Here is a 143354-nt window from a genome sequence, read left to right as displayed (position 1 = left end):
AGGGCTTTTTCTTTTGATTTAAGTGGAATGAATAAGTTGCACTCTTGACTCAACTCCTCTCCTTATCAGTCAAGCCTTTCCTTTTGCAAAGTCTTTGGTCCAAACGTCTTTAATTTATCTGTCGAGCCTTGTTCTGAAATATTCTTTGAACCCTCTATGAACTTCGTTGCACTCCTTTGAAGGATAAGTCCTTATTTTTTATTAAGGGCTTTTACCCTCTCCTTCCTAACCTTAGTCAAGTTCAATGAGCCTTGAACCTCTCTTTTCAGTCGAGTTATTTTATAACCTCCGAACAGGTTCATATGGATTTCAGACTCCTTCTATGCATCTGGACCTTTGCTTTTGCTTGTACGTCTGAGGGAAAAAAGAAGAAAGCCTAGGATCTGGATCAACTTCTCACATCCGAGGCAAGGCCGATCTTGCTAGGATGGATTGATTCATTCGCTTTTTCAGAATGATTATGAGGATAGGCTTTCTCTTTCATAATAGCAAAAATATCTTCCTAGATTCAACTATGAAGGACGAGGGGTCTTACTTCAACGGATGAAACTTCATAGCCTAGGACCCAACTCCTAATGAAGGTTAATTTGCCTTGGTCCTTCCTCTACCCAAACTTGTCCAATGGGTCATCCCGCCCCACTCTATAGGCTTCTCTATTCATTTCTAAATCGATGATGAGAAATTCCTTATTATGCAAACAAATAGTGCTCATAAAAAGGAATGAATAAGAGAAAAACTAGTCTGATGGGCTGGTCAACTTAGTTTATTTACTCGGTCCTTCGAACCAGTCCTTTCCAGAACTTTTGATCCCCTAAAGACTTCTTTCTACTGCAATGTGGGCAGCTGTTGGAAGTCTCGCATAGATGATTTAGGCGCCTCTCAACTCCTACTACCTTCCTCATTCGAGGTCTTTCTCAAACCTCTGCTTTCGCAAATAATGTGTCTGAACCAGCGTAATTAACCAATTTACATACTTCAAGATATATCATTCTTCGATGTGGTTTATGGTCTTTTCTTTGTCCCCTAACCCCCATTCTTAGACCTATTAGCTTGACCCGGAGAAAGATTTCTATAAGTCTGAAGACCTTTTATCTTAGGTCCCCACGGAGCAGTTCAGTGGTTGAAGTGGAATTTGAGATTAGGGGTAGGGGAACTTAGTACGAAAGAAAAGCAAGAGAATGGGGCACACTAAGAGAATCCTACCTTACCTTCTTCTGACGAAAAAGAAGGACTTGTCAACAGGAATGAAATTGCTTATAGCAGCTGCTAGCTCGACTCTCATAGTTAGAGTATGAATAGCCTAGACCGAAGTCTATAGTAGGAAAAATCAGTTGAGGCAGAAGAAAGCCTATCATGTTCCTGGTACCACGTAGCTGAAGGTTCGCAAGGAGACAAGACTATAGTTCCCACTCCGTCTTCTGCCTTTTTTTAATGTATAGGTCCAAATCATCTGAAGGCTCAACTGAAAGTAGTCCAAGATTCAAGTTGAATCAATGAATTATCAAAGAATTTGAGAAGCAACTGGAAAGGTGTGAAGTAGCTCGACTAAGAAGGAGAGGTGGAAAGAATTTATGAGGAAAGGCGACAATAAGAGGGGAAAAATTCGATTTTGAAAACTTCATATGGCTCCTCACTTTCCTTTTAGCCGAGCCTTTATCATTGATCTTTGAGCCTTTGTTTTTATAATCCCTATTTTGAGAACTGAATGGCATCAAAATAGAATATGATCTTTCCACTAGGCTGGTTAAACTGGACAAGAACATCGATCAATGTTCTCGCAAGAATTTGAATATATGGAATATGAGGATGAAATGCCTTGACTGTTGTAGAATCCTTAGTCCAAGTAGTTGAAGTTTTTGTCGTTGTGGATGTGTCATCCCTTGTCGAAAATAAAGTGGGTTTTTTTCTACTCAAACATCTCACATTTTAGTCTCATTTCGACTATTGGGAGTCAATCCATAAGTCAGCTTATTTTCCTGCCTCAATGGTCTCTCTCTTTGAACCGCTAGTGGATTGCCTTTAGTGTCGATTTTGACTTCTTTATTTCTTAACTAAGCAGCAAGCTAGCTCGACTAAGTCCAAGGTTGGAACCGATATTCTAACCTCTCGATCTAGATGTGCCCTCGCCCGATCCCTATCTCTCCTCTTTGTTAGTGACTCATTCAATCAGACTTCCGACCACCGAAGCTGACTACCATTTCCCAATTCAAGAAAAAGAAGCGGTTTTGTGGGGTAGGGGTATTTCATATGTTTTCTGATCGGCCTCATCAAATGGAAAGGAGTCGATTGCTTTTATCAAAAAGAGCTCGACCCCTAGTGGATAGTCGGACCTCTGAATTCCACTAATCCCCGTAGAGAGCATTAACTATTCCTAAGACCCAAAGAGGATCAGAAGCGAGCACTCTTGTGAGATCTTGAATTAGCATGATTTAATAAAGAAGGTTCAAGAAAAAGTCAATGAACAAGGCTCAAAGAATATTGAGAGCCTCATTCTCTAAATTATGGAGGTAGAATCGGATCTTGAATGAGAATCAAGACAAAGACAAGATCAGTCAAAAGACTGAGTATGCTTAATCAGGGAAGGGGATTACTAAATTGCTCCCCTTAATCAAAGACAAGAAGACATCAAAACCTAGACAAAGAAGCAGAGCGAAAGGGAAGCCTATGCTAGGGAAAGCTAGAGGAATTGTCTGCAGAGGATGAATATGTTATTTGAGTATGAGATCTTTCGTCAGTTCACTAAAATTGGAAAAAGAGCGAAGCATAACTAAAATCAACTGACTGAGTCTCAGTTTTCGCTGATAGGGATACGGGCACGCTCCCGAACGAGTTTATTCTCTCTTTTTTCATGAGTTCCATTAATAAAGATAAGTCAGCAAGGTAACTGAAGTAGTAGGGTCTGATCGATTAGAAGCCACTGACTTTCTTTTTTATTGTATGACTTCTCTTTCCAGATCTTTCCGAGCAATATGATACCCTGAGTGACTTTCTTAATTTAATCTGAGGGTTGAGACAGGAGTGCAACTAGTTAAATGCGACTTCTTCTATGCCAATTCTTTGCGCTTTTATCTTTGGAGCAGAGTCAGAAGACTCATTGATAAGGAGAAAGAAAAGAAAGCTAATATGGAAGGCATAAAAGGGTTTAAAATCTATAATCATCGCACATTCTTTGCGCCTTTGTTTTTTTTTTCTTTTCTTTCTAAAAAGCCTTTTATTTTCATTCATCATTTTCAATTCAAGAGATGAGGCGACTTCTGTAGCTACTTTGTGCAGTCTGATTTGAGTTCTGAGATGCTCACTTCTGAGCTTCCTTGCACGATGGACGATCTAATGATTTCATTGCCTGCTTATTAGCTAAAAAGGGTATGAATTTTAGTTACTGATCTCTCTACTTATGAGTCTCTCGACGTGATCGCGGAGTGGGCGTATTTCTTCCCAAGTAAAGGGGACATCTCTCAAGAGGATAATCACATTCAAACGTACTAAAAAGAGAAAGCCTATCATCTAAAAGAAAAAAAATCAGAAATCCACCTTTAGTAGCGATCCGATCGATCCATAATGGTGCATCCTCAAGAAAATCGACTTCAACAACAAAAAGGGCTACAAGCTCTTCTCTCTCCTTAACTGTCGACTCAATTACATCGAGCCTTGATTCGAACATAAGAGCAACTGCAGAAACAACTAAACCTGAGAGGTCTCAAACTGTTAGTAGACTCGGCCTTAACCCAACTCCTAGGCTTTCAAACTCCTTCTTCAAAGCCTAAGAGTCTTTTCTAACACGTTGTTCTTCATTGATTCTATTATCGAGTTTTGACAATGAAAAGAAGACGTATTCCATAACCTATTCTTGTGCTGATTATCTTCCTTTTTTTATAATTAATTAATATAGATTTCTAAATTCTTTGATAAGGAGTTCACTCATATTACATTGTGCCTCTCCTTATCATTTTAATTCAAGTTATTTCTAAATATAAGGGCTCCCACCTCATAAGGATATTGACTTTTGCTTCTCCCCTCTCCTTACAATCGAGTTATTTCATAACCTTGCTCTGCCTTTGTTATATTTTTGTATTTTCATGCATTGGAATGATTAACTTAAAGTAGAATCGCTCATCCAAAGGATACTGCGAGATAGTACAAACTAGCAAATTGACCGCTACGTGAGTTAGGTACGAAGAAGTTCATCCCCTCTACTTAAAGAACGGGAGGCGAAAAGGGCCCTTACTGCTTCAAGGTACTGCGTCGTGAGAGGTTGTTCCATTTAAATCTACTAAGAAGGACTCCCCATTTGAAAGAGACATTGAAGATGCAAATACTTTACAATCTGAGTGTTGTTTCGAAAGTTGTCTCTATTCCAGATTGGATTTCTTAGGCTTTCTTGAGTTAACAAGTGGGAGGAATTCAGAACATAGGAATAAAGGGCCATTGCTGCTTAGTTGGAGAGAGAGCTAAGGAAGATTGGATAAAGGAAGAAAAAATTAGAGAAAGATTTGTCGACAAAGAAGAAAAAGGAACCTATTCGTCAACTTATATCTTGTAATTTTCATCGAGCTTGATAATCTATTCCAAAGAACCGATTCGCCACCAAAGCTACCGATTCTTAGTATAACCTCTAGTGGTCACTTGGCTTCTAACCTTGCTGTCTAGGTGCCTTTCAGTAGGTTCCTTAGGCTTTCTTTAGTAGGTTATGACTTGTCTGGGGTTCTGAAGGTGGTAACTGAAAGAAAGAGAGACTTTGCTACAACTAACAGATAGCTTGAGCTTTGTCTTTGTCTTAAAGCAAGTTATCAAGAGGTTCTTATCCATTTCCAGCAAGGAGAAATGAAGAAAGCCTAGGCTTTTGATCCTTCATCTAATGAGAGGTGAATAGACTATGTCAAGAGTAGGGACCTCCCCCATTTTCTTATGAAATGCTTGCATTGAATGATTAATGAACAAGGCTCCGTAGAAGTTGAGAAGAATGCACGAGGCAGAAAGTCAGAAGACAAGGAAATAAACTAAAGCAAAGTAACTCGACCTCAAGCATTAAAGGACAAAGGAAAGGGCTCAACCGCATAGTGGGACTCCCTTCATAGGAAAGTCGCTGATAGGGACCTTAGGTTCAGAGCTTCTATCAAATCCAAGTTTATGCCTTTGCTCCGAGACCAGTTGCATTATCTGGGTAGTGAAAAGGGTATTCAAGCCTTGTTTCTTTGAAGCTCATAACGACCCCGATCTGTATCTAAATTCCTATTAGACTGATCCCTTTCCGAAGGAGCTGCATTGCAAATCTGATGATATGAGTGAGAATGAATAGTAAATTCAAGACTATGAGAATCGAATAGAATAACTATTATTACTTCACTCTCCTGACTTTGTCTCATTCTTCAAGAGTCATGGTGAGATCTTTCTCGTCTTATTCCAAATAGTAGTTTTCATTTCAAAAACCACATTGTAATGTTTTTCATAGTCTCGCAAATTCTTTGACTTTATTCGTAAATTCTTTGTGCCTTTGTTTTTTAGAAAAAGTAGGGTAGGTTGGCATAGACCAAATTGACCTGTATCGGCTGGAGAAGTTATATAAAAAAGATCTCTCCTTGTGGTTTTGCACTCCCAAGGCCTCATTCAAGGCTTAATCAAGAAAGTTATGAGATAGAGAAGGGTGTGTGAACTAGAAAGTCTGGTCGAAAGAAGTTGAGTCTGTTGACTCCTTGTATTTGTTAAAGACTAATCTTTCTCGAAAATACTATGCGGTACATAAACTATAGTGGAAAATCAAGGTCTTTAGTGCTCTTTAAAAGTGCAAGCTTGGACACATAGTGATATATAATCACAGCCTTGAAACAAATCCCTTTCCGCAAGATCAAAACCATTTATCTTGAAGTTTCTAGATGCAGAATATTGACTAGGCCATAATTTGAGTGGAATTCATGATTCGGCTACCCTGTGGGAATATGTAGGATGAAAGTAGCGTAATCCTCTAAAATCAAGCCCCCTTTTCTTTTTCTCAAATTCTTTGAGCCTTCCATTTCTTTTCCATTCCCTAGTGGATAGTCGAACTAACGGCTTTCTCTTCATTTTCATGCTTGTTATATCCTTTTATTCCTTTTTCAAATTTCAAACCATAGCTTTTAGTGTGGAATTTCCTTTGTTGCACTCCTTTTTTTTCTTTTAAATAATAAGAAAGGAATTTGCTTTCAAATTCTTCTCAAATTCTTTGATCCTTTTGTTTTGGGTTGAGTTATTTCATAATGCACTCGTTCTAAGAATAAGGAATTCGCTTTCAACTCCTAATGGAGCCTCTCCCTATCGTTTTAAGTTGAGTTATTTCTAAGTATAAGGACTCCTTTTGAGAATAAGGGATAAGGACTTCGCTTTCAACTCCTAACGAAGCCTCTCCCTATCGTTTGAGTCGAGTTATTTCTAAATATAAGGGCTCCTTCTAAGTGGTAGAATAAGGAATTAGCTTTCAAATTCTTCTCAAATTCTTTGATCCTTATCTTTTTTAGTCGATTTATTTCATAATGCACTCCTTCACATAATAAGGAATTCGATTTGCCCTATTCTTCCAGTCGAGTTATTTTATAACCTAAACTCCTCGTAAATTCTTTGTGCCTTGCTCATTGATTTAGTCTCGCTCTCCTTTTAGTCGAGCCTCTGGACTGTCTCATTGGTAAGGACATGTTCACTTTTCGGATGGCTCAAAGAATCTTAGTTGAATGAATGAAAGAAAAAGCTTGATAGCGTGTAACTTAAATGAATGAAAGACAAGAAAGTGAGAGCTTGATAGCTTCTTTTTCTGACTTCTTCATTCTTGAAAATTGAAGGAGTGAAACTATTTGAATGAATTAAAGACAAGAAAGTGAGAGATTGATAGCCTCTTTTTCTTTCGAGTTCATTGTCTCAAGTGAAAGGTTCAAGTTATATCTTTTACTGACTTCTTCATTCTTGAAAGTGACAACGAGATCGACTTTTTCATGAATTATGTTATTAGCACTTTCCCTGATCTCTGCTAAGGCTAAAGGTTCAATTCAATCTCTCCAATGAACATTGAGTGTTCTTCCTTCGTAATCTCTTGTTTTGCCTTTTTGGCTATTTCTACTGCTTTCAATGTGACTGATGGATATCCCTTCCCCGATTTCATGATCTACGATTCTTTCTTATGATCGCACCATATGTCCCAATCGAGGAATCATCCTTTGTTCTACACCTCTGCACGCTATAAATAGAAAAAATATTGGCTAGCTCAGATAACAAAACTTATGGGTTAGTGAAGTCGGAATGAAAGCCAGATGCAGGTCTTTCTTTAGCCACTGACTTATACTTCTGCCTTCTACCAGTGTATACCGGCCACAAGGTAAAAGTTGAAGGTACAAGGATCGAAGAGGCGGTAGGTAGGGGTAGGTCATATTCTGCTTCTTCTAAGCGTGAAAATACCTCTGTTGCGTCTAACGAAGCTTCTAGTTGCTTCTATGCCTCCCCCCTTACTTAGGGGCTGTGCTAAGCAAGCTTGATCAGCTTAGTCTAGATTTGGACCCAACGTCAACTTTGTACACTAATCTTTCTAATTCTAAGGTTAGGATAATACTACTCTATGGGAGAAAATAGAGGTACTCGCTTAGCGAATGAACTACAACTTTCCTTGCAAGTGGGAAAGGCTTTTCGTAATAATGACAAGAGCGCCTAATTAGGTCAGGTGGGCATCCCAGAAAATGAATTTGACTTCAAAAATCAGGTGCATCCTAATCGCCTTTCTCGATCCTCCGAGAGGTAAATAAAAGACATTAGGAGGTGATTCAATTCACGTTTGAAATTGCTAGGAAGAATTTCATTTAACCTATATTCCTAGTAGGACGCTTGGTGGGACCAATGCCTTTGCCTTTTGGTTATAGAGTCTTTCCTTCTCTTTCTTCCATCTGTCAGGTTGGATGAAACTCTCACTATTTAGTCAGTAAGCGGGGCTACAAGGTAATGGGCTCTCTCTCACTCCTCTTGGCTGGAGGTCTCAATGTGCCCGCCTGAGGGATGCCCTTATTTCCTTACCTAGATTACTGGGATTACTAGATTACCTTATGAACTTTCTTTCCATTCAAGGATTAGCTAATTACGCTACCGCCTCTAATGAAAAAGGAATTTCTAGACCAGAATACAATTACATAGTTTCTTTAAGAAGGAAAAGAATACGTAGTTGACAGGTCGTAGCCAAATCCTAATTGACATTGAATTTCCTAAACACGAATCAGTTCGAGAATTGTTCTTTAGCCTTTTGGAATAGAGGAATAGAAAAGGCAGCTAAGCTAGGTAAGGGAGTCAAGAGACTAAGCTCTTAGCCATTAAGAATCCATGCCAGGGCGCTAGCTTTGCGGAATGGACCTACTTTATTTAATGAGCTTTAAGCCTGACTATCTCTCTAGGAAAAAAAAGCCTGCAGGATGCGCGAAGAGCTAAGCCTAGTATGTCGTGGCGAAGGTTATACCTCAGAAATTGAGTGAAGCCCACATAGCGGTTGAGTATGTCTTTCTTATATCCTTAAGATCGAGCGAGAACTTCTAAAGAAGGCCTGAATTCCTCTTTTCAATCAGTTAAAAAAGCGATAAGGTCTGTAGGAGTTTAGAAAATCTTGCTTTTCTTGTTACTGCGGTTTATTTTTACCTATAGGTTACGGAAGTCCTTGTAGATCTCATGGAATAAGGCTTTGAACTTTAAGGTTCAGCTAGCCCTCAAAATAGGAAGAAGGCTACTCCTACCTGCTTTCATAGAAAAAAATAATAAAATTGTGGAGATTCAATCCTTATTACATTACTATAGGCCAAAATTGAATTTCTCAAAGCAAGCCAAAAAAGTAGACCTACCGTCTTGAGATAATATACTTTCATCCGTCTTTCATCTACTGAAAAAGAAGGGGCCTGATCACCTTTAGAGATTTTAAGGCAGAATTGGTGTAACGATCCAACTCTTTATACTAAGCTGAGGTCATTACCACTTAAAGAAAAATACAACTTTCTTAAAAAAAGATGGAAAATAAAACAAATTTTCATAATCAAAACCTCAAGTACTCATTAAAATCATAAATAAACTAATGTATGTAGAAATAAATCTCAAAAATAAAATTCTAGCTATGGTCCTATCTAATTTAAAGGAATAATAATGAAAATGCATAAATATGGAAATCAAAACTATAACATAATGAAAAAAAGAAAAACATTTCCCTATGGCATGCCACAGTCACTTCTTGTCATTCGCCAACTTTCCTCTACCTTTACCTCTACATTTTCCTGAAAATTAAACGTTTAAAGAGTGAGTATAAAAATGTTCTCAGTAAGGGACATACTACTAGTCAAGCTTTGGTCAAGGGGCAAAATGTTGGATTTTACCACTAACTTTGGTCAAGGGGCAAAATGGTCATTTGACCATTCTAGTCAAAAGTCAACATTTTGACTTTTTACCATTTTTTCTGTCTTGACTAATTCCGATCTCCCAAGCATGAATCTACATTCATTTTTCAAAAGATTAAATCATATTTGATTATAAAGTCGGTCAAAGTTTGACTTTTCAAGGTCAAAAGTCAACATTTTTACTTTTTACAACTTTAACCATTTCCATTAATTTCAAGCTTCCAAATATGAATATTTATTCATATTTATTCATATTTAAATATTTAAATCACATTTAAGCATAAAGCTCTTGCTTAAATCTATAACCGATGACTATATCATAAATATACTTGCTAGTTTCTCTCTCTTTACCTAATTCGAACAATTCGAATTATTCTAACATGTTGTTCTAAATTAATTCTGTATGAGAAAGTAGGGGAACCTAATGAACCTATAGATTATGGGCTCCAACAATCTGAGATTAACTGGCTAAACCATTTTTTTTACCAAGCTAATCAACATTCATTAACTAACGAGTCATTCCACTAAAGTCTCGTAGTTGCACTCCCCTCACTATAGATATATTTCTGTCCATCTGATATAACCATGATCAATAAGTTAATCCTTCACAGGTTGTTCGTAACCTCGACTAGGTCAAATACCGTTTTATTCTCGACGCTACATCTTGTTCCTTAAGTGCCACTGATCCACTATTGAACAATTGGTTTAAGGTCCATCATATAAACTGAATCCCTCTTAGGCAAATGGGAGGGCGGGGCCCCTATGTTCAAGACTTGGATTCAGTTTTTAAGGGAACAACCTATCTACTAACCTTAAAGCGATTAAGAGTGAATTCCGTCTAGCACCCTATGTTCCCAACTATCCATCCGATCTTACCCCTGAAATGGGAGGCTTATGGCCAAACGCTAATGAGTTTCCCTCACCTATGCAGATCTAAGGATAATCTCGTTTGAACAGGAGTTCAAAGTTAGCTTATGATTAAGATTAAGTTACCTAGGTCATTAGTAATCGAGATAGTCAGTTTTAAACAGTAAACGAAGTTATAACGTAAAAGTGACTATTTCTTGGTTTTCTCTTATGTAAACCTTTTACATAAGGATGCCCCCACTTTCATGTCTCTACATGAACGATTCAGGATTACATCGTTTGTATTAACTACAAAGCGGGCCGCATTTATAGTATCTCTAAATAAGGCGCCCAACCTTTATATATATACTATAGACTATTTAGGCTATTTACTCGAACTTAATCCATATTTATGTCACTACATAAAATTCAAGTTTACTCAAAATTGCCTTGAGATCTTAGTTTATTGGATTTAAGATTATCAACTTTATTGAATAGAATATGATTACAAACTACGAGTTTTAGAACATAAATTCCAACAAACTCCCACTTGGACTAAAACTCCTAGTGGGATGAAAATGTTTGAATTTAATCATAAGAGAGAATAATGCATATGAGTATAATAAACATATGAATATAATAAACTAGGGCACATGCCCAATAAATCTCCCATTTGTCCTAGTTTACAAACATCGTAGACCTAAAATCTTTAGGTGGCCCTAAAACACTTTAGTCGTGCGGGCTTTTATAAAAGGATCAGCAATATTTTGCTTGGAAGAAATCTGGGTCACTACAACGTCACCACGATGTACAATTTTCCTAATAAGATGGTACTTGCGTTCGATATGCTTTCCTCGTTTATGGCTTCTAGGTTCTCGTGAATTTGCAACTGCACCACTGTTGTCATAGTATAAAGTGATTGGCAAATGAATATTTGGAACAACTTCCAGATCTGTCAAGAATTTCCTTAGCCATACTACTTCTTTTGCTGCTTCGCAAGCTGTTACATATTCAGCTTCCATTGTGGAGTCGGCTATACAAGTTTATTTTACGCTTCTCCATACTACAGCTCTTCCATTTATAGTGAATACTGATCCTGATGTAGACTTTCTAGTATCTTTATCCGTTTGGAAATCAGAACCAGTGTACCCAGTAAGGATCAGATCCTTAGAACCATATACAAGCATTTCGTCTTTTATTCTTCTAAGATATTTTAGAATATTATTAATGGTTGTACAGTGATCACGTCTAGGATTGGACTGATACCTACTGACCATCCCTACAGAAAAGCAAATGTCAGGTGTACTACATAACATTGCGTACATCAAACTTCCAACAGCGGAAGCATAGGGAATTTTTCTCATATCCTTAACTTCTTGAGGTGTCTTAAGACATTGTTCCTTTGACAAATGAATTCCATATCTGTACAGCAACATACTCTTTTTGAAATTCTGGATTTTATATCTAGATAACATTTTGTCAATATAAGATGCTTGAGACATGGCTAGTGTTCTATTTTTACGATTCCGAACAATTTGGATTCCAAGAACATATTGTGCATCTCCCAAATCTTTCATTTAAAATAGTGCAGCTAGCCATTTCTTGATATCAGTAAGATAACCTACATCATTCTCAATGAGTAAAATATCATCTATATATAATACTAAGAATGCGACAATGGAATTGACGACCTTTTTGTAAACACAAGGTTCATCAACATTTTGTTTAAAGCCATAAGACTTGATCACAGTATCAAATCTTATATTCCAGGATCTAAATGCTTGCTTCAAACCATAAATGGATTTCTAAAGCTTACAAACCTTTTGTTCTTAACCCTTTTCTATAAACCCCTCTGGTTAAGCCATATAGATACTCTCCTCAAGATTTCCATTCAAAAAAACTGTCTTGACATCCATCTGCCAAATTTCATAATCATAAAAAGTGGCGATGGATAAGAGTATTCTCATCGACTTAAGCATGGCAACAAGAGAGAATGTTTCTTCATAGTCCACTCATTCTCTTTGGGTATAACCCTTTGCCACAAGTCGAGCCTTAAAAGTCTATACTTTACTTGCTTGGTCTCGTTTTCTTTTATAGATCCATTTACAACCAACAGATTTTACGTCATTTGGTTGATATACTAGAGTCTTGACAGAATTAAAGAACATAGACTCCATTTCGAGGTCCATGGCTTTGATCCATTGGTCATGGTCTACATCATTCATTGCCTGTTTATAGGTTAATGGATCTTCTGCGCCATCATCAAGTATGACAACTTGAGTTTCACGTAAACCCAAGTAGTGATCAGGTTGATGAACAACCCTTCCACTACGTCGAGGCTCTCTCAACTCTTGAGAAGGATGTTTTCTACTAGATATCTTAGTTTTATCAACTACTTTAGTGGATGAACTAGGCTTTTCTGTAGCACTCTTAGAAATCTCATTTAATACTAATTTACTGCGAGGTTGATGATCCCTTATGTGATCTTCCTCTAAAAATGTGGCGTTTGTAGATATAAATACTTTATTTTCTTGAGGATCGTAAAACAGACCACCTCTAAATTCCTTTGGATATCCTACGAATAAGCATAATTTTGAACAATGTTCCAATTTTTTAGGATTTTGTACTAACATGTGTGTCAGACATCCCCAAATTCTAAAGTGACGTAAACTTCCTTTACGCCCTTTCCATAGCTCACAAGGTGTTTCTGAAACACTTTTAGAGGGAACGTTGTTCAAAATATAGATAGTTGTTTCTAAAGCATATCCTCAAATGGAATCTGACAACTGAGCAAAGCTCATTATAGAGTGAACCATGTATAACAAGGTTCAGTTTCTTCTTTCTGATACATCGTTCTGCTAAGGCATACTAGGTGCAGAGAGTTGTGACTGGATTCTATGTTCTATCAAATAGTTTTGGAATCGTAAGTCCAAATATTCTCCACCTCGATCTAATCCAAGTATTTTTATTGTTTTACCTAATTCATTCCCAACTTCAACTTTATATTCTTTGAATTTTTCCAAAGAATCAGACTTGTGATGAATTAGGTAAATATGACCATACCACGAATAATCGTCAATAAAACTAATGAAATATTTGTACCATCTCCAAGCTTTGACATTCATTGGTCCATAGAGGTCCGAATGTACAAGCTCTAAAGGTATTTTGGCTCTAACACCTCTTCCAGTAAAAGATCTCATAGTCATTTTTTCTTTAAGAAAATATTCACAAAGAGGTAAAGAGTTATCTTCTAACTCACTTAGAAGTCCACTTGTAACTAATCTCCCAATCCTATTGAGATTTATGTGACCAAGACTCAAGTGTCATAAATAGGCATTAGAAGAAACTTTTTGTCTTTTATTCTGAGTTTCGGTTGTTCTAAACATTTCAATATTTAAGACAAAATTTGCTCGTGTTGGTCTTAACTTATATAAGTTGTTTTCATGTATAGCAGAATAGATTTGGACACCTTTATAGAAAATGAATGCTTCATTAATTTCAAAAGATATTCTATACATGTGTTCCAAAATTAAGAAATAGATATTAAATTTCTTTTCATTTGTGGTATATACAAGACATTCTTTAGTATGATATATCTATTTCCAAAATACAACTTTAAACCTCCCACTGCTTCAGCTAACCATCTCTCATGTTCCAACCTTGAGAGTGATCTCGCCTTCTGAAAGCCTTTTCCAAGAACTATTTTTTTGAAATGAGAAGCAAATATGGTCAGTGGCCCTTAAATCTAATATTCAGGTTGAATTTTCATATTCCACTAAACATGTTTCAACAATTAGTAAATCATATTTACCTTGTTTTTCCTTCTTTTCCTTTTTCTCTACAAGGTACTTTGGGCAGTTTCTCAACCAGTGTCCGTTCTGGCCACAATGGTAACACTTATCTTTTTCTGTAGCTTTCTTTCCCTTGTTCTGTTTGGGAGTCTTCCCCTTTCCATTCTTTTTTTTTTTCTTTTGAGGATTAGGTTTTAAGGGTCCAGTTTTGTTTTTCAAGGACGATCCTCTTGAAAATTTTCTTTCTGTGGTAGCAACATTTGCTTCCACTTGCTTTTCCTTACCCATGGTAAGGGTCTAGAATCGCTAGAGCTCGTTTAGAAGGATTGTCAAATTAAATTATATCTTTTTCAGAGACGCATTTGTTTGAAAAAGATATAGTTTAATTTGACAACCCTTCTAAGATAAAACTAACCTGATTAGCCTCATTCGGAAGAGACTCTAAGATAAAACTAACCTGATTAGCCTCATCGATGGCACCACCATTTACTTCAGCGATGTTGAAGTGCATTATCATGTCTAGGACATGTTCTCTAACAGAGATCCCCTCCCTCATACGCTTAGTGTAAATGTATTTGATTGTCTCGTGTCTTAAGGACCCTTTTGGTTGCCTAAACATTGCCCTTAATGCATCCATAATTTCTTTAGTCGTGGCTAAGGATTCATTTTTCCTTGTCAAAACATCTGACATGCTGGCAAGAATGTAGACACAGGCTTTTTCATTAGCATTTACCCATCGATCATATGCTTCCTGACTAGTTTGGTTAGTATTAGAGGCAGGGGTTTTAGGACATTCCTCAGTTAAGACAAATCTCAAATCGTCAACTACTAGTAACGTGTGAAGATTTGATTTCCAAGCCGCATAATTATCGCCATTAAGTTTTTTGAAACCTAACAGTTGAACTATTGAGCTATTCATGCTGAAAAACAAACATATTCTCTTTAAAAACTAAACTATAATCCTTTATAAACCAATCTAATTTAGCAATGACTAATAATGTACCATTCATTATTTATGTTTTGCAACGATATTTCAAAGGTTTAGGATAACCTCCACTGAAGGGCAGTCGATTATTCCTCCTTTGAACCAAGACAATCTTATCTAGATGCTAACTCTAGAATAGCATTTAATTATCGCTTCTTTGATCGAGAATGTACTAACAACTTAGTAATTCTTGTAAGTGTAACCCGCCATTTTTAGATTTTAGAGATCATAATTAATACGCTCCCGAAAGTGGAAAGACAATATGAACACTGATTTAAGAGAAACTATCAATCTCTTGAGTTCGCGGTGTTCTGAATCCTATAATACAACCCATTGAAGGGAACGTCGCTCCAGAGCAGAAAGTAGGTGCACTATAGAAATCTCACGATGTGACCTAACGGAAGAGACCGTGGGATGTGTCGTTACATATTCCTTATCCACTTACTATGAACTACTTCCCCTATTCACCTTGATCTTGATCCATGCAAACACTCTCCGAAGGGATTCTGCTCTTATATACGGCGCAAAGCCCTGCATGGATCTCACGATGTGAACTCTTAGGGACGCTAGAGTTAAAAGTACATTTACTTCTCTCTAGTTGAAGTGTTCTATAATGATTTTAAGCGTATTTGAAACTTTAGGATTATACTTTCGGCTAACATAAACAAATCCTAAGTCTAGGTGAAACATCCGAGCATAACTTATTATACTGGATTTTAACCTACGATGTGTAGGTGATAAACCAATTTTATCATCTCACACCTCTCACGCATGCTCATAAAACTAGGTTAATTAGGCTCAAGAACTGATTACGATCTCCATGTAGTAGGTGTTTCGTAAACCATCAACTTAAGAACCTCCAATCTTAATCATTTTATCTGACTTGTTGACAAGATCGAATCAAGTGAGCCTCTTGTAACCAGTTTTACAAGATATCGACCTAATTTTATGAAAAATTGGAAGATATGATTTTAACCTTGGTGAGCATGCAACTTATCTTTGTTATAAATTTTAAACGTCTAACTCATTTTATAACACTTATAAAAACTTAGACAAACCTATAACATTCATCTAACAATATATATAACCATTGGGCTTGAACCGGCCCAATCCACCCATAAAACCTTCAGGCGCACGGGTCGAATGGAATCAGATCGAACGGGGCAGGCACATGGCGCGGGCCAGAAGAACCAGGTCATACCCGGGTCGAGGCATAGGAGCGTGAAAATCTGACGAGGACCATTGGCTTGGGCCTGGCATGCACAAAATTGGGTCGAGACACAGGTGGGCGGATGCGGGTCAAGGCGGCCTATCGGGTATCCAAACGGGTCTAAAGCTTTATACGGGTCTGTCCTTTTTTTTACAAAAAACTTCGAATTTCTTTCTCCCAGCATAACCATTACAGTCTAATTACAACTCTAATGACTCTAATAAAATTATAGACCCATTGCAAAAGTAAATAAGTCATTAAGTTACCTATACAGATCTAAGGATAATCTTGTCTGAACGGGAGTTTACAGTTAGCTCAGGATTCAGATTAAGTTACCTAGGTCATCAGGAATCAAGATAGTCAGTTTTAAACAGTAAACGACATTATAACATAAAAGTGACTATTTCATGGTTCTGTCTTATGTAAACCTTTTACAGAGGATGCGCCTACCTTCATGTCTCTACATGAACGATTCAGAATTACATCGTTTGTATTAACTACAAAGCAGGCCGCATTCATAGTATCTCTAAATAAGGCGCCCAACCTTTATTTATATATTATAGACTATTTAGGCTATTAACTCGAACTTAATCTGTATATATGTCACTACATAAAGTTTAAGTTTACTCAAAATAGCCTTGGGATCTTAGTTTATTGGATTTAAGATTATAGTATTCAATTTCTCAATAACGACTTTATTGAATAGAATATGATTACAAACTACGAGTTTTAGGACATAAATTCTAACATATTTATGGTTTATGCGTTCTTTATTATTTGTGTTTATAATTATACTGTCTACTTTCAATTAGTATAAGTTTTATAATTGTTTTTATGATCTAAGCGTTTTTATCAATTTACCTAAGCATGTTGTTGATCATTTTTTTCAACATGTTATGTATAAGTATGTTGTAAAATTAATATTTTCTTAATGCTCTGTATGTTGTAAAATTAATATTTTTTTAGTGCTCATACTTAATAATTGAATTGGTTTGTATTGTTGTTAACTTGCGATATATATGTAATTTTTATTTTTCACTTTAATTATTGTGCATTAACATGTATGTTTAAACTACTATATTTTGGTCTCATTGACTTTTGTATCATGTGCATAATATGATATTTATGTACTTTTTTTTAGAATGCATGTTTGACATGTTTATTAAATTTCTAATATAAGTAAAATTTCATTGTTATAGTTTTACTATGACAAATTTTACCAAATTAGAATTTCTAGCTCTTGATATTAATGGTGATAATTATTTATCATGGGTGTTTGATGCTGAAATTCATTTGGATGCCATGAATCTTGAAGAAATGATTAAAGAAGGAAACACAACTTTAAGTCAAGAAAAGACGAAAGCCATGATTTTCCTTCGACATCATCTTCATGAGCGACTAAAGATTGAATATCTTATGATAAAAGATCTCTATGAACTATGGCAAAGTTTAAAAGAAAGGTATGATCATAAAAAAAAAGTGTTATTCTTTCTAAAGCTCGATATGATTGGATGCACTTAAGGTTGCAAGATTTTAAATTAGTAAATGATTGTAATTCTGCATTATTTAAAACTTGTTCAAAATTATTGTTATACGCAGGAAAAATTACTAAAGAACATATGTTAGACAAAACATTTTCCACATTTCATGTCTCGAATATGCTCTCACAGCAGCAATATCGAGAAATAATTTTTAAAAAGTATTCTGAACTTATATCATGTCTTCTTATGGTTGAACAAAATAATGAGTTATGGATGAAAAACCATGAATCTCGACCAATTGGAGTAACATCATTTCTTAAGTGAATGTTGTATTTTCAAACAATGATGATCAGAGGGAAAACTCCACAAAATAAGAACTTTAAAAATGGTGAAAATCAATGCTTCTGTTGTGGTATGAATGGTCATTGACTCATACTTGTCGTACACCCAAACACTTAGTCAATCTTTATCAAGCCTCACTGAATGAAAGAAGAACAATGTGGAAGTAAACTTTACCTATCAAAATTATGTTTTTTACCCTTCCAACATGACACATTTGGATGTTACTGACTTCTTTGAGTCTCCTGAAGAGAAAACGGGTGTTAGTGAAAGAGTAGCATACACTTCCTTTAATTATGATAATGTCCAAAACTAATATTTGCATTATGTTTTAGTTTTTTTTTTTCAATATTCAACATTTACAAGTTTATTTAAATTATTTATATTTCAAAGTTAGTTTTTTTTTTTTACCCTGAGACTTATCGTAATCGTCTTTTTTAATGAATTGTTATAGAATTTCTCATATTTTGGCTGACTCAAAAATGAATTATGAAGACTCATGTTTGGCAGATAGTGCAACTACGCACACAATACTTAAAAGCAAAACATATTTTTCTACATTGACAATGGTTGAAACAAATGTCAATACAATATCAGGTTCAACAAACTTGATTGAAGGTTTTGGTGAAAAAAACCTTATTTTGCCTAGAGGAACAAAATTCACAACTAATAATACTTTGTTCTCTAGTAAGTAAAAAAGAACTTATTCAGTTTCAAAGATAAGTCAAAATGGTTATCATGTTGAAACTAATAATAAACATAATATAGAATATCTTTATATTACATTTATTGTTTCATATGAAAAGCGTATATTGGAAACACTGCCTGTTTTTTCTTCTCGATTATATTATACTCATATACGAGTAATTGAAACATATGCAACCAAGATCCCAAAGTTCATAAAAATTTAAATATGTTTACTGTTTGGCATGATCGATTGAATCATCCACTACAAGAAATAAGAGTTCTCCCGACGTCGTCATGCATCGACATAGATCCCAAAACGCATCGACCAAGCTCTTATGACGCACGTCTACACGTCAAAAAGGATGTCGATAGAAATGCGTCGGAAGATCCATTCTCGATGGGTAAACCGCATAGCATCGCAAGTTCCAGTCCCCCAATGCTTATATTGTCGACGAATGAGAGTCATCAGCATAACCTAACACCTGACGTCCCATTTAGACGTTGGGAGAAAACTTCTCCCATCGTCGGGTCAAAAAAAGCGTCTCCTCGACGTGTTGAACATCACATCGAGGGAAGGCATCATTTTTTATGTTATTCGTGCATTGGGAGATATTTTAAAAAATATTTTTTAAATTTATTGATTTTTTATTTTTTCGATCGTGCAGTATTCTTTTTTGTTCAAATTCGATTAAAATTGACTAAAATTACAAAAAATAAGCAACAAATCATTAACTAATTTATATAAAATACCAAATCAAAATTAAATATATTATAAATTATATGTTACATTGTCTAACAAGTTCAAATGTTCTAAAGAAATTAAATATAAAAGAAAAAATACATTAATCTCCTAATGGTCGTAGACGTCATATTCCCACAAGTCCACACCTACAATGACAAAAAAGTGAATTTAGATATATATATCACCAAATGCAAATTAAACGAATTAAAAGTTGAAAAATATGTATCGCAACTACTCACGGTCTTCTCTATGCCTTACTCATTTCTTCAATCATCTTCTTCATTTATTCCATTTGTCGAGCATTTTCTTCCATATGTTATGCATGCAGCTCCGACGTCCTTCTCTGCTCTTCAATCATGTGTTTAGCTTCTTGAAGCTCGATTCTTTATTGCTTAATTAGCACTTTTGCATCTTCGACCTCCCTAGATTGTCAACATGAGGTCGAATAACTGCTAGCACACTACTCTTATAAGAATTGGGCTTGGGGACCTAACTAAGACCTTTTGAGTAGCCCAGTCGTCTACCCAAAACAGTCTTACATATCTCGTCCCCAAAGAGTGGTTGAGAACCTTCTAAGGTGGGCAAAGACTGGAGTTTCAACATTTGATTCTGCAATAAATTTTTTAATTAAGTTATGTATTCATAAATAAAAGTACAAAATAAAACAAACGTAAAGCATAAACTTACATGCGCATCTGTCACTGCCTGCAAAACAAATTGGCCACTCTGAGCGTGTGTTTCCCTAAATAATTCCACACGGTAGACTGGCTGGCCTCGTTCTTCAACGAGCTTGTGTTGTTGTTGTAGAAACAATTTGGACCCGCTACTATGGTTGTAAGGCTGCTTCTATCTAGCAGCCTTCGTTCGTTCTTGATTACTCTTGCATGGAAACAATTTTTAAAGTTATACATGCATACAAAAAATTAAATGTGAAGTAATGTAACATTGCAATATGTAAATCTCACCTGAAATGCTCAGCTCAAATAGTGATAGCATAGGAAGTTCCAATCTTCAAGACGTCCCACCAATCTATGCGTTGGGTTGGCACGTGCCTGTTCAAGGTCGCTGTACTTTTTGAAATGTATGTGATAGTCTCCTCTGAACTTCTTGAAAGATGTGAAGATTTGATGCTCAACAAACCTAGTAAGTGCTTGATTGTTGAAATTGAGCACAAAATAGTGCTATAAAGCAAAGAACCCCACTCATTAGCTTTGTTTATACTTATGTACGTTTAAAATAAAAACAAATTAATTACTAAAGTTACCTATAGAGTGCCATTGACCACCTTAATGTATTATGGTGGAACATCAACCCAGTTATGACAACAAACTCGAAATGTATCTCTTACACACACACCAATGGTGTTGCTGAACCGAACAACATGTAGAGATATTGGCTTCCCCGCTCCTAGGGCTATGTAATCAGAATCTTACCATGCTTATGAACATTTCTCTCCAACTCCAAGTTTTAGAACTATTGACATCTCCTAGGAGTTGGAGAGGGTTGAGGCCCATCTACTGAAGAAAACAAAATACTATAAAAAACAAAACCACTCTATATGTTCGCAATTATCATCAAAGTACAAAGACTAACCTAAAGTGTAGCACACCAAGGTAATCCTCTTGCATTATTAAACTCGTTGTCAAAGTCGAGAAACATAGCATCTGTCTCATCAAAACTGCTCAGGAATGATGACATAGTACTTGTGGTCTTGTGAACATAAAAACTAAAATTAATTAAACAAATCAAGTACCTTGAACTGAATATATAAAATAATGAAACCTATTGATTGTGATTCATCATCGCTTGATCTGCTATGATGTGACAATTGTTCATCATCATCGTCTATGAAGTCGTCAATGACTTGACGCACAACTAGTCTTTCAACCACATCAAGATCAATGGATCAGGTCTACACAGAGTGTCATCCCCAATGTGTTCATCTAAACGATGTCTGACAATAATTTCCAGTACATTCAGTTGCTCATTCTCAACATCCTCCACTTTGGGCACGTCACATATATGTTTATTCTAGATCACTTGAGCAACTTTCTAATTGGTACCATTTTTTGGGTTCTCTAGGTGAAATAGTTGATGTGCCTGCATCTCGAGAATGACTGATTCCTCGACAAACCAAAAATGGATATGTTGATTGACTTGTATGCTAATTCTACGTGCATTCTATGGATTTTGTTGCCATCGGTGTCAAACCACCTACACTTAAATAGCCAAATACGTCGTCCCATCAGATATTAAACATCCAGCGCTTCATCAAAAACACCATAGAAGTTGTTGTCACCACTTCCACTTCCACTGCCACTACTGTCACTAATTACCATGACTCCACTATTTTGTATTGTACATCGAAAATCACCATCTACCATGTGAAATCTCACCCCACCAATAATGCATCCACTGTAAGACTAAACGTCAAGTGAAGGTCCTATCGCAAGTGAGAACAAATCATGAGAAAAATTTTCTCTCTCATGCATTTCTATAACCTGAAATCCATGTGTAAATGATTATATACAAAATTTTGAAACAAGTTCGTGCTTGATCGTTATCAAATTCATGTACGTTATATACTCGATTTCTGAACTATTCAAGAAATGCTCGTTAATGTCTTTTATACAATTCAAAAGTGTCTCCTAAAGTCAATAATTATGAGTTTTTGTAAGAAAACAATGTATACAAATACTTAAAATAGCCAATGAAGTCAAACGTTAGAAATATGTACTTGTGGTACACCGTTATTTCATCTATATTGTTGAGGATGTACCGATGAAATAGGCATTTCTCTTCCTGTGATAGGGTTCTTACACTTGACGGTCCTAATGGTCATACTTTCTACAGGAAGACTTCGAACTCACCAATCACCTCGTCATCTAGAATGCTATCATCATTTTGTTCACCTCTAGTGAATCGAGTCTCAATCCCACTTAAGTACCTCAAACAAAAAGTTCCTGATTCATTCATCAGATATGCTTCTCCAATAGACTCCTTAAGACATACTTTAGTTTATTCCAAACCAAACTATTTTAATGTGCATGGTGTAAACCCAAGATCCTTTTTGGATTCTTTGCTATTTTTATACAATATAAGAAGTTGAATTTGAGTTGTTGAATAAGAAAATGGCAAAGCTTTTGGTTCAAGTTGTGTTAATCAATTTGGAATTTAAAAATAAAATAAAATAAAGCAAAGGAAAAAGAAAAAAAAAAGTGGAATCATTTATTTGTTTTTTAAAAAGAGAATAAATAAAGGAAAGAAGGAAAGTGGGAAATATCATTTGGTTTCTTTTCCCATTCATCTTCTCCACCGCCAAAGCTATCTTCCCCAGTTTTTCATTACTTTTGATTCTTCAACTTCAGCTCTATGTTGAGACAATATTTATAAAGATTGGAAGCAAATATTTTGCAATATGAAGGTTGAAGACGATCGGGAACATCAAGCTCAATTCAATTTCTAGATAGATTGAATTTACACACACAACTTCTGGTTTTGGTATCGATTTGAACTCCTCAAAAATAACTAAAAGGTGAGGTTTGTTTTTTTGGAAAGTTCATTCAATTTCTAACAACTTTGGTGAAGAAAGCATGAGCAAATTCTGATTTTAGATTGGTGTTTTTCAAAGAGGCATTCAGGTAATAAATTTAGGTGTGAATTCATAAAGGCTCTAGTTTTTCAAGTTTTTTAGACCGTACAAAGGGAGTTAGAAGCTATATTAGATATGTTTGAAACGCTTATGAAATTTCCTACAACTGTTATGAAGAAATCGTGAGCTAAATATGATTGGAAGTAAGCTTAATTTCAGGAGCAAGTCAGGGGATAGCAGAAGACTCAATTTTTTACTCTCTATTTTGGGCCATTTCTATAGCAATCTGTTGAGAATATTATTTTCCTTCCTTTAGATATGTTTTAGAGGAGTTAAAAACAAAGAGTTTTATATATTTTGAGTATCGTTAGCATGATAGAGCTAACTACCATCAAGCAGCGAAAGGGTGAGTCAGTCATTGACTATATTAATCGCTGAAAAGCATTAAGCCTCGACTGCAAAGATAGATTAACTGAACTATCAACAATTGAAATGTGCACTCAAGGAATGCATTAGGGGCTCTTGTACATCTTGCGGGGAATAAAACCTTGCACCTTTGAAGAGTTAGAAACCAAAGCTCATGATACAGAGCTAAGTATTGCTAATAGAGGGAACAATGATCTACTAGTTTCGGAAATTAGAAAAGAAAAGAAAGAAGTGAAGAGCACCCAAAAGGTATCGAAGGGTGCTACCAAGGAAGCTATGGTCGTCAATAGGGTCCCTTTTAAATTTTGTCTCCAAGAAAAAGAAAGTGGAAAAATGCTAAGATGAAGTCAAAAAAGAGATAAGAAAAAGTTTACCTTTTTTAGACTCTGACTTACCTGACATGTTAGAGCAACTACTGGAAAATCAACTCATTCAACTTCCTAAATGTAAACGACCTGCAGAAATGGGAAGAGTAAATGATCCGAATTATTACAAATATCATTGGGTCGTCAGCCATCCTATTCAAAAATAATTTGTATTGAAGAAGTTAATTCTAAAATTAACTCTAGACAAAAAGATTGAACGAGATCTCGACAAAGTGGTGCACACAAATCATACGTAGTAATGATTCATTCGAATGGATAATTACCTGCCACAGGGAGTCTAATCCAATTTGGATCATTGGAACCTGTTGTTATATATTATTCACCAGAGGACTTGCAAAATAATGACCTCCAGACTATTTGTTCCAAAGAAGAAGAAAAGCAAGTAGAGAATGCTGATGAGAGATGGATGTTGGTAATGCATTGAAAGAAGCATAAATAAAAATTTTCCTAAAAAAGAATCTCGTTGGTACCAAGAGTACATGAGAAAGGGCAAATCTCAAATAAGAAAGAAAAGAAAGAATGCGAGAAATCTTTTACCAATCATTTAAGAAAGTGAGGAGCTTCCTTGACCACAACAACAAATAACTCCAAAGAACTTTTTTCCAAAAAAACTTTCCAATGAAAATCATCTCGTGACATACTGTCAGTACGACTGAGGACGATGCTTTCCCCTCAAATTTGGTGGAGGTAGCACCCAAGCCAGAGGAATTTCTTTCTTTAAGCATTAATGATTTGTTGTCACTCTAAGGAGAAGTCAAGGATACAATTATCAAGATTTTAAAAAATGATGATGTCTCGACTATTGTTGCATCACCAACGAAGATATGTGATTCCTGTTGTATATCGATATCATTCAGTGATGAGGATTTGCTACTTGAGTCAAAGCTTCATAACAGACCTGTATTTGTGTCAGGATATGCTCGAGAGAAAAAGCTCAATCAAATCCTCATCGATAATGGTTCTTTTATCAATATTCTGCCAAAATCAACCATGAATCAATTGGATATCTCCATTGAAGAGTTGTCAAAAAATAAACTAGTGATTCAAGGCTTTAATCAAGGAGCACAATGGGCGATAGCCACTATTCATTTGGATATCACCATAGGGGATTTGCGGGCAAGCATAATATTTCATGTGATCAATTCAAGGACTACTTATAAGATGTTGTTAGGGTGTCCATGGATATATTAAAATGGAGTAGTAACATCCACGCTCCATCAATGTTTTAAATTTTACAAATAGGGAATTAGGAAGGTTAGTGCTGACACTAAGCCATTCTCAGAGGCCGAATCTCACTTTGCTGATGCAAAATTTTACACAAAAAGTCATGATGTGAGTGAAGTCATATCAACTGAAGTTCCCATGACTAAAGACACTTGTAAGTTTCATAGCATCATATTTTACGTTATATTCCTCTGTCCCAACGTAAGAAAGGAGAATCAACGTTTGCAGAATGTTCAAAAACCTTGATGGTCGGAAGCATCGAGATACTGAAAGAAAGCTTCACCACACCACTTACCAAGATAGACAAAGGAGAAGCAAAAAGACTTGAGAAAAATGGTGTAGAGGCATTCCTTTTAGAAAGATGAACAATGGAGGGATTCAACCCAAATGCATATAAGTTAATGGCAAAGGCGGGTTATGACTTTACAACTCGTACTGAGCTTAAAAGCATGAAGATATTCGATGAAAGGCCTGGGCTTTCTCCTACACAAAAGAAGCTTAAAAAACAAGGATATTCTATACCTAATTCTAGAGCTGAAGTTGGATATAAGTCTTTCGAACTAGTTCGAATAACTGGTAAAGGAAAAGTAAAAGTCGCTGATACATGCCATATTACAGTTGAAGAAAGCAAAGATTCTGAAGAAGGCAAAAAAGATAGAAATCAAAGAAGTTCCATTTTTTATTGCATTACTTCTTCTGCTGCATATCCTTCAGTCTTCCAGAGGTTGAGTACATTGACAACGAATGACAAAAATAAAGGTTCAACTTCTGGCTCCACTCGACTTTCTGCCTTTCAAAGGCTAAGCACAACTGTAAAGAAAGTATAATCTACAAGCCCAACTCCGGTCACAAGAGAATTTGCCTTCAAAAGGTTAAGTGTGTCAGTAACAAGAGGCCAAAAGAAACCTCTCATATCCTTCTCAAGAAAACCTGGCTTATTGATAAGGGACGAGGAAATTCGCAATGCAGCTTCATTAAGAATGAAAAGAAAAATGTTCGTCTCAGTAAATATAAAGGGTTCATTTAAAGTAAAGCGACATGACAATGTTTTTACTCGACCTGAAAATAATGAACCAAAAGATGAAGTAGATGTGGCAGATTGTGGCCATGTTACAATAGAAGAGGCATCCAACCATGAGATATTTGAAGAAGATGTCGAAGTCACTCCGTTATCACTTGAGGAAGGGGGTCAATTAATGATTGATGAGTTAAAAGAAGTAAATCTTGGTACAATAGAAGAGTCTCGTCCAACCTTCATAAGTGCTCAACTTTCTAAATGATGATGAAAATGAGAATGTGAGCTTACTAAAAGCATATAAAGATGTCTTTGCATGGTCATATAAGAAAATGTCTGGACTCAATCCAAAGGTGATCATCCATCATTTAGTAATCAAACCAGAGCATCACCCAATCAAGCAAGCCCAATGATAATTTCAACCCGAACTCATTTCTCAAATCGAGGAAGAGGTAAATAAGCTTACTAAAGCTGGATTTATTCGTTAAGTCAAGTACTCAACTTGGATAGCTAATATTGTTCCAATAAGGAAGAAGAATGGTCAACTACGGGTTTGTGTCGATTTTCTCGACCTAAATAATGCATGACTAAAATATGACTTTCCCTTGCCTATCATGAAAATCATAGTAGATGCAATTATAGGGCATAAAGTTTTATCTTTCATGGATGGTTCGTCAGGATATAATTAGATTCGGATGGCTCTAGATGATGAAGATAAAATAGTGTTCCAAACTCCAAAAGGTATACACTATTATAAGGTAATGCCTTTCGGATTGAAAAATGTAGGTGTCACATACCATCGCGCTATGCAAAGGATATTTGATAATATGCTACATAAACACGTTGAATGTTATGTTGACGATCTTGTAGTGAAGTCCAACAAGAAATGTGATCACTTGAAAGACTTGAAGCTTGTCCTTGATCATCTCAGGAAATATCAACTAAGAATTAACCCTCTTAAGTGTTCATTTGACATGACTTCAAGAAAGTTGCTGGGATTTATCTGGAGACATCGTGGAATCGAAGTTGATCACTCTAAAATTGATGTTATCCAGAAGATGCTAAGACCAAAGAACTTGCATGAGTTGAGACGACTCAAGGTCGTTTGGCTTACATCAGAAGGTTTATATCTAATCTTGCAAACTGATGTCAACCATTCCAGAGATTGATAAGGAAGGATGCAGTCTTTGATTGGGATCAGTTGTGCTAAAATGCATTCGATAACATAAAGAAGTATTTGTTCAACCCTCTAGTCTTGAGTGCGCCTGAAACTGGAAAACCGTTGATATTGTATATTGCAGCTTAAGAAGCTTCGCTTGAGGCATTAATTGGACAAGAAAATGATAAGGGTAATGAATGCACACTCTATTATCAAAGTAGAATTCTGACAAGAGCTGTATTGAATTATTCTCCAACTGAGAAAATCTGTCTCTCCCTCTTTTTTACAATAGATAAACTGAGACATTTATATGTAAGCCTTCAGTATACATTTGGTGGCAAAAGTTGACCATGTCAAATATATCTTATCAAGGCCAATCATATCGGGATGCCTCACTAAGTGGGCAATTATTCTCCAACAATATGATATTGTATACATCTCCCAGAAGGCGGAAAAGGGCCAAGCATTGGGAAATTTCCTGGCTGATCATCCAATTCCATCAAATTAGAAATTATGTGAAGACTGGCCTTATGAAGAAGTATTGTTTGTTCAAAGCATGGAACCTTGGACCATGTTCTTTGATGGTGTGGCACGAAGAAGGGCAGCTGGTGTCAACATTGTCTTCATCTCTCTTAAGAATTATATGTTGTCCTATAGCTTCACACTCAGTGAGTTGTTTAAAAAAAATGTTGTTGATACCAAGCCTCATCATTGGCCTACAAATGGCTTTATAATTTGGGATAAAGTACACAGAAGTATTCGATTCAAAGTTAACCATAAATCAGCTCTCCTATCAATACGAGGTAAAGCATCAAAACGTGAAGCCCTACTTTGTTCATGTTAAAAGATTGATGGATAGTTTTGACAGCATAATATTGGAGCATATACCGAGATAAGAAAATAAGAAAGTTGATGCACTTGCAAACTTGGTCACTACTTTAACAATCTTACAAGATGTACTGATAAACATTTTCCTTTGCCAAAATTGGATTGTGCCCTCAATTGAAAGTCAATATGAAGAAACTGATGTGATATCAATGTATGCAATTGATGAAGAAGACTGGCGTTAACTCATTATAGACTATCTGAAGCATGGAAAACTTCCCACCAATCTTCGTCATTGAGTTAAGATACGAAGAAGAGCTGCATGATTTATTTATTACAATGACACACTTTATCGACACTCATATGAAGGTTTTCTTCTGCAGTGCCTAGGAAAAGAAGAATTAACAAATGTCTTAGAAGAAGTACATTCAGATATCTATGGTGCTCACCAGTTTTGCTTAAATTATTGAGATAGGCTATTAAAAAAATTATTATTATTTTTAAAAAATAATGATAATAATAATGACATATTTCTTTTAGCATATAGCTTTAGGATAACAAAAAAAATAAGTTTAAGCCTCAATTGCATTTTTCAATAACTTTGACTTAAATTCATGAATTGATAATATTCCAATTTCATCAATTTTAAGCCTCAATTGCGTTAAAAAAATTGTGAACTAAATTCATAATTAACCAAACTTTATATAGCAGTTTAATCACACTTATGTCCAAATGCATAGTGTGATTAATTTGGCATTTTTAGTGGGACTTAAATTCAACAATAAATCACTTGCATTTTTTGTTTAGCTGATCGTTTTCAAGATTCACCCACTCATACATGTTCACGAATTTCGAAAAGGAGCATTTGTTGAGCAAGAAATTTCAGCCAATTAAATTATGCCACGTCATCACAACAAAATTATGATGATTATATTTTAATTGGGTTTGGGTAGATAATTTTTCTCATACCCAACCTAATTCAGGCCCTAAATATAAAAATTGGGCCAAACAAGCAAATGAACCTGAGGCCACAACAAGCAAAGGGCCTAAGCCAAAGCCCACCAAACAAATGGGCCCAAGCCCACTTAAAGCCCATGGAAATTCTCTATAAATAGAGACCTTCCCTTTCATTTTGGGGATCTTTAGTTGAAGAAAGAATTGAAGCTCTAAAGAATTGAAGACAAACTTCAAAAAGCTCTCAAGACGTGCAAGTTTTTAGTAACCTCGAGACCATCATGTTTTGAAAGATTGAAAAATTGAAAGATCAAACTTTCCTAGAATTCCAAAAGATTGAAGCTCGAATTAACTTGCAATTACAACTTCCTGAAGATTGAAGACCACAAAGTTTTAAGTTTTATTTGTAGGCGAGAGAAAGAATCAAAGGAGTACATACTAAAGATTGTATCCACAACAGTACATAAATCTATATACAAAGTTCAATTCCACGAATCACATTTTTCTAAAAATCTCCAATGAACACATATATCTCTTGCATGGACACCTTATTCGTCTATAATCATCGTTGTGAAACTTGGCAACCTATAAAAATTGGGTCACTTCCTCTCTATACTCAACCGAGAACTTATTCCTAAGTTTCATTTAATTCTTGTCCATCGTTAAAGACCTAAAACATAAATAGGTTTGATTAGTCGTATATTCCTCCTCTCAAACCTAAACTTACTCTCATGAATAAGCTATGTTCAATCTTCCAAAATTTTCACTAAAGCTAAGTTTAAACTACAGAGGTTACCATAACTGCAAGATAGCCAGAACAAATTAACCATAAATAACTTCAATCTTTATAACCTACCTACCCGTTCCAACATACTTTACAAGCTACCTAACACTTCGAACCCCCAAAACTTCTAATAAATTCAAAACTAAGTTTGCACTAAAGAGACTACCATAACTACAAAATAGCAAAAAGAAATCAAGCACAAATTGCTTCAATCTTTACAAGCTACCTAACAATTCCAACAAACAAAACTACTAAGAAATAAACAACAAATAAGTTTCAACTAAATGCTACCATAACTGTAGGATAGCCAAAACAAATCTTAACCACAAATTACATAAATTTTAAAATAATTACAGCCCTCACCCTTTAAATATTGAAATCATTACACCTTCATCCTCAAATTCAATATCACCCCCTTCAAATTTTCAATACAACTCCCCCTCTCTCAATAAAAGTCAACACAATCTCAATGTCAATCTAAAATTAATTCTTAAATCCTAAAAAAAATCAATTTCAATTTCAAAATCTAAAACTAATTCTAATTCTAAATCTAAATCTAAATTTTAAATCTAATTATAAACCAAAACTAAAACTAACTAACTCGAAACTAAACAAAAACTCAAACTAACCAAAACTTACCAAAATAAGAAGCGACGATGGCAGGCGGTAGGTGATGATGAACGGCGACAAGGGAACGACAGCGAGCATGACAAACTTCTCTTCTCTTCTTCTTAGTCTCCCTTAATCTCTCTTTTCTTTTTTTCTCGTTCAGTTATGTGATTTGCAGAACTAAAAGGGTGTTTGATATGGGAACTCCTGACGCATCATAAAAACATCGACAAAACACTCTTATTCTCGATGCCATTAGTAATGTGTCAGAGATAAATTGCCCCTATTCCTGACGTACTACTAATCGCATCAAGACTACTTGTTCATGTTCTCGACGCCATGCAACAAGCGTCGGGGGAAATGGGATATATTATTTAATTGTTTCCTTTCCCCCGATGTTGTAAGTGATCACGTCGGGATTGGTTTCTATTTTATCGATGTTCTCGTGCAGGGCGTTGGGAATGGTGAAGCAATTAAATAATAATTTCTTTTTTTCTGATGCCATATAGATGGAGGTCAGCATTATTGAAGCTAGTCTCAATGTTTTTCTACATTGCGTCGAGGAAAATGAAACTATTATTTAAATGTTCCACATTCCCTGACGTGTAAGTGTTAGGCATCAAAGATGGTCTAGCCTTCTTTGGCATCTTTAACAATACGTCGAAAATGATTCATTTTTTCGACGTACCCTTGACGGCATTTAAGGAGACCTTTTCCTTGACGTTTTTTTCCTTGGTGATTTTTTATGCGTCGAAAGAGTTCTGATTTCTTGTAGAGATCCTAGGTCAACAATGATAAGAAGAATTATTGAAAATTCTCATGGACATCCACTAAAGAATCAGAAGATTCTTCAATCCAATGGATTCTCATGTGTTGATTGCTCTCAAGGAAAATTGATTATTAGGCCATCACTAGCCAAAGTGGGAGTTAAGTCACCAATATTTTGGGAATGAATTCATGGTAGCATATGTAGACCCATTAATCTACCAAGTGGACCATTTAGATACTTCATGGTTTTAATTGACGCATCAAGTAGATGGTCACATGTGTGTTTATTATCAAGCCGAAACCTTGCATTTGCAAGATTACTTACTCAAATAATCAAATTAAGAGCACAGTTTTCTGATTATACAATAAAAAACATTCGAGTTGATAATGTTGTGAGTTTACATCACAAGAATTTAATAATTATTGCATGTCAATGGGGATATATATTGAACATCCTGTAACTCATGTTTATACATAAAATGGTTTAGCATAATCATTTATCAAGCGTTTACAATTGATTGCTAGATCATTACCCATGAGATCAAAACTTAGATTATTTGTATGGGGTCATGCTATTCTACACTTATACGCATAAGACCAATATCTTATCATAAGTATTCCCCGATACAATTAGCTTATGGTCAATAGCCAAATATTTCTCATTTGCAAATTTTTTGTTGTGTAGTATATGTTCCAATTTCCTTACCACAATGTACTAAAATGGGACCTCAAAGATAAGGTTAGGAACTTATGTCGGATTTGAATCCCCATCAATTATTAGATATCTTAAACCCTTGACGGGTGCTGTATTTACTACACGATTTGCTGAATGTCATTTTAATGAGACAACTTTTCCAACATTAGAGGGAGGAATTAAGAAGTTGAAAAATGAAATTTCCTGAAATCTATCGTTATTGTCTCATTTAGGTCCTCATACAAAGCAATGTGAACTAGAAGTTCAAAAAATAATTCATTTACAAAGTGTATCAAACAAAATGCCAGATGCATATACAGATACTAAGAAAGTGAGCAAGTCAAATATTCCAACTGCAAATGCTTCATCTAGAATTGAAATCCCAACTCAGAAAATTGCTACAATTAATGAATCAGCACTGTGACAAAAGCGTAGTAGACCAATAGGTTCAAAGGATAAAAGTCCTCGAAAAAGAAAATTGATCAATAATCGAAATAACTTAATTGACAATAGGAACATTCAAGAAAAAGTCATGGATACAACTAATGGCAAAAATGTTGAAGAGACTCAAGTATATGAAGATAACAATGAGATCTTGATAAATTTTACCATGATAGGAAAAAGATAGAATAGAACCGATGTAGTTGTGGACAATATTTTTGCATATAACGTTGCACATGATATCATTCATGAAAATGAGGATTCTAAACTTGAATTTCTTGACCAATGTCATCATAGAAAGGATTGGCTCAAGTGCAAATGAGTCGTCCAAGCAGAACTGAACTCACTTTTGAAATATGAAGCTCTCGGACTTGTAGTTCATACACCTAGAAGTATAAAACTTATGGGATTTAAATGGGCATTTGTGCGTCAAAGAAATTAAAATAATTAAGTCGCTAGATATAAAACACGACTTGTTGCGCTAGGATTTTCTCAAAGACTGACTTTGATTATGAGGAACCATATTCTTCTATGATGGATGCTATTACATTAAAATATTTAATTAGTCTAACTATATGTGAAAAGCTTTATATGCATCTTATGGATGTAGTTACAGCATACTTGTATGGATTTTTAGAAAATGAAATCTATATGAAAATTCATAAAGGATTTAAGATGCCTGAATCATATAATTCAAATTACTCTAGAAAATTATATTCAATTAAATTACAAAGATCATTATATGGATTGAAACAATTAAAATGAATGTGGTACAATCGCTTAAGTGAATATTTATTGAAAGAAGATTATCAAAATAATCCAATTTGTCTATGTGTTTTTATTAAGAAATCACAATCAGGATTTGCTATTATAGTTGTATATATTCATGATTTAAATATAATTGGAACTCCTGAAGAGCTTTCAAAGGTAATAGAATATCTCAAAAAATAATTGAGATGAAAGATCTTGGCAAAACAAAAATTTTTCTTGGCTTACAAATCGAGCATTTAGCTTATAAAATTTTTATTCATCAATCGACATATAAAGAAAAGATTTTAAAAAGATTTTACATGGACAAACTACACCCATTGAACATTCCAATGATGGTTCAATCACTAGATGTTAAAAAGGATATCTTTCGACCTTAAGAAGATAATGAATAATTACTTGGTCTTGAAGTTATATACCTTAGTGCAATAGGTGCACTAATGTATCTTGCTAATAACACGAGACCAAATATAACATTTTTCAATAAATTTATTAGCAAGATATAGTTCTTCTTCAACAAAAAGACATTAAAATGGAGTTAAGCAGGTACTTTGTTATCCTTTAGGGACAATTGATATGGGTTTGTTCTATTAAAAAAAATTAAACTTTGATCTAATTGGTTATGCAGATGCTGGATATTTATCTGACCCACACAAAGCAAGATCTCAAATAGGTTATCTGTTTACATATGGAGGAACTGCTATATCTTGACTATCTATAAAGCAAACTATTATGCCCCGAAAAAGCATGAGATAATCAGAATATCCTTTAGCTAATTCTACAGCAAGTAACTTAAAGAATAACTAAAGATTCAGCAAAAGTAAATAACACAAAAAGCTTTTGTAACCTAGTTTCGTAAATGTCACCTACGTCTGGGGAGCTTTCTTAGCTCATATAAGTAATATTATTAAGATTCAACGAAGTCAATAATTTGGCAATGCAATAAGGAACTATCTTCTTATATAACGACTCTCTTTAAGTTTATAGAACCATATAAAACTTAAACACATTCAGGCACCCCCTGAATTTGTGAGTGAATCTTCTTGAAGACAGAATCATGCTCCTCTTGAGCTCAACGATTGTTTGTTATAAACAGTATCTTCATCCATATTACTTATCACTTATTTATAATAATTCCATCCATTGATCAATTAAATCATATTTAATTAATATTTCATTCAAATGATATTTAAACGAATATTTCTCACATAAACTATAGTTTAAATTTAATTAATTTAATTGAATCAAATTTAATTAAATAAAATTAAACTAAACTATTAATTAATTCTCCAATTAATTAATTGCTAAATTAAATATCATATTTTTAAATTAATCCAAATTTGAATCATATTGAAATATAAATTTCTCTCATAACCTATAGAAATATGTATCATATACACATTAAACTTTAACCTATAATTTTAATATGAATCTACATTAAATTAATATTTGAACTCATTCAAATATTTTATTCTCATAAATTAATTTTGAATCATATCCAAAATTAACTTCATATCCAAAATTAACTTTATATAATAAAGTTTAATTAAAATATAAACTTTATATTATAACCTATCACCATACATTATATTAATTCCCAAAATAAATTTTAACATTACAAATTACAACCAATACAATTAAATCTCATTACCTTTTACGAGCTAGGAAGGGGAACTAATAGACCTACATGTCAGAAGCAACAACGATATGAGATTAATTGTCTAAACTCATTAAACACATTAATCAATATTCGTTAACTGTGTGTACACTCCACTAAAGACTTACAACTAAACTCTTCTCACTATAGATATATTTTTGTGTCCACGAATATAGACCAATACTAGTAAGTTAGTCCTTCACAAATGTTCGTAACACCAGATGGTTCAAATTACCATTTTACTCCTTTGTTACTTCTAGTCCTTAAATACCAGTGCTTCTCTACAACCTGTTTATGGTCCAACCACTAAACAAAAACCCTTCTCGAGCCATAGAGAGGGTAAGACCCTTTGTTCAAGTCTCGAAGACACCATTTAAGGGAACACTTATCTACTTACCCTAAAGTCGGGAAAGAGTGAACTCTATCTTGTGTGATTATGTTCCCAGCTTCCCACTCAATCTTGTCCCTAAAATGATAAGCATATTGAGTCGGTAATCTGGACACTCTCACCCGTAAAAATCAAAGGACGATCCCTCGCGAACAGGAGTTCATAATACACTCAAGATTAAGACTAAGTTACCTAGGTCATCCTAATGAAATAGAAACCTAACAAGTTAACAGAATTACATCTAGTGGTTATTATTTCGTGGTCCAGTCTTATGCAAACTCATTGCATAAGATGCCCTCACTCGCATGTCACCTACACGAACGCATTGGATCATTGTGTTTGTATCAAATACAAAGTGAGTTGTATCCATAGTGTTACCAAGATAAGGTAACCAGCTTAAACTCTATACTATAAACCCTTTAAGCTGATCTCGAATATTGATCACTGTACGTCTCTACATACTGTTCAAGACTCATCAAACAGCTTAGGATTTTAGTTTATTGGATTTGGGTTATTAAGACAAAACTAATAATATAACCAATAACACTTACTCAAATATAATAATAATACTTTATTAATAACAGTCAATGGGTTATATTTACTATCTACGAGTTTTAGGACATAAAGCCCAACGACATCAAGTGGTTTTATAAAAATATCGGCCAGCTGAAGAGTAGAACGAACATGCTCAAGTGAAATAATTTTTCCTTCGATAAGCTCCTTGATAAAATGGTGTCTTATATCAATATGTTTGGTTTTACTATGCTGAACAAGATTTTTAGAAATATCTATTACACTTATGTTATTACAATATAGAGTCATCATATTCTGTTGAATACCATATTTATAAAGCATTTGTTTCATCTAAATGAGTTGAGTACAACCACTCTCAGTTGCAATATATTCAGCTTCTGTAGCTGATAGAGAAACACAATTTTGCTTTTTTACTGAACCAAGAAATTAGATTGTTACCTAGAAAGAAACGTCCTCCTGAGATACTTTTTCTGTGCTCAGAGCAACCTGCACAATCTGCACCACAATAACAAACTAGTGTAGAATCTATATCATAGGAATATAAAATTCCAAACTCATTAGTACCATGAAAATATTTGATAATTCTCTTAACAGCAGCAAGGTGAGAAACTCATGGATTAGATTGAAATTGAGTACATACTCCCACAGCATAAGCATCGTCAAGTCTGCTGGCAGTTAAGTAAAGTAAGCTACCAATCATTCTTCTGAAAAAGCTTATTATCAACAGTTTCAGCTTCAGAGTCTTTGATAACTTGAACATGTGTGGCTACAGAAATCCTTTTCTACTATGATTTATCAAGCCCAAATATTTTGATAATATTCTTAGCATATTTCTCCTGAGATATAAAGATTCCCTTTTTTTCTTACTTTATCTAAGCCCATGAAAAAAAGGACAGCTCCCCAACCATACTCATCTCAAATTCAAATTTCATAATATCAATAAAATTGATAACTAACACATCTGGAAATCCTCTAAATACGATATCATCAACATATATCTAAGCAACAATCATATCTTTTTCAAATTTATTGATAAATAGAGTCTTATCAGTACCTCCCCTTGAATATCCTTTGTGGCTAAGGTAGACTGTGAGACGTTCATACCAAGCTCTAGGAGCTTGCTTGAGCCCATATAAAGCTTTATTGAGTTTATACACATACTGGGGATAAACAAGATCAGTAAATTCCTTAGTCTGAGCAACATATACTTCATTCAAATACAAATTTACAAAAGGCACTTTTGACATCTATCTGATAAAGCTTGAATTTTCAAATGCATGATATGTTAAGTAAGAGGCGAATAGCTTCAAGTCTAGCTACAACTGTGAAGGTTTCATCAAACTTCCCACCTTCAACCTGAGAGTAGCCTTGTGCAACCAACCTAGCTTTGTTCTTTGTTATTGATCCATTTTCATCTGTTTTCTTTTTAATATGCATTTGGTTCCTATAACATTTGCTTCTTCAGGTTTAGGAACCAATGTCCATACATTATTGCTTTGAAATTGTATTAACTCTTTTTGCATGGCATTTATCAAAAATTCGTCGTTAAAAGCTTCATTTACAGATGTAGGCTCAATGAAAGATGTGTAACAAATATTAGCAATTAATTTGGCATAATCTACCTTATCCTTCTTCCTGGTAGTGATACCTGCATTTGGATCACCAATAATGGAGCTTGAGGGATGATGTTTCTGAACATGTGATGGGAGCATTTCCTACTACAAAAGAAGAACTTCTTTTGCGTGGGACTTGAGTTGTTACCATCATTCAAAACACCAGTATCACATGAAGGAGCAACAACCTTAGTTTGTATTGGAGAAGTAATGTTGCCTGATGGTTGGAAAAATAATTCTTCCTTGTCATCCATTTTTATGAGCAATGGCTTTTCATTGTCATTTATAACCACATTTATAGTTTCCATGACAACCTTTGTTCTTGTATTGAACACTCTGTAGGCACGACTGTTTTGAGAGTATCCCAAAAGAAAACCTGTATCAGATTTTGCATCTCATTTTCTCTGCTATTCTCTATCAGCAAGAATATAATAGGTGCTTCCAAATATACGAAAATATTTAACATTAGGTTTCCTGCCTTTCCTTAATTCATACAGAGTTATAGAAGTTTCTGAACGATTAGTAATTCGGTTGTGAATATGACAAGTAGTATTTATAGCTTCAGCATAGAATTGAAGAGAGATATTTTTAGCATGCAACATAACTCTAGTCATTTCCTGTAAAGTTCTATTTTTTCTCTCCACCACCTCATTTTATTGAGGTGTTATTGGGGTCGAGTATTCATGATGAATGTCTTCTGATTCACAAAAGTTATTTAATTCTTCATTCTCAAACTTCTTTCCATGATCAGTCTGAATATGAATGATATTTCTTCCTTGTTCATATTGAAGATCCAGGCACCAGCTGATACATATTTTAGTAGTATCTGATTTTCCTCTTAAGAATCTCACCCAAGTAAATTGTGAGAAATCATCAACACATACAAACATATTTCTTTCCTCCAAGGCTTTCAGTTTGCAGGGGACCCATTAAGTCCATGTGAATAAGTTCTAGAACACGATTTATGTAGCATTCTTTCATACTTTTGTGTGAAGATCTGATTTCTTTACCAATCTGACAATCACCACGAAATATCTTGTTGTTAATGTTCATATTAGGAAGTCTCAAAATTGCTCCATTTTTTATAGCTTTGCCCATCACTCTTAGACTTGCATGGCCAAGTTTTTTATGCCACAATTGCGTCTTGGTCTTTTTTTATAAATGACATGGAAAATTATTATTTGAGACCCAGTGATAGCAATTATCAATCTATCGGACTCCTTTCATAAGAATATTGTTACTATGATATGACACAATGCATCCTTCTTTACTAAAATTAACAGTGTAACCCTGAACACACAGTTGACTATCATTTATTAGATTAGTTGTAAGCCCTTCAACATATCTAACATCATTTAGCCTTGGCAAATCTTGCTTTATGATATTTTCATTTGCCAAAATTCTACCTTTTGCATCATCTCCGAAAGTTACATGTCCAAAATAGCACTCTTTTAATTCAGAGAAATAAGAGTGATTCCCCGTCATATATCTTGAACATCCACTATCAAAGTACCATTCATCTATTGAGGTTTGAATCGTTGAAAAGGCAATACTACATTGTTCTGAGGTTTGCTTCATCCTCCAAACCTTTTTAACCCATTTTACATAGTGAGTGGACAAATTTGAGTATTTTTTTCTGTGTTCTATGATTTCTCCCTGTTTTGTAGTTCTTCTTCTGATGATGAAATAAGTCTTTCTGCATGAAATAGCAAAAAGGTCTAATATGCCCTTTCTTTCCATAATAATAAAAAATCCAGTTCTTTGTCTTTTGTGATGAGACAATATTTTTTAGACTTTCTCATTCAATTCTTTTGATTATTACAGTGTTCAGCTGAATTATATCCAAGACCACATCTATTTGTACTATATTGGCTTGAACTCAAAACTTGATCTAGATTTTCAGTTCTTGAATTCAACATTTTTACTGATTTCATCACCTGATTATATTCAATTCAAACCTCCTTTAGTCTTTTTTTTTACAGTGGAAATAACATATAAAAGATGTTGATTTTCTTCGAGAAGCTCTTGAATTTTCTCTTATGAACAGTTCTAGCTGTTGAATCTTCCTCCCATTTTAATTGCAGCTATTCATATGAAGGAAAATTTTCCTTTTCGACTTCCAGTTCCTTATTATCAGTTATGGAGTCATCCTCTGTCATTTTACTGATAAACGCATTAGTAAATTCATCCTTCTTCTTACTTGCATCATTTTCTTCATCAGATATAGTAGAACTAAAACTCTTCTTTTGTTTTCTCAAAAATGTAGGACATTCTGCTTGATAGTGGTCGAAACCACCACATTGTCTACATTTGAAAGTTCTACCTTCTCTCCCGTTAGAGTTTTCAGCATCCCTTCTTTGAAAACTGCTTTTATCTCTAAAGTTTAACTCAGTTGTATCCATATTTCTGAATTTCTTTACTGCTTTAGAGAATTGTTTAGTTAATATATAGCGTAATTGATCCACTTACATTGTTCTCATTAGAAGATTTATTATCTATCAGTCACTTCTTCCTCATGAACAGATTTGAATGTGATGCGTTTTCCCTTCTTGTCTTCCCTATTTGATATGGCCATCTCAAACGTAAGCAACGATTCAAATAGTTCATCTAGTTTTAACGTAGTAATATCATGTGCTTCCTCTATTGTAGTAACCTTCATATCAAATTTTCTAGGTAGAGAACGCAACACTTTTCTTACTAGTTTGGATTCATATATCTTTTCTCCAAGATTGAATGACTCATTAGCAATCTCCAGAACTCTCACATTGTATTCTGCAATCGTTTCTTCTTTCGTCATTTTTAACGCTTCAAACTTGGACGTTACCAACTGTAACCTAGAGATTTGAACTTTAGAAGTACCCTCATAAGCAACTTTCAAAATTTTCTAGGCCTCTTAAGCTGAACTGCAAAAGTTGATCAATTTAAAAAGATTTAAACAACTTCATTAACAATTACATTAAGCGCACTTGAATTTCCCATAGATACTTGTTCTTCAACATCAGTCCAGTCAATTTTAGGTTTTGGAATCGATTTACCATCCACCGTAATCATAGGCGGTTCCCATCCAGCAACAACATGTAAACCCGAGATTTTTTTTAGATTATTTTTTTATTAAAAGAAAGAAAAAGAGAGAAAAGAAAAGAAAGCAAAAAAAACAAAATGGAAATTAATTATATATTGTCTTTATATATTTAAGTATTTTGTTTTAGAGAAAATGATAAAGGAAAGAACTAGGAAAAGAGGGAAGGGGATCTTTTTTTCTCTCTTTTCGGTGCTTTTTATCTCTCCACCGCCCAAACCACACTCCCATCTCTTTCCATCAAAACTTTAGAGGTATCTTGAGTACAATCTAAGTAAAAAGACGAAGAGGGAAGGCTGTGGATTAAGGGGAAAGAGATGAAGAAGAACTTAAAGCAATAGTCACCTATGGCAAATTTTGACACACACTGGACACTTTTGGTTTTTAATTCAATGTGCTCTATTCAAGAAAACCTAAGAGATGAGGTTTGAATTTCTTGAGAGCTAATTCATTTTTTAACAATTTACATGAAGGAAGCTTAAGTGAATTCCGTTGTTAATTAGGTGTTATTTGACAGAGAAGAAAGAGCAGGTTCTTTCCATGCGAAATCAGACACCCTCTAGTTTTTTTAGTATTCTTGTGTATACACATTGAGTTAGAATCTCAATTTGATACGGTTGGAGAGCTTATTTAATTTACCCTAATTGGTATGAAGATATTGAGAGCCAATTATGACTGAAAATGTGTTAAATTATAGGGACACATTAAAAAACTGCAGAGTGCATGATTTTAGAGTGGTTCTTGTTGGAATTTGTGTCCTAAAACTCATACTTTGTTATTTGATTCAATAAAATTTATTATTGAATGCTATAATCTTAAAACCAATAATTTTTAAGGTCTCGAGGCTATTTACTAGTTTGTCATATATACTTGAACTTTATGTGGAGACATAAACATGGATTAAGTTCAAGTTAATAGCCCAAATGGTCTATAGTGTATGAATAAGGTTGGGCGTCTTATTCTAGATAAACACAATGGATGTGGCCTGCTTCGTAGTTAGTACAAACGAGGTAATCCTGAAATCATTCATATAGAGACATGGAAGTGGGGGCATCCTGTGTAAATGGTTTGCATAAGACTGGAACCACGAAATAGTCACTTTTAGTTATAACACCGTAAACTATAAACTGACTATTTCATTTATGATGACCTAGGTAACTTGATCTTAATCCTGAGCTAACTATGAACTTCTATTCATTCGGTAGTATCCTTAGATCTGCATAGGTGAGGGCGGCTCAACATTGCTGGCCCAATAAGCCTCCCATTTTAGGGGTAAGACTGAGTGGATAGCTAGGGACATAGGATGCAAGATGGAATTCACTCCTACCCACTTCTGGGATAGTAAATAGGTTGTTCCCTTAAGGACTGAATCCAAGTCTTGAACAAGGGGCCCCACCTTCTCATTGGCCCGAGAAGGATTATAATTTATAGGTTGGACCTTAAACTAAGTGTTCAATAGTGGATCAGTGGGTCTTAAGGAGCAAGATGTAATCTCGAGGGTAAAATGGTATTTTGACTCAGCCAAGTTTACGAACAACTTGTGAAGGATCGACTAACTTATCATGGTTATATCAGGTGGACAGAAATATATCTATAGTGAGGGGAGTGCAGCTAAGAGTCTTTAGTGGAATGACTCTTTAGTTAACGAATGTTGATTAACTTTGGTCTAAAAGAGTTTAGCCAGTTAGTCTTGGATCGTTGGAGCCCATGATCTATAGGTCCATTAGGTTCTCCTACTAGCTCATATGGATTCAACTAAGAACAAGTATGTTGAAGTAATTCGAATTGTCCGAATAAAGATAAGAGAGAGAAACCAACAAATATATATATAAGATATAAGTCGGTTTTGTGTTTAAATATGATTTAAATAAATATGAATATAGATTCATATTTAAAAGCTTGAAAAGTTTAGAAAACGGTCAAAAGTCAACATGTTGATTTTAAACTTTGATCGGATTTATATTCAAATATGATTTGAATTTTAGAAAAATGAATACAGATTCATACTCGGGAGGTTAGAATTAGTCAAGACGGGAAAAATAGTAAAAAGTCAACAAGTTGACTTTTGACTAAGAAAAGTCAAAGTTTGACTTTGACTTAAGTTGGTCAAATGACCAAAATGCACCTTTAGCTAATTACTTTATTAATTAACGGTTAATGGGAAATGTGGCAAATTATTATGAATTTGAAGCCACTAATTTCATTAAAGCGTCAATGAATTAATTAGGTGTTGATAAGATATAAAATAATTTACATGCAATTTGCATGAATTTTTCATATAAAAACTTCTCATTACCGAATGAGAAAAGTATGAGGTTTTCTCGGGAAAAACACCTAAACGATTGACTTCAATCTCTCTCTAAAAATTTTCTTCGCATAACCGAGTCCCACAACTCCGTTCTTGGTCCTGAGCATAGTAGGTCAGCTTGGTGGTTGTCCTTGCTCGTGTTTTTCAGGAAGAGAAGAAGTTTTGGACCTAAGAAGAAATTGAAAACTACAAAGGTAAGTACATCGTTTACCATCCTATCTCTTCGTTTAGGTTCATCGCATGGTAGATGTATGTTAACTTCTAAATCGTTTAGATGCATATAGAGTAAAGCATGATCCTTTAAATTCCGCTGCTGCATGTCTCTAGTGCTTTGTTTTTTCCATCAGTTCTGTTTCGAGGTGCTTCTAAGATTATTGACTAGGAATTTGGTTTATATATCTTCAGGTAAATTATAGAGAATATCAAAATAAAGATTTTGACATAATAAAAATGAAAGAGATTAAGCGAGCAGAGCGGAAGAAAGACCGAAAGATTACTCTAATTGCAATTAGTTAACAAAAAAATCCTAAACCCAAAAAGATTAAATATAAAGTCTTTTTTAAGAAAAAACTTACGTTCGAAGCTCCGATTTTTGTTTGAACCACCACTAAGGTTGACCTACTATCCTCCGAACTCAGAACCTGGTTGTGGGACCTGTTGATGAAGGAAATCGAGAGAGAGAAAGAAGATGGAAAAAAATTGAAAAGGGTTGGGTTTTATTTTTTAATTTTAGAAAATATATAGCAGCCCAATTTTGCTTTTTGGAAAAAATTCCAAGCCCTTTTCTTGAGGCCCAAAGAACCCAATTTATAGAGAATTTACATGCAAAGTTGCATGTGCAAACAAACACATGGGCCAACAATACATAACCCACTAACCATTAGTGGGCTTAATGTCTTCATAGCTTGCTAACACCTAGCCCAATATAGTTAGTGGGTTTATCCAACAAAATTTTGGATTTTTCCACTAACTTTAGTTAAAGGGTAAAATTGTCATTTGGTCAAAGTCAACATTTTGACTTTTAACAATTTTATCCGTCTTGACTAATTTTAACCTTCGAGCATGAATCCGCATATTTTCTCAAGATTCATATCACGTTTGAGTATATTGTCGGTCCAAGTTTGACTTTTCAAAAGTTAAAACTCAACATTTTGACTTTTTACAACTTTGACTATTTCCATCTTTTTCGAGCTTTTGAGTATGAATCCACATTCATATCTTTAATATTTAAATCCCATTTAAGTATAAAACTCTATTAGTAATCTAAAAACCGATGGTTATATCACGTATACTTGTTAGTTTCTCTCTCCTCTCTAAAATCGAATAAATCGACTCATTCCATCAATATTGTTCTAAGTTTATTCCATATGAGCTAGCAGGGAAACCTAATGGACCTATAGATCATGAGCACCAACGATCCGAGATTAACTGGCTAAACTCTTTTATACCGAGCTAATCAATATTTGTTAACTACTAGGTCATTCTACTAAAGACCGTAGTTGCACTCTCGTCAGTATAGATATATTTTTGTCCATCTGATATAACCATGATTTGTAAGTTAATCCTTCACAGGTTGTTCGTAAACTTGGCTGGATCAAAAATATTGTTTTACCCCCAAGACTACATCTTTCTCCTTAAGTCTCACTGATCCACTATTGAACAATTGATTTTAAGATTCAACCTATAAACTGAATCCCTCTGGAGCTAAAGAGAGGGTGGGGTCCCTTTGTTCAAGACTTGGATTCAGTCCTTAAGGGAACAACCTATCTACTAACCCTAAAGCGAGTAGGAGTGAATTTCGTCTTGCACCCTATGTTCCCAACTATCCACCCGATCTTACCCCTGAAATGGGAGGCTTATTGGGCCAACGCTAATAAGTCGCACTCACCTATGCAGATCTAAGGATACTCTCGTGTGAACAAGAGTTCACAATTAGCTCAGGGTTAAGATTAAGTTACCTAGGTCATCAATAATCGAGATAGTCAGTTTTAAATAGTAAACGGTGTTATAACGTAAAAGTGACTATTTCACGATTCTGTCTTATGTAAACCTTTTACATAGGATGCCCCCACTTTCATGTCTCTACATGAACAATTCAGAATTACATCTTTTGTATTAACAACAAAGTGGGTCACATCCATAGTATCTTTGAATAAAGCGTCCAACCTTTATTCATATACTATAGACTATTTAGGTTATTTACTCAAACTTAAGCCAAGTTTATATCTCTACATAAAGTTCAAGTTTACTCAAAAAATAGTCTTGGGATCTTAGTTTATTGGCTCTAAGATTATAGTATTAAATTTCTCAATGACGACTTTATTGAATAGAATATGATTTCAAACTACGAGTTTTAGGACATAAATTCCAACAAACTCCCACTTGGACTAAAACTCCGAGTGGTATAAAATTGTTACCATGAGAGAGAATCATACATATGAGTACAATAAACATACAAATATAATAAACATGTGCCCAATAAGTTTTCCACTTGTCATAGTTTTCAAACATCTTAGACCTAAATTATGTAGGTAGCCCTCAATCACTTTAGTCGTGAGGGCTTTTGTAAGAGGATCAGCAATGTTTTGCTCATAAGTAATCTGGGTCACTACAATGTCATGACGATGTACAATTTTCCTGATAAGATGGTACTTGTGTTCGATATGCTTTCCCCGTTTATGGCTTATAGGTACTCGTGAATTTGAAACTGCACCACTATTGTCACAGTATAAAGCGATTGGCAGATGCATATTTGAAACAATTTCCAGATCTGTTAAGAATTTCCTTAGCCATACTGCTTCCTTTACTACTTCACAAGCTGCTACATATTCAGCTTCCCTTACAGAGTCGGCTATACAAGTTTGTTTTACGCTTCTCCATACTATTGCTCCTCCGTTTAGAGTGAATACTGATCCTGATGAAGACTTTCTAGCATATTTATCTGTTTGGAAGTCAGAATCAGTGTACTCGTAAGGATCAGATCCTTAGTACCATACACGAGCATGTAGTCTTTTGTTCTTATAAGATATTTTAGAATATTCTTAATGGCTATCCAATGGTCACATCTGGGATTGGACTGATATCTACTGACCATCCCTGCTGAGTAGCAAATGTTAGGTCTAGTACATAACATTGCGTACATCAAACTTCTAACAGCGGAAGCATAAGGAACTTTTCTCATATCCTCAATTTCTTGAGGTGTCTTAGGACATTGTTTCTTTGACAAATGAATTCCATATCTGAACGACAACATACCCTTTTTGGAATTCGGTATTTTATATCGAGACAACATTTTGTCAATATAAGATGCTTGAGACATGGCTAATGTTCTATTTTTACGGTTCCAAACAATTTGAATTCCAAGAATATATTATGCATCTCCCAAATCTTTTATTTAAAAGTGCGTAACTAGCCATTTTTTTAATATACGTCACCCAATGAGTAGAATATCATCTACATATAATACTAAGAATGCTACAATGGAATTGACGATCCTTTTGTAAACACAAGGTTCAACAACATTTTGTTCAAAGCCATAAGACTTGATCGCAATATCAAATCTTATATTCCAAGATATAGATGCTCGCTTCAAACCATAAATGGATTTCTGAAGCTTACAAACCTTTTGTTCTTGACCCTTTTCTATAAACCCCTCTAGTTGAGTCATATAAATACTCTCCTCAAGACTTCCATTCAAAAAAGTTGTCTTGACATCCATCTACCAAATTTCATAATCATAAAAAGTAGGGATGGATAAGAGTATTCTAATCAACTTAAGCATGGCAACAAGAGAGAATGTTTTTTCATAGTCCACTCCTTCTCTTTGGGTATAACCCTTTGCCACAAGTCGAGCCTTAAAAGTCTGTACTTTACTTGCTTGGTCTCGTTTTCTCTTGTAGATCCATTCACAACCAATAGGTTTTATGTTATTTGGTTGATCCACTAGAGTTCAGACAGAATTAAAGGACATAGACTCCATTTCGAGGTCCATGACTTTGATCCATTGGTCACGATCTAAATCATTCATTGCCTGTTTATAGGTTAATGGATCCTCTATATACCATCATCAGGTATGACAACTTGAGTTTCACTTAACCTAAATAGTGATAAGGCTGATGAACAACCCTCCCAATACATCGAGGCTCTCTCAACTCTTAAGAAGGATGTGTTTAACCAGATATCTTAGTTTTATCAACTACTTTAGTGGATGAACTAGATTTATCTGTAGCACTTTTAAAAATCTCAATTAATACTAATTTACTATGAGGTTGATGATCCTTAATGTGGTCTTCTTCTAAAAATGTGGCATTTGTTGATACAAATACTTTATTTTCTTAAGGATCGTAAAACAAACCACCTCTAGATTCCTTTGAATATCCTACGAATAGACATAATTTTGAACAATGTTCCAATTTTTTAGGGTTTTGCACCAACACATGTGTCGGACATCCCTAAATTCTAAAGTGACGTAAACTTCCTTTACGCCCTTTCCATAACTCATAAGGTGTTTCTGGAACACTTTTAGAGGGAACGTTGTTCAAAATATAAACAGTTGTTTCTAAAGCATTTCTCTAAAAGGAATCTGGTAACTGAGCAAAGCTCATCATAAAGCAAACAATGTCTAACAAGGTTCAGTTTCTTCTTTCTGATACACCGTTCTGCTGAAGCGTACTAGGTGCAGAGAGTTATGACTAGATTCCATGTTCTATCAAATAGTCTTGGAATCGTAAATCCAAATATTCTCTACCTCGATCTGATCAAAGTATTTTTATTGTTTTACCTAATTCATTCTTAACTTCAACTTTATATTCTTTGAATTTTTTAAAAGAATCAGACTTGTGATGAATTAGGTAAGCATGACCATACCTCGAATAATCATCAATAAAACTAATGAAATATTTGTATCCTCCCCGAGCTTTGACGTTCATTGATCTATAGAGGTTCGAATGTACAAGCTCTAAAGGTATTTTGGCTGAGACCTTTTCTAGTAAAAGATCTCTTTGTCATTTTTCCTTCAAGACAAGATTCACAAGGAGGTAAAGTGTTATCATCTAACTCACTTAGAAGTCCACTTTTAACTAATCTCCCAATCCTATTGAGATTTATGTGACTAAGTCTCAAGTGCCATAAATAGGCATTAGAAGAAACTTTTTGTCTTTTATTCTGAGTTTCGACTGTTCTAAACATTTCAGTATTTAAGACAAAATTTGCTTGTGTTGGTCTTAACTTTATATAAGTTGTTTTCATGTATAGCATAATAGATTTGGATATCTTTATAGAAAATGAACGCTTCATTAATTTCAAAAGATATTTTATACATGTGTTCCAAAATACAAGAAATAGATATTAAATTTCTTTTCATTTATCATACATACAAGACACTTTTAAGTATGATATATCTATTTCAAAAATACAACTTTAAATCTCCCACTACTTCAGCTGAGACCATCTCTCCTGTTCCAACCTTGAGAGTAATCTCACCTTCTCTGAAAGCCTTTTCCAAGAACTATTTTCCTGAAATGAGAGGCAAATATGGTCAATGGCTCCTGAATCTAATATCCAGGTTGAATTTTCATATTCCACTAAACATGTTTCAACAACTAGTAAATCATATTTACCTTGCGTTTTTTTCTCTGCCTTTTTCTCTGCAAGGTACTTTGGACAGTTCCTCAACCAGTGCCCGTTCTGGCCACAGTGGTAACACTTGTCTTTTTTTACAGCTTTCTTTCCCTTGTTCTGTTTGGGAGTCTTCCCCTTTCCCTTATTTTTTTTTTTTTTTTGTTTTTGAGGATTAGGTTTTAAGGGTCCAGTTTTTTTCGAGGACGATCCTCTTGAAAATTTTCTTTCTGTGGTAGCAACATTTGCTTCCACTTGCTTTCCCTTACCAAGGGTCTGAAATCGCTGGAGATCGTTTAGAATGGTTGTCAAATTAAACTCTATATTGTTCAGAGACGCATTTGTTTGAAATGGTATGAAGCTCTTCGGAAGAGACTCTAAGATAAAACTAACCTGATTAGCCTCGTCGATGGCACCACCATTTACTTCGGCGATGTTGAAGTGCATCATCATATCCAGGACATCTTCTCTAACAGAGGTCCCCTCCTTCATACGCTTAGTGTAAATGTATTTGATTGTCTCGTGTCTTAGAAACCATTTTGGTTGCCCAAACATTGCCCTTAATGAATCTATAATTTCTTTAACTATGGCTAAGGATTCATGTTTCTTTGCCAGAACATCAGACATGCTTGCAAGAATGTAGACACGGGCTTTTTCATTAGCCTTTGCCCATCGATCATATGCTTTTCAACAAGTTCGGTTAGCATTAGAGGTAGGGGTTTAAGGACATTCCTCAATTAAGAGAAATCTTAAATTGTCAACTACTAGTATCGTGTTAAGATTTGATTTCCATGCCGCATAATTATCGCCATTAAGTTTTTTGAAAGCTAACAGTTGAACTATTGAGCTATTCATGTTGAAAAACAAACATATTCTCTTTAGAAATAAAACTATAATCCTTTGTAAACCAATCTAATTTAACAAATACTAATAATGTACTCTTCATTATTATGTTTTGCAACGATATTTCAAAGGTTTAGAATAACCTTTTCCGAAGGGTAGTCGATTATTCATCCTTTGAACCAAGACAATCTTGTCTAGATGCTAACTTTATAATAACTTTTATTCTTTATAACATTTAGTTATCGCTTCTTTGGTCGATAATGTACTAACAACTTAGTAATTCTTGTAAGGGTAACCCACCATTTTCGGATCTCAGAGATAAGAATCAATATGCTCCTGAAAGTGGAAAGACAATATGAAAACTGATCTAAGAAAAACTATCCATCTTTGGAGTTTGCGGTGTTCTGGATCCTATAATATAACCCTTTAAAGGGAACGTCGCTTTAGGGAAGACAAGAAGTTGCATTATAGGAATCTCACGGTGCGACCTAATGGAAGAGACCGTGGGATGTGTTGTCACATATCCCTTCCCCACTTAGTGTGAACTACTTCCCCTATTCACCTTGATATTGATCCATGCAAACACTCTCCGAAGGGAGTTTGCTCATATGCACGGCCCAAAGCCCTGCATGGACCTTACGGTGTGAACTCTTATGGACACTAGAGCTAAAAGTAAACTACTTCTCTCTAGCTGAAGTATTCTATAATGATTTTTAAGGGTATTTAAAACTTTAGGATTATATTTAGACTAACGTAAACAAATCATCAATTAGATTTTAATTCCTTTAATTATGGATTAAAAAAGATTTAATTCAGTAAATTTTCTGAGAAAAAACTTGAAATTGATATGAAAAGAAAAAAAAATTGGCAGGCCTTCTAATTCCTTTAATTAGGTTTGTATTTCATTATATAATACTTTAATTGCTAATCAAAATTGAAAAAAAAAACATAATACTCTGGCCGTCGGTGGATCAATTAAAATTTATGGTCGCGATGGATCATTTAAAAGCTTTTATAATTTTCTTTTCTTTCTTCCAGCTTTCGATAAAATCAAATTTTCAAATTCATAATCTTTAATTAAATAATCTTTAATTCAAATGATAATCAATAATTAAAGAATCTTGATTCAAATTTAAGAAAACATGCAGCAGAAACATAAAAATAAATCATTAATCATCCATATAAAATTATAAGTTCTCAATCAAGGCTCTGATACCACATGTAAACTTTAGTTTCATGAATATACAATAAACCCTAACATTGTATATAACGATAAATGCCAAGATCTTTGAACTAGATAACTTTACAAATTAAAAATTAGTTAAAGAACAACATACCTTGATCCATGAATAATCTTCTTGAGGAATTGTGTTTCTCTCACTTGCCTTCCTTTTAGACTTAATTTATGTTTCTTAATGGGAAGAATAAACTAGTTAATGAGCCAGTGAGAGGACCAATCCCTAAGATTTTATTTATAGACACCACTCATCATGGTGTTAAAGTAGCGCATTATCTTTTAACCTAATGGGCCTAATAAAATAATAAGCCCAAAAGGGATAAATAATAGATAATGCAATTAAGCCACATTAATGATAATATTATATTTAAGAATAAATCTAACATGGTCTTGAGTGATTTTTCTTTTCGGTTCAAGGAGGGAGTAATAGGTAGTAGGGAAGTTGGTTAGATGAAGTTGAAGCAAGGTTGCTGTCTGTTTTGAAGTTTGCTTTTTTTTTTTAAGATGTTGTTGATCTGTCGTTTTTTGAAGTCGTTGTTGAACTATTAGAAGTTAGTATGTTGTTTGAAGTCTTTTGATATGATGTTTAAAAATTAATGAAATGAAATGATGTGCTAGTCAGTTTGTTTCTGGAAGTATATGGTGTTGGATGTGTTGATGATGGTTGTGTTGATTTGATAATATGAGATGATCTGTTGATGCTTGTGTTGTTTATTCTAAAGTAAATAACTGTTGTAGCCAGAGGGACAGCAGAAGAGTATAACACAAGAAACTTTGGTAATCCAGTTCGGCCAATGTTGCCTACGTCTAGGGAGTTGCGCACAGTCCTGATGAGTAATATTATTATGATTCACACTTAGTCAATCTCTGTTCATTAGCTTTAGTCTTCAGGCTCCCCCTGAATGCATGAGTGAATCTTCTTGACGACATCTTCATCCTCTCTCGGAGTTTACTATGACCAATTTGATCACTGCTTCGCCATTCCCCTTACTCATCTTCATAATCATCTTAGATTTACATATTGATACCATAGATAAAAGATCGCACTACCTTCATTATGCCCGTAGCTTCTACAATCAATCTCACAACAGATCTTCAGTAGAAAAATCTTCCTACTAATTAAGGGTCCCCCTTTTTTCATACTTATATATAACAATAAATTTTTTGATAACTAACTTTTAGAAGGTTATGGAAATCAAAACAAAACTATGTATAATATTTACTTCTACATACTAAAGAGTCATTATTTTTGTAAAATTTAATTCAAACTACAAGATATTTCTTCACTAGAAAAGTGTATAATATTAATGATTAAAAAAGTGTTTATTGTTATTGTTTTATGATTATTATTATTATTGGTTCAGATTTATGAAGAGTGTAATAATGGAGGCTTTGTTTATTTTCTTGGATTCAAAACAATAATGAAGGATTGGCCAATAGCCTACCCTACCATTACCTACCATTTAGTTTGTCCTTCTTAGGTCACTCTAAAAGCAAAAACGTGACCCTTTTTTCTATAAAAGAGAAATATATTAAAAGGCAGGAGAAAAATTAAGTAAATCCAAAGTCATTTAATACACTCTTCGAGGAAAGTCCAAATTAAAAGAGATTTTTTGGCCCCTCCGTTGGAGAAGAGACACTGTGAAACTTATCGTTGAAAAGTTAGATCCTTAGCGTCGCAGGGCACGAGAATTCATAATATAAGCATATGACAAAAAGAAAATCCCAAAACATTCATGTATGAAGTGAAGAAAAGAATATCTCGATGAAGTGAAGAAAAGAATATCTCTAATATAACATTTGACATCTCAAATAAATTCACACAAATTATCTTATACTCTTGGCTAAACTCATAGCTAAACACAGATAAAGATGAAGTTAACTATTTTTGTAATTTGAAATACTTACACTACGCTCAATATTGTATATTTATTTTATTTAACATTAAGATATAACTCGAATTAATGATAACTTGTTAGACGTATGTTTTTTCTTTTTCATCCTCCTTATGCAGATATAGTTGAATATTGTTTTTTTATAGTAGAGAAAATATTGTTTTTCTCCCCTTGAAATAAAGAAAAAAATAGTTGAATATGTTCTACATTATTATTATTAAATAGACGGGGCAAAATATTTAGATGCATGATGAGTCGTGCTTATATAATTGTGTGCATACCATTCAATGTAAAATCATATAATTTGCTACATTAAATTTTTATAAATAATTTTAATTAATCTTTTTTATGAGTCTGATGATGACAGTGTGGTGTAAGTACTGAGATATGCAGAGAAGTATTGCTCTAAATCTTGTTATCCCTAGAATGGTTTGAGATCAAATTAACAAAACGAAGGAAGTATATACATTTTACAACAACAAATTATTAATTTTAGAAGTTGTTAAATATTTAAAATTTAAGTTCAATCTAAACCTTCCTATATACCGATGTTAAAATAAGTTGTTCAAATTTAACAACTGTGTTTTATAATCTTTAAAATAAACCAAACTTTTTTATTTTTAATTTCATGTTTGATGAGTTATTAAATTTTAAAATAATCAAATAGATTTCTAAATGACTTTTTATCTAATTAGTCTTCCAAGTAGACCTCTTAATTAATCTAGACATTTGACTTTTTTTTTTAAAAATAAATCACAAATCAAGTAATCAAATGAGGGGTTTAGATATGATGAATGTGTAATAGTAAGACAATGGTAAATAGTGAATACGTTAGTAAATTGGGATTGTAAACTATTGATAATTGTAAATAATTGGATATCACAAAATAGTATTTAAGAATGTGATTATTATAGTTTTAGATAGTCATTATCTCAATACCAATATATTTGAAACTTATAAATTTAACAAAAAGTTTCAATTATGTATAGGCAGTTATTTGATGGTTTTAGTACATTTTATTAACTTGGTGTCACACACAGTCATAATTACTACATATCTTGTACTTCTATATTTGTATTAAATTTTTTTAACAACCCATTTTTATCATTTGGGGAACGTTGAGAATGTGAAATTAATAAAAGCTCATTGATAAATTTAATTAACTTCAAAATTAATGCAAACAGACTAGTTGAATAGAAACATGATCATAATACAAAGCCAAATCGATCTTAATACTTTGAAAGTGGTTGGATATGCATTTTTTCTCTTGAGATTGGAGATACAGATCTTCCCTACTCTATTTTTAAGGACAATTGTTAATATAGTAATTATAATCAAAACATTAACATATATAACAATATTTTAAAAAATATTATAAACATGATAAAGTTTATCAACAATAAATTTTTATCAATAGCATAGCATTGATAGATCAACATACAAGTTTGTCAACAATAGAAATTTATTATAGGTAGATTTTATTATATTTCTATTTTGTTTGAAATGTTGTTATACATTTGATTATTCTCATTGTGTTTAAGATATTGTTATACGATCAATTAAAGTTCTATAAATTACCATTACCTATTTTATGTTAAAAAGCACAACAATATATGTATAATTTAATCTTCTTTATTGAATTTGAGAATACTCAATGCAGGTAAGACTCTAATTATTAATTCTAGAAGATTTAATAGTTTGATCGTTTTCACCTATATGTTATCTATAGAACTAAACAAAGATGTTTATTAAATTAATTCGAACATGAGTTAGTGGATAAAATCTTTGAGATAAAAATTCTTTGAGTTCAGTTATAAAGTTTAATTCTTGATCACTTATGTGGTTGTTGAATAAAAGAAAATCTTTGAGATAAAAATGAAAATTTAAATGGAAGAATCTAATTCTCAACTTTTCTAAAGCACATGAAGGAACGCACAACAAATTATCCATTATATGTTATTGCATTTTTCAATATTTGATGAGTATTTTCTCTTTTTAAATTGACGTTTCGTTTTGGAGAAATAATGAAATTAAAGAGTACTCTTAATTCTTGAAAAAGGAAAACACATTTGGTTGTAAGAAGACAAATTCTTATAAATTTATTATATATTAAATTTAGGGAGTTTTTCAAAAATTTAAAAGAAAAACTAGGATCTTTTCAGAAAAATATAACAAAACGGCAAAATATTTACAATGTATAGAACAATTCCGAAAATGGAAAAAATCCATAGTGAAAAATACCAAAAATGTCCTGTCAACAACGCACGCTGTGGAAAAATAAAAAAAAAATGCTCTATCAACAACCTACGCGTAATATATTTGGTACACGATCGTTTAGATTGGCTATTGTTTAGTACACGATCGTTTATTTTTTTTTTCAATTCTATCGTTTAATTTGGTTACACGATTTGGTTAATTGAGGTACACGTTTAGATTTGGTTGTTTAGATTTAGCTACCCAAAATCTAAACAATTTTTTTTTTCAAAATTTGGTAGATTGTTTAGATCTAAACGATTTTTTTCAATATTCTTTATACACAATTTTTTAGATTTGGTTACCCTAATCTAAACAACTTAAAAAAGAAAGAAGAAAGATGATGCACGCAGCTAACGAAAAAAAGGGGAAAAAGAAGAAAGAAGAAGAAAGACATGCACGCAGCAAAAGAAAAAAGAGAGAGAAAAACAAGAAAGATGATTGAAAGAAATCAGATTTTGTTACCAAAAAAAGAAGAAAGATAGAAAGAATTCGGAGCTAAAAAAAGAATAACAAATGAGAAAACAATAAAAAAATTGTAGAAGAAGAGAGATGGAAGGGCAAACTTAGAATATTTAAAAAATGGCTAACTTTTGTTACACCGGTCATAAATATGTTAGTAGTTTGTTTTTTATATTTATGAAAATTTTCTTTAAAATTAGGGATTTTTTCAAAAATAGGAAAAAGAACTATTTACACCAACAAAATTTATTACATATAGTGACGAATTTATGGAAGGGTAAGTGGGGGCATGTCCCCCCTCACATTATCAATTTTTGTATTTTAATTTAATTTTAAAATGTCAGATTACAATATATATTAAATAATGGTTAATTTTAAACAAAATATAGTTGTAGTGTAGTGTTGTACTTCTACTCTTACACACACCATAGAGAGTTTGAATCCCCTTAATTAAGAGAAACATGGTATATATTTGTGTTTCAAGTAACCTAAGGGTTAGCATATTTGTTTTATCATTATTAACTCCATTTTATTCGCTTATTTGTAATTGTCTGTATCATGCTTCATCTCTAAAGTCAATACAATGTGCTTAAATTGACTGCAAAGAATATAAGCATCTATCTTCTTTGAAAAAAAAAAGAGAGAAAGAAAGAAAAGAGAAGTAATAACTATAAAATAAAATAAGCACATCAATCTGAAGAAGAACCCTAATTTTAAAAAGTTAATGAAAATGACCAAATTGTACACATTGCAGCATTATTATTTCACAAAAATGGTAGGGAAAAAGGGTATCCCTCAAGAAGCAAACCCTAATTTTTTAACAGTAATTACCAAAATGTGTACACACACAGTCCACTACACACCAAAAACCAAAGGTTAAAAAGTTTCAAATCAAACCCTAAACTTTTTTTAAAAACATTAAATAAAGTTGAAAATACCCAAATAATTGATTCTTATATTTTAAAATGTGTTCAACTTTAGCCTTTCATACTCTCAACTTTCAAATTTTAGCCCCTCCTACTTCAAAGAAATATTAAATTTAGTTTACATTGCTTTTGTTTATGGTTGGTATTTTATTATCACGATTTTTTTAAGAATAGAAAAGTTGACAAACTATTTTCATTTTATAAAACAAAATCACTAAAATACAAAAATCATCGTATTTATAAAATGTTTTAATTTTTACAATTTTCCTATTAAGAAAATGCATGTTCTTCGTAATTTGTTACTTGAAAGTATAAATATTAAAATTGAGCAAATTTTAAAATATATTTAAAATTATTTTTTTAACAAAAAAAGAATGAAGAGCAAATTGCAAAAATTACCATTGAAGTATAGTGGCTATTGCAATTACACTCTTATACTTTCAATTGTAAAAATTGAGTTCTTAAAAACTTATAAAATATTAAAATCAAACGCTCTTAAGCCTACAATAGTCTTAGAAATTTAACTCCTAAGTTCATTTTTTGTTTTTCCTTTTTAAAATTAAGTCTATTTCCTTTCCAACATCTTACAATGACAATCTTTTTTAACTATAACAGTTAAATTTGTAGACAAATTTAAAAAACAAGAACAGTTTTTTTAAAGTTATTCTTTTAGTTTTCAAAACTTGATTTGATTTTTAAAACCACGTGCATAATGCAAATAACAAAGAATTGAAGGTGAAAATAAAATTTATAAATCTAATTAAATTTAAAAAACAAAATGATTATCCAACCAACCAACCTTAGTAGGGTTTAATTTTAATACGGCATAAAGTTTAGGACTCAGCTTTTTTACTATTGAAAATGGTTTTTGGACTGTACCCATAAATGGATAAGCCATGAAAGTGTGAAAACTAGATTTAAACCCATTTACACATAGTACATATGAATACAAAGGCTTAGTAGAAATGACAGCAGTTTGTTTGGCATACAAAGAATTGAAGCTGTTGATTAGATTGATTGAGATTTTTCTGAGAGTTCAAAATTGGAGATTTCTTGTTTACAGGAATTAATGGAAGAGGAAATGGGAATAGACTTTTGATTTGATGACAATTGATATCAAACTTTCAAAATACCATAGTTTTTGACTGTGCAATGCCTTCTTTATCTTTCTTTCTTTCTTTCTTTTAAAAAAAATTATTATTGTTAAAAAGTCACTTAGAAAATGCTTTGTCCCCTTTGCTATTTTTGGTCATTTTCATTTTTTCTTTTCCATCTTTAGTTTCCCATTTCCTTTTTTTCCTTTTTTTCTTTTTCAAAAAAGAAGGGGAAAAAACCCCACATAAATTCCTAACTTTCTTGAGCCAAAAACCCTTTTGATTTTTTGATTTGATGGTTAAGATTTTTTTATTCTCACTTAACCCCAACTCCATTTTCTTATGCACACATGACTATCACATACTCCAATGTTGTAAGCTTGACACCTGCCCTTTTAGGGCATCCACCCTAACTATTACCCAAAGATTATTTATTTATGAAAAATAAGATGACACTATAATCTCAAACGCCTTTTATATCTTTGATATGTTTGTATATCGATCAAATTGTTCGATCATATTTTTCGATGTAACAAAATTTTCTTATTTTTTTATGAAATATTTTAATTATTTGTTTTATGTGAGCCAATTGATTAGAATTTCTTAGTTGATGACCCACATTGTTAAATATATACATATGTATATATGTTAAGTTTAAAGTAGCATCCTCCAATAATAACCCTAACTTTAAGTTTAAAGTAGCATCCTCCAATAATAACCCTAACTTCAATCACTAAATTAACATTATTTTCTTAGAATGTTGTATATATGATTAATTGCTCAAACTCTCTCTCTTTGCCAAAGTAAAGATAACTTAGATGTTATACGAATGCGTTAACAATCAAGAAATTTATAATTATGTACTCAAATTTTCTTAATTACCCGCATTGTAAGTAGGTGTAAAAGAAACATCTCTCCCTTGCCAAACATCACATTTCATTCATTAATTTAATCAAATTTTCTATTATATTGCAATAGTCAAAGTGCAATTATTATAAGCTTAACATGGTTAGGTATATCTCTTAAGAGTTGACATCAATAATCTATTCTCCATTTCTAAATTTGTTAATTATCTCTTCAATAATATAACATCAACAAAAATGTTAGAAGTTTCAATTTTGCGCTTTCGCATAAATTGAGGGTTTGTTGATCTCCCAATTCCACATTTATTGAAAAAAAATTGTTAAAGGTTCAAATCTATATCAAAATTTACATAATTAGGTATAACACAATAAACCCTTGGAAACATAATGAAAATGATAAAAACAAGGTTAAGAAATCATTTTACTTGAGTGGTTTGTTCAACTTTAATCCCCATGAAAATATCCAATTTTACTCTATGGAATCTTAAATTTAATTCTTATACCAATTTTTATTGTTTCCTATTCCAAAAAATACTTATCATCTATTAACATTTTTACAGTAACATATTTACATATTATATTTTACAGCATGAAATTTATTATTAACATTGAACCCAATTTTAATAAAATTAACTTTGATGGTCTAAATTTAAGATTTACGGAAATTACATAAACTAAAGTTCAACAATAGAAAATATAAAAACCAAAAGTCATTATCATATATTTTAACCTAAAAAAACATTAATCAGTCAAATTTGGATCAATAATACATTTGAAAGGAAGGATTATAGATATACATATACACAAACTTGTTTACTTATTTGATGTGAAGGGAAAGTAGAAAATGTGAGAGAAAGGGAATAGTGGATGAAACCCAATGGTTAACAAGAAGCAACAAAAAAAAAATATTAACAATAATAATAATTAATGTGAAAAAAAAAATAGGAGTTGAGTTGGGGTTGTCACAAACCCAAAAAAAAGGCCTATTTTTGTGTAAGAAATAGAAAGTTTATGAACACGAAAACCCAATATAGAATGGGGCCTTTGTATGTTCATTATTTTAAAAACCCATATGTTTGCTTTGAGGAATTAAAAAGAAAAGAAGAAGAAAAGAGAAAGAAAATGGGAAGAGGGAAAATAGAAATAAAAAGAATAGAGAACTCAAGCAATAGACAAGTTACATATTCAAAGAGAAGAAATGGTATCATCAAAAAAGCCAAAGAAATTACTGTTCTTTGTGATGCTCAAGTTTCTCTTGTCATTTTTGCTAGCTCTGGAAAAATGCATGAATATTGCAGCCCTTCTACACCGTAAGATTTCTTCTTCTTCTTTTTTTTTCCCCTTTTTCTCTCTCTTTTTTTTCTAATCTTTTTTAAAATTTTGTTACTAATTAATCTGATTTTTATTTATTTTTGGGAATGATAATTAGTTTGGTGGATATCTTGGATAAGTATCACAAGCAATCTGGGAAGAGGCTGTGGGATGCTAAGCATGAGGTTTTATTTATTTATTTTCTTTTGTTTATACTTTCTCTCTAATTTTCTCCCTCTTATGAAATTTTAGATCTAAGTTTTTTTTTTTCTTTGGATATGTGAGAAATAAAACCCTAAAAGAAAGCTTGGATCTTTTTTTTTTTTTAATATTATATATGTAATGAAAACATGGTGCTTTTTTATTTTTCTTTTTTTTTTCTCTTTTTCTCTCTAATTTTCTCCCCATATGAAATTTTAGATCTAAGCTTTTTTTTTTTTTTTTTTTTGCTATGTGGGAAATAAAACCCTAAAAGAAAGCTTGGATTTTGGTTTTTTATTATATATATAATGGAAATATGGTGGGTTTTTTTTTTAATTTTTTTTTGCCAAAAGTATGTTAGAAAAGTTTCGGGTTGAAATCCTATGAACTGATCTAGAAATGGGATGCGAATGTTTTTATAAATAAAATAAATCTCTATTTTTTAAGATTTATGTGTTGTGATGGTTTGTGAAAATTTAGCATGAAAAAGGAAAGATGAAACTAAGAGAAATGTAACATCCATGAACAGATCTATTAACATAAATTATGTTTTCTTTCTTTTTTTTTTTCTTTTGGGAAAGAATAATAAGATTATGTTTTGGTTTGATTATGTGTTTTTCAGCTGGAAAATAATAGTCACTTGGCAGTTTCATACTTGTAGATCTACTGCCAATAGAAAGAAAATATTTTATCTTTTTTAAAAAAAGAAAAACATGAACCCTAATTTCGTTTACCTGTTATCAATATAAATTGAAGTTAGTGGTTCAAATTTCTACATTCTACAACTATCTGTCCAATTTCTTTTGTGTTCCTTCCCATCTCTTAGCTCAAAGATGTTTTGTTCTTTTATGTACGACATATGGACTTTGAGATTTAAACTTTCGAGAAAGCAATTAGAAGGTGTCGATTACTGTGTTAAGTTGGTACTGGATCAAGATATATTATGTTATGTTAAGCATATTAACGATCGTAAATTTAATTAATTAAGTAGTTTAATTAACACTTCTAAAATAGTTTTGTTTTTTTATTTTATTTTGTGTTTTTTTATGTGATATTAATAATTTTATACAGAATCTGAGCAATGAAATGGATAGAGTTAAGAAAGAAAATGACAACATGCAGATTGAGCTAAGGTATATATATTTGGACTATTTTTTTTTTTTTTCTTCTCTGGATATCATTAATTGGACATATAAATATATTCATGAGAATAATAATAATAATAAAATAATAAATGGGATGAGAAAAATAAAACAGGCATTTGAGAGGTGAAGATATAACATCTTTGAACTACAAGGAGTTAATGTCTCTTGAAGAAGCTCTTGAAAATGGCCTCACCGGTGTTCGTGAGAAGCAGGTTTTTCCTTTTTCCTTTTTCTTTTTGCAAAATAAATATTGCAACATCTTGATAAAATTTGAAATCTTGTTAAATTTTGTAAATATTTTTTAAAAAAGTTTTTGCGATTTACGATAATTTTCCACATAAATTATTAAATTTGCTTCCTACATTAAATGTTACCGCTTAGGTTTGATGTGATTTTAAAAGCTACAAATTTATCTTTATGGTTTATTATTTACGAGGGTTTTATTGAAGCATAAGAATAAATTCTAATTTTGTTTAGTGGTAGGGATCATAAATGTAATTTAAGTATGTATATATATTTGATGAATGTTAATTTAACTTTTGTTTGCTTTTGTGGTAAATATGCAGTCGGAATTCATGAAAATGATGAGAACAAATGTACGTAATATATCTTTACTCTCTCATTCTACTCTCCATTTTTCACACCTTCTATTTTCTTTCATCACTTAGTTCCAAGAGAATGTTAGAAAGAAAAAAAAAGAGTAAGTTTTATTATCTAATAAAATTTTGTAACTGAGATATCGATAGATTTCTACCATTATTTATAAATATATTGAATAGCGACATTATAATTATAAATCGTTAGAATATAAAAATTTTCTATATTGTGTATGAGTTTTGTGATTTATTGTAATTTTAAAAAGAAAACCTGATTATTTTTTTACTAAAATTTGTAGTTATCTAATAAAATAAAAGAAAATGGTAGTTTAAATAGCCTCTAGAATCTGTTAACTCTTTTTTTAAAAAAAAATTAGTTTGGATTGTTTTTAAAAATTTGCCAAAGATTTTAATCACTTTTTCTATTAGAAAAAGAAAGAAAAATATAAAGAGTACTCTCAATGTCTCATACGTTAAAAGCTCGTTTTAAACCATATTTTCGTTTCTTGATTTTCTGTTTTGAAAAACCATAGCACTTCAAAATTGTTCGTGTTTTTTTGTTTCTATTTTTCTAAATCGTTTCTATAAATTTTGGAAAGAACAAAATCTAGGTTTTTTTGTTAGCCTAAAACAATATCTTTTTACTTATAAAAGGTATAGTAAATATCTAAAAATTAAATATAACATTTTTTTTGTTAAATAACAAAAAAATATTTTAAATATAACAAAGTGTCTCTACCTACCAACAATAAACAATGATAAACACTAATATAACTTAATTGTATTGGTGGTTATCATTGTCTATAATTAACCTTTTGTTATATTTACAAATATTTTTTTTCATTTTGCAAAACACTCCTATTTAATTATAAAAACAAATTTTCACTTAAAAAGTGTTTTTTTATAATCTTTCAAAAAATAAGAAATAAAAAAGATTGTTTAAAATCAAATTTAAATAGTGTGTTTAGATATAAATTATATTGTAGTGAAATAAATAATGTTGTTGGGTTGAATATTTAATAATATAGGAGAGAATGATGGAAGAAGAGAACAAGCGCCTCAACTATGAGCTGGTAAATCAATTTACACTCTTTCTTCCTTCCTTTTTTATTTCACAAAAGCTATTTAATATACTTCACTTTTAGTTCTACATAATGTTTAATTATAGTCATTGACTGTAATAGACGCCAATAGATATCTATCAGTACCAATTATCATCAAAGAGTGATATTTTGGTATATTAAAAATATTTTTTTAACAGTTTTATCATTTAAAACAATTATTATTTTTATATTGAATACGAAGTAGATATTACACCACAATCATTCTCATAGATTTCATAAAAGAATATCTCCAACAATAATATTAGTTTTTGAAATACAATCAAAGTTTTAAATATAATACTTTTCAAGATTTAGGAATACTATAAAAGTTTATGGATATTAAAATTTAGTTGAAAATATTATTTTGATCCTATTTTTTAAAGTTTGTTTAATAATAGTTAATGTGTTTTCAATAAATTCTAAATTTTTATTAAATGTTTGTAATTAAGGCAATTTTATGTTTAGTTCAAAAATGTTTAATTGGTCAAAGACAAAAACGTTTAAATCGTCACCTTTTCCATTGAAACTTTCAAAAAGTTAACGTCTTATTATTAATTATTTATTTTTATCTTGTTTAACTTCTTAAAACATCGCCATAAAATAGCCTTTTCTTTAGTACAATAGAAAAAGAGAAATTTGAACAAACCTCTTTGTTAATATATTCATAAGTCGATAAACAAAGTATTTAAACTATTATAATATATATACTTATATACATATAGTTAATTATTGAATAAGTGAGATTATATTATATATATTACATGCAGTACCAAAAGGAGATGGTTGCAATGGGAGAGAGTGTGAGAGAAATGGATATTGGATATAATCAAAGAATGAGAGATTTCAATTCTCAAATGCCTTTTGCTTTCAGAGTTCAGCCTATTCAGCCAAATCCACAAGAAAGGGAATAATTAATCATATTTTACATCTAATTTCTCTCTTTATGTTTATGCTGTTGGGAGTCTTAAAACTCTTTTTAATATAATCTCTAGACTTTTAAATTATGTGTACAACTTTGGGTTATGTGTCTTATGTTATTATGTAATGTTATGATGAGAACTTTAATCACTGCTAAGCTAAATGTCATGTAGTTTTCATATATACTATGTTGTGTGTGATGTGAATGAAATATGTGTGTTTGTCAATGTAAATTGACAGTTTGTTGTATTTACACTATCACAATTGGCTGTTTTTTTATATTTACACCATCATAGTTATGTTGTACTAGAAAAATAAAAATGTAATAGCACACTGACTTATTATTAAATACCATTTATGAAATCCAAATCAAGATTCAACCTCCAATCCTCTGTTCAATAAGAAATAAAAATGAAAATCACAATACAACACACATTTGATGAAACAAAACAAAAAAGGGAGGTAAAAAAAATGGCAATAAATAGATACACCTTAGCCTTTTACCCCTATAGCTTCTCCCTCATGTACAAAAATATAAAAAAAAAAAAAACTTTTATGACTTTATAATTATTTTCCATCAATATCTTCTCAGCAAGGTTCTGATATGAATAAAGCACCAAGTTTTCAGGAGTGTTTTGTGCTTTCTCCATCCCTTGAAATACTTTCCAATTACCTTCTTGTAGCTTGGCCTCTGCTGCACCAATGTCCAATACTCTGCAATGTTTGGTCTGCTGCCTATATACTCGCCTGCCAGCTTCAATAGCTCGAGTCGAGCCAGCACTGGAATGAATATGGCATCAGCCATGGTGAACTCTTCCCCTGCTAAATAAGAAGTTGCACTTAGTTTCGATTCAACTTCGTCAAGAAGTGCAACTAGATGGTCAGTGCTTTGTTTGACAACAGATTTGTTTTTCAATTTGTCTTCAGTGTCGTACGCTTCTCTCAGCTTACGATGGTAAGCAGCAGCCATTTCGGGAGTTTCTGCCATGCGAGCGATCACCACTCGCCTTATAAATCTGGTGACAGTAAGGCGGTACTTCTCAGGGATATGGGAAAGAGTGAAAAATTTTGGATTCCATTGTTGTATCTTATGCATCCATTCAACAACTTCCCTGCTACTTGGCATTATGTCGTCGGTCCCTGAGGAGACAATTGCAATTCTCTCTATATACCTGAACAGATTTGTGACATCCATATATTAGCCAGTTTTTTACTACGACAAAGAAATGGCCACTGAGGAGAGTTTACTACTAAGGTGGTGTTTAGCAGCGGCTAGTTTTGCAGTTTTATTTTTTTGATAACATGTGAGGTGAGAGAATCGAATCTCTAACCTCAAGATTGATAGTACAAGTTTTATGACAGTTAAACTACAACAAATTATTATTGTACATTGTCTTCAATTGTTAATTCTTGGTGATATCTTCAATTGTTCTGAAAAAAACAGACCACTAGAAGAACCTAATGAAGTGAGTTAACCAAAGAAACAAAACTATAACAAGTAATTCATATTATTCCCACTTATTTTCATTTATACAACCACAACCTTTTGAGTCAACCTAATGAGGTGAGTTATTCCAGCTAATCTCATGAAGCATATGGAAATTGCATGAAAAAGGTAAGAACAAAGGACTAAGAAGGAAGACATACTGAATTATCTCAATTGTGTCGAAAATAATGTGGGAACCATTTTGAAAGACGGGAAGTTTAGCACTTGGGTTGATCTTGAAGAATGAAGAGTCCATGTTCTTGGCCGTGATGGGATTGACATGATACGAGGTGTAATCAATGCTTTGCTCTTCCAAGGCAAGTCTCACCTTCTGGCTATCCAAAGAGTAAGGATGATGATATAACTGCATTGCTTAGTTACTAACATCAGCTTTATTTGTGAAATTTCAAGACAGTTCTTGGATACTGCCTCTTGGTTTATGGCTTAACAAATCACCCCGAATCCATGGGAAAAAGTTAAGCTAAAATCCTACAATGAACGTAACAGAATATAATCATCATCAACCACGATTTTCAGAAAGAAAACTCGATTTGCCAAAAAAGAAAAGGAATCAGATGAGGAATTCATGGAGTCGTGGATCAATGATGTACCAATCCATAGACAAAAAGGAAACTGATACACTGAGAAGCAAGGAAAACCAAAGCCAGATATCAATTTTTTGACTCGGGATGTCAATTTTTGAAAAATATTCAACACCAGAACTCTTCAATAAGAATAACATATTACTCTTTCAGTTTTAATTGTACAATGGGAACAGAAACATTTCATAGACACACTCAAAAATACCCTGTAGAAGGTCAAGTTCCAGTAATAACATAATCCTATTTACGGTGGTAAATTACGCATGAAAACTCAAATCAAGTAGTCCATTAAAAAATAGTTATAATTGTATGGAGCTCCATCCACTGAGTGTAACCTACAACTATGGGATTATATAAAATACACAAATAGAGAAAGCCCCGAAAAGGTATTAAGAAGATATCCATTATATTATTAACTAAAATTACCAAAGGTTGGAAAAATTTTCTTCAAGTATGTCAATTGTTAACAACAAAATTTAAAGCAATGACTAGTATGTGGAACAAATACTTAAACAAAAGCTTTCTGCTAGATCGACAATAAATCCAAAGGCTTAAGCCGATAAGCTACTACATTAGATTATATCAACAACACTTGTACTCTTCCCTCACTTGCAGAAAATTTTGTAAAAGAACCCTAAAAGTAGAAATCAACATTAATTTGGGAATTGGGAGGAAGTGACATTGCAAGAGTTGAACATAAAATCTCCTAGTCTATATCATGCTAAATCACCGATCAACTTTAGTAAAGAATTAATGACTCAAAAGAGTGTTAGGCAACGGTCACAATCACAGGAATCACATATTTGCATTTTACTTTTCCCAAAGGTCATTACCTCATTGAACAAGCTTCAATTCCACAGCATTTAAAGCCATTACAGAAAGTTTCACCAATTCATAGGGAATTGAACTCAAACATTCTACTCAATTTTCAACAAATACATAAGAAAATTCTCATTATGTAGTGTGAGAGAAGAGGGGAGAGAGAGAGAGAGAGAGAGAGAGGCAAAAGTCACAAGTAAGTTCCAAAAAAAATTAAAGAACAACAACAAAAAAGGAATTTCAGAACAACCCAAAATCAGGCAAATCAAGACCCAGATAAAAACTTCTCAATAGTCAGATTCCAACAGTTATTCAAACAACAATCATAAAAACTATGAATTAAAGAGAAAAGAAAAGAACCCACAAACAAAATAAACAAATTCAAATAGAAAAACCAAAACAAAATGAGAACAATTTACACATACCCTCAAGCCAGAGACCCAGAAAGCATCCTGCTGAACGAACTAACTACAGAGAAAAAAAGGCAAAAAAAGAATAAATCAATAAATCAATAAATATACATAAATAAACCTTTTCAGATTCGTGGGTTGCACGTGAAGAAGAAGAAGAAGAAGAAGGAAAATAGAAGCTGCTCTACACTTTAATCGAGGCAGAAAGAGCTTAAAACCCACCATTAAAGGCTGAACGAGGATAAAAAAGAGAAACGAAAAGGGAAAGAAAAAGGAAAAAAGACAAATAATTACCATTGGAGACCTCAAATTCGCAGTTGGGTTACTGTTCTGCACTCGGATAAAGCACAGAAAAAGGGTCGAGAGGAATCGATGGGGTCTTTTTGAAGCGCAAAAGTGAGAAATTTTTGTTGGAAAGGACGTTCTCTCGTTATGGAGTGGATACTCATTGTTCATATCATAAGCATAATGACAGCGAAATATTAATTTATTATTAATTTGTTTAAAATAATAATGAGGCTTCGACTCTTCAATTGCAAAAAAAATATTTTAAAAAATTAATTTCAAAAGAAATTCTTAAAAATGTTTTTTTTTTTTTTTTTTTTTTTTTTGTTTATGGAGATTGTTTTGAGGTTGAGAAATGAATCAAAAGAGGTTAGTAGCCATTTTAAATATATATATATATATATATATATATATATATATATATAGATATATATTATATAAAATAGGTAAATTGATAGGTATTTGACTATTATGACCTTTCCAACGAAAAGAACCTATTAGCAATGATTTATTAAAATTAAACAAAAAGAATACATTTTTAAATAGTTTTTCCTTTGTGTGAGAATTTTCTTTTCAAAATTTTAAAAATAATTATACATATCTAATATTGGAAAGTAAATTTATAAAGAAAAGATTTGTGTTCATAAAAAAAAGTTACTTAAAATACCTAATTATTTGAAGTAATAATAAAAATTAAAAAAACTACTTAAACAACCTTCTAAACATAATTTTACAAACTAAGGGAATAAAATATATACTTTAGGACCAAAGATACATATTTTAAAAATATGGGATCAAAAAGTAATTAAAATAATATCAAAGCCGTGATTTTAAAAAGTTTTGGAAGAAAAACTAAAAAATTACAAAATTTCATAGATCCAAAATTAGAACTTTAAAAGTTGGAACTAGAATGAAACAATTAGTAATTAGTAACTTTTACCGAATTAGCACAAGGAAACAAATTTAAATAAGAATATTCAATGAGCAAAACAATTTTTCATTTACTTATAGACATAAAAAAATGTCCATTCATGTTCTAAGATAACATTAATCAACAGAATGTTTTACCCAAACAAAAGAATTTGTCTGTATAGGAGTAAAAATATTCCTATAAGTACCAATCATCAACTAATACATTATGTAAGATAAAGACACAACTGGTCCAATAGTGAAATAAAACAGAGTCGTGACTTGTAATCCAACTCTCCAAAGTTAATAATAATTTTTAAGCCATAATTGTTGAATCTAAAAAGTACCCGAAACCCATTTTTTTGTGATCAGAAATCTGGGTGTCACACCTAGGTGTGAGAATCGGTTGGCCAGAGTTGGTTTTCCAACTAAATCGCGGTCGAACCGACTATTGATTAGTTAGTAAATGTTCAAACCGACTTCGACCATGAACAAGTACAAATCGATTGATACAGTTGGTCAGAGCTGGTTTTCCGATCAAACTGCCATCGAACCAACTATTGATTAGTTAGCAAATGTTTAAACCGACTTCGACCATGAACAAGTACAAATCGATTGTCAGAGTTGGTTTTCCAACCAAACCGTCATCGAACCAACTATGTGTTAGTAAATATTCAAAATGACTTCGACCATGAAAAAGTACAAATCGACCGTTGTTTAATTGATTAGTTGGTTTAAACTTTTGAAACTTTAAAAGAATATTGTCGATCCGATCAATTTTGATCGATCGACACAATTTTTCAATCTATCATACTCATCTCCTAGCTAACTTTACTCATACAAATAGAAACACAAATAAAAAAGTTTGAAACTTTCAAAATACATAATAGGGATATTAGAGTTACATTGCGTGGAATGTTTGTGCACCTATGGAAAGGATCAAAAGCATTCAATTTTAGTGTACAAACATGGAAAACTACAGGTAAACACTAATATCCATGCATGACATGCATATTTTTTGAAGTTGTATACCCAATTTTTTTTCATTTCCGAGTGGGAACCCGAGATTGCCATTTGACATTTCCATAGTAATTTTCTTTTCCCTGTTCTAACTTTCAACATTTTTTTTAAACATAAATGGGATGGGATAGTTTATGCATTATATCAACAAAACCAATCTGCCACTTACAACTTACCATATCTTATTGCGTATTTCTGCCCGATAAAAGCCCTATCAAAAGGAGGCCAGTGCAATCTTTCAACTAGGAAAGGGCTGAAAAGGAAATACACTTGAATCTAATTGATATAATAACATAGCTCTGTTATATTTGGACCTCTGAGATAGTTATTATTCAGCAAAAATAGTGTTAGCAATACAAGGAACAGGCAGAATAATGAATCATGTAATCCCATTGGAAAATTACAACATTGGTAACTTTTAAGAGATGAAGGTTTTTAAATCAAAACCTCAAAGTTGAACTGCGAACTTTACATCAAAACTCTCCCATCAGACGTTCGGTTTAATCTACAGATTTGGGCGATGAAGCAGACCCTGAGAAAATGTGTCCTATTTGATAGGCAAACTTGTTAGTCAATGCATCTTTGTGAATAAGTGGCTCGGAGGACCTGGTTGAATGCGGTAGCAAAACTGTAGTCGTTTGTCGTTCCCTATGCGACGCCCAAGTAACCAAATAAAGACCAGCAATTATGAGAGATCCCCCCAAAACACTGTTAACAAAACAAACATATTAATATCAAATTTATGAAGTAAATGTATAAAATGTAATTAAGATTGAGGCAAACCTTCCAAGATAAATAGGGCTTCCTATGAAAACTCTTGATAGCAGAGCAGATGCTGCAGGTTGAAGTGGATTGTACAGAGCGACCAATGCAGGTCCCAATATTTTATTGCACCATGTCAAGAGTCCATAATTGATAGCCGACGCAAAAATTCCCTGTGAAAAGAAAATTGATTCTCATAACCTTTTTTTCCGATATCAACGGTATAGCAAAAGTTTCGAGTCACTCTTCTTGTTAAAAATTTCAAATACTTAACACATTGGTACCTTTTCGCACAAAAATCTCTATTTCAAATAATTAAAACGGTTTCCGCCCATTTGACTTCTTTTTTTAGGTTTTCAACTCTAGTGAACAAAAAGTACAAGCCAGATGTAATGAGGAAAATCAAACACCAAACGTAGATTTAAATCCCAATCTCATGAGCTTGCATGAAACAAAACTTCTCTCTTCTTGCATAGTTCATGCCTTATGGAGATAGATCATAGGAATATAATGCAGTTTCTCTTTTTAAGTGTGAAGGTGAAACCACAAGCATATTGACGTCATCATTCAAAAAATATCTGATGGGAGAGGAAAAGAGATTCCCGAAATTTTCAAAGGTATTGAATTCTGTAAAGCTTTACACTAGCAACAAATGTTTTGAAGTAAATACTCAAGGAAGGGTGTGGTACGAAAGCTGTAAACAAACTTACACCATAAAGGACAGCGAAAAACTCTGATCGTGTCAAATTCCAGTCTGTTGATTCATTGGTCATAAAGAAAGATGTGATCACCATCAACATAGCACCAAATAAATAAGAATATGCTGTGACCGACAAGTTAGCGGGATACTTCTTTAAAACCCGTGCCTGTACAATAAAAATTTTAAACATTGCTGACCAAAAATGAAGAAAATAATTATTTAGGAATATGATAAAATCCAAAAATAATAGAGATAAATGATAATGTTAGTACAATATAAACCAAGTGCTTGAGGTTACTTGGACTTTCCCCATCTTGAGATCTCTCTCAACCCCTAAATCGCTCACCAAAAGACTGTCTACCTTCCTCATTCCAATAACCTCAATTTCTAACTAAATTCCATGACAAAATCCCTTAACTAATTACTAATATACATGTAGGCTTGTAATACTCCAATAGAGTTCCACGGCGTCAATATCAATCTCTATTCATTTACTATTTTCTAAATTTATATCAACAATAGCACTGAATTCCAATTGCTATTACCTGCTATAGCATATTAAAAATTAACTAGAAGAAAAACCAAATGAGAAGATAGTTGAACGATGTTCTCGGTTGCCATTGAACAAATGTTCCAAAAGAACATTATTCTGGCAAATTAACATCTTAATCTCTCATCTTTTATTATTTCCCTGTACTGCTTCAATATAACTTCGCTCAAGGACCCACTACATAGTACACACTGCATTTCGTTATTAATTGATTCTTCTGTTACAGTTCAGTAAAATAAAATCTACCTGGGATCCATCTCTCCTTTCACCCCTATATTCTACTTCCAACAATCCAATTTTATAATGAGCTTAATCCATGTCAAACACTTTTGCAAAAACCAAACAAAAAAGGAACCTGGACATTTTCGTCAAGTGCTAATTCAAATTAGGAAAAAAAATGCTGTTGCCATTATCTGAAAATGTACCATCAGTGAAGTACCTGGATAGCCAAGAAAGCAGCCATGCACATACAGTTTCCTATCAAGCATAAAACCCCAACATGAAAATGGTCCAATCCATACTCCAGAAAGTTAGACATTAACCATCCAGCAGGCTCTGGCTGGCCCCTTGCACTTATTTCATTATGTGACATGAAATCAGATTCAGTGTTTCCAACCAAAGCTGGACCCCGGAATAAAACCATCAATATCGCACCAGAGACACAAACAAGTGTACCTCCAACCTTTGCCTGTCCTTCCAGTTTGAGTAAGTTAACAGACTCTGTGCTGCATAAACAAGTCAAGATCTAAGATAAAATAAGGAACATATACTATCTAACTTACAAAAAGCACTAACTAAAATTTTCAGTAAATGACGAAATTTAACAATAGTAGGCCAAACTAACCCCATCATAACTGCAAAAAGGAATGTAAAAACTGGAATGGCAGGCTGTATGGCAGCAGCATAAGTTGGGTTAGTGTAGCCAAGTCCAACAAGAAAGAGAAGCTGGTTACCAAAAATCCTAACCACAAGAAGTTAGGCGTAGTAAATAGAATGTTTATCCAGATCGATAAAAACTCATTTCCCATTTATCGATAGTAATTAGTACGATGAACAACAGTACAGAACAAAATCAGAATATGACAAACAGTATATAACCTCACCCAGTTAAACCAAGAACAAAGAAGGATATGAGAAGGTCCCGAGTCATGGGCAAACGAATCCGCCTGTAGATGGAAAGGGAAGAGAGAAAAAAAAACATGGGATGTTAAAATGTCCATACCCTCATGATAAGAGGCAAACATTAATAGAATACGAGTGATTGTACAATATGATAAACACGGTTGGAATTTTATAAAACAAACGTGAAGACGGGGATTTGAACTCCCGACTTGAATATGGGTGTCTTAGTTGTGGAGCTATAATTGATTAAAGTCTTTAAATACATGCTTTTAGGAAGCGACTCGTGATTGCCAAATACCGATATATCAAACATTGCAACATTCAATATTAAACAGTAATCGAATTTGTCATTCACCCATACATAAATCATAAAGATCCGAATCTATGGTCATTCTACAAGTTCTAAAGATTTGTATTAATCACTTTGTTTATGTCAGACAGAATATAACGAAATCGATTCTAACTCAAAAGTCAACATGAAATTGAAGAATAAAACCAATCATGGCCTGAAGCAATTAAAAAGAAGCCCTAAATACTACCAGAAGCAGTATTTAGCAATTCGTAGGAAATCCAGAAAGGTCGAAAGTAAGAAAGGCCTACATATTCAAACTTGCACGATCCATAAGTTTCATCTTCCATCGAATGCAGAAAATAGCAGAAGGAATAAATGATAAAATTCAACATATAAACAAACAGGAATGATCCTAAGAATCAAATGACGCCATAAAAACGCTATACAAAAACTACAAAGAAGCAGAAGCGAAACAAACTATAGAGGGTGAAAACGACGATCAGACAAGCCGACGAAAACCCAAACAACTAATTTCAAGAAATGGGGAGAGAGGATAACTATACTTCTCCCGAACATAAGCGACAGGGGCAAGAATCGCGAGAGCCAACAAGTCACGGAACAAACAAAAGACGAGCTGGTTCATCCCAACATTGAGGGCAACTTTGGTTATAACATGGTAACCTCCATTAATTAATTGCACCAAAGCCATAGCCGCATGCGCCTTCGACACATCTCCACCGCCGATCATAAAACCGGCGCCGTTAGCAGTAACTCCTCCGACCGCTGCCGCCATCCCTCTCGCGGTGGGGCGTCGACGACAGGATCAAATTCCGATCCAGTTCCTTATAAAGAGAGATGGAATGGAACGATGAAACAGAGAGAAAATGATAAGACGACGGTGGCGCTCAGTTGACTGTCATGTTTGGTCGATGGTGTTTGGCTGTGCATCAAATCTGACACCATTTCATCTCTTGGAGTTTAAGGTATATTAATTTCCGTAATTAATGTCATTATTTTCGTTAATTACTAATTATATACTTTTTGTTATTTATTGTAATTGGAATTCGCGCCTTCCTCCTCATCAACGTTGAAGGACGTTTTTAGGGTTTTTAGAATTTTAATGTCAATTATACTCTTAAATTCTCAAAATTTAAAAGTATAATTCTTAAAGTATAATTTATATTAAAAATATAAATTTAATGATTTAATTTTTATCAATAGTAGATTTAATTTTTTACAATTATTATAAATTTGATTGTTTTAACTTTTATCACATATAATTGCAATGCAATTTGTTCTAAAGTTTAAAACTAATTTGAAATTTTAGAAAGAATTTCATTCCTCTAGTTTATAATTACATAATTAGTTTTTTAATCACAGGCAAAATGTAGAGATGAAATTTCTAATTTGGAGGTTAGTTATACCAACTTCAGATTTGAGCTTTGATCTATGTTTATAAAAAAGTTTAGAAAATAAAATATCATTGTATTCAAAAGCCATATTGAATATTTTTTTTTTATGGTCTATTTTATGAAGTTTAATGCTTATTTGAGAAGATTTGAATTTAAATCCTTTTTTGGATTGTCAGAGTATAATTTGTGTGGTATGAATATTCTATCCTCGACTACATATATTAAAAGATTTTATAAATTCATAAAGATTGAGTTTAAAATTTTAAAATTATTAGACTAAATTCTAAATACTTTTAAATATAATTATAAATTGTAAACAAGTAAAAAAAAAATTAAAATGATAACAAAAATTTAGATTTTTTTTTTAGAAAGTGATGGTTGGATTAATAGATACTCTAGCTAATAAAATCTAAATTTTTACTATATATATATTTTATAAATATTTTAATTCATTTTATTATATTAATTTTGTAAACTATAAATAAATAGGTAATCTACCTTTTTTTAGTCATCTGCTAAGATTTATTATTATGATGATGACTATGATACTCATATTTGGCTTGCTTTCAAAGTTTAAAACCAACCCAATTTGTTCCACATAAATGATGTTGGTACCAAAATGAAGATTTTCTTTCCATTGTCAGCAATGTCTTTTTCACTGTTTTAGTTATTTTAAAATTATTTGTTCCAACCTTAATTAGTTTTTTTTTTCAAGGAATATTCCAACCTTAATTAGTTAAGATATCATATTGCAATTAAAATGTCAAATATTTAGATTTTGGAATTAGAAAATCAACATCTATAATAAGAATTTGTTTTCAAATTTTGTGGGTCTAATTTACTACCATTATTGAAAATGTCATATTTATATCAAATTAGACCATGAACCAATTATTTCATCAAATTCAATTATTTGGATATACTTATGAAAATTTGAAGATTTAAATTGTTACATTAATGTAAATCCAAAGTTTAATTTGATATATTTGTTAGAGTTTAACTTTTAAATTAATACAACCGTAAATTTTGGATTTAAATTAAAATAAGACCTAATTTAGAAAAGTATAAATGGATACTTGTCCTAATCAGCTTATTTAATTAAAAAAAAGTTTTTAAATAACAGATCTGTTAAAAATATTTATAAATATAGAAAAATATTAAGTATATCACTCATAAAAATAAATTTTTTATTATGTTTGTTAATATTTTGATCTATTTTACTATGTCTAAAAACAACACTTTAATTTTTCAAAACCAATCCAAGTTAGTTATCTTTCTATTTAATTTAATTCAACACGGAGCAACATAAAGATCAAATAATTGACTTTTGAAATAGTAACAGTTAACTCTACAACAATAATTTGCGCCCGAATCAACCATGTTCATTCTCACTTTCATCCACACATTGGTTACTGAAATCATTTTGTCTTTTTTCTTAATTAACAAAAGGTAAAATAGAAATAGGAAGAGATATTTGAATATAGTTAGTTGAATCATTAGTAATGAGTGATGACACTTGGTGATGATGTCAATTTAAAGCTTTTAAAAACTATAAATCAGAGTAAACATATTTTAACCCTAGATTAAAAATTAAGTCAATTAATTCTAAATAAAGTTGAATAAACTTAAATATATAGCTTCCTTTCAGAAAAGAAAAGAAAAAAGCATATAGTTTTATTCATTATTAATGTATTTAATGATGAATTAAGTTAAAACCATTCAATCTAAAGCTTTAGACTCATAAAAGTAACACTAAACAGCAACCTACTCAATGCAATGATATCTCAAATCAAATCTCTATAGTTATATTCCCAAAATCGTTCTTATCTGGTTTGAAGGATGCCTTGCAAGTAGTAGGGTCTGAGTACCTGTTGTTTGGATCCATGATTGTGTCGTATATAAGTTCGTAAGCTTCAGCCACTGATCGAGCCACTTGAATACAGGCTTCCATTCGCAATTTAGGAATCTCTAATAGCTCAAACTTCAGAAGGAAACTCTCACTTCCCAGAACATGCCCAAAGAAAGCTTTCAAGCTCTCTGAAAGTGAAGCGGGAGAGACGTGTCGTGAATCATGGCCAATCGTAGTCCATCAGCTGCATTGCCTGCTTGTGAGCTTTTATGGAAATATGCCATCTTTTGAGATAAAGCCGCACCTTCGTATGATTGCATCAACTTCCTTTTCAACAAGCGCGCTCAAGTGACTAATTTATCATTACTCCAAATTTCTTGACATCGTGGCCAGATAATGGCTGTTGGATGGCACATAGACAGTTGATCAGAAAGATCTTAGAAGGTGTTTCAATGTTCTGCACTCGGGCGATAGGAAACCAATATTTTTTCGTATTGAAAACAAGCTATAATTATGCATAACCCATTAAAAGACAGAAAAGGTGGTCATGCAAACCTGAGAGGCTGGAGCAGGGCTGCTTTGGGACAATAGTGCATCTACTGGTGATTTGCTATTCTGACAGGAACCAGAAGTCGTCCTACCCTTCTTGATATGTGGCCAGATCCCTTAGACTTGTGAATCTCTGTTGCTTGCTCACACATCTGAATAATCGGAAAAAGAAAGATCAAGCATGCTAAATGTGTGTTGGCCAATGTTTTTCTATCTAGAATAACATTCTTTCTAGCAGAATATAAATTATTCGGCAAAACTTCAACAATGGTAGTTTAAAAATACATGTAATAAGAATAATAAATTTAAAGCAGCTCGCCTACACAGCCGCCCACGCTGCTTCTTGGTTCACTGCTATCATATCTCTTAGAATTAGTAGGGCTTTGCCCCTAGAGTATTTTTGGAAAGAATAATATATGAGATTTTATTTCTTAAATATTTCCTAGATCTTTTCCTTTCTTACTCCTATTGTACTTTATTTATCTCTTCCTTTATACCTATTGTATTCATGAGAAAATAATAAAAACTAAACACATCGTGGTTTTTCTTCCGGTTATCGGGTTTCCACGTAAGCCGGTTTCATGTTTATTGCTTTCAATATGGTATCAGAGCAAAGCAACAACGAAACCCTAGAAAAAATTTTAGGTATCACCCGGACCAAAACAGCCGCGGCGTCGGCGGCGGAAAAACTACTCCAACGGATTCAGACACCGCCGATCTATCCAATGGGCCAACTCTCGCCGCCGTCCACGGAACTTTTCGGCCAGAAACCATTTGACACGCCGTCTCGGTCGGGCGCGTGAGCCCACGCGCTGCCGTCCGTTAATCTCACCGCCCATCCCATCCACTTCTACGCATCGTCGCCTGTCCAACCGTCTCACCCTTCCGGTCATCCGCCGCCCATCGCCGCCAGACAGCAACCGTCAAAACTGTCAAATCTGTACAGCAGTGCAAATCTGTCCATCGACCTTTTACAGCAACCTTTCTTCTATAGGAATGGGGCTAACCAACACCATAACAGATCGGGGATTGAAGCGGGCAAGTCATCAACACCCTCTGGTAATGGACAGCCATATGTTCGTGGTCTTGGGATTAATCAAACCTACAGGACAGCTGTTTTTGAAGTTAGTACATCCGTGGCACATACCGATCTACTGATGTATTCCAAGAACCCGGTAATTTGCTTCCTAACGTGCCTTCAAATTATATAACTAACTCTGTTGCCTTTAGTGCTCGATCCTTGACCCATGATAATGGGAAAACAATACTCGTTTGTGAGCACTGCAAGAAACGACATACCAAGGATCAGTGTTGGAAACTCCACGGTCAGCCCCCAAGAGGTAACAAACGCTCCTCCAAGGAGCAACAGAACGTAGGGCGTACTGATGTTAGGGAGACTACCAGCAGCACCTCTCAGCCTATTGGCCCTACTGCTAGTCAGACCAGCCCTACTGCTAGTCAGACCAGCCCTCCTACTCTAAGCGACATTGCTCAATCAGGTATGTCTCAGTCCCTTGGCCTTATTAGTGTTGATGGGACGAATCCCTGGATTTTGGACTCAGGGGCCACAGATCATTTGACAGGTTTCTCAGAGCACTTTGTCTCTTATACCCCCTGTGCCGGTAATGAGAAAATTCGGATAGCCGATGGCTCTTTAGCCCCGATTGCTGGGAAAGGACAAATAGTCCTCTTTGACGGTTTCTCCCTCAAAAATGTTTTGCATGTGCCTAGTCTTTCTTACAACTTGTTATCTATTAGTAAGATCACCCATGAGCTGCATTGTAAAGCTACTTTCTTACCTGAGTCTGTTTGCTTTCAGGACTTGAATTCGGGGAGGACGATTGGCACTGCCCGGCATAGCGGGGGACTTTACATCCTTAATGATGATACCTCCGGTAGTAGTATCTCTACGACTAGATTACTGTCTTCCTATTTTAGCACCTTTGTACATGACCTTAAGTTGTGGCATTTTCGGTTAGGTCACCCGAACTTTACGTATATGAAATATTTGTTTCCTCATCTCTTTCCTAAAATAGATGTCTCTTCGTTATCTTGTGATGTGTGTATCCGGGCTAAACAACATCGGGTCTCTTTTCCCTCACAACCATATAAACCTACACAACCGTTTACCCTCATCCATAGTGACGTTTGGGGTCCTTCCAAGGTCACCACCTCAGCGGCGGTTTGTAACTTTCATCGATGGTTATACCCGTCTTACCTAGGTCTACCTTATCACAGATAAATCCGAGGTTTCATCCATTTTCCAAAACTTCTATCATACTATTAAAACACAATTTCATACAAAAATTGCAATTCTTCGGAGTGATAATGGTCAGGAATTCCAAAACCATAACCTTAGTGAATTTCTAGCCTCCAAGTGGATTGTTCACCAAACCTCGTGTGCCTACACTCCTCAACAAAATGGAGTGGCCGAACGAAAAAACCGTCACCTTGTGGAAGTAGCTCCTTCTCTTATGCTTTCCACTTCCCTTCCATCATACCTATAGGGAGATGCTATTCTTACAACAGCTCATTTAATCAATAGAATGCCTTCTCGTATCCTCCACCTTCAGACTCCCTTAGACTGTCTTAAGGAGTCTTACCCCTCTACTCCCCTTGTTTCTGAGGTTCCTCTTCGTGTGTTTGGGTGTACCGCTTAGGTCCATAATTTTGGCTCTAATCAGACCAAATTTACCCCTTGGACTCAGGCTTGTGTTTTTGTTGGATATCCCCTTCACCAACGCGGTTATAAATGTTTTCACCCGCCGTCTAGGAAATACTTTGTCACTATAGATGTTACTTTCTGTGAGAACCGACCCTACTTTCCTATTAGCCATCTTCATGGGGAGAGAGTGAGTGAAGAGTCTAACGGCACATTTGAATTTATTGAACCTACTCCTAGTACCGTATCTGACGTTGATCTTCATCCCATAATCTTACCTACAAACCAAGTTCCCTGGAAAACATATTACAGGAGGAATCTTAGAAAGGAAGTTGGGTCCCCTACTAATCAACCGCCGGCTCCAGTCCAAGACTTAGAACCTCCTCGAGACCAAGGTATGGAAAACCCTACAGAACCTTGTACTAATAATACGATAAGTGATAATAACAGGTCTGATGTTGTTGTTCTTGAAAATATGGAAGAAAATATCTGTGGTGATGAGACTCAATTTAGAATAGAAACCAGTAATGATGAAGCTGAACAGGGTCATGCAAGGAAACTTGATGTGTATGATCCCTCTCTTGACATTCCCATTGCTTTGAGAAAAGGTACCAGATCCTGCACTAAACATCCCATTTGCAACTATGTTTCCTATCTCCACAGTTTAGAGCGTTTACAGCAAGCCTTGACTATATCATAATACCGAAAAATATCTACACTGCTCTAGAGTGTCCTGAATGGAAAAATGTTGTTATAGAAGAGATGAAGGCTCTTGAAAAGAATAGAACTTGGGAGATCTGTGCTCTACCCAAGGGACATAAAATTGTAGGATGCAAATGGGTGTTCTCTCTCAAATACAAAGCAAATGGTACACTTGATAGACACAAGGCAAGGTTAGTTGCAACGGGATTTACTCAGACCTATGGTATTGACTATTCAGAAACCTTTTCTCCAGTTGCTAAGATGAGTACTGTTAGAGTCCTGCTATCTGTTGCTGTGAACAAAGATTGGCCTCTATACCAACTGGATGTTAAGAATGCTTTTTTGAATGGAGACCTTGTGGAGGAAGTCTACATGAGTCCCGCCAGGATTTGAAGCCCAATTTGGTCAGCAGGTGTGTAAACTCCAAACATCCCTATATGATCTGAAACAGTCTCCGAGAGCATGGTTTGACAGATTCACTACCTTTGACAAGTCTCAAGGGTACAGTCAAAGGCACTTTGACCATACTTTATTTACAAAGGTTTCCAAGACAGGGAAGATTGCTATTCTAATAGTTTATGTGGATGACATTGTTTTGACTGAAGATGATCAAACAGAAATCAGTCAATTAAAACAAAAAATGGGTGATGAATTTGAAATCAAGGATTTGGAAATCTAAAATATTTCCTTGGAATGGAGGTGGCCAGATCTAAAGAAGGTATCTCCGTTTCTCAGAGAAAATACACCCTTGATCTGCTAACCGAGACAGGCATGTTGGGATGTCGTCCCGCTGATACTCCTATTGACTTCAACTGTAAACTAGGAAACTCTGATGATCAAGTTCCAGTTGATAAAGAACAATATCAACGCCTTGTAGGTAAATTAATTTACTTATCCCATACTCGTCCTGATATTTCCTTTGCTGTGAGTGTTGTAAGCCAGTTTATGCAGGCTCCCTATGAGAAACATATGAAAACTGTTAATAGAATCCTGAGATACTTGAAAAATACACCTGGTAAAGGGTTGATGTTTAGAAAAACAAATAGAAAGACCATTTAGGCATATACTAACTCGGATTGGGCAGGATCTGTTATTGACAGAAAGTCTACCTCCGGGTATTGTACCTTTGTTTGGGGCAATCTTGTAACTTGGAGGAGTAAGAAGCAAAGTGTTGTGGTCAGAAGCAATGTTGAGCTGAATACAGAGCTATGAGTCTGGAATATGTGAGGAAATTTGGCTCCAAAAAGTCTTGTCAGATCTTCATCAGAAATGTGAGACACCATTGAAGCTTTTTTGTGATAATAAAGTCGTTATTAGTATTGCTAACAACCCAGTTCAACATGATAGAACTAAACATGTTGAGATTGATCGGCATTTCATCAAAGAAAGACTTGACAATGGAAGCATATGCATTCCGTACATTCCTTCAAGCCAACAGGTTGATGATGTTCTCACCAAGGGGCTTCTCAGACTACACTTCGACCTTTGCAAGTTGGGACTCATTGATATTTATGTCCCAACTTGAGGGGGAGTGTTAGAATTAGTAGGGCTTTGCCCTTGGAGTATTTTTGGAAAGAATAATATATGAGATTTTATTTCCTAAATATTTCTTAGATCTTTTCCTTTCTTACTTCTGTTGTACTCTATTTATTCTCTTCCTTTGTACCTATTGTATTCATAAGAAAATAATAAAAACTAAACACATCGTGGTTTTTCTCCCGGTTCTCGGGTTTCCAGTAAGCCGGTTTCGTGTTTATTGCTTTCAATAATATCTATAAGCTCCAAACTTGCAAGCTGCATTGAAGTCCCTAAAAAGAATCCTTTGAAAACGTCCAATAGCATGTAGCTCAGAAAACGAAAAGCATTTTTTAAAAAGGAAAATATTCCAAAAGTTTTTTTTTAATGTAAACGCAATGGATTGATATGAGGCAATTTGCAGGATTTTTCTGACTTTCATTATTTAATTGCCCATCACCATCCACAGACATTTCCCACCTCTCTCCAAAAAAAAAAGGTCACTATTAACCAAAAACAAACCAATTTTATGCCTGGCACTAAGTATTCCACGGCTATCATCCCACACCCATCTGATTTCACACAGATTGCTTTCTCACCATCCCTTTACATTGTGAACAAGTTTCACCCTCCCACTCGGAGGGCCATTGGAACAACTTTTACTTTCCTCCTCCTATTCGTACAAGACATCAACCATCAAACCTTATGTCTCTATTAGCTGACTTGGCTCCTTTGGCTTGAAGAATGTGGTTTGTGCATCATGACTATTCCTCCTAGAAAAAATAAAAACAAGCTCACAGAGAAGCAGAAATAGAGCTTGCGTGAAATCAAAAACTTAAAATGTTCTATATCTTATGACAAAAAAGCAAAGAACTTGCTTAGGAAGGGCCAACAAACTACACAATGTTGGTTTTCTCATGAAATGTTAGTCCTTGGGTCATGGAAAAAGGGCAACTATCAAGTGGATCATTTACAGTATCAACGCATCCATTGTCGTCTGTTAGACCTCCAATATTGTTTCAATATAGCAGAAAAAATAAAAGAAAGAATTAGAAACAGAAGGGCATTATTGTAATAAGATGATCACTGTTAAGAAAGTTGTTAGAATTAGTTACAGTAGTTAGTTAGTTGAGCAGTTAGAAGGAGAAGAGTCTATATAAAGGGGCTTAGGCATAAGAGAAAGGCAGACTTTTGAGTATAGAAGTTAGGCTTGCATTTCTTGAGAGAAGAAAGCAAGAGAGATTGTAACTTGTGATTGAATTGAGATCTCCTCAATTCAATCCCTTCATCAAATCATCAATAAAAAGCTGCTGGAATTTCCTTTTGAATTACGGCTCCTATCAAATTGGTATCAGAGCCAAAACGATCCATAAAACAGAGGAAGAATGGTGCAGACCAGAATTGAAGAGAGAATGGAACTCTTCGAACAAGAAATAGCCGGAATCAAGAAAGAACTGATGAAGATGCCGGCGATCGAATCAACGCTGATCGAAATAACAAAAAACATGGAAATGATGCGACTACAGTCCGAAAAACAACAGCAAGCAATTCTATCATACATGGAAGCAAATGCGAAAGAGAGAGCGATGGCCGGAGAACGAATAAACGAATCGGATATTCAGAACTCACCGGCAACGAAATCGAAGAATGGCAAGGCGTCTTCCAGTCACGATATCGGGGAGACCAGTGCGGAAAGAAAAGCCGATTCGGACGAAAACACTAATGACCGAAGTAAATTCAAGAAAGTTGAGATGCCGGTATTCACCGGAGAAGACCCGGAGTCGTGGTTATTCCGAGCAGAAAGATATTTCCAGATTCATAAGTTGACGGAATCGGAAAAAATGCTGGTATCGACGATTTGCTTCGACGGACCAGCACTGAATTGGTACCGATCACAGGAAGAAAGAGAGAAATTCGCGAGTTGGACGAATCTGAAGGAAAGATTGCTGGTACGCTTTCAATCGACCAGAGAAGGCACTGTCTGCGGCCGATTTTTGAGAATCCAGCAAGAAACGACGGTGGAGGAGTATCGGAACCGATTCGATAAATTAGTCGCACCTCTATCCGACTTAGAAGATCGAGTTGTGGAAGAAACGTTTATGACTGGCCTATTTCCTTGGATTAGAGCTGAAGTCATTCTCTGCAAGTCAAAAGGATTGGCAGAAATGATGCTCACTGCTCAACTGGTAGAAGATAGAGAAATCTTGAGAAATGCGGCAAATTTGAATAGCTATATTGGCGGGAAACAATCGGCGATCACATCAACAGGTATGAAACACTCTTACTACCAGCAAAATAAAGAAAGTAAGACCAATGCTTCATTTCCGATAAGAACAATTACATTGAAAAGTCCAAATCCTGGAGAAATACGGAAGGAAGGAACCTCAAAAAGACTACCAGGTGCAGAATTCCAATTAAGAAAAGAAAAAGGGCTTTGTTTCAAATGCAATGAGAAGTACTCTGCTGATCATAAGTGTAAAATGAAAGAACAGAGGGAGCTTAGAATGTTTGTAGTGAAAAATAACAATGAGGAGTTAGAGATCGTTGAAGAAACAGAAGCTGAAAACGCTGAGTTGAGAGTTGCAGAAGTACAGCCACACACGACAACTTACGTAGAGTTGTCAATTAATTCGGTGGTAGGATTGAATGATCCGGGAACGATGAAGGTCAAAGGATCATTACAAGGCAAGGAAGTTGTGATATTGATTGACTGCGGTGCGACACATAATTTTGTGTCTGAAAAGATAGTCACCTCATTACAATTACCAATTAAAGAAACAGCCCATTATGGAGTAATCCTCGGATCCGGAACAGCGATACAAGGGAAGGGGATCTGTGAATCAGTAGAAATCCAAATGAAGAACTGGACAGTAAAGGAAGATTTTCTGCCACTAGAACTTGGAGGCGTCGATGTGATCCTTGGAATGCAATGGTTGTACTCATTAGGAGTAACAATATGTGATTGGAAAAACTTGACACTAACATTCTATGACAATGAAAAGCAGATTTGCATAAAGGGAGATCCAAGCCTCACTAAGGCAAGAGTAAGCTTGAAAAATCTAGTGAAAACTTGGGAAGAACATGATCACGGCTACTTGATTGAATGCAGATCCGTTGAAGTGGCTGAACTGAAAACCTCCCATAAGGAAGAAAAGGAAGAAACAAAAAAAAACTGATTCCAATATTAAATCAGTTTAGTGGTGTATTTGAATGGCCCGAGAAATTACCACCAAGAAGAAGCATAGAACATCAAATACATCTCAAAGAAGGTACCAACCCAGTGAATGTCAGACCATACCGGTATGCATATCATCAGAAAGAAGAGATGGAAAAACTAGTGAACGAAATGCTAGTTTCAGGAATCATAAGACCAAGCGCGAGTCCCTACTCAAGCCCAGTGTTGTTAGTAAAAAAAAAGGATGGGAGCTGGAGATTCTGTGTCGATTACCGAGCCTTGAATAATGTCACTGTCACAGATAAATTTCCGATCCCAGTGGTGGAAGAATTATTTGATGAATTGGGAGGAGCTTCACTTTTTACTAAGATCGATTTGAAAGCAGGGTATCATCAAATCCGAATGGTAGACGGGGATATTGAGAAGACAGCATTCCGAACACACGAAGGACATTATGAATTCCTAGTAATGCCCTTCGGACTCACTAACGCACCAGCCACCTTCCAATCCTTAATGAACTCGATCTTCAGGCCATACTTAAGAAAATTTGTCCTCGTTTTCTTTGATGACATACTAATCTACAGCCGAAATTGGGAAGATCATTTAAAACACATGGAGATTGTTTTCTTGGTGCTGCGAAAACACGAGTTGTTTGCAAACCGGAAGAAATGCAGTTTTGGGTTAGCTAAAGTAGAATATTTGGGGCACCTCATCTCAAACAAAGGTGTTGAAGTAGATCCAGAGAAAATTAAAGCCATCACCAATTGGCCTAAACCAACAAATGTACGAGAAACTCGAGGTTTCCTTGGGTTGACCGGATACTATAGAAAATTCGTACATCATTATGGCACTCTAGCAGCCCCACTGACCCAACTACTAAAGAAGGGAGGATTTAAATGGAATGATGAAGCAGAACAGGCTTTTGAGAAACTCAAGGAAGCAATGATAGCCTTACCAATATTAGCCCTACCCATGTTTGATAAACCACTTGAAATCGAAACGGACGCTTCAGGATATGGAATAGGAGCTGTCTTAATACAAAATAAACGCCCCATCGCGTTTTACAGCCATACCTTAGCCAACAGAGACAGAGGCAGACCAGTATATGAACGGGAGTTGATGGCTGTGGTATTAGCTGTACAGCGTTGGCGCCCTTATCTGTTGGGCAATCGATTCGTGGTGCGAACGGATCAAAAATCATTGAAGTTCTTATTAGAACAACGAGTGGTACAACCACAATATCAAAGATGGTTAGCTAAGTTGTTGGGTTATACTTTTGACGTGGAATACAAACCGGGAGTTGAGAATAAAGCAGCTGATGCATTGTCAAGAGTAACACCCACGATTCAAACACACACCGTAACAACCCCAATCTCCCTTGACTTGCAAGTTATTAAGGAAGAAGTGGAAAAAGATACAAGGCTAATGAAAATCATAGCTGGACTAAACAGTGATGACGACCAACAAGACAACAAGTTCAACATATGCAATGGAATGCTAAAGTACAAAGATCGATTGGTAATATCACAATCATCTAAATTGATACCTCAAGTGTTGCATAGTTATCATGATTCAGCAGTGGGAGGGCACTCAGGCTTTCTTCGCACATACAAACGTATTGCGGGAGAATTATATTGGAAAGGGATGAAAACTGTCATCAAGAAATATTGTGCTGAATGTTTGATATGTCAACGGAATAAAACACTATGCCTATCACCAGCAGGCCTGCTACTTCCGTTAAACATTCCTACGCTAATATGGAATGACATATCTATGGACTTCGTGGAAGGTCTACCTAAGGCAGCAGGTTTCGAAGTCATTTTCGTGGTAGTAGATCGATTAAGTAAATATGCCCATTTCCTACCACTCAAACACCCATATTCAGCAAAAACAGTCGCAGACTTGTTCGTCAAGGAGGTAGTTCGGTTACACGGATTTCCTACCTCTATTGTATCGGATAGGGATCGGGTGTTCCTTAGCAACTTCTGGAAAGAAATGTTCCGCTTAGCCGGTACGAAACTAAATAGAAGCTCAGCATATCACCCACAGTCCGATGGACAAACCGAAGTAGTGAATAGAGGAGTTGAGATGTACTTGAGATGCCTCTGTAATGATAAACCCAAAGAGTGGATTAAGTGGATAGCATGGGCTGAATATTGGTACAACACCACATTCCAAAGGGCATTAGGAATGACACCATTCCAAGTTGTTTATGGACGGAAACCTCCCCCCTTATTATCTTATGGAACACAAGTCACTTCTAATGCTACCCTAGATGAACAATTAAGAGAACGAGATGAAATGATACTATCATTAAGGGAACATCTGCGATTAGCCCAAGATCAAATGAAGAAACAGGCAGATAAAAAAAGACGGGATGTGGAGTATGAGGTGGGAGATCGTGTCTTTCTGAAGATACGACCATACCGTCAACTATCATTGAGACGAAAGAGGAATGAAAAACTATCAGCCAAATACTTTGGCCCTTATAAAATTCTGGAAAGAATTGGACCAGTCGCATATAAGCTGGAACTACCCGAGGGAACATTAATCCATCCCGTTTTCCATGTTTCCCAATTAAAAAAGCTGGTGGGAGAACATATCAACATACAACCAACTGTACAACAGCTGGATGAGAATTTTGTTTGGACAACACACCCAGTGGAAGCTCTAGATTATCGGCAGAACAAGGCAAAAGAATGGGAAGTTATGATACGTTGGGAGGGATTATCAAATCACGAAGCAACATGGGAACAATATGACGATATTGCTAACAAATACCCGAACTTCCACCTTGAGGACAAGGTGAGTTTGGAAGGGAGGAGTAATGTTAGACCTCCAATATTGTTTCAATATAGCAAAAAAAATAAAAGAAAGAATTAGAAACAGAAGGGCATTATTGTAATAAGATGATCACTGTTAAGAAAGTTGTTAGAATTAGTTACAGTAGTTAGTTAGTTGAGCAGTTAGAAGGAGAAGAGTCTATATAAAGGGGCTTAGGCATAAGAGAAAGGCAGACTTTTGAGTATAGAAGTTAGGCTTGCATTTCTTGAGAGAAGAAAGCAAGAGAGATTGTAACTTGTGATTGAATTGAGATCTCCTCAATTCAATCCCTTCATCAAATCATCAATAAAAAGCTGCTGGAATTTCCTTTTGAATTACGGCTCCTATCATCGTCCTCCAAGAAACTAAAAGTTGAGACATTGATCAATTATTCATCAAATCTCTTTGGAGTTCTAGAGGCATTAATGGACTTCTTTGGATGCTGTTAGATCATCGAGTGGTATTCTTATCATGTGGAGTGCAGCATCCTTCTCGGTCTCTTCTATAACTAACGGTGCACACTTCCTAACTGTCCTTTTCACTTTACCCGATGGTTTCAGTTTCTGGTTAATAGGTGTTTATGGACCAACTACTGATTCTGAAAATTGGCTTATTGTGGGAGATTTCAACCTTGTCAGATGGCCACAGGAAAATTCCAACTATTATAGACCTACTAGAGAAATGTCGGCATTCAATTCTTTTATTGAACAAAGGGATCTTATTGATTCTCCCCTTTCAAATGGCAGCTATACATGGACAGATTTCAGAAATCCACCAACTCATACCAAGATTGATAGATTCCTATACACAGAAACCATGATTAACAAATTCAGTGATGCTTTTGTCAATAGGCTTGACTTCTCCCTTCTCTTGACTCTTGGTAAATATGTGGATCGGCCCAAATAGCTTCTTTCCAATTGTACAAGATTGGTGTCTAAACACCCTCTTGCTTAAACTTGTAAGATTTCACAGTTACAAAAAGAGTTAGATAAAGAACTTCAAGTTGAAGTTGGTACATGGTCCCAAATTTCATCCTCTCCCCCAAAAGTCCACATCCCATACCAACACTCTGATTGGCTTAGACCTTTTAAAGAGGATTCAGGCCGTTCTGGGCCATGACAAACACATTTAGATTCAAGGATGAAATCTTTGAGTAAAAGTGCAATAAAAGAAAAAATCGCTTGGAGTTTCAGAGTACTCCCTACACCTATACCTTAATTTTCAGAGAGCTGCAGATGAAAAAGGACAGTTCCCTTGATTTCTTATAACCATTTGTATTTTTGGATCTTACAATGAGAGAAATTCTGTTCCCAAGAAAACGGTGATTATATTATGCTTAACCAGAGACAAAGTCGCACTATTTATTTGCTAAAGTTCAATCAATTCATCCTGCAAGAAGACTAAAGACAATCAAGCTATACAAAGAAAACAGTATAAAGTGGAATCTTACCATTTTCCTTTGGACTTCTCAGAAATATTTTACACTCGTGGATTGGAATTTTTAGATTTCAGACGCCGTTCCATCCTTTTCTGGACAAATTCAGCCTCTTCTAATTTTCCCCCAGCCTCGTGAGAAACTTTCAATTTGTTTTGACAGCTTAGCTGTTGATGGACTCCCATCTCCACCGGTTCCATCCTTTTTGATACAAACTCAGCCTCTTCCAATTTCTCCCCAGCCTCAAGAGAAACTTTCAATTGGTTTTGGCAGCTTAACTGTTGATGGACCCCCATCTCAACCAGTTTATAGTACAGACTAAATGCTTCAGACAACTTACTAATCTCACAAAGTTGAAAAATAACTGTATTGCAAACATCCATGTCTACAAATTGATGACTCTCCAAACTAAATAGCAACAGTTTAGATGCCTGAATAACCTTTCTACAGTGGCAAAGATAATGGATTAATTCTTCCATTTTAACTGAATAGCCCTTTTTATAAAGCAGGTGAACTAATAGGAATGCTTTGTCATTCATTCCAGCTCCAAATAGTAGTCTTACACAGCCAGTCGAGAAACTGAGATTTTGTCTAATATTCTTGTCTAACATTAATTGTATAAGACTAGCAGACTCGGATGCACTGCCTTGTTCTAATAGTTTTGCAAGTATAGAATGAAAGGTAGATGATTTAGGACGATGGGAGCTCTTCAGCATCTTTTCCAGTGACTGAAGGGCAAGAAGAGGCTTATCGATGTGCAAGAGCCCATTGATTAAGGATTCATATATCTCAAAATCTGGTAACAAATCTTTCCTCAACATCAAGACTAGTAACTCATATCCAGATTCAAATGTACCTTCTTTACAATGCCCCATGATCAAAGTCTTGTAAGATGGAGGGTCTTGCGTCCCTCTTCTCATTAGCTGTCTAAATACTTTTTCAGCTTTCTTAGTCTTTCCATTTTCACAAAGATACTTAAAAATGGGGTTATATGAAGCAACAAGAGGCTTGCAACTGTCATCACTTAACAATATTTTTCTCTCTAATAGTTTATCTAACAAGTCCTCTGCCTTCTCATAATGCCCTCCTTGACACAAACTTCTAGCCAATACACTGTACGTGGCTGAATCTGGTTGAATCTTTAACTCTGACATCCTCTCAAACACTTTCAGGGCGTCATCCAAGTTTCCAGCATGACAATGGCAATGCATCAAAGTGTTGAATGTGCATGTATCAGGAGAAAATGTTCCATCTCCTGCTGTTGCCTCCAATATCTCTTTTATTTTCTCAAATTTCTGGGCCTCACAAAGCCCCTTAATTAAAGTATTGTAGGTTATGTTGTTTGCTTTCAATCCTTGATTAACCATTTCTTCAAAAACAGCCAAGGCTTTATCAATCTCTCGCTTTGCACAATAACCTCTAATCAAAGTTGTGTATGTAACAACATTGGGATTCAGATCCACACTTTTCTTCCCCATACCCTTAGCCAAATTATATGCGACGGTAACCTTACCTGCCCTGCACAACCCATCAACAAGTGTATTATATGTAACAACATCCGGTTCACATCCAAAGCGAGGTAAGTCGTTGAAAATCCTAAAACCATCATCAACCATACCATTCATACAAAATCCTCTAATCAAAATGTTAAATGTATATGTATCTGGAGTCACTCCATAAGTACTAAGCATTTCATAATACACGTTCTTCGCCATGTTGGTCCTACCCCTTTTAAGCAAAATGGTCAAAAGACTATTAAATGTAACAACCGACGGAGAAACTCCATGTGATTTCATTATCGTAAACACCTTTATAGATTCCTGAAACAGTCCAGCTCGACTAAAGTTCCTCATTAAGCTATTGAAGAAGCGGGCTTCGAGTTTGACTATCCCACGAGACCGTTTTTCGATCGAAAACAAAAAATTCCTAGCCGTGTTAAGATGCCGGTTGCGACCCAGAATTTCTAGCATCGAGAAGTATGATTGTTCGGTGTGGGTGTAACCCATTTCCTGTGCCCAGTTGAAGAATTGAAGTGCTTTGGGTGGGTCTCTCAGAAAACCCAGAGTTTGAAGAACGGTGGTTTTAGAAAGAGAGGGTGAGAGTGAAGCCAGAGATGATTCGAGGTCACTGGACCAAGGTTTAGAGTTGATCATCCGGGCCATGGCTCTGGCCTTTTCGGTTTTGGTCGATGATTTGGTTACGGTCTCGGTTAATCGAGAAGAATAGCACCTGAGTTTTCAGAATCAGTAAAACATTTGCACGAAGATTGCAGATACCAAAGCAAATAGAATCAAAATTCAGAACTTGAATGAATAAAAAGTAAAATGGGAGATTTACGAAGATCACCTGAGAGTTGGAAGACGCGGATACGAGTTTAACGATTGGCTTTTGAAAAGAACCGTCGCCATGTTCTTGGAAATGGAAAGTCCGGCCATCGGAATGAGGCATGTGTCAACAAGAGCCCGGCGATGCAAGACTGGGTCGATTGTCAAATTAAATACGAAAAAAGAGGGCGATTACAAGAGAGCTTGGAAAATTCAAATCAAGTCTATAAACTTAAATGAATGAAGTTTGACTCCTTACTTATGAAAACCCTTAGACTATGGGGATTTTCTAAATATCTCATTTTTCACTATTTAGGTTATTGATTACTCTGATTATGTCTCGAAAAACATTACTTGTTTGTGATCATTTTTGTATTTTTTAAATCAAGTATATTATCTCTCATTTTCTTCTCATGTTTTTCAAATTCAATCATTCTATCCACAAGTCGTTATAGTTAAAAAATAAATAAATAAACTTTAACCATCTATGTTAGTTTTTCAAAAGTTTACTTGGTTTTTTTTTCCTATCTTTAGAAACATTGATGAAGCATGCAGTAGAAAGCAATGATCGATCAAACTCTTTTGACAAACTCTTTCAACAATAAACCTTAAACCGTTATCAATTACTCCACATTGATTTATCATCTACAAAGTAATTGTTCATTTATTTTGTGTTAGATTAGACTATTTCATCGTAGATAAACATTTTAAACTAGTTAAATTGGTAAATATCTGAATTTGATAAAATCTCTACACTTTTAAAGTAAGTAAAGTTGCAGCTTTTAAGACATGGATACGAGGAGCGAACTCATTGCCCATTAGTTGTTGTGAGGCATAAGAAAAAGCCTATTCCTATTACAAAAGCACATGTCGTAGATAATTTCTTTAAATGCTAGTAGCCATCACAAATCTTTATCTAAGAACAACTAACACCACATAACATATTTGTTATCTAACTTCTAAAAACTTTATTTACTAAAAACTTTATTTACAATCTCTTATTCACCGAAAACAAACATTTATATAGTAAAATTGAGCGAACACTTTGGATAAAACTTTCACAAAATTCAACATACTTATCCATTGCAACCAAACACTAATTTACCAAACTTTTTCAAATTAAAACTAGTATTTGTTAAATGCTTGTTTGCTTCATGCTACAGTTGATATTTCTAAAGCACATGCCAACACTTATTTTTAAAATTACACCAATTTCAAACGGATAATAAAATTGTCTTATAATCGACCAATTATTTATCTTTTAATTGTTTTATTATTTTTTTGAAATTTATAATAGAACTATTTGTTTTTACGAACAAATATACTAAAACGGATCAAAATATTTATAATATATAATAAAATTTTAGATTCTAAACCATGATGTTAATCAAATTAATAAAAATGTTATGAAAATATAGTAAAATTTTATACTATCAACTCTACAACTTTCTATTACTACAAGAATCTGAATTTTTTGAATAATTTATAAATTTTTGAGCAATTTTTATTTATTTATTTATTGTTTTTAATCTTAAATATACAATAAATAAAACAAATGGGAAAAGAGAAGGAAAGGAAAGAGAGAAGAGAACAAACATCGTCGGAGCAGAGAGATCTGTGAGAGAGAAGGAAAAATGGGGACAACAATGGCGGGTCTCGCTCCGGGACTGTCAAGGAAGCTGAAGAAAGTGTTGGAATCAAGGACCGATACGCCCGACGTTCTCAATTCCCTCAACACCCTCTCCACTTTCTACACCGATAACACTCCTCAGAGTCGTCGGAACCTCAGATCCACAATCGAGAAGCGTTCTCTTTCCATCAATATCGACTTTCTTCGCGCATCCGATACTGCCCAGCTGGTTCTCTCATTGATTTCTACCTTTCTTTATTGTTCAATTCAGTTGTCGATTGCTTGGTTTGTTTGCTCATGAGTTCTTTCACTTTATCTGCCCATCAGGCGTTAGATCGCGTTGAGGAGGAGGTGATTGCTCTTGCCGATTGCTGCGATAGGTAACACCCGGCTTGTTAGGATTTAGTTCCTGTATTGCCTTGGTCACTCTAGTTGCGGTCTCTGTTAATTCACTCAGTGGGTGAGTTATATGCTTAATCTACATTTGGAGCTGTACATGAAATGAATTTCCGAGATGATCCGTCTTTTAATCTTATAATTTTATGGGCTTTTCAAATATATGGGTTTGGACACAGGTTGTTTACCAGATCCTTGACTCGGTTCTATTGGCATTGTCACTGTTTCATGGAACATACAGCTGAGGGGGTATGAAATGATGAGTATTATTATCCAAATTAGAAACATGGCCAATTTTTTGTGTAGGAAAAATTTAAGCTTCAGGGATGCTTATCTAGTTATTAAACCAGTTATTCAGAATACCAATTTATGTTACAAGGATATTTAGTATGTCAGTCTATTAGCACTTTTGCATTTACTAGAAGGTTTTGGTACGTGAAGTATTTGAAAAAGGAGTCAAATTTTTTATTTGGTACCAGGTGTTATGGCTTGCGTATTTGGACATAATTTTAAGTTAGAACTTAGAAGAAAGAAGAAGAATAATTCTTACATAAGGCTTCGATTGGATTAAAACAGGATCTGGTATGATGAAGTTTAAGATGAATTGATGATGGCTGTACTTTTCTCATCAATCTGTGCCATTTGGTGTTGCTTCTGAATTATTTCATGACTTCTTTGTTTGTTTAGTTCTCTTCAAAGAAGGGAAAATCAATATTTCATCACTCATTTCTCCCATCATTTCCTTATTTCTTTGATTAATGTATCTCGTCACTTGAAATGAATAGAACCAAATTAGATCATGAAATATTTTTATATTGAATTTATTACAGAATTGCAAAGGCTTTAAATAGTTCTAGTGCTAGTATCGGGGACATTATTAGTACCACTGAGCGGCTAAAGCAGGAACTTGAAATCACTACACAGAGGCAAGAGATTGTGTCGTGCTTTGTTCGTGATTATCAGATATCGAATGAAGAGGTTGAAGTTTAATTTTATATATTTAGTGCCTCCTTCATCGATGGAATAATAAATTTTGACTTGAATGGTGTAATAAAGACCGTCTTTACTCCCCGGCATATCCACAGATTAATGCTCTGAGGCACGAAGATCTAAATGAGAATTTTTTCAAGGCTCTTTCCCATGTTCAAGAAATCCACGCTAATTGCAAAACACTGCTAAGAACACATCATCAGGTAATTTCTTATTTTCTCTGACTACCGCACTTCTGAGAGACAGATTGGTGACGTATGTGGCTTAATGAAAATTACTATGCTCCACTGCAAACTTACTGTTGGCCATGCTTTTGGAATTTTAATTATCTATGGGAAATTTCCCCGTCATTATAAAGAGTAACCGGCATATTTTATTTTACATTTAGAACCAAGCTAAGTGATGAGTATCCCTTATGTCTAAAAGTGTTTAATTATTTTGTGCAATTTTATTGGCACATGATGCGTGATTATCACTTTGTGTTGCAAACCATTTGCTTGTGCCTTGGTATCTACAAATTACTTAACACACACACATACACACAAGAAAAAGATTTCTTTGATATATGGAATTTACAAAAGAAGGGTGAGAAGCCACTTCTCCAATTGGTCAAAAGAGCAGTAAGATCGTAAGAATTGAAAAAAGTAGTTCATTTGCACCAAGTCATAGCAAGGTAGATGGTATGCTCACTAAGACAAATTACTTAATATGAGAAGTATGAATAGTCAACTTGAATCTAGTTTAGTGGTTAAGACATCTCAATCTTTCTTTTTTTTTTTTTTTTTTTTTTTTTTTGTGGTTCTTTCAAATCCTACCTCAAGTGATTCAATATTCTAAATACAAATATGAAGTACGAATTAGTTATATGTAAGATTGAAAATATGGATGCATAAGATGAAAAATGTCATCTTTAAGGTTCATGGTTTTAAAATTTGGGTCACAGAAATTATTAATTAGGCGCTCTTAAGGAATGCCTACACCATTGTCATTTGATACTCTGTCTACAATTGCCAATAATATAACTATAGATTTGAGTTTACGAAATTATGTATATTATTTAAATTAAATTTATGAAAATGATGCAATTTAATTTAAAATAAAAGAACTTCTATGTAGTACTAATGATGATTAGAATTAGCGATTCATAAATTTAAAACTCAAATCTAAAAATTCTGTTAAATAATGAAAGCCAGAAAAATCCTTCAAATTGCATCATATTAATCCATTGTATTTATATTAAAAAAAGTCTTCTTGTCTATATATATATTAAAAAAATTCTATTCATTTGCTGAGCTACATGCACTATTTATTGTTTTCAAAGGAAAAATGTTTTCTATTATGCTAATGATCAGGGATTTCAATGCAGCGTGCAGGTTTGGAGCTTATGGATATGATGGCAGTGTACCAAGAAGCAGCATATGAGCGGCTGTGTAGGTGAGCTGTTTTGAATTTGTTATTCTTATTACATATATTTTAAATCTACCTTATAAATGATCCAAAAACTTAAGCTAGTGGGTGAAGGCAAATTTAATATTATATAATCCAACACTCTCTCACTTGTGGGTTTGCAATATGTGAAATGTCCACCAAGTGAAAATTTTATAAATTAAGGAGAAAATAACATTGCAAGGGCATGAACACAGGACCTTCCTGGATCACTTGTTCTGATATCATTTTAAATTACTGATTGACTCAAAAGCTTAAGCTAGTGAGTGAAGACAAATTTTATATGATATCTAATACTATCTTTGTTAAATCTTTTCGAATAATTTATTTTCTGCTCGAAAGAGTGTTATTGTTACATGTGTTCACTCAACTCATGATCGTAATTCAATTGTTTTGGGACTGTCTGCTGTCCAAAGATTTAAGTTTTGAATACTTCATATACGCATGTGAATGTTTGTCTAAATGGTTTCATTATCTTCTCTTATTCCCTCATGAAATTGTAAGTTGAGGACATTGGTGTTATTATTCTCCTTTTTTTTTTTTTTTTTAATAATGCTGGACTTCAGAAAGGGCCTACGTTGTTTTGTAACGTTTTATGACGATGATGTATTGATGTCTTTGGTGATATATGATTCTTATTTCAGGTGGGTTCAGACAGAGTGCAGGAGCCTAGGAGAAACTGATAATCCTGAAGTCAGCGAACTATTGAAAACAGCTGTCCGCTGCCTCAGGGAAAGGCCTGTTCTCTTCAAGTATTGTGCTGAGGAGGTGACACAATTGTTTATTGCTTGGAGGATTCTTACACCCCTTTTCTATTTTTATTAAAATTATTAATTATTGTTGTAGGTTGCAAATATGAGGCATAATGCATTGTTTAGAAGGTTTATCAGTGCTCTTACACGTGGAGGACCAGGTGGCATGCCTCGTCCTATTGAAGTACATGCTCATGATCCTTTACGCTATGTTGGGGATATGTTAGGGTGGCTACATCAGGTATGAAACAAAACTTTTAGTTTGTTTGGTATATTATTTAGCTCTACTAATTGTGCCCCTAGGACCCTTGCGATTTTGGAATGTTGTCTAGCCCTCAAGGATGAGGATCTCTATTCTGCTTGTTTACCAGACTGGTTATTTGTTTTTATGCAGGCTTTGGCATCTGAACGTGAGCTTGTTCATATACTGCTAGACCCAGATGCAGTAATTGACGTTGGACCAACTGCCAACAAATTCTCCCCGAACTTAGAGAATGAATCTGGATTACCAGAAATTGACCTAACGTTTGTTTTGGATAGAATTTTTGAAGGAGTTTGTCGGCCTTTTAAAGTGAGAGTTGAGCAAGTGCTGCAGTCTCAACCATCTCTGATTATTTCATATAAACTCAGCAACACCCTGGAGTTTTACAGCTATACCGTGAGTAGAGGTTTTATTTAAGTTGCAATGGTTCCTTAGCTTTTACTTTCTTTTTTTTAACTGTTTGTTAAAAATTTAGATTTCAGATTTGCTTGGGAGAGATACAGCTCTGTGCAATACTCTGTGGATGCTAAACGATGCTGCCCAGAAGACTTTCTTTGATATCCTTAAAAGTAGAGGGGAGAAGCTTTTGCGATTTCCTTCTTTTGTCGCTGTTGATCTCTCTCCACCACCGGCAGTTAGAGAAGGGGTATCTGTGCTGCTGGAAATAATTGACACTTACAATAGCATGATGGTTCCAGCTTCAGGGAAAAAGGCTGCTTTTGATCCAGTGTTATCTGCTTTACTCGATCCCATAATTCAGGTTTGTTTTGTATCAAGAGGTAGTCCAAAAATAAAAGGCATTCAAGTCATGGTAGCCACGTGCTTGAGATTTAATAACCTTGAGTTTCTTCAACAATCAAATGCAACAGGAGTAGGCGGTTGTCTAATGAGATAAGTCAAAATAGTTCAAGCAACCCCAAACGGATATAAGAAAAAAGAAGGAAAAAGAACGAAGACTGAAGCCTACTGATATCTTATCTTTTAGCTATGCCACTGACAGTCAACATACGTGTATAAATATCAAATCTGTGTTTACTTTGTTTCATGTTTTAGGGAGGTGCCTTCTGCTCAAGAAAACTACGTATAGGCGAATAAAATAATCATGTTAGTCATTCTAGTTGAGAAAATCTTAATACTTTTTTCTCTAGAAACTTATCATCCATTTTTGTCGTGGGGTGATTCCAAGTTCTTCAAATAATTGCTAGAAAAACACGACCAAGTTCTTCAATTTATGGTAACCATCTATCTAAGATTTAATATCCCACGGGCTATGAGTTTCTTTGACACTCACATGTTGTAGGATCACACAAGTTGTCTCGTGAATTTAGTCTAGATTGTTAACAAAAAAAAAAAAAATGTCGACCGTTCTTTTATTTGCATGGATTGATGCTTCAAGAAATTACCCAATCCCTTCATTTTGATTTAAACATTTGACATCTTAAATGCTAAAACTGTCTGATTGTAGATGGAAAAGAGCGGAGATTTAATATGCTTGATCTTTTCTATTCCAATTATGCAGATGTGTGAGCAAGCAGCAGAGATTCACAAGTCCAAGGGATCTAGCCACATATCAAGAAGGGGTAGGACGAATTCTGGTTCCAGTCAGAATAGCAAATCATCAGTAGATGCACTATTGTCCCAAAGCGGCCCTGCTCCAGCCTCTCAGGTTTGCATGACCACCTTGTCTATATGCCTTTCAGTGGCATGCATAATTATAATTTCTGTTTTCAATCTGAAGAAATATCGGTTTTCTATCACCTGAGCGCAGGACACCGAAACACCTTCTAAGATCTTTCTGATCAATTGTCTATGTGCCATCCAACAACCATTATCTGGCCACGAGGTTGCAGCTGAATATGTCAAGAAACTTGGAGTAATGATAAATAGTCACTTGAGCGTGCTTGTTGAAAAGGAAGTGGCTGCAATCTTACGAAGGTGCGACCTATCTCAAAAGATGACATACTTCCATAAAAGCTTAGAAGCAGGCAATGCAGCGGATGGACTACGATTGGCCGAGATTCAAGACACATCTCCCGCTTCACTTTCAGAAAGCTTGAAGGCTTTCTTTGGGCTTGCTTTGGGAAGTGAGAGTTCCCTTCCTGAGTTTGAGCTATTACAGGTTCCTAAATTGCGATCGGAAGCCTGTATTCAAGTGGCTCGATCACTGGCTGAAGCTTATGAGCTTATATACGATGCAATCATGGATCCGAACAACGGGTACCCAGACCCCAAGTCGCTTGCAAGGCATCCTCCAAACCAGATAAGAACAATTTTGGGGATATAAGATATTTGATTTGAGATATCATTGCATTGAATAGGTTGCCGTTTAGTGTTTTTTTATGAGTCTAAAGCTTTAGATTAAATGGTTGTATGTTGTACAGAATGCGGTCTAGATCTATTACATGATTAGGCTGCCAATATATTTGCTCTTGTTTATTCTTCTCCCATTTTTCTTCTTTATAGATCATCGCCTTTAAACTCTCCCTCTTGTATTACTCAATATACTTTTGTAGCCAAATTTTACTAGTGAGGATAAACCGAGAAATCTCTAACATTTCCAACTCCCTCCCCTTGTTAAAATACCATTTTAGTTCCTATAATTTGAAGTCGTTCAATTTTAGTTACTATACCTTCAATTGTCTAATTTAACAAATCTTAGATTTTTTTCTATAGATTTTGACAACATATTCACTTGTTCTTCATTCACAAGCCAACAAGTTTTCAAATTCAAAATGAACATTTTATAATCCAAAACCTAAACATGCTTTCCATAATAGTAAAGTTAAGAAGCATTTTTGTTTTCTGGAAGTTCCCCATATCACAAAACATATGACAGGGCTAGAGAAATCAGAGGCTACGAATGAGAATGCCTTCAAAAGTAATGCCTGGTCCAAATGCCAAAGCCAAACCCCATTCTTCCCCATCCTCCCTCTTCAAATTTTCTCTCATATTCTCAATGACATAAAATATGGTGTTGCTGCTAACATTTCCATAATCCATCAAGGCCTTTCTGCTGCATTCAAGCTTCTCACTTTTCAACCTTAAAGTGTTCTCTAGTTTGTTGAGAATTGCAGGGCCACCAGGATGAACGGCCCAAAACAAGTCATTAAAATTCATTAGATTTCTCTTTTTCATCAGCTTTCTGCAGAAACCTTCTATGTTGTCATCTATTTTTTGTGGAAGGTCTCTACCAAGTTTGAAACTTATACCCTCCTCAGAAAGCTTGCCATTGATTACGTTTTGGGTGTCTGGCAAGAATTGTTGGATGGCATAGTTCAACTCCATGAAAGGAGATTCTTGTCCCAACATAGGGTCTGCTCCGATGATCACAGCTGCAGCTCCGTCACCAAAAAGTGCAGCCCCAACAAGATCATATGGACGTGCATTGTTTGGAGGACGAAATCCGAGTATTGTAGTCTCGGAAGTCGTTAATAAAACTCGGCTTCCTGGATTGTTTTCTGCTATGTCTTTGGCAACCCTGAGTCCAGTGACACCACCATAACAACCTAGAAAATATAGCATTACTCGACCAACATCATTCTTTAAACCAAGTTGATTGGCAATGTAAAGATCTCCACCAGGTAAGCGAATTTCACTAGAAGAAACGTATACAATGTGGGTGATATCCTCAACTGATCTACCCCATTCCTTAATGCAGGCTTTGCTAGCTTCAGTGGCCATCTCAACAACCGCAGAGTTAGCAATTTCCAACCTCTGTCGAATGGTGGGTGAGCCCTCTGTTACAAGCTCAGGATACTTATCTAAGATATCTTTGCACATGACAGTGTATCTTGTCCTCACAGTGGTTGTTTTACCTGAAATAAAAATAAAGATAGTTTAGCTTCAATCTCTTAATGGTGCTTGTTAAAGTGACATTTAAAAGCAATTACGGGATAATTTATCAATATATTCAAAGTAAAACATGAATTATTTGTTTACATAAACGCTCCAATTTTTCCTTGATAGTTGTATCTATGCATTTTGTATCACGAATGTAACCCTCAACCAAGCACTCTTGAGGAACGAGTTGGCTAGGAAATGCTTTGCCCAATGCGAGGATAGTTGCTGTTCCAGGTGTTGGAACACGCCTTGCACGTGCACGATCGAGCATAGCTGAGCTTTCACAACTCATCTTTGACATATTTGAGAGTTTAAACAAAATATTTAGAGCCTTAAAAAGTTTGAATGAAATTTCTGACAAAGTTAGGAGAATTTAAATGGGGGCATTACCCACTTTTCTTGAGGAGAAGTTGGTGATCATGAGAAAAGGGTTCTTAAAACACATTCTCTCTCCCCATTATTAAAGAACCCTAAAACCAAATCTCAACTTACCATCCACACCCAATATGCATGAACACGTATAACAATCACCCCCAAAAACCTCAGTATTGATTTGATTTTTTATTGAACGACCTTTTAATTTAAAATATGAAGGATTAAATGTAAAATATTCTAAACAAAAAAGTGTTTTTTTCGTTAATTATATCTTTAATTTGATACTTTAAAACATATTTGTCATAATATTAAAATTAAATATCGATTTTAATTAGATTTTTTTCTTCACAAAAACTCACTGGAATTGATTTTACCAGAGAAAATTATTTGTATTTGTGATTTTTGAACTGAGATAATTGTATCTGTCTTATTTTTGCCCTATCGATTATCTATTTTGGTTTAAAATTATTCCAATCAGCTTTCCGTTAAGTCATTTGTCCCAAAACAAAATTAATTATGGGGAAAGTCTTTCTTCCCCTCAAACTGCCGCCTTTTCTCAGTCTTACTCTCCGGCGAGTCGGCGACAATCCAGCAAGATTGACTTGCATTGTGACCACCACTCCGAACGGCTTCGCCTAGGCTTTCGAACCATCGTTTGTTCTCCGTTTGAGACTCCAGCGTGAACAACAAGTTGTGCAACACGTTTTGCAGTAGCGTTTTTTTTAAAAAAAAAAACAATTTGGGAGGGCTTCGAATTAGCGGACCCATAACGTAGTTCGCACGTTTTCGGACATCACTAGAAGGATTGGAGCCTTTTCGGTAACATTCCGTAAGGATTATTGCTTTGATTCTTATTTTGAATCGGATTTAAGTGTTTAAATGATGTTTTGGTAAATTCTTAACTATTCCATTAAGTTTCAGCAAGGTTGAACACATTTCGGACTAGTTTGGATTGATTGAAGTGTACTAGATCAATAATATTTTTACTCTGAAATAGATTAAAGTGTGACTTGTGAAAGTTTGCTGGTTGTAGTTTATCAGCAATAATATTTTAGGTTTATGGTGGATTTTGGATAAGAGTATTCTTGTTGAATAATCTCTTGTTGTCGATTAAGGTTTTTGAACTAAGTTCTAACATTTAAACTTCATGTTTATTATTTAGGCTTTCTGAAAGTTGATGTTTGTCCAAGGAAGTGGATTTTGGGATTGAGAATCATTGGATTGTTGATCGAGGTAAGTGGCTTCCACGTAATGTCAATTTTTGACTTAGATATGTTTTGACTGATGTGACAATAAATGGTTGAAAGTGTATTTTGGATGTTTGAAATTCTGCTTTTATATGATTTGTGAATCAACTATAAGTGTTTTATATATTTGGTTGATTTTGTCAAATAGAAGTATGTGAGATTGCTTTGAACAATGGTTGTAAGTGTTGTCTGATTTTGAATTGAAAGTTTTTCTGTTTTGGTTTTTGTTTCCTGAAAGCTTCTGAAAGTTCGTATGATTTGATCTGAGGTGTTCTGCTACTCTATTTGAAACTACTTGTTTTATTTCAAATGTTTATGAATGATTCGATGGGGATTATTCGGATATGCCAAGTTTTTTTTTTAAAAGATTGTATACTTTTTTGTTGTAGCCAAATTTGGATTGATGATATATGGTTTGATTGAAGCTTATTCGTGAGAAGACATATTTTTGTGGTTTGACATTGCTCAGAATGAAGATTGATGGGTGTGTTGCACTCACATGGCCGATTGGCCTCGCAATCAAGTAATTTGACTGTTGTTTTAGTTGATTGTTAATCAATATCACTGACTGAATGACTGTTGTTATCAAGATACTTTTAACTATGCATCCTTCTTACTCTGTCTTTGAAAGTATTGAATGACTGAAAGTTCTGTTTGTATTGAAGTATTGGTTGATTGAAAGTATAGACCGATTGAAGGCTTTGTATTTGAAAGAATTTCAAGTTTATTCAAATATTTTGGTTTTGTTGCACGACTATTTGAAAGTTTTGGCTTGAAACGTTTAGTTTTGAAGTTTTATTTGCTTGAAAGTATCATATGTAGCAAAGTTTTGACCGAAAGTTTTGCAACGATTTGTATTTTTATTTACAAAAGGTTTGAAGGAAAATGAATTTCAAAGCTTGATATAGGAATTGATTGATAGTTATGTTATTTTTGTATTTATCTTTGTTTTCAAAATGTTTTCAGATGACATATCACGCAATACTTATGATGTAAAGTGAAGTTTGGTGTTCTGGCACAAGACATCAAGGGATTTTTTTTTTAATAGTTTGACCTAGAAATTGTTTGTAATATATTGCTTCCGCTGAACTGTGTAAGTTGTAAAGATTTAAGGTTAGCCAATTGTTATTTAAGTAAATACCATAATAGTAAGTTTGGAAAATCCGAAAGGACATGGATTTATTTCTAAATAGCATATTCTATGATTAAGCCATGTACCTTTTTCTCGCAGGTGCTTCTGTTGAAATTTCTCCTAAGGTTTTGATATAAAGACTTCTTTAATGGAGGAAACCCCAAAGTTAGTTGAATCAAAACTATTGTTCCCACCTCACCGTCGATTGAGTGAGACTTACCGTACACTGGTACAAATCCTTTCGCCCTTTTGCGAGAATGCAGATGTCTCTCTGGCAACTGAGTTTGACCCTCAACAATTAAGAGCTGGTATTCATAAAAAAAAATCTCTTTGCATTTATTCTATATATTTGCAGACACATGTGTAGCTTTGGAACAAATTCGATTAAAACAACATGGTAAGAAAGTTTCAGAAAATCAATTTGTAGTGCTCGAAAATCTCTTATTTCAAACACGTGCTACGAGATCTCTTATTTTGATAATCTCTTGTTTTAAATTTTATTTTGATGAACTCTCAATTACTTAAAACTTTTTTGTATGAAATTATTTTTCCTGCCTCATCTTACAATGTTAAAAATTTGTATGAAATTGTTGAATGAAAGGGTTTTGATAGCAATGTATGATGAAGTGTCAAAATTCTCATTTATTTGCATGTCAACCAACTCAATAGAGCTGGAAATGTTTTTTGACTGCTGACTGATAGAACACTAGTTTTGTGTCTATTATATTGATATGTAATGAAAAATTTACAGAACTTTAACAACAAAGTTTCAAAAGAAACCGAAACAAGAAAACAGAAGCACACAACTACTACCAGATTTACAACCTATCCAATAAAACACCAAACTACAATATCAAACTTAAACAACAAGAACAGAAACACAAAACCAGTAACCTCTGCCCTCCACCCTCGGATTTGGCAGCCCACTTCTCACTAACATTCTCCACACCTCCTCCTTCTAACTTCCTCCCTTTTATATCATGTTTTTCTGTAACTTCTCCTTCTAACTCCCTGTAACTAACCCTGGGTCCCACCAGAATAATCACCTCTTTCTTCCTCAATTTCATTACTCTCCTCACATATATTTTTACCCTTATTTCTCTGGTTATAAATAAATCTAATAGGGGTTCTAACACTGACCTTGCTGCTTATCTTATGTTGGATCTCAAATCCAACCAGAATTCTCAAAAGAGAATTATCAACTTTATTGCAATGGGAATGTAAACTGATTACAATATCAAAAGAAAACCAAATGAATTACGATCCGTAATTCATTCACATACACTCTTCACTGATACTCCCTCTCTAGAGCCCAGCGACTACCACTCAAAATGGAAAATATCCCCCCTCTTTCTCTTTCCTCTAACTACTTATAGTCTTCTAGGTGGCCCCCCTTATAATAACCAACTCTAACAGAAAAGGTGGTCCCCCTTAAACAACCGACTCATACGTATTTCTTACTACTTTTTATTTACATCTCTCTTCCTTCTCTGGTATTGATGGATAATTGGTGGTCTAACATCTTATTTGAGGTTTTCTTTGTGTTTTGCCCAATTGTTTTTGTGACTGTTTCATGCTTTTGTCCGTGCGACAGCTTATAGCAGCCACATGAGGCAGGCAACTGTAGAACCATCATGGCAGGAAGTCATTAAAGATTCTGTGAGAGTAGAAACTGGAGATTTGGCTATAGAAAAGGCGACAGTGGTTGAAGATAAACATGCCCAGGATTTTAAAGTTATGGATTTCATAAGAGATATGCCAATAGTGGAAAGAAGTGATAATGTGAGTGATCAAAGGAGAACTCTCAAGGCTAGGTCTGAAGATAATCACTGTGTTTATGAGGAAAATCGTACAAACGAGGCAGAGGCAGAGCATATCGTGGAAGGAAATAAGATGTTTTTTGATGACAACAGTTGTAGCAATGTGAGGACTTCGATTCAGACAAATGGTGGAAATGATCAAATATCGCCTGAAAATCTTCAGGAAGAAATTGTTGAACATCAACATGTTATGGAGGAAGAAGATGCTGGGAGCATAGTTCAGAAACTTTCTGGGACCTTATTGTCACTAGATGGCCACATGATTCAGGAAGCTTCTAAACAGGAGGAGGGAAACCAAGAAAACATACTTTCAATTGTAGATAAGGACATGCATAAATTGACTGAAAATTGTCCAAAAGAATTAAAATCTGAGAGCATAGTTTGCAAGCCTGATTTAGAGAGGGAAAAATCTTACATTTCTAGTATTGTTGAGGTCATGGATGTGGACGACAAAGAACAATGTAGTGAAAATGATTTTGGGCCAAATCCTTCATCTATGAATAAAGAGACACCTTCTGGGATTTATGAACTGTGTAAGAATAGCGAAGATAAAGCTATTACGGTGGACATTGGTACCTCCAAAGTAGAGCACACAATGCTGCCCAAAGCTATGGAAATGGACAAATATATGACTGAAAATGGAGATATCGAGGAGGGCGAAATTTGTGGTGAAACAAATGAAATTTCAGAAGATCCAGCTGTTTTAAATGAGAAGGTTTTTGGTATTCAAATTTCAGAAGAGACATTGAATAGAAGTAAGCTACCTTTTATTCAAGCTGACGAAGAAGCAAACAAGCCTGTTTCCTTATTCTTTGACAAAGCCGTGTATGCAAGTCATGAGAATAGAGAAGAATTCAAATCCAAAGAAAACAAAAGTGGCATGGATGCGTGTAAATATAAAAGCATTGTTTCAGAAAACAGGGTGACAAGTACAAATGAAGATCAGAGTGGTTTTATCTTAGAGGAAAGAGGATATACTGAAAAAGACAGTGGAATAAAAAAGGATATAGATTCTTTTACAGCCCGTTTTAGTAATCAAGTCCTTTGCAGCCAAGTTCCAGAAGAACATGCCACTGGAAGGAAAGAAACTGTATCTGTAGAAAAGGTACTGTTATGTAATTTCAAGTTAACATCATTGCATTAATCTTTATGTTTATAGCTTTTTGACTGTATCATGCATACATGCTCCAATACAGTATTTCCTGATGGCATTATATATTACTATGATATATAGTATCAAGAATTTAAGAGGAGGGATTTTTTGTCATAAGATAACTATTATGGTTTTAGCATTGAAACATGTATATAAATAAATATGTGATAGTAATTTGTTTAAACTACATCTTGCCTTATTTAAGTTTCGCAATCACAAGTTCTTTCTGATGGTAAATGTTTTGGTTAATATGTAATTACCGATGTGGTTCTCACTTTCATTATAATTTTGTTTAAGATTGGAATTTTGATAAGTGTCAACAGACATTCAATTTTCATTCTTAGACATTGACAATCTCTTCCATGGTGAACTATGTGGCTTTATATTGGTAATTGTGATGAATGATCAAAATTCAGTCGATATTTTTGTTCTAAAAACATTCCATGGCAGGAAACTGGGGTTTGCAATAAGAAAAAACGTGGTCCATTATCAGAAGGGAAAAAAGAAAGAAAAAAGGTATTATTACTTCTTTCATGTTTCTATTGTTTTGAAATGTCCGATTTCCTTTAGTTACCTATGGCGATATTTCTCTTTCATGGTATTCACTTGTTTCTGCGGTGTGTTTTTTTTTTATTTTTTCTAACTCACTATGACAATTACATGCTCAAGATACAAAAAAGGAAGAAGCGGGCTGAGAAGAACAGACAAGCTGGTGTCAAAAGGTTGAAGCTACATCCAGTAACAGTGCCTAAGCCCGTAGTATACTGTCGTCATTATGTTAAGGGGAGGTGCCAAGAGGTTGTGTAATTAATTTTTTATTTGCTTTGTTATAAGTCGTCATTTTTGGATCATACTAATATGACCGTTCACCTTTTATTTTTCAGGGTGACAAGTGTAAATTTTCCCATGATACAACTCCGTTGACGAAATCCACCGTAAGTTGTGGTTCTTGACAAATGTTTGTTGCTTTAGGTCACTCTTAAACTTATTCTACCTGATTTTTGGAATGGTTTGCTTTGACTAAAGCTTTGCTCCCAGTTAGCTTCTTAAATAGCTTTTACCTAACTATTTCCAACATATAAACATATCGATTATCACGCTTCGGTTATTTTGCAGAAATCAGGAATGACTATATTATTTGTTTTAAAAAATGGTCTCTCTCTCTCTGTCATATTCCCTACTTCGGCTGAGACTTTTCTCTGTCTAAATTAATGATATTGATCTTGCAGCCATGTAGTTATTTTGCACGCCATTCATGTATGAAAGGTGGTGACTGTCCATTTGATCATCAGTTGTCCAAGTATTCTTGTACCAATTTTGTTTCCAACGGTTCATGCCCTAGAGGGGATACTTGTATGTTTTCACACAAGGTATACATTTTGCATTTTCAAATGTGATTACTTTGATTTTCGGTTTTATTAGTCTAGCTACATTATGGTTGGTTAATATTTTGCTGATGTGTCACAGATTTTGCCACAAGAGTCAACTAGTACACCGAATTTGAAAACCGAATCCAAACCACCAGGAATACCAGATAGTTTGGACACTCAAAAGCAATCAAATATGAGTGGTCGCCTTAAGCAAATTCTTGTTACTGTTCCCAACTCCACAGGAACTTCTTGCAATAGAACTCCACTGGGAGGAGCTCTGCTGAAGAAAATGACTGGACCACCGCCTAATGGAATTAAGTTTCTCTCTTTTGGGAAGCCATCAGACAGTTCTTATCAGATGAAGAATGATAATGTGGAATGTGGAAATGTGTTAGCTCAAAGCAGGGTTTGTTCGGCAGAAAAATCAAATGAAAGCTCGAGGAAGATTCAGCCAAACCCAGCACCAAAGGGGATAAATTTTTTATCATTTGGTAGAACTTTATTACAGTCTAACCGCGAGAACTTAGCTACTCCTTCAAGCGACAATGGGGATCCTATTTCATCTGGTAATCAGATTCAAGCTGTTTCCAAAACTGGTCATGATTCCAATGAACTACTGAAGAATGTGCAAATGACAACACCCAAACAGACGAACTTCTTGTCTCCCACTGGAAATTATGCTTCTAACGAATTGGTTAGCTCGTCTTCCAACTGGAAAGCAGGTACTGATTTATTTGTACAGAATAAGGGAAACGTGTGGGATAAGCATGAAGGCTTAAGTGCAGTATTATTGAGGCCGCCAGGTACACCAATTTCTTCAGGTCAATTTTCTGATAGCTTAGCTTCTAGCATTAGTAAAGGAACACCAAGATCAGCTCAGAGGGCACTATTGTCAACATTGGCATTCGCTGCAAAACATGATTCCTTCATGAATAAAGGTAAATCTAGTGCTTTTCCTTCCCTCGGTAACGGAGGTAACAAGGATGGTGGGATTGAGAATATTTGTGGAAGTTTGAAGAATGATCAAGCTAAGGCTTCAAAACTTATAGATATCTTGTATAGCATTGGATCTAAATCTAATTTGTAATATGAATGCTGGTTGGTTTTTGTTAACCTAATACCGAAAAAATTGGATCAAGCAGCCAAATCAATTGCATCTCATAGATTTGATGAAATACTGTACGAAGGGAAACCATTGTGTTTGATATACCCTCTTAGAACTCAAGAACACAATTGTACAACCTATAAAACAAGGTCCTGTTCAAGTAGGGTTGCGAGCTCGGTATGGCTTCTTGTGCTGTCGTTTTATGGTTCTGCAATCTGAAGGAGGCCTCAAATATTTGAAAGGTGGTGTCGAATAGGCAATTCCCAGGGGGATTTAAGCTTGAATTCTTGTTTGCCATCCCTTAAATTTTTTGTCTTGACAAAGGCATCTCCACATGATTAACAAAGAACAGCCACTTCTTGAGAAAGCAATTAGGTAATTTCTTTCTGCCTCACCAGTATTTGAGATAATAATTTTAGGACATTATTTTTACTATATAGTGAAAGATAGCATATTATGAACCCCATCTTGATTACATTTGCACTGAAAATGATATCTGTTGGCAGATCAGATATCAAATTATATCCAGGAAAATGCTTGAAGAAGAAGCCGAAGAAAAGATCGAAGAATGCCAAGCCATCCAATCAATAAGACCAAAAATTGTGTAGGTTTCAACTTTTTTAGTTCAACACCAGCCTTTCTCAGGCTGGGGTGCTGCAAAATCAGATGGATAAAGATTCTGATGTTGAGTTAGTTTGACAGATAAATCAAACAACCGAAACTTCTACTCTCTCTTTCTTCTTCTTCTTCTTCTTCTTTTTTTTTTTTTTTTTTTTTTTTTTTTTTTTTTGTGTGTGTGTGTGTGTGTAGAAGTTGGTTAATGAGACGTTTTTAATATTTTTGGAAAAGAAAAGCTAACTATTCAAGTTTGTAAATCAAAAAAATAAAAAACAGGATCTTTATTTATATATATATATATATGTATATAAAATAAAAAATAAAATAAATCAAATCTTCAAGTTAGTCGAGGAGTATTTGGTATATTGGTATAAAATAAACAATTCAAAATTCAATGGGAGCAAACTATGTACATTTCTCTTAAGTCCGTTAGGCTTGAAACACATATCCGGTACTTATTAGAGAATATATTCATGAAAAATCGTGGCATATACACTTCACGAGAATTGTTATAAAACTTAATAAATTCGATTTTTGTTAAAGATCAAACACACCCCTCTAAATTTGTCAGTTCATGTAATTCCCCACAAAAGGAATTTGGATGCTTATGTCTCCTAATAGTGAACGAGTTGCACACAGATCTTCTAATCCATCCATGCAAAATTATGGCCCATTGTAATAACGATCTCCAATTTGTTATTTTTATTATTTTTTTTAAAGAAATGCATTATACTTTTGATTGGATTAATGTCGATTTTATCATTATTATAGCAATTATCTAATCACAACTTTACGCTTGAGACTGAGTTTTGTACCGTAAATGAAAAATGGCTGAATTGGTAATGAATAGGCCACAGCCGCATTTTGAGGCCCAAATTGGTTATTACTTGGCTTAGGCCCATGATGAATTATTGAGCTCAAATTAAGTCAATGGGCCACATGATCGAACTTGAAAAGCACGGCGGAGCAATAAGCGAACCGCCGAACTATCAACTTTGTGGTCGGACGACGAAGCGTGGAATTTACGGCGGCCACGACGACGACGGAGAATGGACGGCGAAGAAGGAGGAGGGATTAGGCTAAGCAAAAGGTTCTCCGACAAAGCTGGATCCGGCGAAGTCGATTACAAGACCAAAGCCGGCACCGCCTGGAGCCATTCCTATCTCAACCAGAAGCCATGGCATCCTCTCTCGTACCCTAATCAGCGCCGCAAATGGATCGCCGAGCAGACTCACTCACAGCGAGAGAAGCGCGCCGAGGAAGTTGCTCGAGAGGTCAATTATATGCTTCATTTATATTGATCGAACTCGAGAATTTTCTTCTTCGTTTTCTCTTGAAATCGGTAAAATTTTCTGTTTTCAGTATGCTCAAGAGCAGGAGTTCTTTCGCCAGACTGCTCTGGTCTCCAAGAAAGAGAAGGAAAAGGTTTTTATCTATCTTTTTTTTTTAGCTTTCTGACATATACACCTTGATTTGAAGTAGTTCTCATTTCGTATTTTTGTGAAGTTTGTATAGGTAAGTGACATTTAGTCATTTTGAACTCACTTTTCATTCGTTCTTCCACTTTCTGGTTTCTTATGAAGCAAATTGGAGAGCGTTTTTCCTATATTTCTTGGTTAGGTTTTTGTGAGAATGGTTTTCTCAATTCGTTTAAGTTTCACATCTCTATAGTTTATGGAACAAAAGAACTCCGCTATTGACAGTTGCTATGCGGAGCTCGATCTTGAAGATGATGATGGCATGGTTCAAACGGGTCTCCCAATGTTGTTCTGTCTACACTTCGATTCTGAGGACAGCTTTTGTAGTTTATTTGCGAGAATAGATAGTAGTCTATAAATTTCCTTCCATTTATTAACTGACGAACTTACTTTGCTTATTACTTATGGAGAATTTTTTTTCATGGACTCTGGAACCTTTGTTTGATGATTAGTTGGAGATGATGAAAGCGGTCAGTTTCATGTATGTACGACCTCCTGGTTACAATGCTGAAAGTGCAAAAGCTGCAGAAATTGCTGATGACAGGAAGAAACAAGAGGGAGATAACCCCTCTCAGGATCTGCCCATAGATAGCTCTGCAAATGAAAGGTACTTCACCTATATCATGCTTATGGAATTCGTTCTTGTTTTTCTTATGGAAGTGGAAAACAAATATTCAATGGGCATGATTTGAAGTGTCCCCTCTCCCACCCACCCAAGGTAGTAAGATTTCTCTTCCTCTTGCAGGCCACCAGAATCATCAAGCACCGTCGGTAGGGAGCCTGGTAAAAAACCGAGGCCAAAAGATGTTTTTGGGCGTGCGTTGCCCACTGAAGAAGAATTTGAAGTATTGAAAAATGCTCCTAGGTAAGTTGATAAGGTGCAGCGATTTAATGAGAATAACTTTTTTTCCTACTTTTTTGTGCCACCTTGGTTTGTTGCAAACACTTTCCATAGTTTGAACGAAATTAATGTTTGAATGAAATTAATTATTTAGTACTTAGCATAAAAGCAAAAAGTGTCTATGACTGATTATTTGTGCTTGAATAGGAGAAAATGCTATTCATTCTTGAGAATATGCTATTCATTGTTTATAAACTTTGACTTTATAGGTGGAAAATTGGTTTTCAAGAACATTTGCAAATAGATTTTCAGTTGATTTTAGGGGAATTGTCAAAATTGGAAAATTTGACAAAGTAATTACAACATATAGCAAAATTTCAGATTTTATTGATGGTAAATATTGATAGACACTAATATGCTTCTATCAATCATATTGATAGACAATAATAGAAGGTTACCAGTGTCTATCATTGATAGAATCCAAAATTTTGCTATATGTTATAAATATTTTAGTTTATTTTACTATATTTAAAAATGTCCCTTGGTTTTATGCAACATCAATTTCTTCATGTCATTATTATATGGATTGGTTGCCCCTTGGAATGGGTGTCTGCTTGTTCTTTTTTACACTTATATTTAAAACATATTGGAGGGTTCTCAGAGGTAGAATCAGAGTTTAAAAAGTTATCTACGAGATGAGCTGCCGAGCAGCCAATGAACAGTCTAATGTTTGTAGGGTATTATCGGGGACCTGGGGTTATCAAATTCACTGTTAATTTTGGGTTTTTAGTCTAAATTTGTTTCATATATGATGATTTAATCCTGTACATAAGGATTCTCGTTATTAGAGGTTTATGGGATTCTTTTGGGTCTGTTTTCAGGATGGACACAGGTGTTTTTGCAAGAGTGAAACCTTTTGGGGTAGAAGTACGCAATGTAAAATGTGTAAGATGTGGAATTTTTGGTCATCAAAGTGGTGACCGTGAATGTCCTTTGAAGGATGCTATAATGCCAAATGAAGAAAGCCGATTGAAAAGAGATGACCCTCTAACCACCATACTTGCCAATGCAGAGACCAGCGAGGCTAGTGTTTTGATCCCTGCTTAGTCTGGAACTTAAATTGCATTATTTTCTAACTTAATATTGTTGATTTACATGTAACTGAGAAATTATACAACAGTGTGCATACTGTTTGCAATATGCTGAAATAGATGTTACTAATTATCTCAAAAATGTCATTACTTGCAGCCTTTTCCTTTTGCTTTACAATCAATTGGCAATTCTGATTCTACCATTTTCTTAAAATTCCTTCTTGCGTGCTTTTTTTTCTTATTATTTACAGCCTCTAAAGTGGGAGTTGAAGCAGAAACCAGGAATTAGTCCTCCCCGTGGAGGGTTTAATCCAGACGATCCAAATCAGCAAATAGTTGCTGAGGACATATTTGATGAGTACGGAGGTAGATACTTTTTCCACCATGACAAGCTTTAATTATGACATATATATAGGGTGTATGCATGTGTAGTTTTCGTTTTAGTTCATAACTTATTATTTCCCATCACATTTGTAGGCTTTCTCAGCAGTGGCGGTATTGTCCCTGAATTGCTGTCCAACTTTTCAAGCAAACCCAAGAAAAAGAAGGTTTCAAGGCAAAGCTCAAGGAAAAAGTTTCAGTCATCTTCTAGTAGAAAAGAAAAGGACCTAGAAGATGATGAGAGAATATCAAAGAAGAAGCGTAAATCTAAAAGAAAGAAACAAGTCAATAGTGAATCAAGTTCTGAAACTTCAGAGTCTGATAGGCGAGATAGAAGGATCAAGCACAAGATCTCACATTTGTCCAATGATTCTGACTCCAAAACGCATCATAAGACTAAAAAGCATAGAAGGAAGCATTTAAATACTTCAGATGTTTCCGAAACCTCGGAGTCCAACAATGATAGAAGAAACAAGCACAAAATTTCGTATTTGTCCGATGAATCCGACTCCAAAACACATCGTAGGACTAAAAAGCATAGAAGGAAGCAGTTAAATACTTCTGATGTTTCCAACTTTGAGTGGCCTCATATTGCTGATCGATATTGCCCAGAACCAAGCCCGCCTGATATTTCAGGCTCCGAGAGGCATGACAAAGGGAGGAAACGCAAGGATTTTTATTCATACAAAAGACTGGACTCTGAATTAGAACACAAATCAGGTAGAAAAAATCAATCACACTCCTCTGAAGATTCCGGATTTGAGAGACATCCATTAAGTGACAAAACCAGATCCAAACATTCCTCGTCGAAAGGCCTACACTTAGATAGTCATCATTCAAGTAGCAAAACGAGATCAAGGAAGTCTTATTCATCTGATGATTCTGAATCGAACAGGCAACGTAGAAGCAAAGGCTGGAAGAATTATTACTCATCAGATGATTCTGATAAAGAGAAACGTGATCGAGTTAAGAAGAGAAGACATTAGTATATCTTACCTTGTGTATATATTCAGGATCTGGGGGACTTGACTTCACAATAATCATGAATATCAGTTTGTTCTTCATGAATGAATTATTTAGGCTCCACGGACGTGTACTATATATTAAACTTGAAGGATGAGCAAAGATGTGAAGTCTTCCAGATGCTTTTTTGGAGCTTGGCATTTTCAAAGTAAGATAGCTGGCTGGCGTTGGTTTCTAGCAGGTAATGTCTCTAAAATTTGATTAAATTGATTTTTATTACTGATTATATTTGATGAGATTACACATGGGAATATGATGGAAAATTGAAAATTGCATACAGAAGTTAATTGATTAAGATATGGTGGAGAATTAGTTGGTTCTTTGATTGAGGAACATCCTACTATCAGTATCGATCCATTGTTATATCGTGGTAGAATATGACAAGTATTGAACTTTACCCTTATTGACTTTCATTGATAACATCCCATCTCAAGTATTTGCTCATTATTGAATTGTCAATTTCTTGTTTATTCTAATAAATGATAGAATATCACTCTTATCAACATTATTTCTTGTTTATTCTAATAAATGATAGAATATCACTCTTAACTTCACATAACTTGTGGTATTTGAAGTAGTGGGTTATCATGGTCGGTGGTTTATAATAACCAGGTAGATTGTATTAATCTATATTTGAAGTTGGGTACATAACTGGAGCTCGAAACATGGGATTTTCTTTATAGTGATATTAAATGAGAGGAGGTTATGTAATTAGATTGTGTAAATCTAATTAATATTCCACATTTGTTTAGTAAACTTCAATCAATGTAGCTTGTGACATAACAGAAAAAATATGATACATATTTTTCTCTCTATTTGGAGGATTTGCCACGAATTTGACCTTTTTATTTTTATTTTGAAACAAACTCATTGCCTCAATTCCCCATGAGATACTAAACTCTCTCTGTAGTTTTATACTCAATCAAGTGTTGCACTTTCCAGACAGCTGGTCAAATATGCTCTTTTCTAAACGATCATTTTCATTAAGACTTCTCCTGTTTGCTATTAATAAATTATCTCGAGAACAAATATGGAAATGATTTTTTTTCTCTCTTTTTTTTTTTAGCTTTTTGAGTATGGCTTTCATGGTAACTACCATGGGTTTGTTTAGTTGGTACGAAAGTTATGCAAGACTATAATAACCAACTTTACCTTCCGTAAATATTATTTTAAAAATCTCAATTTGCTAAAGTAGTTACTATTTGCTACTGTTTTTACTATTATTTACTACGTTGTTCACTATTTCTTTTTTTAAACTAAAACAATCTACCCCACAAACACATGTTATTATGATCCAAACTAAAATAAAATAACTTAACTATTGTATGCAAATTATTATAACTCAATTATAATAACTTACGACTAATAACTCTCTTCAAACACCTTCTAAAACTTATGACTAATAACTCTCTTCAAACACCTTCTAAAACGTCAAGGATTCGATATGTAAAAGCACCTATATAAGAATTAATTTTCTAGTTTTCATTCAGTCTTCAAAATCTCAAAAATTACAAAATATATTTTGAAACTGATAGATATTACAATGCCCTACTGAATTAGAAAGAGAGAGAGTGAGAGAGTGAGAGAGAGGCATACCCGCAGTAGAATGTAAGAAACTGGTTAAAATAAAATATATATAACATATATAATTATATATTACCTAGTTTAACAAACTTCTACACGAAATGAAATTGACTAATATAAGCCAACACACACAGGTGAGGCAGTGAAGATGTTGAATCATACCACAACTCGTTGCAGTTCCAAATCAACAAAACCTCAAAGTAGCTTCTAGCTCCGCTTCGTCAGCACAATTGTACCCCAACAAGTAAGCTCGAGCTGCCATTCAATTAACATGAATTTGTTAGCATACATCCTAACAAGAAATACCTAAATATGAAAATATATGGAAATATTTTGTAATATTACAAGGAAGGCAACAAGATAACCCAAGGGGTCAAGCAAGTTCCTCCCAAATTCTCCAGAGCAAATCCCACCAAAACCTCATACCTTTCTCCCATCCTCGACGCCCTTTGATTTTAAACTTAAAATCCTAACAAACTTTGGAGCTATTCACTAGTATGCCTCTTCGAATAATCATATTAATATGTGAGGATTCTCACTCCTTTCTTATATTCTTTTACTAACTCAATGGCAAAAACAGAGGCAGCACTCTGTGTTTATATATTTATATTGCCAAAAACAGTAGATACAAGATATATGATAGAAATAACTAGGAAATAAAACAAAGAAACATTAAAGAACAAACCAACCTATTCTCCTAGGCTAAGGTAGGGTTCCTCAGCCGCCAATCCCTCTTCTTTACCAAAACATTCTCATAAATCTCTCGTACCTAGAATGCTACCCTCCCCTTGCTATTTATAAGACATTTGGCCGAATAGGACAAACAAGATTATCCTGTAGGGCCCACTTGCTGCTCCACTAACCCACTATTTCATTTCCATTCTCTCTTTCCTCCTTGCTGTCTTGTAACTTTCCTTTCTTGCCCTTCCTCTTATACACATTAATAATGGGAGGTCTTACAATACCCCGGGGTTCCAAAATCACCTTGTCCTCAAGGTGGAATGAAGGAAACTGTTGATTCATTGAGTAAACGGATTCCCAGGTGGCTTCACTGTCGGGCAATCCTTTCCATTTCACCAGCCATTCATTGGCTCCCAATTCAGGACTCCAACGTATGCCTAAGACTGTCTCCGGCCAAAGTTGCAATTCAAATTCTGCTGTGAGCTTTGGTTGTTGGGTTTGGACGTGGTGCTGGTTGCCTAGTTTAAGTTTGAGCTGTGAAATGTGGAAAACATTATGAATTGATGCTTCGGGAGGCAGATCAAGTCGGTATGCCACTTCTCCTATGGTCTCAGTGATGCGATATGGGCCATAAAACTTAGGAGCTAGCTTTTCTGCCCTTTTCCTTGCTAAGGAGCGCTGACGATAGGGTCTTAACTTAAGAAAGACTTCATCTCCTACTTTAAACTTAAGTTCTCTCCTCTTTGAGTCCGCAAATTTCTTCATCCTGTTTTGAGCAATCGTGAGGTTTTCCTTGAGCGCACTAATAGCCAAATCTCTCTCTTTCAGCATTGTTTCAACTTCATCATTAGGTGTCTTCTTATCTCCATAGGATATCAGGGGTGGTGGGGGTCTACCATACACGGTTTGGAAGGGAGTCGTGCGTGTTGAAGAATGGAATGTGGTATTGTATTATAACTCTACCCACGGTATGAACTGATGCCATTTGTTTGGTTGCTCATTACAAAAACACCTTAAGTAGGTTTCTAAACACTGATTGACCCGTTCTGTTTGGCCATCAGTTTGAGGATGAAAGGCAGTGCTTCGTTAAGGATGGTATCCATGGCATAAAATAATTCCTTCCAAAAATTGCTTACAAAGATTTTGTCCCTATCTGATATAATTGACTTAGGGATGCCGTGTCTCCGAACTATCTTATCAATGAATTCAATGGCTACTTGCTTTGCTGAGAACGGATGCTTCATGGTGACAAAGTAAGCATATTTACTCAGCCGGTCCACGACCACCATAATCACGTTCATACCTCCTGCTTTAGGCAACCCTTCGATGAAGTCCATAGTCCAATCTTCCAATATACGGTCGGGTATGGGTAATGGTTGTAGAACCCCTGTCGGTTTGGTTGCTTCACTCTTATTTCTTTGGCAGATTTCACACTGTTCAACATACTTCTTAATGTCTTCCTTCATACCTTTCCAAAACAGCTCACCACTCATCCGCTTGTAAGTCCTCAAGAATCCTGAATGGCCACCAAATATAGAATCATGAAAAGTGTGCAAGAGGCTGGGTATAATTGAAGATGATTTGGACAGCACCACTCTTCCTTTATACATTAACGTGCCATTTGTTAAGGAGTATTTTCCCTCCAATGCTGGGTTAGTCTGCAACTGTTGGGTTATGAGTTGGAGTTCTTCATCTTTCTCGACTTCCTTTGTAACTACTTCCATGTCTACAATGCCTGTTGTTGACGGCGCCTTTAATTCTATTGAATGATCCATTCTTGAAAGTGCATCTGCTGCCTTATTTTGGAGTCCCGGTTGGTACAAAATTTCAAAGTCATATCCCATTAACTTGGTTAACCACTTTTGGAACTGTGGTTGTACCTCTCTCTGCTCCAATAAAAACTTTAGAGCCTTTTGGTCTGACATAATGGTGAATCTCCTTCCTAAAAGATAATGCCGCCACTTTTGCACGGATAGTACTACAGCCATCAATTCCCTCTCGTAGATGGACTTGGCTTGAGCCTTTGTAGACAATTTCTGACTGAAGAATGCTATGGGGTGGCTGTTCTGGGATAGTACTGCTCCCAATCCACTACCTGAGGCATCAGTTTCTATCATAAAGGGCAAAGACCAATCAGGCAATGCGAGTACGGGTATGGTAGACATGGCAGATTTCAGACTTTCAAATGCAAGGGTGGCGTTCTCATCCCATTTGAAAGCGTTCTTCTGCAGTAGTTTAGTCAAAGGTGCTGCAATCTCACCATAACTTTTGACAAAACGTCTATAGTAGCCCGTCAGCCCCAAAAATCCCCTTAAACCTGTCACATCTTTGGGTTTCGGCCACTGTAGCATACATTTAACCTTATCCTGATCTGCCTCTACTCCATGTTTTGAGATAATATGGCCCAAGTAATGTATTTGTGAGTGAGCGAAAACACATTTTTTGCGATTAGCATATAACTGGTTGTCTCTTAGTGTTGCAAACACCATCCCTAAGTGTTTCTCATGCTCCGTTATGTCCGAACTATAGACTAGTATATCATCAAAGAAAACCAAAACACAACGCCGGAGAAAAGGTTTAAATACCTGATTCATGAGGGATTGAAAAGTGGCGGGAGCGTTGGTTAGACCAAATGGCATCACCAAGAATTCGTAATGGCCTTCATGCGTCCTAAACGCAGTCTTCTCGATATCTTCTTCTTTCATTCGGATTTGATGGTAACCTGATTTTAAATCTAGTTTGGAAAACACCGTGGCCCCATGTAACTCATCCAAGAGTTCTTCAATAACCGGAATGGGGAACTTATCAGCTACTGTAATCTTATTCAGCTTCCTGTAGTCTACGCAAAACCTCCAGCCTCCATCTTTTTTCTTGACTAACAGCACTGGACTTGAGAAAGGGCTGTGACTTGGTCTAATGATTCTTGTCTGTAGCATTTCGATGACTAGCTTTTCTATCTCTTCTTTCTGTTGATGACCGTATTTATAAGGCCGGACATTGATTGGCTTCTGCCCTGGTATGGTGAGTATGCGATGATCGATGGTTCTCTTTGGTGGCAGAGTGGTAGGACTGTTAAATACGTCGGAGTATTGATGGAGTAAGAACTGAATCATTGGTAATCCCTCTTCATCGCCTGGTTGGCTCGTGTTTTTGCTATCTGCACCCTCATTTTTGATCTCATACCCTTGCCAATCAAGCAAAAAACCTTGATCTTCCGCTTCCCATGTTTTCTCTAAAGTCTTGAGTGAGCATTCTGCTCTTATCAAAGTCGGGTCTCCTTTTAAAGCCACCTTATTTCCTTCCTTCCAAAAGACCATTGTCAACGATGGCCAATGAATCTTCATGGTGCCTGTTGTATCCAACCATTGCATTCCCAGCACCACGTCTATTGTTCCCAGTCCCACTACCAACAGGTCAGTTACTACTCTTAGCCCTTCAAGCTGGATTTCCACTTTGCTGCAAATGCCCTCTCCCTTACAACTTGTGCCATTGCCAATAGTAATCCCAAATTGAGTGTTTCTATTGATGGGGATTTTCCTTTCCGTGGCCAGCTCATGATGAATGAAATTATGGGTTGCCCCACTGTCAATCAATACAATAATCTCTTTTCCTTTAACTATTCCTCTCAGCTTCATAGTTCCCTTGGTTGTCAAACAGGTGATGGCTCGGTATTCTATCATAGTTTCTTCTGGCCCTTCCAACTGATTGATCTCTACTGGTCCTGTGTTTGGTGCCTCTGAACTCTCCCCTTCCTCGGTGCTTTCTTCTTCATTCAAGATAAAGAGCATGAGCTCCCTTTTTTCTTTGATTTTGCATCGATGTCCATGAGAATATTTCTCATTACACCTAAAACAGAGACCCTTGTCTAAACATGCTCTAAATTCGGCATCAGACAGTCTTTTAACGGGGGCTCTCCTTTTTGATAACTTCCGAGGGGTATAGTTATTTGCTTCATTTGGAACTCAGTTTTCCTCATAATCCCTTTATCGTTGTTCCATGGCACCTTATTACCAGCAGTTTCGCTTCTTTTTGGTTCAATAATACCCATCTCTGCTTGTGCCAATTTGAGTGCTAAGTTACGGTCATTCACCAACTGGGCTGCCATCATACATTCTTCTAGTGTTTGAGGGTGTCGACTCATCACTTCAGCTTGAAGCGCAGGTTCTAAGCCAGTTAAGAAAGCATCACTGAGCACGCTTTCATCCATGTGTGGGAGAGGTGCCGAGTAGTTCACGACCTTCTTGACATAATCACTATAGGAGCCTTCTTGTTGAATGCGTATTAGCCTAGCCCCCAAGCTTTTCTGTCCGGTATCTCTGAAGAATTCAAACATTCTGGTCTTCAAATCTTCCCACGATTCCACCTTTCTCCTATTGTGGCTCCACCTGTACCAGTCCACCTCATCTTGTCCAAAGCTCACCACAGCCACCTTGACCTTTTCTGCTTCTGGTAAGTTGTTGATCTCAAAAAAATGTTCTGCCCGGTAAACCCAGGATTCTGGATTTTCTCCCAGAAACATGGGCATTTCCAGCTTTTTATACTTGCTTCGATCGATCTGGTGAGTATGTATATCTCCGGTCACATCTGTCTCTTCCATTTTTCCTTTCATTTTCATAATGGACTCGTCGGATGTGCCAGATTCTTCCTTTTTCTTATAAGACTGGTCTCTCTACTCATCGGCCAATCTGTCCATACTTTTCTTCATCTCCAGCATCATTTCCTTGAGGCTTAACACCTCCTTTTATGTTCCTTCTAATCTTTCTTCCATTTGTCGCTGTGCCATCAGTCTTGTTATCACTCCCAGTTTGACAAGGCTCTGATACCAATTGTGAGGATTCTCACTCCTTTCTTATATTCTTTTACTAACTCAATGGCAAAAACAGAGGCAGCACTCTGTGTTTATATATTTATATTGCCAAAAACAGTAGATACAAGATATATGATAGAAATAACTAGGAAATAAAACAAAGAAACATTAAAGAACAAACCAACCTATTCTCCTAGGCTAAGGTAGGGTTCCTCAGCCGCCAATCCCTCTTCTTTACCAAAACATTCTCATAAATCTCTCGTACCTAGAATGCTACCCTCCCCTTGCTATTTATAAGACATTTGGCCGAATAGGACAAACAAGATTATCCTGTAGGGCCCACTTGCTGCTCCACTAACCCACTATTTCATTTCCATTCTCTCTTTCCTCCTTGCTGTCTTGTAACTTTCCTTTCTTGCCCTTCCTCTTATACACATTAATAATGGGAGGTCTTACATAATATTCTCCTAATAATTCTATATATATCTCTTTAAATAGGGTGTCACAGCATTCTTCAAAGTATGATAAACAATCAGACTAGAAAAGAAAAAAGGAAATATCATGATCTTTTTTACCAAAACGGCCTGAACCCATGAATGGTTCCGCCTCATCGGTTCCACCGGCTTGTTGCTGTTCCTGCAAGTTTGACATTCCATTACATGAGTTTTAACACAAATCAATTAAGACATAAACATGCATGAAGGGATCCAATAGTACAAGAATTATGAAATGAAGAACAAGAACAATTTAAAAGGATCACTCATAAATAAATAGAAAAGAGATGGGAGGGTTTGGAGAGACAGGTAAGAACCCTTTTGTAAAATAAATAGTAACATTACACGTTGACCCATTTGTTCATTACATGATTTCATGATCTACGAATGGATGGATGTAGGAACTATGGAACAAATATATATAAGTATCACAACTGAGCTTACTCAAGATAGCAAAAGTTTGGCTGTGAAGGGAAAATCTAATTATATTAGTGTATGCAATTGATTTCTTTTGCCCAATATTAAGCCATAAGGCTTCTATGGGTGTGTGTGCGCGCATACGATGTTTTTAGAATACAAGGTAAACTTTAAATGAGAATCCCTGTGATAGCCTAATAAGTTGAGAGGCGATAAAAAGGCAAGGCTTGAGTCAAGCAAGACTCAATAACTAAATAAACAATACATACAGAGCATATATTGTAAACACATCCAGATGTTCAAGTCTTTAATTTACATAAACTCTAACCAATAACTTAACATAGAGAAATTATAAAATATTGGTTAAAATACATTTTCGGTCACCCTATTTTGAAATTTGTTTAATTCTTTTAACAAATCTTACATTTGGTCACTTAAAGTTAATTTCTATTGAAATTGATTAAATAATCACAATAATTTTTCATGCAAAGAAACATAATATTTGAGTATACTTTTAGAAGTTGTAGTGAAAATGCTAAAAAAATAAAAAGCAACGGAAAAATCTACGATAACAATAAAGGACTAAATTTAAGATCTATTGAAAGTCTAAGGACTAAAATTGGACATTGAAAAGTATATATACTACAATAGAACAATCTCTAAAGCATAGAAACCAAAATAATATTTTAACCTAAAATATTACTATTAAGGATCGACATGAATTTAGCCAACTTTAAAGTTGCCAAATAAGTATTGATCATACTTCAAACTTCTTTCTCCAAAGGCTTCCTTCTTCGAGGAGTGTTCTCAATTTACCACATAAAATTAATTCTTTCGCACTATTTGTAACAAGGTTACCGAACCGACTCACTCACCCACCCATTTTTATAAAGTAATTAATTAGATTTCATTGACGTTTGATCTTTCAAATTTCCATTTTGAAAGTTCATGTGTTTCATGCTGCAGCATCCCCTCCTCCTTTCTTCCTTAAATCATAACTCCTAGTTTTTAGAATCGGTTTCCGGGCCCAACAAGAGGTTACTTAATCCTCCTAATACCCTTTTCTCCATTTCTCTCCATTTTACGAAATTAATTTGAATGGAACGGTTCCAATTTAGTTTGATGCACAAGACTTGGACACAAAAGCGCACTTTCTTACTCATTTCCCAAAATCGCCTCATCTAAGGTCGCCTCAAATTAAGCGTCATATAAATTAGATGTTATAATATAATAATTTAAACATTAGCGGTGAAATAAGGTTAGTTCAAGGGGTCTTAATTTCTAAATTCTTGCAATGTTATTCTCTGCAACTTTGCATCTTTTCATATATCTAAATACCGGACCTTGTAAACCATACTAACCCCAAACAGTTTAAGCTTTGGGTATCATAAACATGAAGAAGAGCTCAATAGTAGCTCAATCTAGGGATCAGTCGAAGAAGAGGTTATAAATCAGAGGCCCTCAACTAACATCAACCAAGAAAGCAGCTACGAAATCGCTGCTATTCACCTATTTAATCTGAACAAGTAATAGAAGAGCCTATTTACAGTCTTCCTCTATTTTCAGTAGTCAGCCCTCTGATAGGAAGTTAGAATATTACTGTTAGATAGCAGAAAGAAGACCAGACTAGTGCAATGTTGATTACAATTTAAGGAGGATTGTAATGTACTCACAGTATCTGGTTCCATAGCGTCTGGCAAAAGTAGAGAATCAAAGCAGTGTCCAGATATTGTGCAGACAAGTTGTTCATCATTGGGATCCATAATGACTTCTCTGCAAGTGTCGTCACATACTAGGAAAAAAACATGTCTAAAGTAACTGACCAATCTATAACAAAATTTGATATAAAAGATTGAAGAATACCTAATAAGAATATCATACCATGAACAAGTCCAGTCTTTTCACATACAAATGCATCTCCAATTTGGTAATATGTACACGTTTCTCCAGAACAAGTGTGATCTAGGACTATCTTGTCAGTCAATCCCCTGCTGCTCTTCCATGTAGATACTTGATCAGCCATGGTCCTATCAAGAATTATTTGGTCATCCTGCACCTGCAAATGGTCAAGAAAATGGTAGAATAAACAAAGACTCGGGAAGGATATAGCCTAGTAGAAACCTAGAAAACAAATTGAAAAAAGACCATAATTCAATCCTATCTTTAGACAAGAGGACATGGAAACAGAAACTATACTGGCAAGTATTTACCACCGTTCAAAGCTGATTAGAAAATAAGATACCTGAGAAGGAAGAGGAGCTTGACTTCTCTTTGCAGCTTGCATTTGGATGTAGTACTCTTTAAACTCAGAAGAACAATCTCGAACCAGTTGAGTCATATCTTCTTCGTCACGCTGGGATGACAGCAAAATTGGGTGATCAGTAGTTCATAGTTTCATATTGGAATAAAATCAACCAACAAAATGAAATTAGTGCACAGGTAGGAACCCCATTGGTGCTCCCAGATCCAAAGAATGATATGAGACTTAGGAGATTCAATATCAAGCTCTTTCTTTCTTGGAATGAATTGAAATCTCAACAGACTTTATTGTGTTAGATTTCTTATAAATTTGAGGATATAACTATCATATTTTAATTTTATTTTCCTTTCTAACAAAAAGAATGCCTCACTTCAAATCTTTTCTGTTTCAAACAGGGCAAAGAATTGAAAACCATTTCTTACATGTCAAGAAACAGGATTTAGGATCACTTCTTAACAAAGAGTGAAAGAAGAACCTGAATATAAAGTTTTTTCCAAGGACATTGGCGCAACTTCTTGGACGTGGGCAACATACCCCAACGCAGACAATATCTGCACATAATTTCCAGGCGAAAGTGTCAATAGAGTAGCGGGAGATTTTCTAGTAGTACCTTAGTGCAGAATTTCATAATGGTAGCATTGAAGAATAGCATAGAGATCAAACGCGGATGGATAAGTATACATAAGATGCCATTACTTACAATCTGCGCCACAATGATTCATCAGACGCCGCAGAATTTAAAAATCGACAAACCAATGAACAAGAAATGAGATCCTGCTCCAAAAGACACAGGTAAGTGAATAACAAAAATGGAGAAGAAACATTCAAAATAGAGGGGAAGAGCCCAGTTCGCAATACCTCTGATGAGAGAAACTTGAGGATATGGCGGAAGAGCTCCGGAGGAATTTTACTGAAAATTCCACTCTCAATCCTCCCAGGAACAACGCCCTTGGATTGAGAGGAGGAACTAGTAACAGAAACTACCTCTCTTTGTTCGTTAGGGCTAATCTGTTCGATTCGAGCTCTCTTAGGCTTTGGTTCCTCCTGCACGTTCCCCTCCTCCTACAAATATCCGCACTCAAATTCATCATCGTCCAACGTAATTCACCCTAAAACGACATGAACATGACAAAAATTTGGAGAAACAAACGATATGATACAATTTTCCTAAAACCAAACTAGTCCAAATCTGCAAATAAAATAACATGGGAGGAACAGAGGTAGTAAAGAGGTTGAAACCTTGTCGGAGACCTCCGAGAGAACCTCTGATTCGAGAAATTGAGCCAAGAACTCGTCGTCTTCATCTGGAATGGCCATCTCACATCAAGCGATGGGATTTTCGAAGTCCTGAAAGGATCGATTATGAAAACTTCGATATATAATGTCCGTCGGCCGGTGACCGGAGCTGGCAGCCGGCAGGTCCGGCCTTTAGAATGACGACCGACCCCCAATAACTCACCCGAAATCACAGGAACCATGCCAGGTGAGGATGCTCCACAACTGCACAACGCGAGCTTCCTGAGGCTCAGCCCACATTTTTCGTATTGGGCTGACGGCCCGAATTTGATTTAGGCCCAATTTCTATTAACTTAATGGGCCTAGCTCCATATAAAACGTTCTAATAAGTGGAAATTATAAAGTTTCGGTTCAAAATATTTCCAATTGATTTAATTTTTTAAATATAGCAAAAATTAGTAACTAATTAGTAATTCATAAATGTCATTAATTAACTTAAGTCAGTCTTTTCAAAAATAATACAAAGCGGCCAAATATTTACGTTGTATAAAACAATTTCAAAAACGAAAAAAACATACAGCTTCACAATATAAAATACCAAAAATGCCCCGTCAACAATTGTTCGGTACACGATCATTTAGATTCAATCGTTTAGATTTAGGTAGGCAAATCTTTTTTCTTTTGTTACACGTTTAGATTTGATTGAACACATATTTTCAAAATTCTTTTGCTATTAGATTTGGCTAAACGATTTTCTTACACGATCGTTTAGATTTGTTTTCATAATCATTTTTTTTTCAAGATTCTTTTGTACACGATCGTTTAGATTTGGATAAATTAATTTTTTAATTCTTTTGTACGAGATCGTTTAGATTTATCTTCACGATAGTTTGTTCTTTTTAGCCGATCTTTTAGATTTTGCTATTTTTTGTACACGATAGTTTAAATTTGGGTAACCCAAATTTTCAACGTAAAAAAAAAAGAAGAAAGACGATGGAAAAAAGAAATCGAATCAAAAAAAGAAGAAAGACAATGGAAAAATTAAACGACGTAAAAAAATAATCAAAAAAAATACGATGGAAAGAAATCGCAGCAGAAAAAAAAGGAGAAGAAAAATGATGAAAGAAATCACAACATAAAAAAGAAGAGAAATTGCAGTAAAGAAGAAGACGATAAAGAAATAGCAACGAGGAAGAGAAGAAACACCTAATATATTTAAAAAATGATTAATTTTATAGGTTATATCTGTGAAAATTGATGTAGATTACATTCACAATTTAATTAAAAAACACACAAATTTATTGATAGTAAAAAAATAAGAATCGTAAGTGCTAACCATTGAAGAATAAGTAGAGAATGAATTGTAATAAAAAAAAATTAAATAATTAATTAAAAATGAAATAGAATCACATAAGTATGGTGAGATTTATTTCAAATAATCTTATATATATTCGGATCTTCATATCATATATATTTGGTATCGCGTGATTGTATTATCATACATACAAATTTCAATTGCAATTAAGACAGTCTACCATTATTGTTTTAATATACATTGTTATTTAATTATAATTAGTATGTGATTTTTTTAATGTATATTTTAAATTCATACAGTTTCTCTATACTATATATCAATTATACACTTTAATATATGTGTATATATTGAAAGGGGATAAAGAAATTAATTCCACGATTTTATTTTGCTTTTATTAAATAAGTTAATCTAATTACGATGTATATATTCATAAAGTATATATCAAATGGTATCCATAATATATAACTCAATAGAACGGAGACTAATTAAAACACTCATCCTTAATTGTCAAACATCATATTTCCAAACTTTTTTATTTTTTTGACATCATTTATTCTCAAACATCTACAAAACCCTAATTTAAATAATTTCCAAGAGATTGTTTGTAAGGTTGAAATATAATGATGATTACTAAGAATTTAAGAGACGTTGAAATACATGAGGAATCGAGAACGGAATAAAAATAAAATCACAAAACATAAAATAATGAAAAAGAGAGAAGTTGGATTAAACAACAAAAACATAAATGAATTTGGTATTATAAATCGACCCGAATTATAGTTAAGTAATAACTAACGTTATTCTATTATCATCTCCAAAGAAATCCCAACAGTGCTATACATCTCAATACTAACAGAGAATATAAACTATGATGAGTTTGACCACTTATATTTTCATTTAATTATTCATTAATATCTCAAAATAAGAAACAAACTACATGTGGCTGTTAGTTAAACTAACAAATAAAATATGTTTTCCTTCAATTTTTTAAATGATTTTTTCTACTTCAATTATTGATTCTATAGAAAAATTCCTTTAAGGAATTGAACGAAAAGCAAAGACATAATTAAACTAATAAATCATTATTCCACAAATAAGAAATTCCAAAATTTTGAATAATTTCATATAGATTTTTTGTTGATTGTTTGGACTATTTTGACATCTCCCCTCATTTAATACACAACTTTATTTGTTTAATTATTTCCTTTATTAGTTTTTTAGGCAGCCCAAGAAAATCCAAAAAATACGTTGAAGAGTATGTTTTAGTTTCCTAATTTTTGTAATATTTTATGTGATTAGATACCATCTACAAATAAAAACTACAAAACAAACATTATTATTTGATTGTTTCCGTATTTTATTAATTAAGTTGTCTCAAATAAAATTTCCATTTTCAACTATTTGCATCTTTAGAATTATACAACTTTTAGCATATTTTAGTTAAATTTTTTATGAGACTTTAAAACGAATGAAAATAAACTGTCATCGTACAAAGGTCGTTTCGTCAATCACAGACTTATGTAGTCATGAGAAATGATTATCCTGATTTTCATCTTTTTTCTCACCATTTTGTCGGTCGACCACTTGATTACCCTTCCACAATAATATTCAAGCCTAGCTAGTCACAATTTTTGTAAACCAACTATTTAGAGGCAACTATTTCAATTAACTCCTTTAAAAATGATGACTAGTGAAGTCAACATTAAGTTAACGAAAACAAACCTTGATTCAATGAATCCCTAACTAATTATGTATATTACAAATCAATATAAAGAATACCAGTAGAAACAAAGCTAGCTTAGGTCGATCGGTAGTATATGTATTATGTTTAAAATGATGCAAAAATATTTGTCAAAATATAAAGATAATAGTGAAGGATTAATTTGTTCCATTCCTGTTAGGAACATGCATGTGTTCATTATTTTGAAAACATGTTTAGCAACATTAAGTAATTATTTTATGCTCAATTCATTATATCATTAACTATTTAAACCCTCTAATTAACTCTTTAATAACCTTGTCAAAATTCATAAGTTTCAATTAAAAAAACTCCCTATTTTATTAAAAGACAAATTAAAAAAAAAAACACCTCTAAAATAAGTTGGTAGTTACAATTATATATATTCTTTTTAAACTAAAAAAATTTAACTTATCCAAATTTTACAATTTGATCTTCAAACATTTCAAACTTATATAATTGTATAAATTGTAGTTGATTTTTATCATTTGTGGGTTCAATTTTTATAATTATTGTGACTCGAGAGTCCAAACACTTTTAGAAGTTCAAGAGTCCAATTGTTATTATTAAAATTTTGAGAATGTAATTACAACTATCATTGTGCTTTAAGAATGAATTTTACAATAATTTTTGTCATTTGTTTTTTATTAAATTCACGTGTTAGGATTATTTTTTAATTCACTAAATTCAAAATGTTTTTTTTTATTGATATTTAGTATTATATTTTTTTAAATAAATAATTTCTATATAAAGCAAGCTTAGTCATAAAAAATCTACATGATTTTTCCCTTGAAAGTTTAGCTTTCTTGTCGTGTTTATATGAAAAAATGTTTTTTCTAAATAAATAAACGTTGTAAAAATTAGCCACAACGAACCTAGTATCGTCGTAATTTTAATATTCTCTCTATATGTATAGGTACTTAAATACATTTCGAGATGCACGTAAGTATATCCTTCTCATCACTCATATCAAATAAATAATTAAAATATTTATAAAAAAATCAAAAGAATTTATCGCAACGAAGAATTTTGATTCAAAAATATGATGGAAATATGTATCATGTCCCTAATTATATATATATATATATATATATATATATATATATATATATATATATATAGCTTAAGCAGGAGGGAATTTTGGTCAAAGGTGGCTAGGAGTGGCAGCTTCTTAGCACAATTCATCAATCTCCCAACGAACAAAACTTCACATCTTTCTCTTTCTTTCACAAAATCTCATGTATCGTAATTCGTAAAGCCATATAGATCTGCTGTCCACTACAACTAAGTTATCCCTTAAATACAGATTTTTTTTTATCAATGGCAGCCTCTGTGAAGCACAAACCACAGCACAGAGAGAGTTGACTTTCCCTCGATTGAATTAGAACCCAAAGAATGGCTCACTGATTCTAATTCACAAACCCCACTAAATCCCCCAAAACTCCCATTTCTTTCTTCTCTCTTCTGAGAGCTGCAGCTTTTGGAGGAGGAGGTTTTGAGAGCGATGGCAATGGTTTAGGCGAAATTGGTGAGAAATTTTTTCTTGGGTATTCAAGAGTTGTAGCAACCGGAAGATTTTGAAGGGTCTGGTGAAATGGGGCTGGGTAATGGGTGCCAAGATGGAGTCAATACAAGGCCTCTGTTTTTGGTGATCTATGCGACTGTCATTGCCGGGATAGTGTTCTCATCGCTGTATGTATTTTCGGCGGTTTACTCGTCTTCAAATCCCCTTTCTGATTCCAGCTCCTGGTTTTCGTCTCCTTCTTCTGAATTTACCAGTACGTGTTGTCTATTTCTTGTAGTGTAGTTACACTTGACTTGATCATGTTCTTCTTATGTCATTGGGATGTATGGTAGATTGTGATTGATGATGTATAGAAATTTGGCAGATTTTCTTTCCTTATTTTTCGGCATTTAGATGGATTGGTTGACTTTATGTACTGTAAGCTAAGTTGGGTTTGCGCTTGATTGAGGCCAAATCTTGATCCAGTAATGATTTTGTTCAATTTTTATGTATGAACAATGGTGGGATTGGAAACTCCTCTATCTGACATTTTTGGTAAAACCCTTCTCAATATAAACCACCAGATTCTAGTTATTGGGGCTGTTATCCAACATTGTTGCCGTTCCAATCAACTTGTAAGATAAGCGTTTGGTTTTTGTTCATTCTTAAACTGGCCCTTCAATGCTTCATTTTGTCCTCTCATTGAATTGTTGCATTGACTAATTTGTTGTATTCAATACAATAGTAGCTGAAGTTTGATTTCCATACACCAAGCCCGGTTCTCGTACATGCTTATGATCAAAACATATTATTGGGTCTAGATGCAAGTTTTTTTTTCTTTCCCCTGTGCAACCCCCTGTTCGTAATTTTATGACTAATTGGCATTGTCCTGTGTTCGGTTTGGTTTCTTTTTCTAGATTCCGATTCAACTCTTATCAAGGATCAAAGATCAGATGTATCACAACCAAGTACAGGTCCCACTCCAGATTTCTCCAGCACAATTGTTCACAACAAAGGGGAAAAGCCAATTTGGGAAGCTCCTAACACAAAAGATATGCCGCCGCCAGAGACTTTTCATCTAAGCAAGGAACTAGTTCAGAGAAGGGCAAAAGATAACATAATAATAGTAACATTTGGTAACTATGCATTTATGGACTTCATCCTCAGTTGGGTTAAGCATTTGACAGATCTTGGTCTTACTAATCTTCTTGTTGGTAAGCTACTGAATTCTTATTAATATCATTTTTAATGGCAACCTGCTGTTGAACTAATTAGTTTCTTTCCTTAGAATAGTAACATGTTTGTGTACTTCGTTAGTTTGAAAATATGTTTAGGAAGCTTGGGTGATTATTTCAGGTGCAATGGACACCAAACTATTGGAAGCCTTGTATTGGAAAGGTATTCCAGTTTTTGACATGGGAAGCCATATGAGCACAGTAGATGTTGGCTGGGGATCGCCTACATTTCATAAGATGGGAAGAGAAAAAGTGATTCTCATCGACTCAATTCTCCCATATGGTGTTGAGTTGTTAATGTGTGATACAGACATGGTGTGGTTAAAGGTAACCTTTGGAATTGTTATTTGGTTGTTTCTTCACCATTAAGCTACATCTAATTTTTGGTTATACGTTCACTGGTTCACACTAACAACATTGACAATCTTTTAACTCGTATTATGCCAAATTTGTTTTACTGAGTACAATCTCCTCTGGCACTTACCGATAGAAACTGCCAGATCTCAATACTACAATAAATATTTGATGTGTCAATTTTTTTTGGATTTGTTTTGTTTATTAAAGCTTCGATTAGTATTGATTTTATGTGGTAGAAAAAATTCTTGTTTTATTATTATTATTCAAATGTGGGTAGGGAGATCTTAGGGTAGGAGGGATTTTTTTTAATAGATTTTCTAGAGCTCAAAGTTCACTTTATTTATTAAAATCTGTTGTTGGCTCATTCAGATATTTTTTAGTGCTATTATTTGAAAAATACTTACCTGATTAGTTGTTTTATGTTACAGAATCCACTCCCATATCTTGCTCGTTATCCTGAAGCAGACGTCTTAACTTCAAGTGATCAGGTTGTACCAACAGTGGTTGATGACAGGTTGGATAAATGGAACGAAGGTGAAGTATTAAATATTCTCTATTCTTCCATGATATTGATTCAACATTAATTAACTTTTCCTAGACTAAAATAAAACTAATTTACAAGCATGAATTTTAATACTTTTGGGGCATGCCTCTTTGACCCACGATTGATTATATCACAAGATTTTAATTTTCTACATCTTGAATCATCATTTAGAAATGGTTGTTTCACAGAAATTTTTACAACAAGTTGTTTACGGTAATAGCTCCTTCTTGGAGCTGGAATATAATTCTGTTTCAAATTATTTTCTTCACATGTGTTTCATGCAAGGATTAGAATGCATGTCGATATGTTTTTATATCCATAAATTGGAGAGTTTGACAAAGATATCTTTGATATCTTTTATAAACACCCATAAAATATAAAAATATCATATATTACTCCCAATATGAATATAATTACATAATACTAAAAGAAAAGATTTAAACTAGTTTGAAATTAAACACAAGTTAATTATTAATTAATTTTTTTGGTTTATTTACAGCAATTTTGATATAACTATGGAATTGAAATGCCAATATCGATATAGACCTCAATATTCATGAATCTTTATGAAATCAAGAGAACATAAGGACATTTCTTATTTGAAAAAGTTGAAGTTCATTTGGATACTGCTCATGCCTATAAATTTGTAAGTTTTGCCATAATTGAACTGGTTCCATCCTCATGTCTTTAAAGACAGTTCAAACGCTACCATGATATTGTTCTGTAGAAGTTTCAATCTCTATCTGAAGCACTCTTTTTCTTTTCTTTTTTTCTTTTTGGAATTTTGCTCCTTGAAATATTCTTTAGTATTCTTTCCTTGAATAATTAGTTTATTCTGCACACTACAAATCTACATTAAGTATCATACAGTTTCTGACATTGCAATACTAGAGGCCCTAATGCTTTTGAAACAGTTACTGGTGCCTTGAATATTGGAATTTTCCACTGGCGGCCCACAGAAGCATCAAAAAAATTGGCAAAGGAGTGGAAGGAAATGCTCCTAGCCGATGACAAGATTTGGGATCAAAATGGCTTCAACGAACTTGTGCATAAGAAGTATGGACCATCTGTTGATGAAGATAGCGAACTCGCATATGCTTATGATGGCAATCTCAAGCTAGGAGTTCTGCCAGCAAGTATTTTCTGTAGTGGACACACCTACTTTGTCCAGGTAGGACCTCCACTGTTGTGTTTGGCTTTCAACATCCTATTAATCATAAGATAAGCCATGTGAATGTATCCTCATCGATCTACTTAATGAGCTCACCATCAAATCACAATGGCAGGCAATGTATCAACAATTTAGATTGGAGCCATATGCTGTTCATACCACATTTCAGTATGCCGGTACTGAAGGAAAGCGCCATAGACTGCGTGAGGCCATGGTTTTCTATGATCCTCCAGAGTACTTTGATGCACCAGGTAAATTTTTGTATGAGATTCGTGGAGCATTCTTTTCAACTGCACATCAGTTTCCAAATCGTCTCAAAGGAATCGAATAATTCAAGCCATTCTTATTTTCTGTCCCTCGCCTTTGAGTACTTTTATGTGCTTTTGTGATTATTCTTGTGTTACCTCTGTATGGGTCATAACAGAATCTCCTTGGAGTTGGAGCTTCTAGGAAAAAATTTCAAATTTATTTGCAGCCTTATGATCAATTGAATAGCCTTCCTCACTGTCAAAGATATTGTGTGACTTACTAATGCTTTACTTCTTGGGAAATTCTGCAGGAGGTTACCTTTCATTTAAGCCATCAATTCCTAAGAACTTAATATTAGAAGGAGAGCATAACCTTGATACACACTTTACTCTTATTAACTACCAGGTTGTCTGTTGTAACAGTAAATCCAAGTTTTTATTGTATGATGCCCTAAAATGTCCCACTTCTGAGTTTCTATTTGTTTTTTTTTTTTTTTTGTTCAGATGAAACAAATAAGGACTGCACTCGCTATTGCTTCATTATTGAATCGTACACTGGTAAGAACACTTTCATTCAAATACGACGTTATGTAGAAAAGAGAGGAGTACGTTTTGGTGAGAATGGATAGGAAAGAAAGAAGGAGACCGTCAATATCTCTTTCCCTCACTCGAGGAACTTTTACATTATGTTCATGATCTAACCTACTAATTTCCAAGGAGATTTTGCCCACCCTGATGCTAGTTAAGCCTTTCAAGAGAAAATTTGATTTAGAATTCTGGGACAGTGAAGTCAGAGATAAAAGGGGACAATATGTAATTTAAATGCACTCATAAACTGAGAAAAATTCCTTTTGCATGTCAACTAAGCAAAAAATATAGGAGGAATGAGTATTTAGAGGAATTATGTGTGTATAGTAAATTAAAACCACATTTCTGGATGTTCTTGTCTTTGCAAGCTACTTATGAAATTTTGTCTGAAATTTTTTCATTTTGTCTCACTCGTCAACTCTAGATCATGCCTCCACTGTGGTGCCGGTTAGATAGGCTATGGTTTGGACATCCTGGAGTTCTACAAGGTTCTGTGACTCGACAACCTTTTATTTGCCCGTTGGACCATGTTTTCGAGGTACCTCCAAATTCTTATATTAATTGAAACAATTAATATTGTCTTGATGAGCTTTCATCATCATGTTAATCGGATTCCAATTCTAATTGGATAAGTCAAGTATGCTGAGGATGTTGACTTTTATGGGGAACGGTAAAATTTAGGTGAGAATATTCATATTCAACTAATCTATTATGGAATCAAACATTCAACATAGGAATTAAATTGAAGTTATGCCACAAAGTCCAGGTTTTAACCTTTTGGGTCGAATCCAAACGTGATGCTGAAGCTTTCTTTGTTTTTCTGGGGTTGGTAGGAAACTATAGACTACTAATGGACCCTCTGAAACCAATATGTAAAAATTGATCGTATATTTACTTAACTTGTAGCATTCTTAACATTAGGAATTACTAAACTCGGTACGGAACAATTTGAGCTTAGTTTGTACAGATGTAGGCATATTTTTATTTATAAACATTTTTTCTTCTGGAATCCAACAAATATGGAGATGAATTTAACTTTTATTAGTATCTTATTCACCAAGCTATGGGACAATTGACGTCCTTTCCCTTTTTCAAAACATTCAAGCTCTTTCCCCACCCCTTTTGACCAATGTGATGTCAACTACATCTATAGGTGTCTAAGTTTGCACTCAGTATCATACCAATTCAAGTACATTATCATCATAGGAAATATCAGATTTGGTGCTTTAACATATTTTTTTTCTTTGAATTTTTTGAGACCATAATAACTTTAAGATGCCCAATTATCGTTTATTCATCTCGACCCATACATCCTAAATGAGGTGGAGAGGTACTCATTTATACAGTCTGCCATACATTTTCTGTAACACATGGATTAAAGACATGCGATTTGTCAAACAAAGAAAGAACTAATGTTTATTTTTATGTTTCTTCATTTTTGTGCCAAGCAGGTCAATGTGATGTTAAAAGAATTGCCAGAGGCAGAGTTTGGCCCAGGAATCAACTTTAGAGAGTATTCTTTCTTGGAAAATCCGTTGCTCCCCAAACAGGTAAGTATCACTTGGTATTAGAAACTGTCAATTTTGCTTAATTATAAGCAGTTGCTGAGGAACTGTTAATATGTCTTTAGGTGAAAGAATCATGGCTTGATGTTCATCTTTGTAAACAAGAAAGTGAAGGTTGTAGTGCATCAAATGATACAGTATTACCAGGTGTCCTCAAATTTCCCAAGGGCAGCAATGAAGACACGGTAAATCACTCTTTTAATATAAATAAATAAATTTTTACGGTTCACCATTTTTACTGCTCAAAAGTTCACCCTAATTAAAAAAGATAATTGTAAGCTAGTAATATGAAGTTGCTTTCTGCATATCAGATAATACGAATCTTATACTTTCAACCATTTTCTTGGTGTTGCAAATCGATCATTGAGACTGGAAGTTAGAGTACTGTACGTTTTAACTACTATTGTGATTAACAACAGAACAGGAACATGTAGCCTTAGATTATAGATTTCACTTTTTACTGCAGCCTTAAAAATAGGTTGTTTGTGTTTGGTTTGGTTTATCTTTTGGAAATTTTTGGAGCCAACAATCGCTTGGAAAAGTGTACAAAAACTTGTCTTTATCAAAAAGTTTGGATTTGTTAATATTAATCGAAAAGGCATGGAATAGGATGCTGCAATTGTGAATGTTTATCTGTTAGACTTGTTGTTCCGGTTTCTAGGAATCTCCTATTCCTTGTTGTATGTTAGCTATATAAACCTGTAATAAGAACTCCATCTCTCCATTGGACTTACTGTGTGAGATTTTATGTTTTTCTTGTATAGTTCAAAGCAATATTTTCCACATTCAAGGATGTCAAAGTTATCCAGTTCTCTACAATGCAAGATGCCTTCCCTGGTTTCTCTGATAAGGTAACAAAACAATAACAAACCCCTTTGATTCATTTGACTAAACAGAGTTCATGTCAAGTCTCGTCACACATGAAATTACAATTTGATTAACAGAAAAGGGAAGAGAAGTTCAGGAACCGAGTCAAGCGTTATGTCGGCATATGGTGTTGTGTGGAGAATGCAGCTCCTGGTCACATATATTATGACATGTACTGGGATGAGAAACCTGATTGGAAACCACACCCACCTCGAACACCCGAGGAAGATCGACCTCCTTTGTAAGGTTAATGGTACAAGCATTTATTCAAATCTAGACGAAATGAAGACAATTTCTCAAGGATGTTTTATTTTATTACTCAGTGAGGAATTCAAAGCATAGGCTTAGTTGGGATTAATGGAGGTCAAAATCGAGTACTGGTATTATTGGAGGTCGAAGTCGAGGCTAACTTTTTAATTTGTGTTACCCCATGGATCAGAGATTCACAATAGAATGAAAGAATACAGATAGATTCAATTTAGTTCCCGCTCGTTCTGAGTCATGTAAGATGGAAGGGCGGATGATATATGCTCTCCAAGTGAGGGGAAGTTTTGACTTTGTACACTCAAATAAAGAGAAGTAAAATGCACAATGTTTCACAATGGATAGATGTTTTATTTTATTTGTTAGATTTTAATAACTTCTAATCGTTAAAAGACGATTATATAATTAAATTTATTTCTATTCACCGATTTTAATTTTTAGATTAAATCAATATTTAAAATTGATCTTATATACAACATTAAAATAGTACGTGTTCAATTGAGATTTGAACTTTAAATCTCTTTGTTAATATTTTATGTTTTAAATATTTTTAGTTAACAACTATATTTTATTGTGTCAAAAAAGTTTCATGTGGCGAGTCACTCACTGTCATTTTCTTTTTTTGTTTTGAGTATATTACAAAAGTTACTACTATAGTTACAATTGTACTCTTGAATTTTTCGTTGTAAAAATTGAGTCTCAAATTCAAACAAATATTTGAATTGGACTCTCAAGCTTACAAATTATAATAATTATACAAATTTAAGAGATCAATTTTCATTGTTTGAAAGTCCAATTCTTACCGTTATTATAAGGATCCAATTTTAACGCTTAAAATTTAAAATTATTATAAATTTAAGAGTTAAATTTTGACACTTAAATTTGATGACTCAATTTCTACCTTTGATTACTACCATCATACTTTTATCTTTTGGATTTAATGAACCAGTGGTACTTGAACTAGTTATTAGTAGAGATGTTTAAAAAACTCACTAACTCGGATTATCCAAATCAGACCAGAGGAGTTGGGTAAGTTACATTCTATTTTAGGTTGTCTTGGGTTGCAAAATTTAAAAAAGAAAAAAAAAATTGAGTTGAATGGGTTATAGGATTTAGTAATCCGATCAACCCAATCCAACCTTATTTTATTATTGTTATTGTAGTTGTCGTCAAGTGAATTTGAATGTAGAGTTAAGCTTCGCATAGAATACTTTTTATTCCTACTTTGAACAAATTTACATAGACTGCTTGTTGTTTATCTGATTATAAAGTTTTTTAAAAATAGATGGAACATATTTAGGTCCTTACGTGAATATGACATTTTGTATAGTGCCAAAATCCAACTTTTAAGAAAAATGAAAGAATAAAAAAACTATCAGTTACAATTTTTTTTTAATTCGTAAATGATTCAATTCAAGCTATTGAAAGTAACTTTGGGATGTACCAGCATTTTAGAAGTTATTGAAATTGAAAGCAATCTGATAATATACTCTTCGACAGAGATGGTATATATTAAATAAAATAGTGTATATAAGGATATTAAACATTATAATTTGAAGTAACTGAGATTTAGAATATTAAATACAGTGTTGTTAAGTTCTGAACGACAAAGTTTGACCTAAAAAACTAAGGCAAATAATGTTGATAAGCAATATCTCTACCTTCTAGCATGTTATTCCATTCAATAATTAGTTATGTACATATTCAATAAGACGTCATAAACATTATCTACATTGTAACGTAGAGTATATTTTCAATATTATGCACATATAAGTAAGGAAAATTTAGGATAAGTTTATATATAAATGTATAATTTTAACAACATTACAATATAAAAAATTTAATTATAAGTATAAAACATAATAAACGCAGAATAATCTAGTTCAATAAAGAAAACTTGCATCTTTTGCGATTATGGCCAACATGTCCACAACGGCCACATTTAACGCGGTCTCTTGAACTCCATTCTTGAAGGAATTCTAATTTTCTTTGGTCAACCGATAACACGTTTTATATTAGGGGGAAGGATGACAATTGGCATAATATTATCAGGTATTTGTCATTGACGATGATCGCCTAAGGAATTTATTACTCCTATATATTGAACTCAAAGTGCTATTCAAGTAAAGGGGTGAGACATATGACTTAATTGGTAAATGTTTCATGGTGAAAACAGCACATGCATGCGCACAAGGTATTTCCAATATATCTCACATCCTACAACTACAAACCTTCGTAGGTAAGTAAATCACATATTGGGAAGTTTCATCTATGACATGGTAGTTCATGTTATTAACTGGATTAACCTATAATGTAAAAATATAAGAGATATATATTGTATATATGAAATATGGAGATGTATTAAGCATACGTAAGAATAGTTAAAATGACCATACCTTCATTGATTGACTACGTTCAATCTGTTCCCTTAATATACCTTCAACGGTTTTGGTAAAATCAGTCACTTGATAATCAGCTTCATTTCTTCGTTCAAAAAACCATCTTTGCAACATCATTTGCAAAACCTCAAGTATTGAACATTTTGATAACTCCCAAGCCTTCAGCATAGCAAAATTCAAACTCTCAAATATATTAGTGGTCATGACATTATATCTCCTATGTGGTGAGTAGGCACGAGACTACTTAGCAAAATCAATGGATTCAAGCTCCTCACGTATACCAGGGGCAGAAGATTCCAACAAACGCATTTCATGTTCGAAGTCTACAATATTAAATGTTTTCCCACATGCATGAAATACGGTATCCACTATTCTCTTATACTTCAACTTCAGGTTTCTAAGTAAATGAACAAGGCACATGCAATGTAAAACGTTGAGAAATACTACCTCTATGGCTTTGCATATACTTTTATGCATATCAGATACTAACCTCATTCCGGCCACCTATAATTCTCTTCAATTGGTTGCAAAACCAAATCCATGAGGAATCATTCTCAGAATCACAACAAAAGGCTAGTGGAAAAATCTGATCATTGGCATCAGGTGTTGAAGCAGATAACAAAGTACCACGATACTTATTCTTCAGACTTGTTCCATCAATAGAATTGACTGGACGACAATGTTGCCAACCAGAAATGAAAGCAGATAATGCCTTGAAGAAGTAAAGAAATCAACAATCGACATCAACTTTGTATTCAATAACAGAACCTATCAACATAAAAAAAACATGAGGAAAACATGTTAAAAAAATAATAACGGAAAATTGTATAATAATATTTACATGTATATTGCGAATATACCTGGGTTGTTGAGTTACAATATGTATGCAAATCTGGGTAACATCTTGTAGGAGTCCTCCGGAGATCCACGAATATCATCTAACGCAGCCTCACGAGCATGCCATGCTTTTTGGTAGGATATATTTAAACCATGTTCAGCACGAATGAAATGAACTATATTTTTGGGAGTTGACAATTCATAACCAACTAAAGAAATTTTGTTCTTAATTAGGTCCTTGATAACAGTAAAAGTGGTCTGTCTATGATCGGAATATCTACTGAATATGTATGTTCAAAATCAAACCTAGTAAGAAACCATAATGGCCTATCCCTATGAATACAACAAGAAGCATGCAAGGACCATTTGCAATTTTCGATGACGCATTGCAAAATCATAACTTCCTTGTTCGATTTCACAGTAACGTATTGGAAATTATCTATAAGAGCAATGACTACACACTGTTTGAACAAAGATTTGGTTGAAAACATGTCCTGAACTTTTAGTGCAAAATTGGAATCTACCTTAGACATATCTATGTTTTCAAAAAATCGACCCCCGTCATCATGGATATGAGTTTGAAAAGAACTCGACGACGATGAACTCAAACAAATAGATAAAGGGCCAACAGAATGAACAATAAGGGCAATATGACATTCAATATTCAACATTATTATATGGTAAACCCATTTAACATCATTATCATTCGTTATAGCCAAATCCTTCTTAACACATTCTATAGGACCTAGGCAAAGGTATATATCAATATTGTTCATATCAATAATACTATCTAACTTGGATCTAAGGCTATTGTATAATTCTTTATAGCACACATATTCATTAATTGTAATCTCGAACACACTAAAACTAACGTAATTGTGCGATTCATTGAAAAATCCATCGAAGTATATTGCAATTCTGGTCATCCTGACAAACATATTTCAAATATATAAATATATTACTATATGCCAAAATGTATGTATTATGGTAAATAATAAGGGGTATTGTGTTAATATGAAGGGGTATATATTTACATACACCGAGAAGATAAGTAACTGCTGTAACGGAACCTCTAAATCTAAAATACAGGGTATATATTTACATAAACAAAGAAGATAAATTACTACTGTAATAGAAGTTATAAATCTAAAATGCAGTAGATTGGGTATATATTTACATAAACAGATAAGATAAACAACTAGTGTAACAAAACTTATAAACCTAATTTAAACTAACCGGATATATGTGAAGGCGGATGGATTCGTCTAATAAAAAAACGCTGGTGCAGCTCTAAAAACAGTAATCCATATCATAGGCCAAATTCAACGGTTGAGGATTTCCAGCGGTGGAACAAAGATACGGCTGTGTAATAAGTTTCCGGCAGAACAAAAATAGAATGATGGTTGAGGAATTTCGGGGTTTAAAAAATTAAATAGGAAAGAAATAGATGAGCCGACGAATGTATGTATTTTGTAAAAGAAAGCAGAAGACAGCAGACGAAAAAATTGGCCAAATTAAACGAAAGTATATATTTTTGAATAATTTTTCCATATTAAAATATATATTATTAGATTATAAATAAATTGCATTTATACCAAGAAATATTTTTTAATTTATTTAATTATTGCATATTAATTAAAAATACAAATAAGGAAACTATAATGTACACAATTATGATATTATTAAGGAAATAAATAATTCTTAAATTAAAAAATGACATATGTTAAAGGTTAATTATAAAGATCAAATAGTCCTACAAAAAGTGAATTTCTATTCACGTAGAAAATTGATGATTTAGGATATTTCAAAAATTTCGTAGCAAAATAGACTTTTCCTCTAAATCTTTCATAAAAAAATAATTTAAATAACGAAAGAAAACAAAAAACAGTCAAGTTATCCTGAGTTTGGTTAAATTTATTATATGAACTGATAGAGTTCAATTTTTGCCAACTCAAAGACCACGAGCGTGAATTATGTACATATCGGTTATTAGAAAAGTTTACAAATTAAATCATAACCCCGTCCTTTGTTTTGTTGTTTTTTTAATCTTTGTAAATTTCTAAGTGCAGCCTTATCCATTCTCTCAACGCAAAGAAAATAAAACTAAAGGAAAATTTTCAGAATATCAACTGATATGAACTACAGAAGTCTTGATATAAATTTAAAATGTACTTCATTACATTTTAGATACATTTATGAAAATTAAAAATTTAAATTAATATACTTATAAAATTTGAGGTTTAAATTGATACATATTTTATAGTTTAAAGTTTAAATTAATACAACTAGAATTTAAATTGAACGATTATAGCTAAGGACCCTACATTTGATACTTGCCCTTAAATTTTATAAATAAGATAAAACAAGAATGCATCTGACAGATCTTCAAAAGGACTAGTTGCCTAATTTTGAATCACATGACTCTAATAACTCAAATTTCATACGGAGATTATTAAACCCACAAAAAATGATTGAGATAAAAGGGGGGAAAAAGAGCAAGTAAATGGACCCAAAATCTTGTAATATAAAAAGAAAAAGAAAAAGAAAAAGAGAAAAAAAGAACTACTCATTCCTGTAAAAACTTGAGCGAAAGGAATTGCCGCGTTACAAAATCTAAAATGTGCAAAATACTATTTTGTTCCTTAATATGTTTGGAAATCTAATAATCAAAGATAAATTTAGGAGGAGGAGGGGAGGAGGGAAAAAAAAGTGAACAACATTCAAGATGACTGACTTTGCCTTGTGATGGCTGAGAAAACTTTTGAATTTGGTAAAGCAGGTCATAAGAGAAATATACTACATGCCCTGCCTGCCTGCCTGCCTGCCTGCCTGCCTGCCTGCTTCTTTTAAATTAAACCAATAACCCAAAAACACAGATTCCACAAAATGAAACAATATCCTCCCCCCACCCCCCATTTTGCACCTCTTTCAAATATGAAGATTCGATGATTCAGCTTCGGCCGTGCTCTGCTCTCTATTAGGTTAAAAAACCAGCCTCTGCACCTGCGTTTCACAAGCAAACATAAGAAATCTAACTTTCATTATTGGATAATGTAGGAGGGTAAGGAGGAATGAAGATTTGCACCCGCAAAATTCTTAATCGTCCAAGTAATAGTATGAGCCAGCTGACTTTTGTTCACGATCCTTCGCTGAGTCGACCTTGTTAATTCGTGGCCTGTAATTTGTTGGATCTCTTCTAAATGTAATATCAAGATGCTGCGATCGATCAAAAGAAGAAGTCTCGTCAATGACTATTGTTGGATCCAGAGTATTGCTCCAACTATGGTTTTGCATCTTAAGATATGGTATAATTATCCAAAAGGAAAGGATGTGAGGTAGGGATAGAAGAAAAGTGTCTTACAGATAAGAAGAGATTCATTCCAGTCAACAGCGACTGAGGACAATTAGCAGTACAATCAACTGATGGCTGACCCTCGTAAACAATAACACGATCTGCGAGATAAGTTGCCATAATAAAATCATGTTCGACCACAAAGGCAGTCTTTTTTGCGTGAAGAATAAATCTCTTGATGACTTTTGAAGCAACAATACGCTGCTCAGAATCAAGGTAAGCACTTGGTTCATCTATCAGATAGATATCTGCAGGCTGCAAGCATTAGAATAAAACCAATTTACAAATCATTTCCCGGTAAAGACTAATGTTAGTCAAGAACAAATATTTTGTAACTTTCTCATTAAGAAAAAAAAAAGGTCAAGAATAAAAATAATGACAGAAAAGTCTTAAATT

The 143354-nt window shown here is 34.2% G+C and overlaps 12 protein-coding genes across 26 annotated transcripts in view; 6 read left to right on the top strand and 6 right to left on the bottom strand.

Annotated features, from left to right (window-relative positions):
* Positions 1-58675: 58675 nt before the first annotated feature.
* On the top strand, positions 58676-63391 carry LOC103487614 (agamous-like MADS-box protein MADS9). Its single transcript, XM_008445985.3, has 7 exons — positions 58676-59178; positions 59298-59364; positions 60452-60513; positions 60638-60737; positions 61092-61121; positions 62150-62194; positions 62992-63391. Exons 1-7 carry the CDS (start codon positions 58880-58882, stop codon positions 63133-63135), a joined length of 747 nt encoding a protein of 248 aa, XP_008444207.2. The 5' UTR covers positions 58676-58879; the 3' UTR covers positions 63136-63391.
* A 66-nt stretch (positions 63392-63457) lies between these two features.
* On the bottom strand, positions 63458-67096 carry LOC103487615 (glutathione S-transferase TCHQD). Of its 2 annotated transcripts, none has more exons than XM_008445987.3 (4): positions 66754-67096; positions 66475-66517; positions 64790-65117; positions 63458-64314 (listed from the first exon to the last, which is right to left on the bottom strand). In XM_008445987.3, exons 3-4 carry the CDS (start codon positions 64996-64998, stop codon positions 63720-63722), a joined length of 804 nt encoding a protein of 267 aa, XP_008444209.2. In that variant the 5' UTR covers positions 64999-65117; positions 66475-66517; positions 66754-67096; the 3' UTR covers positions 63458-63719. The 2 variants fall into 2 exon arrangements, with proteins under 2 accessions (XP_008444209.2, XP_008444210.2); XM_008445988.3 differs by having other exon boundaries at positions 66475-66513; positions 66754-66907.
* A 1857-nt stretch (positions 67097-68953) lies between these two features.
* LOC103487616 (WAT1-related protein At4g19185) lies at positions 68954-73089 on the bottom strand. 2 transcript variants are annotated; one of them, XM_008445991.3, is made up of 7 exons: positions 72663-73089; positions 71789-71851; positions 71530-71646; positions 71125-71410; positions 70146-70301; positions 69457-69608; positions 68954-69381 (listed from the first exon to the last, which is right to left on the bottom strand). In XM_008445991.3, exons 1-7 carry the CDS (start codon positions 72890-72892, stop codon positions 69174-69176), a joined length of 1212 nt encoding a protein of 403 aa, XP_008444213.1. In that variant the 5' UTR covers positions 72893-73089; the 3' UTR covers positions 68954-69173. The 2 variants fall into 2 exon arrangements, with proteins under 2 accessions (XP_008444213.1, XP_050943568.1); XM_051087611.1 differs by having other exon boundaries at positions 72658-72797.
* A 2074-nt stretch (positions 73090-75163) lies between these two features.
* LOC103487617 (pentatricopeptide repeat-containing protein At1g02060, chloroplastic) lies at positions 75164-90778 on the bottom strand. 2 transcript variants are annotated; one of them, XM_008445994.3, is made up of 4 exons: positions 90568-90778; positions 88237-90450; positions 75916-76061; positions 75164-75817 (listed from the first exon to the last, which is right to left on the bottom strand). In XM_008445994.3, exons 1-2 carry the CDS (start codon positions 90654-90656, stop codon positions 88266-88268), a joined length of 2274 nt encoding a protein of 757 aa, XP_008444216.2. In that variant the 5' UTR covers positions 90657-90778; the 3' UTR covers positions 75164-75817; positions 75916-76061; positions 88237-88265. The 2 variants fall into 2 exon arrangements, with proteins under 2 accessions (XP_008444216.2, XP_008444214.2); XM_008445992.3 differs by having other exon boundaries at positions 75164-75760.
* LOC127150315 (uncharacterized) lies at positions 82174-83964 on the top strand. Its single transcript, XM_051087733.1, has one exon. It carries the CDS (start codon positions 82174-82176, stop codon positions 83962-83964), a length of 1791 nt encoding a protein of 596 aa, XP_050943690.1.
* A 1323-nt stretch (positions 90779-92101) lies between the features above and the next one.
* On the top strand, positions 92102-98621 carry LOC103487619 (conserved oligomeric Golgi complex subunit 6). The gene is made up of 11 exons (XM_008445996.3): positions 92102-92404; positions 92503-92555; positions 93402-93549; positions 93657-93764; positions 94928-94995; positions 95652-95775; positions 95854-96000; positions 96154-96417; positions 96497-96781; positions 97541-97687; positions 97790-98621. The coding sequence occupies exons 1-11, from the start codon at positions 92180-92182 to the stop codon at positions 98303-98305; spliced, it is 2085 nt and encodes a 694-aa protein (XP_008444218.3). The 5' UTR covers positions 92102-92179; the 3' UTR covers positions 98306-98621.
* Positions 98622-98739: 118 nt separating this feature from the next.
* LOC103487618 (type III polyketide synthase A) lies at positions 98740-100192 on the bottom strand. The gene is made up of 2 exons (XM_008445995.3): positions 99961-100192; positions 98740-99836 (listed from the first exon to the last, which is right to left on the bottom strand). Exons 1-2 carry the CDS (start codon positions 100160-100162, stop codon positions 98869-98871), a joined length of 1170 nt encoding a protein of 389 aa, XP_008444217.2. The 5' UTR covers positions 100163-100192; the 3' UTR covers positions 98740-98868.
* Positions 100193-100633: 441 nt separating this feature from the next.
* Positions 100634-108795, top strand: LOC103487622 (uncharacterized). 9 transcript variants are annotated; one of them, XM_051088169.1, is made up of 11 exons: positions 100705-101055; positions 101399-101469; positions 102450-102576; positions 102715-102923; positions 104210-105540; positions 106039-106104; positions 106258-106386; positions 106473-106523; positions 106818-106958; positions 107056-108438; positions 108570-108795. In XM_051088169.1, exons 4-10 carry the CDS (start codon positions 102764-102766, stop codon positions 108043-108045), a joined length of 2868 nt encoding a protein of 955 aa, XP_050944126.1. In that variant the 5' UTR covers positions 100705-101055; positions 101399-101469; positions 102450-102576; positions 102715-102763; the 3' UTR covers positions 108046-108438; positions 108570-108795. The 9 variants fall into 9 exon arrangements, with proteins under 9 accessions (XP_050944127.1, XP_008444224.2, XP_050944126.1 ...); XM_008446004.3 differs by lacking the exon at positions 102450-102576 and adding an exon at positions 101873-102006; XM_051088168.1 differs by having other exon boundaries at positions 100705-101065.
* Positions 108796-109629: 834 nt separating this feature from the next.
* LOC103487621 (uncharacterized zinc finger CCHC domain-containing protein At4g19190) lies at positions 109630-113947 on the top strand. Its single transcript, XM_008446000.3, has 7 exons — positions 109630-109955; positions 110044-110106; positions 110612-110766; positions 110905-111024; positions 111882-112083; positions 112343-112457; positions 112569-113947. Exons 1-7 carry the CDS (start codon positions 109731-109733, stop codon positions 113456-113458), a joined length of 1770 nt encoding a protein of 589 aa, XP_008444222.2. The 5' UTR covers positions 109630-109730; the 3' UTR covers positions 113459-113947.
* A 1152-nt stretch (positions 113948-115099) lies between these two features.
* LOC103487620 (F-box protein SKIP31) lies at positions 115100-125218 on the bottom strand. 3 transcript variants are annotated; one of them, XM_008445999.3, is made up of 9 exons: positions 124978-125218; positions 124597-124800; positions 124439-124512; positions 124214-124289; positions 123721-123831; positions 123360-123528; positions 123152-123270; positions 121143-121203; positions 115100-115334 (listed from the first exon to the last, which is right to left on the bottom strand). In XM_008445999.3, the coding sequence occupies exons 1-9, from the start codon at positions 125053-125055 to the stop codon at positions 115264-115266; spliced, it is 963 nt and encodes a 320-aa protein (XP_008444221.1). In that variant the 5' UTR covers positions 125056-125218; the 3' UTR covers positions 115100-115263. The 3 variants fall into 3 exon arrangements, 2 of the variants coding, with proteins under 2 accessions (XP_008444221.1, XP_008444220.1); XM_008445998.3 differs by having other exon boundaries at positions 123360-123534; positions 124978-125217; XR_007822621.1 differs by lacking the exon at positions 115100-115334 and adding an exon at positions 115378-115604 and having other exon boundaries at positions 121031-121203; positions 123360-123534.
* Positions 125219-129170: 3952 nt separating this feature from the next.
* LOC103487624 (arabinosyltransferase XEG113) lies at positions 129171-136728 on the top strand. Its single transcript, XM_008446011.3, has 13 exons — positions 129171-129805; positions 130449-130745; positions 130888-131093; positions 131552-131657; positions 132582-132838; positions 132954-133089; positions 133398-133492; positions 133591-133644; positions 134099-134212; positions 135126-135224; positions 135305-135424; positions 136004-136090; positions 136184-136728. The coding sequence occupies exons 1-13, from the start codon at positions 129622-129624 to the stop codon at positions 136349-136351; spliced, it is 1923 nt and encodes a 640-aa protein (XP_008444233.2). The 5' UTR covers positions 129171-129621; the 3' UTR covers positions 136352-136728.
* A 5425-nt stretch (positions 136729-142153) lies between these two features.
* The window catches only part of LOC103487625 (ABC transporter E family member 2), a 5386-nt gene continuing 4185 nt past the window's right edge, over positions 142154-143354 (bottom strand). The window contains exons 11-13 of one of the 2 annotated variants that reach the window (XM_008446012.3): positions 142968-143213; positions 142692-142822; positions 142154-142609 (exon numbers count right to left, since the gene is read on the bottom strand). In XM_008446012.3, coding sequence (XP_008444234.1) covers positions 142703-142822; positions 142968-143213 — 366 coding nt within the window. In that variant the 3' untranslated portion in view covers positions 142154-142609; positions 142692-142702. The remainder of the gene's footprint in view (positions 142610-142691; positions 142823-142967; positions 143214-143354) is intronic. The other variant, XM_008446013.3, reaches the window with a different exon arrangement.

This window comes from Cucumis melo, chromosome 7, assembly GCF_025177605.1.
Source record: "Cucumis melo cultivar AY chromosome 7, USDA_Cmelo_AY_1.0, whole genome shotgun sequence".
Classification (NCBI taxonomy): domain Eukaryota; kingdom Viridiplantae; phylum Streptophyta; class Magnoliopsida; order Cucurbitales; family Cucurbitaceae; genus Cucumis; species Cucumis melo.
The sequence above is the reverse complement of the archived record's forward strand: the minus strand, read 5'-3'. Positions and strand labels throughout refer to the sequence as shown.

Excerpts from the sequence above, each read along its gene's own strand:
- LOC103487614 (XM_008445985.3), top strand. The coding sequence starts at position 58,880 with ATGAACACGAAAACCCAATATAGAATGGGGCCTTTGTATGTTCATTAT. Across the intron at positions 59,365-60,451 it reads TGTGGGATGCTAAGCATGAG|AATCTGAGCAATGAAATGGA; the intron begins GTTTTATTTATT and ends AATTTTATACAG. Across the intron at positions 60,514-60,637 it reads AACATGCAGATTGAGCTAAG|GCATTTGAGAGGTGAAGATA; the intron begins GTATATATATTT and ends AAAATAAAACAG.
- LOC103487615 (XM_008445987.3), bottom strand. The coding sequence starts at position 64,998 with ATGCAGTTATATCATCATCCTTACTCTTTGGATAGCCAGAAGGTGAGA. Across the intron at positions 64,315-64,789 it reads GACACAATTGAGATAATTCA|GTATATAGAGAGAATTGCAA; the intron begins GTATGTCTTCCT and ends AAATCTGTTCAG.
- LOC103487616 (XM_008445991.3), bottom strand. The coding sequence starts at position 72,892 with ATGGCGGCAGCGGTCGGAGGAGTTACTGCTAACGGCGCCGGTTTTATG. Across the intron at positions 71,411-71,529 it reads CTTTTTGCAGTTATGATGGG|CACAGAGTCTGTTAACTTAC; the intron begins GTTAGTTTGGCC and ends TTGTTTATGCAG. Across the intron at positions 69,609-70,145 it reads TTTTCGCTGTCCTTTATGGT|GGAATTTTTGCGTCGGCTAT; the intron begins GTAAGTTTGTTT and ends TTCTTTTCACAG.
- LOC127150315 (XM_051087733.1), top strand. The coding sequence starts at position 82,174 with ATGGTGCAGACCAGAATTGAAGAGAGAATGGAACTCTTCGAACAAGAA.
- LOC103487617 (XM_008445994.3), bottom strand. The coding sequence starts at position 90,656 with ATGGCCGGACTTTCCATTTCCAAGAACATGGCGACGGTTCTTTTCAAA. Across the intron at positions 90,451-90,567 it reads CCGCGTCTTCCAACTCTCAG|GTGCTATTCTTCTCGATTAA; the intron begins GTGATCTTCGTA and ends CTGAAAACTCAG.
- LOC103487619 (XM_008445996.3), top strand. The coding sequence starts at position 92,180 with ATGGGGACAACAATGGCGGGTCTCGCTCCGGGACTGTCAAGGAAGCTG. Across the intron at positions 93,550-93,656 it reads ATCAGATATCGAATGAAGAG|ATTAATGCTCTGAGGCACGA; the intron begins GTTGAAGTTTAA and ends GCATATCCACAG. Across the intron at positions 94,996-95,651 it reads GCATATGAGCGGCTGTGTAG|GTGGGTTCAGACAGAGTGCA; the intron begins GTGAGCTGTTTT and ends TTCTTATTTCAG.
- LOC103487618 (XM_008445995.3), bottom strand. The coding sequence starts at position 100,162 with ATGTCAAAGATGAGTTGTGAAAGCTCAGCTATGCTCGATCGTGCACGT. Across the intron at positions 99,837-99,960 it reads GGAAAAATTGGAGCGTTTAT|GTAAAACAACCACTGTGAGG; the intron begins GTAAACAAATAA and ends TTTTTATTTCAG.
- LOC103487622 (XM_051088170.1), top strand. The coding sequence starts at position 102,764 with ATGGAGGAAACCCCAAAGTTAGTTGAATCAAAACTATTGTTCCCACCT. Across the intron at positions 105,541-106,038 it reads AAACTGTATCTGTAGAAAAG|GAAACTGGGGTTTGCAATAA; the intron begins GTACTGTTATGT and ends ATTCCATGGCAG. Across the intron at positions 106,959-107,055 it reads CTTGTATGTTTTCACACAAG|ATTTTGCCACAAGAGTCAAC; the intron begins GTATACATTTTG and ends GATGTGTCACAG.
- LOC103487621 (XM_008446000.3), top strand. The coding sequence starts at position 109,731 with ATGGACGGCGAAGAAGGAGGAGGGATTAGGCTAAGCAAAAGGTTCTCC. Across the intron at positions 110,107-110,611 it reads CCAAGAAAGAGAAGGAAAAG|TTGGAGATGATGAAAGCGGT; the intron begins GTTTTTATCTAT and ends TTTGATGATTAG. Across the intron at positions 110,767-110,904 it reads GATAGCTCTGCAAATGAAAG|GCCACCAGAATCATCAAGCA; the intron begins GTACTTCACCTA and ends TTCCTCTTGCAG.
- LOC103487620 (XM_008445998.3), bottom strand. The coding sequence starts at position 125,055 with ATGGCCATTCCAGATGAAGACGACGAGTTCTTGGCTCAATTTCTCGAA. Across the intron at positions 124,513-124,596 it reads TCAAGTTTCTCTCATCAGAG|GATCTCATTTCTTGTTCATT; the intron begins GTATTGCGAACT and ends CTTTTGGAGCAG. Across the intron at positions 123,271-123,359 it reads AAAGACTGGACTTGTTCATG|TATGTGACGACACTTGCAGA; the intron begins GTATGATATTCT and ends TTTTTTTCCTAG.
- LOC103487624 (XM_008446011.3), top strand. The coding sequence starts at position 129,622 with ATGGGGCTGGGTAATGGGTGCCAAGATGGAGTCAATACAAGGCCTCTG. Across the intron at positions 131,094-131,551 it reads CAGACATGGTGTGGTTAAAG|AATCCACTCCCATATCTTGC; the intron begins GTAACCTTTGGA and ends TTTATGTTACAG. Across the intron at positions 133,090-133,397 it reads AGAGTACTTTGATGCACCAG|GAGGTTACCTTTCATTTAAG; the intron begins GTAAATTTTTGT and ends GAAATTCTGCAG.